This window comes from Scomber scombrus, chromosome 3, assembly GCF_963691925.1.
Source record: "Scomber scombrus chromosome 3, fScoSco1.1, whole genome shotgun sequence".
Lineage (NCBI taxonomy): Eukaryota > Metazoa > Chordata > Actinopteri > Scombriformes > Scombridae > Scomber > Scomber scombrus.
Genome location: NC_084972.1, coordinates 24,014,819 through 24,158,997, shown reverse-complemented (window position 1 = coordinate 24,158,997; position 144,179 = coordinate 24,014,819). Strand labels below are relative to the sequence as shown.

The window sequence follows — 144,179 nt, the reverse complement described above, 5'->3', positions numbered from 1 at the left end:
TAGCCTGTACTGAAGGAGCTCTTGTAGTAAGTGATGTAGAAATTGCATAATGGAGAGAGTTTAATGAAGGCTCCCAGTCGAGTTTTGAGACTAACGTTACTTAATTAAACAGACAGGGTTGGAGCGTCCTCAGAGACAAAGGAAATGCAGACAGATAAAAATGACAAACTGTAAGAGGTTTATGGGGAGATGATCTGATGTGATTTCGATGAGTTCTGGAAGGCTGAGAAGCCCATTATTTATTTGAGGATAAGAATATACTCACATTGCACAGCATGCATGAATGAATGCAAGAAGTAAGAAACAAAGCAAAACTTAGGTTACCTGGGCATATTAAACATATTTGGACATCTGAGCTGATAGACACTTCTAAATCTTTGGAAATCCTCATTTCCTCCCCATTCAAACACACGCACACACTTGTCATTTTTTTATTTATAATATCTTTAAGACAGGAAATGTGTAGTATTTATACTAGTAATTGGTCTTTCATATTGACTTTTTTCTAAGTTGTGGGAAGCAGAGATTACAGGCTTAGCAAGGTCTCAAACCTTTCCATGAGAACAGGGGATTATGAGGCAAAGATTCTGTCTTGTCTGAAATAAAAAAATAAAAAAATCACCTCCCTTTTTCCTATTTTTACATCTGCAGGGTAAAATTGGCTGACTTTTAGTACAGCTTTGCTGGATTTAATGAATGACATGCACCGCAGAGTAGATGAAATGTGAAAATGCCTCTTGCAAACTTCAACCAAGTGTTAAAATTATTTACTAGAGGTCAAAAATATTTTCTCCGCAGGAGCATGCTGTATCAGCACAAACCAAACTGCCGATAAATTGTGAAAAACCTTACTTATTTTTCTACTCTGTTTCAAGCAATATTACACATGTCCAGTCTCAATCAGTCACTACACATTTGGCAAACTAATGATTTGGTGATGGACCTTTTATAGACAGAGCCATCACCATAAGAAATAAAAAAAATAAATAAATACACTCCTGTTTTAGAAAGAACGCCTCTTCCAACAGTGTGGGGGCTAGAGAAAAATAAACCAAGGATCCAAACAAAAAAAAAGAGTTTGGTTTGACCTTAATAAAAACCCTTGGGTGCTTTGAGTTTAAGGCATTAAATTCAGCATATTATCCTAGCATTAAGTCTTCCTTGAGGGCAACTTGCATTAAGATACCCAGAGACCCTTATCTACAATATAATGTATGATAATGTACGCAATTATACTGAATGAATGTGATAATAGTATCGCAGTCAAAACAAATACATTTTTGGTTACACTTAAATTACTCCAAAGTCAGATTGTTCACTTTTTTCTTTTTTTTATTATTTTCTGTTGAAAAATACCTTACTCAGAAAGTTATTTTCTATCAAAAGCTCATTAAATATGGTCACTGATGGATTTTCAGTGTCATGTGAGGGGCACGAATGTCATGGAGAGAGTCATATTAATAGGAAGCTTTTTTGTATTGTGATGTCTCTGACATGGTAACCCTCCACAGCTCACCACCCACACAGCCTGAAGCCCAAAGCCAGTGATTCAGACTTGGCTGTTTCATCAGTCCTCATGTCCAAAAGCAACTTTGTAAGGGGGCCCACACTGTCACAGGAAATATTGTGTGAAAGGAGAGGAGGAGGAGAGGGCAGCAATACCATTGTGCCCTTAATGCATTTCTTTGATAAGACAAGAAAAAATGAGAAACTCTACAAACACATCCCTGTCCCCGTAGGAACTGCTTTAAATACAAAACAAGACGAGGAAAATAAGTTGAAAAAATGGGTGATGAGGAAGAAAATGCATAACCCAGGGTCAGAGACAGAAGACAGAGGTTTGTCCTCAAAGTCATTAATTGCCTGTGTGGATGGCTGCAGCCTTCATACACACACCTCCTCTTCTTTCTCCACTTGCCCCACTTGTTCCCACCCCTCCTTCTCCGAATGCAGTTAGCCAAAGGTTTAGCTGGAATCTAAAACCATTACAGCTGCGCAACCTCGGTGAGTAGCCAGACTAAAGAGAAGTGACAACACTGTCTCAGGGGAAGGTTGACATCAGAGGACAAAGGGAGTTAGAGAGAGATAGAGGGAGGAAGTGAGAGAGAGAGGAGAGAGCGAGAAAGCAGATGGAAAACAGCAAAAGGAAGAGGGGATTAAAGCAACATGAGATACAGAAGATTGTAGAAGTTGAGCACATAAAAACACAGATGCATAGCAGGGAGATTCGGCTACACAGAGACCTTGAGCAGATGAGAATAAAAGGATGATACTGTATTTCTGTCTTGCTGTGATACAAGATATTTGGGATACTTACGATCCCCACGACTTATACAATTAATAACCTACACCCAAAAACCACTATGATGATGAGCTCTTTAAACATTATATATTATGTGCTGTATACTATATATTATATACATTACATATACATTACTTTAAACATTATGTACTCAAAGATATTTTCGGAATAAAAGTTAGTATTTAACCATCTATTAAGTATTGAGAATTCACTGATATGTTTTAGAATTACATTTTATACATGAACAGTATAAGGACTCTTCAACACAAATTGCTACAAAACGTCTCATGTCAAAGGATGATGCCCAGTAAGTTTGTCAGAACCTCTATCTAGCATATAATACGATTAAATGATTTTCTTTGAGCTGTCAATGGGTTGTATGTCAAGCAGAAGAGCTATTGACTAATGTTAGACACTGAGCTTTTTGCCCATGTTGGCGGACTCCTGCCAACTACAGTACCTGCTGACCCAAGAGGTATACTTCTTGTTATATCTCACAGGTGCTGTGTTCTATTATACAAAATGTTCATGACTTTGTCAATCAATTTGTACATAATGACTTTATGTCATTCATTTCTGTTACTGTTTTATTTGGGTCCTGGGGGACCCCAGTCCAAAGCACCCAAGTCTGCCTGTGCAGTTTCAATAGATTAGAATAGACTATTTATTGTGTTTGCCATGGGCACTAATTTAAAGTATCACCCACTATCAGGGAGGTAGGATCATTCTGTCAGTCATTTTGAAGGTTGTTTTGCACAATATGCAAAAATAATTATAACATTCCTTAAAAAATAATTGTTTTCATATTTCATAAATTATATGACTAATATGACTAATTATGTTGTGAGAAGAAAGACATTTTACAGTGATGGTGTTTCTTACAGTAGTTTAATCTTGGGGTTCCTGGGGACCCCAGTTGGTAGTCCTTGTATGTTAAATATATTAGTACGGAGAGAGTTAAAAGCTGAGGTTTTACTAAATGGACCACACCTCTAGATCCACACTGTATCTGCTCTGGATCTGTTGATCACATAATGTAATTCCCATCAGCAGTTAAACTTCTGCTCACTGTTGGCTTAAAGGCTGCAGTTCAGAATTCAATTTTGACCTTGGAAAAAGAACATAATGCACTAAGAGTGTCTGACTGAGCATAAACTCTCATAATGCTTACTGAATAGAAACACTCTGAAGTTGTGTGTAGGCAGGATCAATTAATCACATCAGTCAATATTAGGGCTGAACAATTTTGAAAAAAAAATTCTCATATAAAAATCTTATTGTGATTATTTTGACTGATACTGCAATTGCAATATGATTTGAAATATTAGAGGTAATGATACATTTTAAATCATTATCACTAATTTTTAATTGAAAAACATATTAAAATGATTATGGTGTGATTTTTTGTGGGGATCTGTATCAAACAAAAACATTTTCTTAAGCCTGTAGAATATGATGTGTAGGCCAGGACATCTCTGCAACAGAGTTTAATTCAAAATGGTGACACACATTTTACCATAAACAAATATTGTGACCCCTGTGACTTTAAAACTGCAGTAGGCCATTTTGCGATTTCAATAACATTTTGATTAATGTTTAACCCTAGTCAATATTATGTGTGTGTAAAATGAGTACATCAACAACAATTACACTTTAAAGATGTCATATCATGCTTATGCCTTTCCCAGTTTAATATTTTCATTTTGGTGGTCTTTACAAACATGTGCATGTTTTCATGGTCAAAAGGCATATAGTTACAGCTGCGCAAGCCATGGATGCAGCACCTATGTCTCACTCAACCTCAAATGCTAAAAAACATCGCTGTTGCTACAGTAACAATGACATTGGCTCAGTCCTACATATTTGACCCAAAGTCTATTCCTGAAACACAAAGTCAGGCAGAACAACCCAACACACTCAGACCACGTGTGCAAACAAGACTAGCGCAATAATACGTTTTTAATTTGTAATGTTAGATGTCTTTTATTTCAGATGTATAACTGTGTAATTTCCCTACATTACAATAACAACTGTATGCAGTTTACAAACTGAAGGTGCACTTGTGGGAACCGCCCCAGAATGCCCAGGGAAGTTGAAAAAGTCTGCTGCAAAGAAATACAAAAGGTAGCTAACAGTTAGCGTACTACTATAATTAAAACTAGAAGCTAACTACCTGTAAAACCAACAGTTGGAAGAAGGATGCACACGTGAAATATGTGGCTGCTGATATCTGGAGGTTGCCAACAGGGGTGCCTCTGACAATGGGCTGGCTCTGTTACTGGCTGGAATAATAACAGTGTTGGCACAGCTGAGTGAATACCACATAGGCACCCACCCGTTGTTGCTGGACATCACACTCTCTGTTGCACACTGGACAGGTGTCAAACAGCTCTCGGATGCAGTTCTGAAAAAACAATTAAATTTGTATCAATTCTAACAAAACAAAACAAAAAGAACAATTCATTTTTGCTTCAGCCTTTCTTTTTTCATCACTGCTGATAACTCATATAAGCATGTAGCACAAAAATTAAACTTACAACATTTCAGATCCCTGTGCAACAAACAGAGTCGCCAGGGTTATACGTTGAGTCATTTGAATTAGCTTGGAAGTATATGTCTCTTCCTCGTCATCCTCTAACTCAAGACAAGGTCTCTTGCTTAGTCTGAACCCTGGGTCCTTTACAGGTGTTGAAGACAGTGACAGGGAAATCTGGAAGGTTTTAGTGCCAATATTGAGACAAGGCACTGTTGCTGTGATGCCTATGAATAAAAAGGATACAAATATCAACCTAAAAGATAACTGCTGCTCTGAATAACATAACTGGTATTATAGTTCACTTGTGCACTTAGTTCCAACAAGAGTCAATGTAGAAAGCAATAGTTTCTCAGGTCCTTAAATATAAATATAATCTGCAACCCCTCTTATCTGTCCTTCCCTCTAAGTCCAGTCTTAAAAAGCCTGAGCATCTGGTGGACTGGTGGAGGAACATGAAGCCAGAAGTCTTGCGAGTGCATCAATTGGTGTGACAAGCCTAGGATCAAGCCAAATGAGACACTAGATGGCACTGAGATTGGACATGGAAATCTATTCATTTATTCTTGTACTATACTGCACCAATAACTCATTTTATACTATTAGACAAAGGCACCTGTGTGCATATCAGCAACAACCCCCCTAAACACGCAAGCATACACACACAGCCCACACACACAGCCCACACACACAATTTACTAGCCTTGCACAGTAGCAGAGGGCTGATTACCATTGTCAGAGGACTGCAGACTCAACACATTGTCACTTCCACAGTTAGTGCAGCTCTGTTGGGCATTATGGATAGTGTTCATACTGAACTCTTCCAACCTGCCATAAGGATATAAACTAAGAATGGATCTCATCCTGAAAGAAACCAAAGACTATCTATGTTCAGCAACAGCAAAACATAATTGTTTTTTTCCCAACTGCCTAACACTGCAGGCATGTGCATTTAGACAAACGTGTGGGCTGTAGCAGATACAAAGGAGAGAAGAGAACTCATGTTTTGACACACATGTACACACACAAACACACATGCATTCACCGACACCACTTGTAATAAGTATCCTTGTTATATTCTTTGATGGACACAGGTGCAACTATGACATAAAGGTGTAGTTTTTGAGTTTACATGCATGTCTGATTAAATTAACATGACCTTGCCCTGTATGCGGTAATTGCAACAAAGATTAATGTAACCCACAAAAAAACATATAAAGTCCCAGGATGGATGACTTGAATCCTATCAATCACTCTTGAAAGCAGCATGAAGGAGGAAGTGGTGTGAGATTGGCAGACAGTTAACCATGAAATTCACTTTCACTGACGTTTAGAGGGTTGCAATTTTCCAGAGGGATTGACTTAAATCTTTTACACTCATATGTCACATACTGTATGTATGAGTGTGTATGTGTATCGAGGGATGAGAACGCATGGTTGGAGTTTAAACCACGTTTACAAGTATTAATCAAGTACAGATTTCAATGTTTTATGATGACAATTTTTGCCAAAACAAATGTAACAACAATTTAATCACATAGTGTAGGAGGATGGGCATAATTAGATAACAACTTGTAAAATATGTGAAATGCTCAAGTCTTTGCAAGAAAAAAAAATGCAAATCTTGCAATCTTATACCTCTGTGCTATTTGACTTGGCAAATAAAACATACTGTACTACTTACACTACTAATGAGTAAAATGTCTCATTGGCTCATGGCAAAGCTCAAGGCAGTAGATACATACTACTCTGTGGTGATTACAAGCCTTACAAAAGTCCATATCAGTATTTCTTTTTCCCCCTTTAATTCCCAATTAGGATATGTCTCCCATTGCATCTTAATGACTGTTGACAACCACTGCCTGAATCTCTGGGCCTCACTCCTCTCCTCTCTCCTCGGCCAAGATGCTGGGCCATTTGCTGGTGCAGTATATGGGTATTTTAAGTAAATTATATGGATTTTCCTGGATATTGACTGTGAGGGCTCGAGGGGCTCGGGTTCATCAGCCTGGCCAGCGGTCAGAGAGAGGGGGAGTGGATCGGGTCGGTGGTAGTCGGCAAGTAAACAGGAAATGTATCAGACAGGGAGGATGAACACAAACTATCATGATAAGAGTGCATGCAGTCAGTTATGGAGCTGGTGAGGTACAGTGAGATGAAGAAAAAGAGAGAGAGAGGGAAAGAGACAATGTGACTACTACTGCTCTCTCAATCAGTTCTGGATTCCCTGAAGCATGAATTAACATTTTGTATTCAGAGCAGAATGTGAGTCGCTCTGGCTCTGCTGAGGGCTCACTGAACTCTCATGAACTTGGCAAGCTCTGTAGGCTTCTACACTGGCATTTATAATTAGCCATCCACATACAGCCTCTGGGAGACAGACGAAGTATTTTATTATTATTATCAAGACAATAGAATCTATCACCTTCACTGCTAACTGAACACTGCAAATTTCTGCCATATAGGAAACGATTGCTGTGACGTAGGTATCTGAATATAAAAAAGGAATGTCAATCAGGAATGGTGCAGCTGCCTCACCTCTGTCAAACTTCACAATGTAATTGTTCGTAATTATTTTTGTAACTTTCATTCTAACATTCAAATTAACATGAACTCCTTTACCACTTACATCCAAATAGCAATTCTGAGGCAAATTATTCAACTATATCACTGGAAATTTTAGTAGGCAGTGCATATTTTTATAGAACTGATTAGAAATTGCACCTGCAGTTGATTTAGAATTGCGATTTTTTTTCATTATGCTATGATGAATAAAAAACATTTTTGCATATTGAAAAACCACATGCAATTATTGTTTTTAGTGGATGTATTTGATACAGTAACAGCATGCATGTTAAAATGGTTGAGGTCGAGTTTGTAGTGGCTTTGTTCTGTTGAGTGCTCTGTATAGGGCAGGGGGTATAGAGGTGATGAAAGGGTGTTCACCCTGACAGCATCATTGCAGGGAAGGACTTAATGACACGCTCAATATCGCAAACAATGTCGTTAGGAACAAACAAGTCCTGCCTCCTCCATCATTGATGGGGAAGATAATTGTTGCCCAATTTGCATAAGAAATGTTGTATAACCGATTGGGGTCATGAGCAAATAAGCATGTACATAATACCACTGAAGCGTAATTAAAGGTGAAGAGTTACTGATAATTAACCAATGACCTTCCAAAATGTCAATCAAAATGCTATCTTCTGATCAGAGGGCAAAGGGAACGGAAGTGACTGGAAAACAAAAGTGAACGAAACAGGAGAATCTGCTTCATCCTTGTATTTTTTTTACTAGTTTGCACTCACTCCCATATTTAATGATTCATATTATCATTACCGAGCAAGTACATATATCAGGGTCTCTTCATGGCCCAGTGACTTTCAATAATGGCTTGGATGTCACAGCCAGAACCGTGTCCTAGTACTTTCCATGTGATTCTGTGTGTTTCCCATTTCCCCTGTGTCTCCTTTATTCCCACGTTTGTCTATCCATGTTTGCGGGCATAGTGTTTGTGTGTCTCTCACTTTTCTGGCTCCTGGATACCTGCTCCACCTGCACACTTGTCTTCAATCAGCTTATCTTCTCTCCAGTATATCAACCCCGGCTCTTCACACACTCTTCGCCAGATCTCTACTGCTGTGATAGTTTATGTCTCTGGCCTTAGTCTGTATATTCTTGGACCTGTGCTTTGTTTAAGCCTGTGATTAATGCATTTGTCTCATGTGCCTCAGGTTCATCTCAAGCCTGCCAGTCTGCTTGTTCCTCCTGCCTTTCTGATAGCCAGCTCACCTACCAACCCAATAACCATGTTGCTGCTTGCCATTGCTCACCAACCCTTTGCCTTTTCCTGCCACATTCCTATCGCCCATCCATCCTCACTCAGTTCACCTAAATAAACCTTATAAAATTCATCAGCTTCCTTGTCTGTGTCCAGTGCTTGGGTCTGTTAATACAATAACAATCTGGCCACTGTGGAGCCAGCAGACCCGGATAATATTCTGATTCTGGGTGGAATGATGGGTTGCTCCAGGGGTTTTCCTTAGGTGGCTCAGTAACTCAGTTAAAGTTGAGCTAGCAGCTGGGGACAAACCAGGCAACCTAGATGACCTAGTCTCCCTCATTATGAGGTTAGATAATCGCCTTCATGAGCATTGCAAAGTGAAAGCTAACTGTTCTTTTCTCCTGTCTTCTTCTCACTCTTCCCCTCCATCACTCTTGAGGGCCAGCTCCACTCCTTCCCGCTCCACTCCTTCCCCTGTCCCTTGTGTTCGCCTCAAAGAAGAGCCCATTAAACTGCCTCAGACCAGCCTTACCCCGACTAAACGTCCCAAGTGGATTAAGACTGGAGGTTGCATCTACTGTGGTCTTCAACCAAAAAAGGAGGCTGCTCACCTGTGAAGGTGGGGATCCTGGTGAGCCAAATCTCCTCTTCCTCCCCAGGCCCCTGATCATGAATGCATTTAGACACCACACTTCTTGTTGACCATCAGTCCCTTCCTTTTCGGTCCAGATGAAAATGTATTGACGCCAACTTTGTTTCCAAGGCTGGCATAGCCATAAAACTACTCACCACTGCCCATGACCCTAATGGTCTCGATTGGAAGCAAATTGCCTGTTTCACTCACCGAATTAAGCCCTGGTCATGTCTTTGTGAAGCCACACAATTCCACGTCATGTCCCCGCAATCTCCCTTGGTTCTTAGTGATCCCTAGTTAAGACAGCACAAATCCTCTTGTGACAGAATCAGTCAGGAGCCGAGAGGAAAATGGGCCTTAACATCTACCTTGGCCATTTCAAGTTGTTATGCCTTTCTGTCTGACCAATGTCCACAACATGTTCCAAGCCCTGGTCTGTGATTTCCTGTGTCTGTTTTTGTGTCCCTTGATGACATCCTGATCTCCAGAAACCCCAAAGAACACATCCAACATGTCTGGCAAGTACTCCGGCAGCTAATGGAAAACAAATTGTTTATTAAGGTAGAGAAATGTGAATTCCATTAATTACAGTTGGCTTCCTTGGCAACTTCACTGAGAGTGGATAAGTGAAAACAGTCACAGAAAAGTTTCAGGCAGTGTCAGACTGGCCAAAGCCATCATCCCTCAAACAACTCCAGCAATTCCTTGGCTTTGCTAACTTCTAAATTCATACATAACTAGAGGAGTCAAGACTATGTGTGGGTAGCGGCTCCTTTCACACGGCTAATTTCCTCAGCTGTCCCCTTCATCTGTACTCCTCAGGCAGAGGCCAGCTTCTACAGCCTTAAGAGTTGCTTCACTTCCACACCTGTGTTCATCCAACTGGACCTGTCAAGATAGTTAATTGTGGAAGTTGATACTTCAGATACATGGGTTGAAGCTGTCCTTTCCTAGTGTTCCATGTCTGACCAAAAACTCCATCCCTGTTGTATAATGCTTCCCTCCTAGGATCTCCATTGCAGACTGACTCCAAGAAACTCACTCCCCGTTACACTGGACCCTTTGAAATATAGTCAAACATTAACCCATCTGTCAAGCTCATACTGCACACATCTATCTGTATTCACCCTACTATTTGTCCCAGTTAAAACCTGTCTCCACCTGCCGCTCTTCCACTCTCTTTTGTCATAAACGACAGCTTGGCCCACATCATGGACGTGTACCACCAAGGCTGGGGTTACTAATAAATGGTGGATTGGGAAGGAAAGAATACAGTGTGGTAGAGCTATCCTCTCCCTTGTCCAAGATTTCTTGAAGTCTGGTGGGTTACCTGGAGGCACTATTGAGGGAGGTGGCGGGGGTTCTGTTATAGTCCAGTAACTTCCCATGTGTTTCTGCGTGTTCCCCCTTTATCCTGCGTTCCCTGTTTATCTTGCTGTGTTTGTGTATGTTATGTGTATGGTGTTGTATGGCACTCCCTCTCTCGCTCTCCTAGCACCTGCATCCCTGCCCTACCTGCACACCTGCCTTCAATCAGCTCATCGACTCCCTCTCCCTTCAACTACCATCCATCAGCTTGTCCCCACTCCACTTTTCACCATAAAGTTGTCTCTACTACTGGGGTAGTTAAAGTCTCCGGCCTCTTAATCTGTGTATTCTAAGAACAATTTGTCATGCTTTGTTTAAGCCTTTGATAAATGTGTTTTTTTTTTAAAGATTTATTTTGGGCTTTTTATTTGTACAGTAGATGGCATTGAGGCAAACAGGAAATGGGGAGAGAGGGAGGGGAATGACCTGCAGCATAGGTCTCTGGCCGGACTTGAACTAAGGACGCTGCAATTACGTGGCATGTGCGCTAACCACTCGACCACCAGGGCGCTCCTTGATTAATGTGTTTGTTTCCTGTGCATCTGATCACCTCCAGCCCACCTTCCTGTTCCTCCAGCCTTTCTGCTTGCCAGCTTCCCAGCCATGCCTGAGCTACCTCCACTGGCAACACTGCTGCTTCCCATTTTCGCCAACCCTCTGCCTGCTCCAGCCACATTACCATCACCACTACATCCCACATAGTTCACCTAAAATAAACCTTTCTTAACTTCATCAACTTCCTTGTCTGTGTCCAGTGCTTGGGTCTCCTAACACAAGACCTTGACACGAGGAATTCATAATGAGTTGGAATATGAACTTTTGGAATGCATATTTTTTTTGTGTCACCACAAAATGATGCAATTGCAATCCATTATCGTCCATTAGTTCTTGGGTTTGCAGGTGAACACAGGTTGATCAAATTACCCGTGAAAAAAAGACAGCCCCCAGGTTTTAACTCTGTTCAATTTCATGAACTCACCTTAATTGATTCAGGACTGCCTCTCTCCAGCTGGCTTCAATCCATCACCAGTGCTGCCTGTGCGGAATGTAATACAGCCACCAGTTAGGCAGGCTGCATACCTGCTTCTGCTTGCTTTCCTCCCCTCCCCATGTCATTCCCTGTTTGAAAGATAGATTATATTGGCTTCCTCTCAACACACAAACCCCACACCCCTCAGCCGTATCATAACAAGCTCTAAATGAACTCCAATACTATCGTCAACTGAAGAGCAAACTGTCAATGGACACGATCATGTTCCCTTTCTGTTTTTTCTTCTTCTGTCCATTATTCTAGCATCAGCGAATAGTTGGATTTACAGTTTTAATAAAACTAACATTATTCTTCCTCCTCTATATCCACCAGCCACATATTTATGGAACCATGAATTATTCCACCAAACATTGTGCCAGTAAAGCCAGAGTTATGGGGACATCATCTCGCATCAGCACGGATGAATCAGCGTGATGAAAAACGACCACACCGCACGTTGCTGTATGGCTCTGCCAGTTAGATAAACTGTCAAAGGGACTTACAGTAGAGATCAGGATGCCCTTTTTGCCTGCTGCTGTACATGTGACAGTAGATTCAAACATCAGTCATTACTGCTGCAATTCTCTTTATCCTCTCAGAGACAGCAACAGGTCCTCAATCACAATAAATGCCTACAGCATGTGTTTTCACAGTGGCTCATTTCAAAAGTCAACTGTGTTCTGCCCAAACGGGCTTTCTAAATCAAAGCAAGTCAAGGAGAATGGCATTGTTTCTGATTAAGTCACTGTCAAAAATCTAGACATTAGAAGTCCAAAGAGAAAGATATTCTTTTGTGGAGGAATTTCAAAGCAATATTTCTGTTATAGTGAAATTACAGAGGTGGGGAACTGTCCATAGATCCTCTCTGATGTCAGAGTTTTTGACATCCAGAATAGCATAAAAAGAGCTATCTATGGACATTGTATCCTGTAGAAAAGCTTGCCCTGGTGAAAAATGCTTTACTAATATGTATTTTTCCTTCAGTACATCAGCAATAGTAGCCTTTTTGAAGAGCATTATAAATGATGTATAATAGAAAGGCAATTTCAGTTGTGGAAACTATCAGTTAAAGCATTACCTCCTTCATACAGGATACCTGTATATGATACACTTCATTAAATAAACTTGTTAAGATGACATTTGTCTCTTTTGATCCATGAGGTGTTTTTTATCAGCTGCTAGGATGATGGGGGGTGACATCAAACATGGACCTTCAATTGGGCTTAAACTTGGGACTGTGAGGTTCCCCGTGATCACACCTGGATTTTCATGCATATGTTTTGGTTCTCTCTCTCTCTCTCTCTCTCTCTCTCTCTCTCTCTCTCTCTCTCTCTCTCTCTCTCTCTCTCTCTCTCTCTCTCTCTCTCTCTCTCTCTCTCTCTCTCTCTCTCTCTCTCTCTCATTATTATCAAGTCTTTTATTTGCTCCTTTTTAAAACAAACCATGCAGTTGGTTTCATAATGTTGTACAAATAGCAATAACTAAAAAAACAAATTACCACTAACACCACTAACTTTCTTACCAACCATGTTTTCTGGCTTGGTTGTACTGTGCTGATGATGCCTAGTGTTGTTACTTGACCTGTACACTGAGAATTTGTCTCATCTTGGCATTTAGTACGAATGCTAGAGTGCTGTTGCTCTGCAATTTATTCAGGTACCGGAAAGCACTCAGCACTTGTCTCATAACAGCCTGCAGTTACTGTGCGTGCAGCCATTTAAAAAAACACTTTTGTTGTGTTGCGTTTTATTTTGGAGTGTAATTCATTTAAACATATTCACGCTGTATTTGTTATTTGACCCAAGAAATTGTGAATTGTAAAAATTTACTGCAATCAGAGACTTTTCATTGGTGTGTGTTGTATGTTATATTTCGGTTTGGAATCACTTCTAAGTCTAAAACAGGTGTTTTTACAAATAACCAAAAACAAATTATAATACTTTTCATTCTTCTTTTCCTTCTTATTCATTTGTTTTGAAAAGTTGAAAAATTCCATATAATGCAAATGTCATGAATGTAATCAAGCAGTAAGTGCAGAAGATGACACACCATATGAACTATACGTGATGTCCTGAATCTCACCCGAAGCTGTTTGACATACAGATGATCTGCAGCTACACGGCCAAAAGGATGACCAGACAGCTGAATGATCACTGTACACCCTGTGAACCCTTTCAGCCTCATCTTTCCTGGCTGTGGCATTTCTCCCAGCTTTTGCTCCTAACTCACTCCATCATAATGCTAGACATGTCAATCAGAGCTCTGAGACAGAACACTCATCTCCCAAGGAGATTATATGTCATCACAGGATGGAGAAACTTGCAAATCCCCCTTTCCTTTTACTGCTCCTGTTGAGGGCTCGAGGAGTAGCCTGTCTCCTCCTCGGTGATTAAAGTCGGAGATTGAGTGTGTTTGCCCAGCACACAGAGAGGCTCATTACAATGCACTAGCATGTTGTTGGAAATAGCCCTGGCCAGGAGCTGTAATCCAGAATGTGCTTAATGAGGGGCCACCCAGCCTCTTCATGGGCCCAAGGAGTCAGTCAGATGTAAAGGGGAGAAAGAAAAGGAGAGTAAGAGAGAGAAACAGCTTCTTCACCAACATATCAATCTTCACAGTGATTGAAAAATTGTAATATAATAGAGCTCACTGCTGATGCTTCGGCCTCGCTATACTGCACTGCCTGTGCTTTAATGAGATTCATGTCAGATGGCTGTTCAAGGGAGAAAATGAGAAAGTATGGAGTGTCACGATTTCAATTCTAAATCAAAAATCGATCAAAATGAGGGTTTGATTTCAAAGGTTGAAAAAGCAGGTTTGTTGATTTTCCCTTTTATATTTCTCTCCACCCCCGCCTACTTGTGGATGTCCAGCACATGTCTGAAGAAGAAAATGAACACTTTTCAAGACACCATGGCTACTGCCATAGGCAGAGACGATGGTGTGGCCTTCCTGTGGCCTTCCATGTGAGTTGTGTAAACAGCGAATGTGTCATTGACAAAAAAAAACAACAAAACACAGTTTGTGGGCTGTGCTACATATAAAGTACACTGACAGATTTCAACTTCCCAGATTATCAACGCAAAAGTATTGGAGTATGCTAGTGTGTTCTTGCTATGGAAACGGTCATCTGTGTGTGTTACTTTGATGTGAACAGCTCAGTTTTAGAACATTTACAATCAGACATCAAGGATTATTTTGCTAGTTGCATACAGTCTTGTTGGAAATCGATCTGAATGGGCTTTTATAAACAAAGACAATGCTGGAGAAGGACTGAAGAGATGTTACAGTGATTTAAAGAATAAGAGACAAGTGGAATCATTATAGATATGGTGGTTCATTTATTTACTACACAACGAAAATAAAAAGTGCCACACTCTTTCAGAACACTGAATTTCATTGAAATAGATGCCACTCATCAATCCATCAATATTGTGTGAGTAACACTAATGTAAATGTTCTTTGTCTTTTCAGTTCAGTTATTTTAGTAGCTTTGCAGTGCCCGGGTTTTAGGTGCTTTAACTCTGGGTATGTGTGTTTGGATGAAGCGGCAGGTTGATGCAGGTTCGGAGGTTTGCAGGCCGTGGTTGCGCTGGGCCTGGGTGCGAGTGCTTTAACTACGGGTGTGTCTGTTTGGATGAAGTGGTAGAGTAAGTTGTTGGAGAGTGAAACGTTTTTTTTTTAAAAAGAAGACAGCAGTATATGGTGTCCCAGGGCAGCGAAGTCCTGTAAAGTGTTTCCACTGGACATAGTGAAGCCAAACCCTTTGACTTTAAGTATTTTGGCAACCGGTTTATGAGGTAATCCCAAGCCACCATCTGCACAATTTCAGAAACCCAGTTTTCAAGAACATAGGCCTCCTGAGAGTGGTCCACTTTCATGGGGTGCTCTCTGGGCTGCCTAAGCAGGAGTTTAGCGGCCCAAACTATGGTTCTCTACAACTTTGTTCCACTGATCGATTGGCAATCGTGACCGATCTGACCATCGGAGAGCCCCTGCTTCGTGCTGGTGTTTGGGTGGGCGGTTTCTCCAGCCTGCGGTGTGTTGACATGGTTTTGGCTGGCCACCTGTGCACCCCACAGCCCCAGTGGCTTTTGCAGGGTTCCGTTCCGCAACTCTGTCTCCCAAGGCACAGGTCAAACTAGCATTCCCGTGCTGACCGGTCACTGAGGGCGACCTGACTGATACTGACAGTAGCATATGCTTGTCTCCAAGATTGGTCCATGAAAGCTTAAGTACACGCAAAATTGAGCGAGTTAAGGTGCATTTATCAGAACCATGACCCATGCGGGGGTGCCCCTCGCCATGCCCCAGGCTTTTGTGGCAAGTGGGTCTGACTGTGGCGGTACACCTGTCAAATGCTTATGCAAGTCTCTGAAGGTGAACTCAGGGAGAACAGAAACCTCCTGTGGATCAGAAGACAAAAATGTACTTGATCTTGATTTTCAGTATTAGTATTGAACGTGAACTTGGACCATTACGATTCGCCTTTTGGGTTTGAAGCATGAGGTCAAATCTTATCATAACAAAAATGGAAGGGTGGCAGATTGACTGCTACGCATTATTATTGGATGCATTAGCCTATTATTATTATTATTGACATATTTGGTATAGGTGTCATATTTCATAACTGCTACATTTCCCACGATTGAATATGATCTGCCTGGCAATGATTTTTTTCTGGGGGGCGGGGGTTTACACTGCTGGAAAGCCAAAAGCTTGCTTCAAACCAGAAGAGAGAGAACAATAAGTTTGAGTGAGCAGTTGCAACAGGCTAAAACAGGAAAGATGCTGTAGCTGAGCATTGTAAAGTTCAAAAGTTAATATTTATTGAAAACGAAATTCAGAACATGTTTCACCTTACAAAATGATCAGCTTCAATCACAATTGAAAAAAAAAAAAAAAAAAAAAAAAAAAAAATATATATATATATATATATATATATATATATATATATATATATTTCGGTTCTTACTCTAGTATAGGTCTACTGTAGCTATATTGCAGTGAATCTGGTGCGTCATTATATTCACAGGATTGGTTGTGTGGTTGGAGAGGTGAGGCTGTAGTTTAAGTGTTCATTGATTAGTTGTTTGGTCTATATAATGTCAGAAAGCGTTGAAAAATGTTGATCACTGTCAAACTCAAATGTCTTGTTTTGTTGTGACCAACAGTTGATAACCCAAGGATATTCAATCTATTATCAACAAACCAGAAAATATTCACTTATAAGAAGCTGGAACAGAATAATCTTAGTATTTTGTCTTGAAAAATGACTCAAAATGAATTTTCGATGTTGTAAACAATTGACTAAATGTTGCAGCACTAATATAAAGTAAACCTGTGATTATTTTAAATGTTCTGCTTTCATTTACTGTTGTTGCTCCCACCGCTGCATGCAGCTGCGGCAGCCTTCCTCACTTTAATAGTTAAAACCCATCTCACTGGTCTTACTCATTGGACATTTGCCCACAGCAAAGACACAGTAAGCCACAAATCATCCTCTTAATTATTGATAAGCCCATTTAAAGTAAATGGCTACTCAGGGGGATACAGACTAACACAATAATACATCTAAAGCAATTATTGTTGTTTTAATGTCAAATAAGTAGTGACTGGCTTAGTTTAACTTTGTTGGAAATAATGGAAACAGTTCAAAGATAATGGACCAGTGTGTTATATTGGGAATTTAACAGGGTATAACAGCAATCCATGGTGGTGAGGCCACATAAAAAAATATGATTAATTATAGATTGTTGATCAATGTAAGCTGTAGTGCAGTACTCATAATTAAGTACTCAAACTTGGTTGTAAAATTTGATTTGTTGATAAAGCAACTACTTATAAAAGTACTGTGCCTGACAAAAAACAGTAGAAGGTAAGTGTAAGACATATTTCAGATCACATAACAAAATGAATAATTTATAGACATCATTATTTTGTTATTGATTCAAGACATTTGTGGTTGGATATTTGTGTTGCACCTAATTTGTAACAAAATTAAGTGTTTTTGCAATGTAACTCTTAATGGATAACCAGAATAATATTGTCAGAAAACAAAACTGACTTAATTTGAAGAGATCCCACGTACAAGTGAGTCCCAAGCTTCCAATGTTATATGAAACCGTCCATGGAACAATAGTCTAATACATAATTGAGGGAAAATTAGTTTTTCTCGGATACATCTTCCCACAGGAGGACCTGCACACATATCTCTCAATCCCCTGTTTTTGGATGGTCTTTTCAATTAATTTACTTAATATATTTCCATCCCCTGGCTTCTATCTAGTCAAAAGGAACTGCCTCCTTGTTGCCGGGAGACCAGTTGTATTATCACAGTCATTCATCCTTGCTGCACTCTCTTGGGTCAGTATGTGACTGGAGTGCTGTGAACATAGCTTGTTGTGTAGTGACATACTGCTTGTCTTTTTTCAAGTCCCAAATTAGCCACACAATTACTCACGCAACAAACAGTGTTTAGAACAAAACAGAAAAAGTCAGAGAGTTAGAGACTATTGCAGTGTAGTTTAGGAATATTAATAGTATTGCTAGCATTTTAATATTAGCAAATCATAATCACATGCATTTTTAAACACAGTATTCTGTAATTATCATAAACAAGTAAACTATAAATTAGGTGACTGGAAGGGTTTATGGCCTTCCCTCTACATTTTCAAGGGTTGGGTTTTGTGATATTTTTCAGGCATACAAACAAGAAGGGGGTCTGTTTTCAAAGCTTTTTAGATTTTCTTACTCTAGCAGATGGTGTAATAAGTAAAAAGCCTTTGAGAAAATCACTTCCAACATGTGTATCCCTCCCTGTTAAACAGGGGAGAAAACTATCACACCTGCAGCGATACCTAGGAAGGAGTTACAATAAGAGTTGAAACATGCTGAGTGTGCCTGTATATCTATCACTATCCACAGTCATATGTGCATACTATTATGTTTTCATGTGAAGTTGCTCTTTTTTGCCCTTGAACAGTGCTGATGAAATCCTGGACGCTAAAGAAGAATAATCAAACTCAATTGGTAAGTGTATTTATTGAACAGCATTTAATTTGACATTGACATATTTACATTTTGTAAAGAGTGTGATGTCAAAATCTGTCGAATATGGGGGGGGGGATATCACCAACCAAAATATTAACATAAGGAACATTGTGCTAACACTGGAATTAGCAGTGGTTTCTGGTTTTGTTTCCTCTAACTGCTGTGGTATAGAAGCAGGGGGTATAGCTCATGCTGATAATCGGTAGCCAAACATCAGCTGTGTGTGAAGTTGGCACATCCATAAACAGCAATGTTTCAAATTTTGAGAGACACTCACCAGGCTTGCACACATGGTATAATTATGCCACCGCTAAAGTGCAGGCTGCCACGCAGCATCATATGCCAACAGCTGTGAGAGGCTGGTAGTGGCCTTCAGCCACATGGCTGTTAGGACTTATGGTCTTATTTTTGACTGGAGCGCAACAACAGAGCCAGACCTACAACCAAATCTACTATTAATATTCAATTCAATGGAAGTCGATCTTTTTAACACCTTGGTGCTGATTTTTAGCAAGCTGCATGGCACAGCTCTAGGGAAATCACTAATTGAGAGTACACTGAGGAGTCTAAAAGGATGGTAAACATATTTGTGTAATCAGAGTTTAAATATGGAGGTGTTCAATGGGTTAACATTTTTAACCATTTTGATCCTTATTTGACAAGAGCCCACATATATGCAATTATATATTTTCAGTGATATGTTAAATGTTTTGCACATTTCCAAACTCATTCATGATCATATTCCCAAAGAAAATTACATTATGGTTCAATTGGTGTTGAGTGCGAGTAGTAAGGCCTTGGTGAAGTTAGAAAAGCAACACCTTGTTTTCCAGTTTGAAAAAGCACACTGGCAGGTCAATATGCTGGGTAGCTTCTTTTCTGAAGCTGTTGTGTTGTTTGTGTTTGCATTGATCCAATCTGTACACAATATTGTCTCCAACTCTTTTACTTTAGGTGATAAATAGCTACAGTAAATTATTTGGACATCTTTTTACCTTAATCAGTTAATCAAATACACCTTTTCAAAGTAATACAATCCTACATAAACAGCTATAGAGCTTAATGTTACTGTTAATTTTACAGGCCATAGATGTGTTTAGGTAGTAGTAGTAGTAATAGTAGTAGTAGTAGTAGTAATTTGTTTATGGACTATGTACAGTGTTAAACATTAATGTTACCATTTAATGTACTGTACCAGACAGTCTAATATCACAATGACAAACAGTACAAAGCAAAAAGCACACAGGACACATACAAATTACAAAGTCACACACAATAACACATCACATACATAAGCATGTCTGAAGGAAAAAGGAAAGAAAAGAGAGATTTTATCTGACTTGATTTCTTCTACTATACTTGACTCCTGTTATAGAGATAATATATTTAAAATAGGATTAATCAAGCACGCTTTTGATAATTCCCAGTTCATGCTTTATTATTTAATTAATTTAGCAACACTTGTGGGAAGCATGTGTTTGTTGACATTATAAAAACTGGAAGGTTAGAATATTTGCTGCCAAACACAGTCAATCTCAAAAATGCTGTAACATAGAATAACATCCCATCAACCAGAAACTTCCTCCCTTATGACCTCTTTGGAGAATAACAGAGTGCTTTTCAGAAATTGATTGAAATTAGCTCTGCACCACAGAACCATAAAAGCACAGAGCAGGAGGGAGGGAGAGATGGGGTGGTAGGTGGCTGGATGCCAGGTGAAGTTCTCCTGAGAGGACCATGGGCACTGTGGCAGAGAGATCCAGCCAAAGAGCTTTGTTGTGATAAATCAGATTCACAACCCTATTTTTACTCATCTATAAATCTCATTGGGGAAAAAAAATCCAGAGAGCCGTGGAGGCTTTGCGTAGGCAGGAAATGAGCAAGTTACTCTCCGGTGCTGCATTGGTTGAACATGCTGTAATGACCATTATTTATTTCTGCTGTCATCCTGGTTCCAGATTCTAATCTGCAGCAGATATGTCTACCAAAATGAGAGGATCATTAGGGAAGGGAGAGAGAGACAAAGAAAAACAGAGAGAGAGGGAAGAGAGGCATGAGGCAATTGCTGTGCTTTGCTAATTGCACTTATTTGCACTTATCATGGCAATTACATGTATCCCCTGTGGATACAATGGTGAAACTATATGCTGGAAGTAAATTTCTGGCATGCTGTTGTGGTAAATCCAAGGAGGGTTGACTCGAGGACAACTGGACTTGGTTGAAGATACAAGAAGACGTTTCGCCTTTCATTCAAGGGGCTTCTCCAGTTCTAACTGACTTGTGGGGTCATTATCAAAGTCATTGATACCACTTGGTCCATTAGTGCTCCGGCCTTTTGTAATGACAGTTGTTAGAGTCGTTGGAGTCACCTGTGGCTGAGTGTAAACGACAGGTCGTTGAAGTTGTCACATGAGGCCAAATGTGAAAGGTTGTCAAGTCTCCCGGGAAGGGATGAAAGGACAGCATCTACTTAGATGTTTCAAACCATCTATCCTCCCTATCCAAATATGTAAGTTACTGTCTTTGAAAGAGTGTCCCTTTTCTTTCAGGTGAAGGTAAACTTTCTTGACCTGAGGATTTTGCCCACCTGTGTTCAACCGTGCGTTTGTTTAATGGTAGTTTAGTTTCCTCGATATACTAATCTTTCAATTCCTCACTGCAATGGACTCCATACACAAGACTGCTTTTTCTTGTGTTTGGGTGTGCAGTGTTTCGGGTGGACCAGTTTCTATCTTAGTGTGTCGCTGTTTTTGAAAAACAAAGGGATATGGTGTGTAAAAAATGATTTTGTGGTAAAATACGAATTTGGCAGTATTTCACACCAGCCGTTGTAATGCAATTATTCAAAGGATTTAATTTTTGGCTATACCTTGGATGTCATACTGCAATGATTTCCAGCTCTGCAGAAGATGATCCATCAGCACACTATAAAGAAATCCATTTACATTATAAAGCAACAGCTTTCACAGTTTATGAGAACAGTAGTAAACTAGTGATGTATTGTCAGTGCGTAAGCGGTCAGTCGCTTACACAGACCATAATTAAAAGTAATATTTACAAAGCTCAAAGTGTTTTGGACTGAAAATCATAGGCCGTAGTTAGCCCACTTCATAATATACAGACAGAGAGACATTTGATTGTAGTCATACATCTCGGCAGCAGGATTCACCACACTCAATACATGATGTACTAATAGGGGCATTTTAAATTAATGACATGATATGGAGGATACTGGCTAATGAACCACACAGTTTATGGTAATGATTGGTACTTGTCTATAATTTAACCAACCCTTCCACTTTGACAAGCATATTATTGATTGCCTATGCTAAATCTAAGAGGTCCACTCTGTCTGAGTCAGGGTCTGGTTTCCAGAAATAATTATGTCTCAATTGAGAATTAGTCACATGATCTCTTTACATTACTGAACATTGATTTATTATTTGAGTTTTAGCGTTTTGCAAGCATCTACTTTTTCCCTCACTGGACATGAAAAAGCCTAATGATCTGTTTATCTGTTTTATCAGTGCATGGAGAGAATGATTTCACTCACACTTGCAGCTGGCTTTAATAAAAATTAATGATGTACAAACACTGATAATTAATTGTGTGCCATATCTGCTTTCCTGCACTACCAGCTTACTCAGCAAAGGGCAAATACTGTATATGCTGGTTCTGTATAATGAAAATGTCTTGTTGAATTCATACTGGATTGAAGAGCAAGTTCCAGGGGCAAGTGATTTTCATTCAGCACAAGCAATACAAGGACAGACAAGGTTACCAAGGTCTTAATTGTTAAGACTTTACAGTATATATTATGAATTGAAATCCGTTATCCAGGTCGGGGGTATGTGTGGTTTATCAGCACTGCTCCCAGTGCTTGAGAAACAGCACTTTTTAATGTACACTACTGTGCAATATCAGTATTTCAGGTATACTATTCCATCAGTACTGCCATACAGTTCCATATCAACCTCAAAGTTTAACATTCAAAAGAAGAGTATTTATTGTCCAATTTCACATTCTTAATAGTACTGAGAGTCAAAATCAAGGGTTAGGGTTAGGGTTAACCCAAGTTTTTTGTATTAAGATCCACAGGAGGTTTGTGTCCTTGAATTCTCCATAAGTCTTACTTACATAAGCATTTGACAAGTGTACCGCCCCAGTAACTCACCTGCCCATCGCGCCCCTGGTAACCTTCGGGCCCGCACCCTCGGCCGACAAAAGCTTGGATCAAGGGCTGATTTTCAATATATCACAGTGAGGGAGCTGCTCTGCTACGTACAAAACCTTCAAGTGATTTAGCACCAGGTTAGTCCGAGTTGGTTAAGCTGTTTGTGTCTTACCATATAAAATATGTTTTGTTTTGTTCTTTTATAATCTCAAACTGCCCTCCCCCAGATGATAACACAAGTACTGTGTCAATCTATCCAGAGGCATTAAAAAAAAAAAAGACACTCTGTGTGTTGTTTTTTGACACATCCATTTTTGCAGTGTACACACAAGTGAACAAGTTTACCAATAAAGGCTTGTCCTCTTATGTATAGCTTAACAAAATTTATATGCATACAATATATGGACCAATCAGTTTTACTTATGTCAAATCAACCAAATGGAATAAGTGAAGAATAAGAACAACTTTGATGGTTGGCTAACCTTAGAAGAGGATGTCCTCGTGTGAAACTCCACTAGCAAAGTGAGTAAACCTTTCTGGAAATACTAGAATTGAAGTGAAGTTGGCAGTGTAGGCTACATTGCACATAGCTGTAATACATAGAGAAGAAGTAGAGGGTTTCCAACTGGAACTAACCCTAACTCTAACCCAAATCTCCCATTTCATTCTTTTTAGAAAAAAGACAAAAAACACCTAAAGCAAATGTAAAATCGTGGAAGTTTGCTGTTTTGTTTTGTTGGGGGGGTTTTTTGTCAAATTTTGCTGTTTCCATCTGCCTTTTCCATTTTCAGCCAGTTTTTTTTAATGAGACACCATGTGGAACCAGATTGCCTTGGAAATAAACTAACAGAGTGTCTATTTGCACCCCTGGTACAAATAGCCTCGGCCACACAGCTGAGCTATTTGCACCCTAGACGTATAACAACATGAACATGGCGGACATTTATCTTCCACGCCAGCAGAAAAGGGCGAATTTAGAAAGGTTTCATCTCTAATGTTTGTTCTAAAGACATTTCTGGCAGGAAAGTTGTATTATATTTTCATAATCTTTCCTCAGTGAATGCGTACAAGCGTCAGTTTGTCAGTCAGCAATTATTTGTCGCCAATATCTATCTTCTGTATTAGCAAACATATTGGGCTGTCACATTACTTTGTAGGAACGAGGTGGTGGCGTAATGGACAGCGTGTCAGTCATTAGTGCAGGAGACTCTGGTTCGAGTCTTTGCAGCAGCAGTTATATATTGATAATGTTTTCAGCGGAAAAACTCTGCTACATTTTCACTTGTTAAGTAAATACATACAACCCGAAAATGTCTGAATTTACAACCTTCAGTTTGTTATATGATGGAAATCAAATTTTGACAGATCTATGGTTGGTCTTTGCCATAAACTAATTTGCCATGTGCCATTTTAGTAGCAATGGGAAAAAAAACAATCAATTGACTTTGTCGATTACATGCTCAATTCTGAACATACCAAAAAAATGCTACAGTCCTGAGAGGTAAGAAAAAGTGCTTCTTTGATCAAGGCATTACTCCAACTCAGTATGTGATTCCTTATTGATACTATAGATAGCAGTCAGACCTTGATGCATAGTGAGACAAAACTACCCTTCAAGGTGAAAACCCCTGCCATAGTCTTGTGCTATCTATTTGCAATGCAGAAAATAATGAGTGGTTATTATAGATGTGCCTTTATATACTCTGCATCCCATCAGCCGTCACTACTGTACAGGCCAGGACCAGGGCCCAGAATCATCTTGTTTGAGGGCTGTAGGGGAAAACGTGCAGCCAACATCCGATAGGGTATTTACCTTTTCAATGAAATACAATTTTCATTGGGCTGCCAGGACTTCTTCACCTTTGTGTATAAGTCTGATATGAACAGCAGGCTCCAACTCTCAGCATTCTTCAGACCCATCTATGCTTGAGTGTTGGGTGCCGGCTGCTATCCTGGAAAAGCTGGCACAGTAAAGAGTGGAGTTGTTGTTTTGAACACTTGCTTGTGGCAACATTTGTTTTTTTAGTCAGCCTACTTAAACGTTAGTATTACAGTACCAGTCAAAAGTTTGGGCATACTTTCTCATTAAAGTGAATGGGAAGCTGTGTTCAAACCTGTGCAGTGTTTATGTTGAGACAGAAAAAAATGTAATCACAAGGAATGTCATATAAATCACCTGTTCTTCTTAATTAACTCTAAAGGGTTTGCAACAAATTCACCACACAGACAGACTGAAACTGGAACTTTGGAACGTTTGATTATAGCTGTACTATATGTACATATATGTATGTACTATAACTGTACATTTAAATCAGTAATTTTGTTTTGTTTATTTAAACAAAAAAAATCTGATTTACAGCTGTCCAGTTCAATACACTGTTCAGGCAATAATTTCATGTTAGGTGGCAAAGTGTCATATATCATAGCCTACTATATAAAAGTGTATTATGCATGTTAATAGAACTCCATTAAGGACACACTGCTCACACGAAGCCTGCAACTGTTTTGGGTGAAGCAGTCCCAAACAGATGTCTCCACCAAAGATATAATGAACATCACACTCTTGGGTTTTTCTGTTGGTCAGCCACAGCCAGCTCTATGAGGAAAAGTAAGGCTGTTGTTCTCATTTTCACCACATATTGCCTTGTTTTGTTGACATCAGCATCACATTGAGGCATTATGCAGATGCTGAGGACTGGTGGGATAAATTAGTGGCAAAAACATCATTCTTCACCAAGCCAGACTGAGTGGGCAGCTTTGTTTAGTTTGATATCATGAGCCATTTTTCCATGATTAGTGTAAAATAAAAGGCCCACTGTAATTATGGATTCACAATTTCTGGATATATCAAATGTTGTAAAATGAAAAAAAAAAGTGTATTATTGACTGTTACAAATCCTAAAAGTAAAATGTGTGTAGTCTGATTCAGATAAAATATCTGCTTAAAATGTTAATTAGCTTGATGTTTGATAGTTACATCTTTGGTATACTTGTCCTAACTTTGTCCACAAAGAGTCCTCCTACATTAAGGGGGACTAAAAGTTTGTAGGAAAGAGTTTCCTCTGCTGAGAAACTTTTATGAAGCAATGGAGATGATTTTGTGTTTCATTAAGTTGCCGATTCTTGTTGATGCCAGATTGTGTTAGTCAATGTCAAATAGAACATTGTCATCCATCAATAGACTGATACTTTGATATTTCTTCTGGTTGACAAACAAATCTTCATTCTTAGATTATCAAGACACATTTTCAATCAACAACACCAATCACAATGATTAGTCAGCAATCGCCAGTAAATTAACTTTAATTATTTTCTCTGTAGTTGGTGATAATCTAATGGAACTTTAATGAATGACACAAACAATGTGGGCTGAAGACAGTATTTATAGCTTGATGCATTATTTTGCTGACAAACAGATGGAATATTCCAAATTCATCACCACTATATATTTACATTTTTCCAGTGGTCAACAGTTATAAAAAGCAACATATTGTTGCTATAAAATGCTGTTGCATTTTCATATCAGGTGTTTTTAATCATTATATTCTCCTGGTAGAGACAAATGAAAAATGAAATAAATGCACAGCTAATATAACAATAAAAAAAATGTTTTTACAGATGATATTCAGTTCACACAGATTTAGCTCAGCTCTGTGTATGAACCAATATGTTCTTTTTTCATATTTCAGACTTCAGCTGACCCTGAAGCATACTGTAAGTCAAACATGGTCCAACTAGCATCAAAACAAGATTTATAATACATATTTGATCGATAGAGCACCTAACCTCTATCAAGAGGCACAACATTCTACTTCTGAAAATGTGACTTAAAAGCCCTGAGCGAAAACGCTTGTCAAGTGAAAGCCAAGAAACAGGAGTTGGCAACATTTGTTCTTGGCTGAAACTGAGGCCACAAACAACATAAAAAGGCTTCATGTACAATATATCCAGGCAATGAACCATTTGGTATTGTGTGGGTCCAAATATCACTTTTAATCAGCATTAGGTGACTGGGAAAAAAAAATCTGGTTTTGGCTGGGAGAGACAATGTAACTTTATGCATATTGGAGCTTCATATTAGGTAAGATGGGTCGATTCACTTTGATAGTAATTTTCGAGGCTGGAGTGTCTAGTATTGTTTCTGATAGATGGTAGATGCAGATAAATAAATGGATGAAAAGGAAATGTCAGACATAAGTGTGCACTTACCCTGTTTATTTTATTCAGCTATGCACTAAACCACAAACCCTCTCACATTCACGAAGATGACGTTGGACCTCTTTGATGTATCTGCAATGACATCCTCATTATTTTTCATACAAAAAACTGAATAGATCAAAAAGTAAAGAGGGGGGATCATAAGGACACATGAGACTGAGTAATACCCTTGCCAGTGGCATTCATTGTTTTGTGTGTGTGTGTGTGTGTGTGTGTGTGTGTGTGTGTGTGTGTGTGTGTGTGTGTGTGTGTGTGTGTGTGTGTGTGTGTGTGTGTGTGTTTGGACAGTCTTTTAGTTAGCTCGGGTAAGGACTGGCCAGCTGAGACAGCTTGTACACACCCCAGTGTCTGTCTGGCCACATACAGAAAACACACACACACTCTCAAAAGCATGTACACGCTTATCGAATGGCATGTGGAGAGCAACTGCAAACTTCTCACCATGGTGTCTGGCTTGTTGCCTTCACATCACTTAGCGAACGGCTAGATTTAAAGTCTTTGGTCATAGTAATTCAATTTGTTAAGGGTGTAGGAGTAAAAGAGCAGCAATTTACAGGAAATTCCAGTGGTAAACATGCCAGACTGTGAGAATATGTTGTCTGCATTAAATGAACATCAAAGTAATCTTTGGCTCTTAAAAAAATAAATACAAATCTTTTCAGAAAACCTTACTATGCTAAATGAGAAAAACAAACAAAGACAAAAACAAAAAGACTGTTTAAACAATAAATTCAAATTTCTTTTTTGGGCAGCCACACAAACACATCTTGCCGCACTGGAGCAGCAGCCGCTATAGTGACATATAGATAAGAAGCACTATTGAAAATGTATGATAATAATTTTATTATTTCCACATCACAATTACATAGACTTGAAGTAAGTAGAACCCACTATATCGCTGTAAATATTACATGAGCCCGTTCATTGAGAAAGTAATTGGCTTTTAGAGTTGGCTGATACTGCTCCACTGTCTCTGCAGAGATTTATAATGTTGACTTACTGTACAAGACAGAGAGGGTAATCACTGAGACAGTTTATCCTAAAGCTCCATCTGTCTCTCACCCTCCGACATTGGGCAAGGAGTGCAATTGTTTTAGGGCAAAACAGGTGTCAACCTAAATCAACTTAGAAGGCTTCATGGATAAAAAGGCTGAACGGGGGGAAAAAATAGAAGGTTTAATCCATTGAAATTAGATCCAGGGAGAATCTAATGCTTCATTGTAAATGCATTTTGTTGTATTTCCTTTTCATCTTTTTCTAATTCATCTTTCTCTCTTACCAACTCTCCCTCACTTGCCCTCTCCAGGTTTAAGCTGAAATTAAATTGATTTGCATAATGAAAGGAGATCAAATTTACTGTACAGAAGTAAAATAGAAATAAAAAGGAGTTTCCTCTGAGGGCGGATGGGGTATGAGCCACAAGAGGAAGGGAGAGGTGAAAGAAAGAAACAATAAAATGCAATTATACAGCTTCAATAAACCTATAATTCCAGCACGTACAAAAATATCCAGATAGGCGCTTCACATTATTTCATTCGACAAAGCTATAAAGGCTCATTCAAAGCCGCAGCGAGCCTTACAAAACCACACATTGTCTAATCGCTGGTGTAAGGAGAAAAAAAAAGGAAATTAGAATGTCGCTAACCCTTGTGACAGCCTCCACTTTCTAGGTGTTATTGCTAATTACATTTCTATTATCATGTTAATGCTTGGCAACGTTCAACAATGAATCTCATCTAATTATTCTGTTATTTGTTATGTCTCTGTTCTGGGTACCATTCTGAGGTATGGGATCGTTTTTGACTTGGATACATTTGGGTCTGAGATCTCCCAAATGTTGACACAAATATGACAGATTGGGGAAATGGGACATGAACAAATGCCCATTAGTATTTTCAGTCGAGAAAGTTAAATTAGTTTTGCTTTAGGTTATATACAGCATTTAAAACTTTGGATGATTGCTAATTCTTTCTGCATGGAAAGATCGGTGCAAGCTAAAAAACTAGTATTAGACTGTAGTTGTCGAATAAATGGACTTCAAATGGACATCCTTCATGGATACGCTCCATAAATATGTCCCATTTTGTTTCTCCATAGTGTCTCAAAAATCAGCTTCAAGTCAATGAGAGAGGACATGAAAGCATCTCAGAGGATTGACATCTAGAGACCTGCTGCAGTTTCTCTCAATCAGGGCCTCTCCTCTCCGCAGCCATGCAGTTAATAATGTATGAGGGCTAAGTCTTCATGTCTGCTTCCTCTCTTCATTTCTGAAATGTCAGGTGAGTAGACGAGAGGTGGGAACTAAAAAAAGGGGAAGAAAAGCCTTCATAGCTGGGTGCATCTTTTGAAGAAACATTGCAGGTTAGGCTGTTTGTAAATACACATACACATTTTCCTGAGTCATTCTTTAAGATTTTGTTTTCTTAAATCAACACCCCTAATGAAATCCCATAGTTAAAGGTGCTGCCAGGACATTCCTAAAGCTGCTTAGTTGTCCAAAAACATGCAGGATATTCCTTATTGGGTCACGCACAATACCCTATGGTGTATGGTCACTTGATGATGGGTAAACAGCATGTGGGCTATGCCAAGATCAAATCAAGATCTTCTGAATTTGAGAAGATCAGGGACAATCTTTTTTTTTTTTGTGCCTGCATGTTTGATGTATTTTCTCACTTTTTTCCTGCAATTTTAAATGAATTGCAATAACATTTCCTGCCCAGGGCTAAAGCTATCACTATACTGAGGTCATGTCCTCACAGTACTTATGGTGGTTATTTTATAAGCTGATTCCAGTATTTTAGACTCTGTATTAAAATTTGATTATTTGGCTAATTCATTTAAAAAACATAGTGTGCATTTAGTATTTACCTATAGTGTGGTGAAAATGTTGAGGCAACATATAGGCTGATAGAGGTTACAGGAAACACAGTTGAACAGTTAACTAAATAAATTAATACTATAAATTAAAGGGCATGTCCGTTGTTCAGCCACTGGAATGACCATACCTAGATTAGGTTGTCTCTTATTAATGCAGGCACATGTGATTTCTCATCTAAAAGTGAGGCCATGGCAGACCATTGGTCTATCAGCAATGTTCGAGTAGACTCTTCAGACACTCCAGCCTTTTTTCTTTTATTGAGATGACCTTATAACACTCTCTGCTCATGAATAGCAATGAATTGAAGCAGCACAGATAATATCCATATTTACAAAGTCATAGCATTTTTTTAACACAATGCTCATTCATGTGAGACATAAAACTTATTCACATACACTCCACAGTACTTTTTCCTTTATCTTCACAGTATCTGTTGTGACAAATACCGCTTTATGGCAAATTTTAGCACAAGTGTGAAAACAAAGCGCTGGCAACCATTTCGAACTGGCAATACAAGCCTGTTTATCACTGTTCAGTTACCATTTCCTGGGGTTTATCTAGCATTGTTATTGTATATTGAATGCCAATTCAAGTGATTAGTCATTGTTATTTGGTACAGTAGCTCATGTCTGTGAGGTCACTATAAATGTTTGAATAGTCAATCATACCTCAGATTTCAGTCCAAAAAATAAATTTAATTAAATTAAAAACTTTGCAGAGTGATTAAACAAAAAGCATAGGCATTGAAGACATATTTTGAAAACACATTAGGACAACCCTTCCCTTGCCCTTGACAAGTTTAACAGTTATGATCTCAATTTAGAGGACAATTGATCCAACCAGGGCAAGAAATTGTTGAGGATAGGAATACACCTCTGCATGTCGTGATATATGCTCTATCTGTGTCTTCCTATTACATAGAGACTAATGCTGTATGGCTTGCGGCATGAGAGATTCTGTCTACTTTCCTGTGGGAAACAAAGCTGATGCTTGAAACACCTCCCAGAGGAGAGATCAACTGCATGGACAACCATTAATTCACCTATAAATCTTATATGTGATCAGCACTAACGAAGTGCTGCATGTTCAGTAAGACAACTTTTGACAGGTAAAGATGGGCTTTTATGTCTCCTTGGATACGCCTTTGCAAGGTACTGGTGAAATGGCTGGTTTTAAATAATACTATTATGAGCCTTGTGCTGCAGCCACTAAATCTGCAGGATGGGCCTTGAAGGGCAAACAAAAGTAGCTTTTTTTGTGAGGTTATATGATCACATCCTACATGATTTTTTTTGAATGTGGCATTTATTTATTTTTAAAAGGCTGGTCCCTCAAGGAAGCTCCTATTAAGTGACAAGATAATTATATTTTTCGAAACATTAACAGTATATGTGATGATGGTTAATGGCAGCTCAGGTGGAATGATGTTCTGAGGGAGGGACACATCATCTAAAGCCTTGGTGAAGCCTTGAAGAGTGCAAGGCCACAGAAATAGGGTCTCAAGGACATCTATAAAGAGATCAAGCCACCTTTCAACTGTATAAACTAGGTAGTTGGATTGTCAGCTTTTCTCCTCACAAAGCAAAGGATTTTGCTGGTTTGCCAAAAAATGAGGGAGAAAAGATGGAGAGAAGAGGAGAGGATTCCAAAGCTGCAGCTCCAGTTAGACTGGGAACAAAATTGGGATCTGGCAATTTTCGTGTGGACCAGCCCCATTTTCCCCCAATACATGCTCTTAAATAATAGCATAAAGAAATATCAGGTTATTGATAATATATAGGCTAAGCAATAGATGTCAAGTTGACCCTAACAACAGGTGTACTTCCAGGGTTTTTTATAAAAAAAATAAATAGCCAAGAGGTCACCTAGGGGAAAAGTTGGTATCTAAGAAGCGCAAATTACAATTCGATTCCTTTGACACTTGATATGGGCAACCCAACTCTCATATCATAATCATATGTCATGAATGTGGTCCATGACAAAACGCATTAATGTCATCATGAAATAATGATAAAGTTACCCATACCCTATACCCTATACCTATGAAATAAAATAGCCAAAAGCTTTCCTATAATGATCTGGAAATGTGAGCACTATTAGTCAGTCATCTGACATTGTGTTCATGGCTGATCTGATTCAATTCACAAATCAGGCTTAGTATTTGGGATTTAGTACTACAGACACTTTTTAAACTTCCATTCTGTTATTGTCAGGCTGTGACAAGTAGCTTGTCTGCACTCTACTGGAGCAGGCCCAGTGTGACATTTGAAAGAAACAGATAGCGTAGCAGCCTTAGGAAGCGCATAGAATAGCATGTCCTACCTTAGGCAGTGAGAATGCGATCTGCTATCCTATCGATTATTCCATCAGAGTCCAAAGCCATAACAATACCTTTTCCTGTAGCCATAAGCATCAATAATTTAAGATGTAGTGCTCCGTAATCTATTCTTGATTAATTTTAAAGTTGAAAAGCTGTGCTCACATGCCAATTGTGTAATGGAGAGGGTCAGGTCTGGAGCTCCGCTGTTAACACTGTCACTATCTGAGCTAATGTTAGCAGTATAACCTGCTGGAGGTTGTCTTGCACTTTTTGCTCATCCTCAGCAGCAGCCGCCTCTTCTTGCCCGTGCTCTCCACTGGAATCAACCTCCTAATCTGTCCAGACTGCGTGCTGTGTACGCTTCAGTTGGTGGTGGACTGTTAATTTTGTGTCTGAAACAGGCTTTGCCCTCCACTGAACTCTATAGGTAATGCTCCCCTCCAATGATAAGTCTGTATTCTCTCACTGAACTTACCACAAGTGATCATACATACGATAGGCTGTGTTGGACTAATAGTGCTAACCATCAAGCAGTTACTGGAGCTGGTTCAGCCTGTCAATTGATTCACCACTATTGACCTGAAGGACAGATACTTCATCTCGAGGTGGCTCCAAAATAGAGGAGGCTCCTGCATTTTCCACTCCATGGATAGCTTACGAGTACAACAGTTTATTCCATAGCACGCTGCACTTTCAGTAGATGTGTGGACAAAGTGACCAGCCATTGTACGACTTAGGCATGAGGGGCTTCTTTTACCTCAATGACCTTGTTGTCACGGCCAGGTCCAAAGAATGGGCTATGTTCCATACAGTTAGGTTGATTGTGCAGTGTGCATAATTCAACACTTCCTTTTTTGACATAATAAACTAAAAACAATTGTAAGCTCATGGTAACTGGAGAATAATGTTCTCCATTTTGTAGTTTGTTACTGTCAGGTCCCATACTGTTTAGTTTGTTTCGTTTTATTTTGTTGAGATTCCCTAACTTCCTGTTTGTGTTCTTTCTAGGTTTCTTGACTCCCTGTGTGTGATTGTCTGATGATTTTGACCCTCGCTGTTTTTTGGACGACCCTTTTTGCCTTGTGTTTTTGTACTTCTGCCTGTGCTGACTGCCGTTGTGTACAGAACCTGGACTGTTAATAAACTGCCTCACCACACCTGTCTGTCTCTGGTCTGCTCTGTGGGTACCCGTTTTGTCTTTCTGAGCCTGACAGTTACCTCATAATTCTGCTAAGGGGAGCACTGTAAGCAACACTGTGATGCTGTCCTGCTCCATAATTTTTTCATCTTCATAATATGTAACATTATATACTTTTTATCCTCCTTTATTTAAAGCTGTGATATCCTGCTCTTTATAACAGTCACACAAGCTGCATGTCAAGAGACTACAGCAATAATGTTCCCCACAGTGTATACTAAGGCATCACTGAGATGTCCTCCTTTATTTAAAGTGACAGAAATGCTGTTGAGGCAGACTCAAATGTAGTAACACAGAGACAGCGTCAAATCAATTGTCTGCTACACTGCCACTGTGCAATGATGTAGGGAGAAGTCACAACTGACCTCTGAAACAGGTCTACACATTTTAAATTGACTACAAACAAAGTTGGTACAACATTTTCATCTTTTTGAGATCAGTGTGATTACTTAAATATCTTATGTGGTCCTCAAACATTTGAGGGTGACAGATATGAGCCCTGTAACACCCAAAGTTAAATCCATGTTTCATTTATTTTTTTAAATCCATGCTTAGTATGGATCTAAAAAACCCCTTTGACAGCATTATGAGCCAGCAGTTGGAGGCTTGGAGCCACTTCAAAAGCAACAGAAAGACAGTCCAGATACAGTTTATGCTAAAGAGCTTGGTTTTCACTGTTTTAATCATCCTACACTTTGAAAAGCAATGACCTCTTTAAGTTAACATAAAGGCACATGTGCCTGCTCACTCTGAATGAAGGAGATAGCAGCTTTAAATGCACCATGGTCAAAAAAAGCTAAAGCAGTTGACTACATTAACTTATTCATTTAACTTTTAACCGCACAATTACTCTACAACATCTAACATCTAAAGTAAAGTATAGTGCTTGAGCTGGAAGGAAAAAAGAAATAAGAAATAGAGAGAAAAAGAACCCAATGTTTCATGCCTCCCTCAAATCGCACAGAGTATGGTCTAAATGACCAACACCAGGGAGAGCACACAACATTTATGTGCACCTGTTAATGAGTGCACCTCCCCAACCAAGACAAGTAAGAAAGAAATACTTGAGTGATGAAAAATCTAGTCATGCAATGAGGACAGCTAGATGAGGTGTACAGTAGCTCACTTCTTCTTCCTATTATCTACTACATTATTTACACACATTTATTTAATAAAATAATTTTTAGTAACCTAGTAGAGTTGTTGAAGGGAAAACATTTTTTTTGAGGCTTTGCAATATTATGAAATGGGTGTAATGGCCTTTCACTTCAATGATGCCAACAAAACACAAAGCAATATATATACATATAGATGTGATTACTAGGATAATGTTTTCTCCATAGATTTAATTACAGAATAGAAATTAAGGTTTATTAATTTTATTATGTATTTTATTTGGTTAATAAATATTACAAGTGTTTTGTCACTCTTTCATGATGTGCTGATGACATTAATGACAGAAAATGAAAATTATTTTTAATCTCCTATTTTTATTGTTTAGTTAAACTTTCTTAAAGATTTTTCCAAGGACTTGTCTGATTAGTTTAAAGCTCCATGTATCAAACTCTGCAGCCTGCCACTGGGACACCTCCCTGCTGCGTATGTCCACTACACGGCCTCAGCTAGTCTGAGGCTGGATTCATCCTCCTGAGAAGCAGTGAACCAAAGCTGTTTCACTGAACAAACTGCAACAGTTCTCATCTGGCTGTCACTCTGGCGACCCGAGGATAACAGTAGGAAAACCATCTACCATGTTTCTGAGTTGATGCAAGAGCTATTCAAAAAAAAAAAAAAAGTAATGGCTGTAGTTAGAGTCTTGGCCCCTCATTGTGTTTTTGATTTGTTTTTGATAACAGTCATTAATCAATTATTTCATTCTGTCTGCAATAGCTCTAGCCATTCATCTATGCATTCATTCAATCATCCAATTAAGTTGTAAATTTGTATTAGTTTTTCATATTCATCCCTATTCCTTGGTAATTCAGTAAATATCTTGCCAAGTCATTGTATTTGTTGGTTCCTTTACAACAGAGATGGTGGTCTCTGTATTTAGAGTCCATCACTATCAGATAGAGGACTGATTACTTTGGTGTAATTAATTGTCCTCATAAGTCATTAATTAATTCATTAATTAATCAATAGAAGTGGTGCCCCATATAATTTATGAGTGCATAATATAAATCCAAATGTAGTAATACTGTCTACACTGGTGTTTTAGTCCCATGCCTGAGGAAAATACCAGTGTATCTTTATCTCCATTTGGACTGAATTCATTTATTTTATTCTCCAGCATTAGTCAGTGATTTTATTCCAGTGCAGAGTGCATATGTTTGTAATCTTTCACCTCCATCCCAGTCATAATTACACCTGCAATTACCCATTGTTTTTCCAAGTTGTTGGTCCCCCTGTAATTTAAATCCTATCCAGAGAAAGGTGGCTTGTATTGTTGTTCTCCGCAGGATGGACAGTTTTTCTTTGTTCTGCATTTTATCAGCATATTGTGAAATTTGACTTGGAAATTAAGGAAGATGAAAATGTTTTTGTGAATCTGATAGAAAAATTTTAACAACAATATAAAGGCCTATTTAAGAACCAATATAGCATTTAGGAGAGCAAGAAGATCATCAAATAAGTTATAATAACGACTGTGTACCACTTTTATTTATTAGCTAGTGCTTAATTTCAAAATTAAGTTTAAACACTATCCAGATCAATGAGTTAAATTATAGAGGAACAGAGTCAATATTTTATTCCCTACTTCCTCCTGTAATGTTACTACTGTCCGAATGGATTTTGACTTCAACGTATTTCTCCTGGACGTCACTTTTTTAACAGTCACATTCTTGAAATGGGTCACTTTTGATGCTTGTAAACTGAGAACACAGTTTTATGTTGCAATAACCAGCAATACTCAACCATACATACTGACAAACCAAAATATGAAATAAGTAAATAAACCCTGCATAGAGCTGTTGATTCTCAGTGGGGATGACAGTACTTGTAATCCATTGTGATATTAAAAGCAAAGCGTTTGAAGCCATGTTTTATTCTTTTATCAAGGGGCTGTTTGTTTAGACTTCTATACTGTATGAATCAGAAGTATTCTCCATGTCACCAGCTTGCACCAGAGCAAATCAAAATCCTCTCTATACTTAAATTTGATTGATCACCTTTAAAGCCTGGTAAGGTCTGGCCCCCAGCTATACTGCATGCATTTTATCCCTCTGTGAGTCAGAGCACAACCTCTGATACGTCAGCAAGGCCTCTCTGGCTGATACATTTTAAGTTAAAGGACCAGTATGTAAGATTTAGTGGCAGTGCGGTTATAGATTACAATCACCCTCTCTCACCCACACACCCCGTCAGAGCATGTAGAAGAATGTACGTGTAGAGTAAGAATGTACAGTGACCATGAAATTCACCAAAAACATCAAAGGCCCTCTGTAGAGCCAGCGTATGGTTTGTCTATTCTGGGCCACTGTGGGAACATGGGGGTGCAACATGGCGGGCTCCACAGAAGAGGATCCACTCCCTCTGTAGATATAAAGGGCTCATACTAAGGTAACGAAAACACAATCAATTTCAGGTCTTTATACACTAATGACCATTTCTGCAAATAGGTCCCCCTAAATCTTACACAATGGTCTTTTAAAAGATGGGGCAAACTGGCTTTCTCCATCAGGGCCTCTGTGATTTGGAACAACTAATAGTAAAATCAATATTTACATACCATTTTAAAATGTTTTGATGGTGGCTCTGTTCCCTCAAAGCAAAAAGATCCCAGTTTCTAGTCCCTCTGCATCTCTCTGTGTGGAGTTGGAATGTTATCCACATGCCCACGTTGATTCCATTCAGGTGAACTTGTTTTCTCCCACAGTCCAAAGGAATGCTGATAGATAGATGAACTGTAGCCTCTACAGTAAATTGCCTGTAGGTCTGTATATCTGTGTTAGCAGTGTAACACATTGATGACCTGTCCAGAGTGTACCCAATGCATACTGGAGAAAGGCTCATGTCCTTTGTGACCTCAAACCTGATACGTGGTTTAGACAATGGATGCATGCTCTTATTTTATGCTTTTTATCCCTTTGTTTCCACCGTATCCTGTCTCATTTTGTTTTTAAGTTGTATGTTTTTACCTTACAATATTGTTTCATTCAGTTTCAAGCACTTAAGTACTTACTTTTTAAAAGCAATATACAAATAAATGGTACAATTGTTTTGTATTAGAAAATAAATCAATAAAAAATTGCAAGCCCAAGTAATGTACTGTCAATGGAACAAGAGCAACAGACAAGTCATTCTCATTATCCAAGCTTCGAATGAAGTTCTTGTCTGTCCATGGGAGAGGTTTCACTTTGGGATGAAGCACAGGCTCACGCCTCCTTAACTAAGTTTTTGTAGAGTCAATGGCCGTCTAACTACAATAGTCTCACTTTATTAATTCAGTCTGCCAGAGTGCTGCATTTGCATTTATTGTGGTAAACTTGAAATTGTTTGTGCAGTGTATTTTAGCTAAATGGATTTGTTGTTATGGTGGTGAAGGTGAAAGCTTTGTTTTGGCTGTATCTAAAAACTACATAACAAATGCTGTTCAGCTATTAGGCTATGTATGATTGGTATTTTCTACAGTGCACATTCATATTTGCCCCCATTGTTTAATCAATTGTCATTACCCAGCCAAGAACAGAGAGAAGATGAGAGGATATTTCTGATTATTTCTGATTGATCCTACTGATTGAACTAAGTTACCTGTAAATATCTGTTCTGTCATCATTTCACTCATTGAAAAAAAGGTTTCTCATCTTAAAACAAATTGCCTGTGTTTTGGTAATGCTATCACTGTTCCCTAATTTAACGAAGATTGATCTTTTTTTCTTTTTGATTGTGACTCATCTAAGGTTGTCTTTTTTCCCTTTTCTTAATTTTCATTTTTTTTTATTATTTAGTTTGTAGAAGTTGTTTTTTGGTTGCATATTGTGTTTTGTCATTGTTGTGTTACATATTATTGTGTCTTGTACTGTTCTGTTTTCTGTCTCTTTTGTGAGTGCATGTTTGGGACCCCCTTGAAACTGATCCATCTGAAGGGAGTTATCCTTATGTAATAACATTCTGTTATAGTTAATGTGCACATTGCCATAACCCCAGAGAACTGTCAGTCACCACACATCTCTATGCATAACTAATGACGTTGCCCTTGGAGTTAGTGGGAAATGTTCTGAATTATGGTAACAAAATATATGTTTTCATGTAGAAGCCATCACTGACAAATGACTTTTTCTTTGACAATGATTCAAGATGAATGAAAGGCTCATTTGGAGAGAAAATAGGACCAAAGTGACCAGTGGACCTCTCTTTCCCTGAATATGCTCTTACTCTTTAACCTCAGCACTCACAGCATTAGTCACATGACCTGTGGCCATTCGGATGACATTGTCTTGTACAGAGTTTCATTAAAAGGTACACACATACTGTATTCATCCTTCCCTGCATGAGTGTTACCGTGGAGCTCATACTGACCTACATTATTCACCCAGGCCATGACATTTACTTATCAGTTTGCAAATGTTGTTAGGCTAAAGGCTAAGATTAATAATGGATGGCCAAATCACTCCATGGCAAAGATACACAAATAAATGCATACTGAAGCAGTGTAGAGCAATACAGTATAATAGATTGATGCAGACAGCAATGTAAAGTTTGAATTCTAAGCCTACTTAATTTATTTAAGCATTTCTGAAAATTGTATATCTGTGTCCTTGTTGAGTTAGATAAAATGAAGATACCCATTCAAAACTGAAATTTGGTAATTGTAGCATCAGTCCTACACTTGTATAGATGTAAAAAGACATTTGACAGCTGGACTGTAACTGTATTTTTTCAATAACATATCGATAAAAGTCTGTAAGACAGTAAATATCAGTGGAATGTTTTTTTTTTCTCTCAGCAAACAATGAGTGGATACAGGAAGCTTACTACTGACTGAAAAAGCTGATATTTTCTTTGAAACCCAGTAATGAAAAAAATTGATGGTGAATCCCAGCCACTGTCTCACTGGCCACTTTAGCAGCAGATCATAAAGATGAAAGCAACTTTATATGCCTCAGCATCCTTTGGTGACTACGACAATTACAGTAGTTTGGCAGAAGCCAGCCAGGAAGGAGTCACGCCGAGAGCAGAGAACAGAGTTGTTTGGCTCTGGCCTGTCATATGGTCTGTTTGTTTCCATCTAAGACTATTCTATGAATCTACCCCTGGTGTAAACACAAGCAACTCCACAACTATTCATAATTCAGGGGACATCTTCAGCAAACAAGTGGCAAACAATAATTAATAATACGGATGCTCTATTTTCTTTATCACTGTGTATCAATCTCATTTACAGAGTAATTCACTTAGTAATGTAGTTTATTACAGACAGCAAGATGAGGGTTTTTAGCAAAAAAATTAAATATTTATTTGTTTTAATATTTTTTTAAATTTTCCATACATTTGCAAGTTAAGGTCAACATTGAATAGGTTGTGGGTATCAGGTGGATGGGACCAGTCCATTCATCATGTGTTACCCTTAAACCGCTCCCACTTTATCAGACACAACCATGTTTTTGTCACTAGTCCCCCCCTCCCCTCCCCCCTGACCCAAAGGAAACAATATATCAAAATCAAAACAAAATTCTCAGGATATAAAATGAATTGAACATATTGGACACATTCACACATAAATCTGGAATAAAAATTGGCTCCTGGTAGGACAAAGTTGGCTACCAGCCAATTTCATGAAACAGTCATTTTGTTTAGTCTTAAATCACTGTTGCGGTTTGTGCCTTATTGCCTTACAATTGGCTGTGGAGAGGATAAGAAAAAAAATTGTTGACACACAATTGTCCTCGGTTTGTGACCTTCAAAAACCTCCTTTATAAATCACTAAAATACAGGAAAAGTATGTCAGTCTCAACTGTTCAGACTGAACTGGCAGCTCTTTTCTTCTCCAGTTCTTTCACTCCATCTGTTTCCTCTTTCTATGTATTTCTGCTTTTCATCTATTCATCTTAAGTTGGTTATTTTACAAAAGTGGTCATAGAAAATAAATACAAATATTTTCCAGAATGTAATTTTTATATGACCCAGACGTCGCCTCTGTGCCAGTATTATGTAGAGTCCATTGCCACTGCAGTCCTTCTTTCTTTCTTCCATGACATTTCATTTATGATGTACTCCTCCTCTCACTTGTTTAGCACTTCAGCAGAGTCCACTGTTGTAGTTACCATAGTGATAACGGTGCAAATATATAAATAAATAAATACATAAAAACAAATAAATACATAAATATTTCCTCCTTAAATAAATACTGGTTTTCCACACAGGTTGCCTTGGCATGATTAAACTCTACCTATGTAATGCTGATATTCTGAACTCTGTAAACAGTAACATAGCTTAAAATAAAGATTCTCAGTTATGAATTGCAAAAGAAAATCCTCCCTTTACACATATCTTAATAGTATTTTTTGGGGGGGATGTGACATCTCTATTTCTTTCCTCTTTCATCATTGCCAGAGCTTTCATACTAAAGTCTGAAAATTCAACAAAAACAAACACAAGTGAGTAACAAAAAAAAAAAAAAAACGAGTTCAAAGTTTGACTCTGGGATTTTTCTTCCAAAGAGATAGAGAGGTGTTGCTCTGTCTTTAAGGAATACACAGTGCTGGCTCTGATGATCTCAATAGAGTGCCAGAGGGTGAGAAGAGGAGGAAGAGAAGATGGAGGAAGAAGAGGACAGAGGGGAGTTTGAACGTCTCTCTGCAGAGGAGATGCTGTGCTAGGACCCTTCCTCCTCAGGATTTCCTGGAGCATAGTAGCCCGCCAGTTGCCTGAAACGTGGTCCCCAGTCGCTGAGGTAGGAGAAATCCTGTTCGGAGGTGGTGGACAGCGTGTGGATGGAGCTGAGTGATAACGCTGGTGAACTTGTGCCCTCAAAGGCATACGTCTGGAACGAATCATACGGTGGCACCGAGAGATCAGCATCAGCCTGTTCCACCTTCTTTCGGATGTAGCCTTTGAATAGGGAGAAGTCTGCTGCCCCTGCTGCTCCAGCTCCAGCTCCCTCTCCTCCACCACCAACCCGATTAGCTTGTATCCATTGCGGGATTGAGCGGATGTCCGGCCCAGAGTCACAGCTCTTGGCCTCGGGGAAGTCATAGAGGTTCCTCAAGGCACTCATGTCATAAGCCTGAGTGTCCTGCTCCCCTCCACCCTCGTCATTGTACTTGATGACGTTATCCCTCATGTCCTCCTCGTCCTCTGTCATCCTCTGGCCCTTCCTGTGGCGTTTGAGGGTCAGGATCAGCAAAACAAGGACTGATGGAGAGGGAGACAGAACAAGACAGAGAAAGACACAAACAGAAATATTATAATTTCACACAGTTGTCAGATATGTACAGGTTAATGGAACACTTTACAAAGAAGAATGTGTTATTCTTAAGTGTTGGGACATGTTGCACCCGCATATTTTAGCACAACACAACATGCAGGTTATAATATGAATTTGTCAGATCAGCATGAGCAGTAGAATGAGATAAAAGCCTGGAGAAAGACAGGTTCCTATTTAAAGGATTTTATAAGCTGTCATTACAGCAAGTGTTTTGAAATCCATGGCTTTCGCTCTCATGTTACACAGTAGACGTGGATTAAGAGTTGTCAAGCTGAGTTAAAGAGCTTGCATACAAAAATGGAATGCCTCTTCATCTTGCTGAAAAGAATGACATACCAAACCAAGATTTAGGGCAATAAATACTAAAAAAACAATCACACAAAGAAAATAATTGCGCTAAATGTGTACACTATTACTGCAAGTACTAAGGTGCTGTGCATCAAATACGCACTATGCATGTTGGATTTTCAATTACTTTCCTCGGGAAAGTTTATAAGTACTCCTATTCTAACTTTCATTTCTCAGGGCAAAGACACAGCAGGGGAAGATAATATATTATCAAGTTTTACATTCCAAATGCATGAGCATTGATTTTTCCACAATCCTGATTGCCCTGCCCAGAAATATGATTCAAAAGGCTTAATGGAGACCAATCTGTATATCAATACTCATCCAAGTCCAAAGAAACTGAGATCTTGCAGATCCATCACAACTTAAAACCAAAGGCAACCACCTACAAAAAGAAAGAAATGCCTTGGAAAATTAATATCTGGATTAAAAAAGGGAAAACAATAGAGACGGATCACAAGTATAGACTAATTAGACGAGAGGAAAATAAAGGCCGTATGCAGGCTTTAATTTCAGCTTAGTTTTTTTAATCACTGCCTACATTTGTGATTAGAGAAGTTTCACTTAGCTCAGACACCCACCCCCTGACTTCATCATCCCTCCTCAGGGCTGCACCCATCCCTCTGAAGCCTCCACCAGATTTTCCGACTTGTAGCAGCATCAAATGACATTTTCAGTTGAGTGATGATAAAAACCTATTACAGCCAGTTATGAATGAATTATGCACACTGGAGAGTATGCAGAAGTTAATGACCAACTCCATTTACAATAGTCCTATGGATAAACAGCAATCAAGACTCATTTTGATCAACAAATTAATAAGCAAAGAATGTGGACAGTGATTGATATACAGTACTTGATAAATGCTCTCAAATGCAAGTATGTAACTAAGCTACAGATGACTAATATTATCATGGTAATATCTTTAAAATCATGCAGGAATTAATTTATTTAATAAAAAAGAAGGAAATAAATTACATCAATACAACAGGGTTGGTGTTACCTTTAGTTAAAGGAATGATTATACACATTTATACTAGACCGTTTAGTGGCACGTAGGGCTTCTTCACTTAAATACTGAACCAGTGTTGATATTCTTTTGTATTGCTTGAATTTATAGTAGCTAGCAGTGGATATTTCCCCCCTATTTTACAATGGCCAACTGTTAACATTAAATTGTATTCTTGCCAGATTTATTCCTTCTCTCCCACTTTACAATATCATATAAATTAAAGTAGACCTCAGTTGAAAAGATGGATTAATGAAATTATCTGTCCCAAATTTTTCAGCTTTGACTGCCAGTGTATTTGAGTGTATTTTCTGTGGCCAATCGGCTATGAACAATGTCACTGTGTAACCGTGAAAATAATCCCTTTTTCCTCCTTTTAGTTGGGACAGTGAGGAACTGCTGTGAAGGGATGCCAGTGAAGGGACATTTAAATAGATCATTAACCAGTAGGCACCATGCATCTTCTGAAATGGATAGCCTGTTGCTTAAAACAAATGCCTACAAGCCCACCGAGATAAAAAGACTATCAATTACAATGGAGCCTGTGCTGCCTGGCACGGTTCAGGTTGTTTGATGCTGGGAACCCACCAGTACACGCATCCATACATTGTGAAAATGAGATATGTCCAGATCCTTTCCCTGTCAAATTAGATCGATGTCAGGAACTTTTTGTGCTGTGTACAGGAAATTCACACGTTAAGGCACTTTATTAGTATTCATGAAAAAAGCCCATGGACAAATGTACTCTTTGAAAGTGACCTTGGAAGTCAGGTTGTGACTGTAAAACCCTGTGTTTAACCTTTTATTTCATCTCCCTCCCCAATTCTTTTCTTTCTCTTGAGCTAAGCACCCCTCAAAAAAGACTGTATGAGTTTCAAGCATATAAACTGTATTTATGACTTGTTGCTGCTCCTGGTAATTGTATTCATTTGGTGTAAATGGCCTAAAAATAACTGGAGTGGAGTGAAAACGCCCCATGTGTTCCTTGCTTAAAGAGCTATGCCATCCTAAAGAGCCTTACTGATCTTGAAATGGGGATTTTATGCAGTACCTCTGACTGATAATGTACAGTCGTTCCCCTCTTATATTGTTCGCTGGGCTCCATTGGGAAAGCGGTGTCTGTAACCATTGTGTTTATTCTTCTCCTCCTTGAATGGGGCGAATTAATTGCCACGGGGGTTGAGGAAACAGTCATGGTTTGTGGTAAATTGCTGCGCACACTGTCATGCATACTAAACAAGCGCTAAGGCAATTACTCTAAATTCACACTAATGAGGACAGTAATAGGAGGTGGAAAACTTGATTTTATGAACTTCATACATGCAGATCAGCTACTTATTCTGTACATAGTACTGAAGAGGCAGTATGTGACAGAATGTGGCAGTTCAGTTTGGAGCAAAGACGATCAGATAACCTCACTTCTGACTAACCCTTCCTCACTGATAATATGTGAGTGCCACTGCCTATTAGCTACACAGATCCTTGAACTGTAAGCTATTGAAAACCTATTTAACTTGAAGATTAGCATGCCTCAGGCAATGTTAATACAACACCAAGTACAGAGTTTACCTTTGTAAGAACCATATGTACCTGTGTATAGCTGCCTTATGTACATACAAAGCTGGCCCCGTGTGTACAGATGTTGCAATAAGCGTTCCTGACAAGACAGTTAATTTACCCTTGGGCTGCGCTGGTTGCCCCCACCCAAGAGTTCATCACAAGCAGATGGGAGGTAATTGGAATGGATGCATGCAGATGCTGCGACACAGTGGAATGGATTCATCACATCAGGCCTATAAATGAACTGATGGAGGGACTGTTTGTTTGTAAAGTAATTAGGCAGAAATTTGTTTTCATTTTTCTCATCATCCAACAATTGATGTAATAGAGGTGGTCCAGCCTCTGGAGACAGTGAGTGTTGGCTGGCTGGTTATGTAGATGATGTATGTGTGTGTGTGTGTGTGTGTGTGTGTGTGTGTGTGTGTGTGTGTGGGTGTGTGTGTGTGTGTGTGTGTGTGTGTGTGTGTGTGTGTGTGGACAAGGTGCACGCCATAATGTTGCATAGAAAAAACTGACTGCTTTGCAGTTTAGAGTAGAAGAGTGATTTATCTAAGCACACGGAAGAGTGCTTAGCATGTAGAAACGTGTTTTGAAATGTGTGTGTGTGTGTTTGTGTGTGTGTGTGTGTGTGAAGGGGGAACATTAAAGACAATGATAACAAGACTGTTATTCACACCACATGATAGTTGTGAAAACACTGCTCATCGTCTGATCTCAGCCCCTGAAGCCCTTAGATTTTACTGTCCACATGAGGACTGGCAGAAGCCAGACGATGCTACTTAGCCTGTCCTTCAGTGATTTGATGAGACACCTTCAGTCCATTTTCTACCAATCAGTAACTCAAAGTGGCATGAACTTAACAGTGATTAGTCACTGACACCACTGGAATCAGCTCGACATCATCCAATTAGTGGAATCAAAATGGCATGAAAAATAAAATAATACCAAAATAATTAAAGCATGTTGGCATGATACAAATGTTATGTATATTTTTCTCTAAATCTAAATCACCAGGCTGCAATGAGCACAATTCTGACTATGTGAGTTTGTGTCATGCAACTCTTTTTCATCAGAGGGTCTTGCTTTCCACAAGTTTTAAAGGCCAGAGAATCATTTTCAGCTCAGGCTTTTGAGGTGATGTCATCTAGCCCAGAAAACCAAAACCACGGTACACTGCAAACACAGTTTTTTTTAATAGCCAGTGGAGGTTGTCTCAGATTTGTACATAACATATTTGTTGAGGCTTTTAAAACCACAATGAATAAATGATGCTCTGCTTTTGAAGCTGATTCCAGTAGATGGTTTGGTTAAAGGCAGAATGAGTAGGATTTGTTGTTTGCAGTTTGTAAACACAACATTCAAATTTGGCCCCTCCTCCTCCTCAGTGCAGTGCCATATTGCTACGTTTTAATAAAGTACCATCCTTACACCCTGCATGCTGTTATTGGCCATTGCCCAACAGTTTATGCAAAGAAACATCCTGAATACAGCCAAATAAGAAAATATTGGAAAAATGCAGGGGCACTGCAGATACAGATGCTGTATACACTTCTACTGGGTCATTAGTGATGATTGAGAGGGACAATTTTTGTATGAGTCTGTACATTGTTTTTTACTCATTCCGCCTTTAATGGAGACAGAGTTTTAACAACTCTCATTAGAAAAGCTCTTAAAAGAAATAGATAGCAATGGTAGTCACAGTTAAAGATGCTCAGTGTCACATCATCCATCATTCACTGCCTGCATGATGATAAACGTGTAGAGGCGAGAGTGGGGAAGACAAAACACAGAGACAACATTGTCGTTTCTTTCTGTCACAGAGGAGTGGGAAGCTAAGACATCCGAGTTGGGGGGGTTGGGATGGGGAGCTAACTCATAAAATTTTTAGATATGACAATACCAAACCTCTTCGGTCTCTGAGAGGGTGAGCGTGTGCATGCATGTGTACGTGTCTGCATAAAAGTCAGAGAATGTCTGGAAAGCCTTGTCTATTTAAAGCCTGCTGCTCTGGAGGGATACAAGTGCTGAGGCAGCTCTTTTGCCTGTTTGTTCTCTCTAACCCCCCCTTCACTTCACTCCCATTCATTCCATCTCCGTCTGTGTTCTGAGGATCAAAGTGGCTTGATATCATTCATAAACCCAGGCATCATCTGTGCTCCTGTTTAAACAAAAGCTTTCTCCTCCATAAAAGTAGCAACAAAATGTCAAACAAGAAAGTCACTCATGAAAGAAAAATGAAAAATTGATCTTGTTTCTATGTCACTCGACTTTTTCTGCCACTGCATGTGCAATTTTAATCTTGAAATATAGATAACTTCTAAAAGTGGTCAATCCATTAAAAGACACATGCTTGGTTGCATGATTTTATGTGCAGAAGACGTGAAGTCATGTCTTAAGGTGCGGCCCTCAGTCTTGCCTTTTAACTGGTACATCCCGCTATTAAATGCACTGCTTCTGTTGGTCCTGCTGGAGTAGTTGAACTTGGCAATGACCCCAGAAAAGCAATACTAATGAATTGTGCTTATCCATCCATCATCTGTCCATCCATTTGGCCCATCCATACATACTTACATGAGTGCATCCATCTGCTTACCTATGAGGATGAGCATGCAGACCAGTAGTGCTATAAGTGCTCCGGGGCTGAGAGCAGCGCTCATTACATAGGCTGTGGCATTGCAGGACTGGATGGCTCCCTCTGTGTTTCAAAAGAAAAATTTGCATTTATTATACAGATTCAGCACCACTTATGAATCAGCTCAGTGGACTATGATCAAGCATTGTTTTATCAAGAGAAAGTGTTTTTTTATCTGGCATATTTCATATTTTCATCCAGCTGAAATCTCTGTTGCGTACTGTTTGTGTACAGATTTGTGGCCTTGGGTTATTTTATACATATATAAATATACATATATTTTATTATATTTTTACACACATAAGCTGATAAGAACTCTTTGCTGACCAAAACAATAACATGTACATTACGGCTGATGCAGAAGGTGACAGTGATGATAATATTAGTTAATGGTGCAGCTCCTACAGTAGCTCTCACCTGTGTCGCAGCCGCAAACATGAATGGTCAAAGTCCCTGTGGAGCTGAGGGAGGGAGGCCCGCTGTCAACTACCAGGATTGGTAAGAAGTACACATTCTGTTCATGACGGTTAAAGCCTGACCGCTGGGTCCGGATGCCAGCAGTGGTGTCTAGGTGGGCAGTGTGAGTGTGTCGTGGGTTGGGGATCAGAGAGAGAAGGTTGCAATGTAAGATGTTTGCCATTTAATTCAAAATTTAAAAATACAACAAAAGTAACTTTTTCAAGCAATAGTCAAGTGCTCCAGTGATAATGAAAAAGACAAACAAAAACATTGCCATTTCTGTTAAATATAGTTAGAATAAATCATTAGCCATAATGCACAATTCAAGGACTTTCAGGGAAGAGTGCCAGTATTCTCAAGTGTAACTTGGGGTTGAATTATTTTGCAAGGAAAGTTAACTGCTTTTGCATTTTCAACATTCATCATGTCTTTTTTTTATAAAGCAAACAAAAACAGGAGAAAAAATGAGTGAGAGAGCCACTGTTTGAAATTAAACTTCACATATGAGCCTTCTCCTGGAGACATAGACAAATGTTAGACAGAATACAGGAGGAAGCTTTGACAAATAGAGTCAGAGCAGCTTCATGTGGTAGACTTAGCATAGTGGATACCAAGCAATCCATCTCCCAGAACATATATCAATGCTATTCATGCCGCCCTAGTGCTTCTCTGGCACATGTAGAACAATCTTCATATTACTGTTTGTGTACGGGAATGTTAACCCCCTGTGTTTGTCCTTTTGACTTTTCCACAACATTCTCTTCAGCTGTCTACTATAACGGCATTCTCTCCAAGACATATGGTTACTTATGGATATAGAGTGAATCATCTTGTGTAGCTTTGAATCAAAACCAATAAACTTAAAACCAAGGCCATATGTAGATTTGATCAAACAAACCTCCTACATCCACCTTTATCTGAGAGTAGTAAATAAAGAGACTTATAATGGAGACAAATGTTAATTTTCTGTTTCTGTTGTAAGATAGCAAAACAAGTATGAACATTTATTGTGACTTGGCTGTCATTATCAAGATACTGAGCTGCTGATAAAAATCATTATTTTATGAAAAAAACGCCGTCAGACAAGATAAACACAAATGCAAGTTAATATCTGACATTGAAATCTCTAGAGTCACGTCGCTAGCTTGGCTAAAAATAAATACTGTGAAAAGGATAGTGAAAGTTTGTTGACATGGTTAAGGGAAAGTAATGTTGACTGCTGATAGAAAACTGCAGCATTCCAACAGTGGCCTGAAGGCCAGGAAAGACAGGAGTTTCTTACCAGGTAAATGAAAACATGTATTTGAGTAAATGGCCAATAATATTATTTTTCTTGTGAGAGCTGACTTGGACTTGTGGCATATCATATAATCATTTATAAGCACAGAGCTATGAAAGAAGAAAGCAAATATAATTAAAAAAAAATAAAATATATATATATATATATATATATATATATATATATATATATATATATATATATATATATATATATATATATATGTGTATATAAAATATATAACAGCATAAAGAACTTGAGGGAAAAACAACTTAATAGGAATTTTCTGTGGATGTCTTACAACAACCTGGTTGTTGAAACACTCCTGCTATATTCATGCTTTATACAGTAGATGAGTTCTGTGGTGGCACATGTGAAGGTTTTTGACATTTTTTGGGACTGACTGACAAAAACTAAAAAATAAATAAATAAAAAAATTACATTCTAAGCATGATGTGGGACATTTTCCAGGCAATGTCATGGCAGTTTTGCATGTAACGGCAAAGTTTATTCAGCAAAGATGAGATTTTATTGTACAGAACATCAACATGGGGGAAATAATACAACTTTTCATCATTGTGTGTCAAGGCTTGGAGACAGAATGCAATGTGAGGCCATGATGGGGAAAAGAAGAAGTGACAGATTGAAAATGACAGGTTGACAAATGTGTCCATGAAAAGAGACACTAGAATGGGAAAAAAACAGGGGTGGGAGGATAAAAAGTCGGTGTGTGGTTTTGTTTGTCTTTCACCTAAATATATACAGGGTCTATAATGTGTATGTGTGTGTATGTGTATGTTTGTGTGTATATGTGTGTTTTGCAGAAATAGGGCAGGAAGTATGGCATTTACATCTGAACATGATGTGTGATTGTGATTATTTATCATTCATTTAATCACTTACATCCACACCATATCATTCATCCACTCACATACACACACATAGGTAGATGTCAGAAAATGAAACATAGAAAAGCAGATTCAGACAGTCTTCTGTATGTGTGTGTGTGTGTGTGTGTGTGTGTGTGTGTGTGTGTGTGTGTGTGTGTGTGTGTGTGTGTGTGTGTGTGTGTGTGTGTGTGTGTGTGTGTGTGTGTGAAGCCAGAGGGATACACTTATTCATACTTATTCCTGCACGTGTGTGTATATACAGTATGTGTATGCACATTATACAATAACCATGTTATATGCATGTGCAGGGACTGTAGCAGACCTCACTGCCTTCACATGGTGACATTTCCCGAGCTAGGGCTGCTCCCCTGACATTTTCCTGGTGTCAGATCAATCTTGATTTAGCCAGATGTCACATTTACTTAGGTACACATCTCTAAACGAGGGATCTGCCAGTGCGTTTGCAAAAGCACAGACAAGCATGAAAAAGCTCATCTTTCTGACAAAGCAAAGTCATCACTAGGGAACACAGTGATTTTAATCCAAACATTTTGCAGATACATAGAAATGTTGTGTTTTAACAATAGGCAATTTTCATGATGACACTTCAGGAAATTATGTAAGCTGTTGACATTCCACTGAATAGGAGTCAAGAAAAGATGTGGTTTTAAACAGTGTTCAAACAGGCAAGCCTACAGATGTTTCAAGGATGATGGGATTCATAAAAATGTGTCATTACTGTGGGGACAATGTTCAGTATAGACTTGTGGTTCGTAAACTAAAAACAATTTGCGAAAAATGTCTTTTGTAAATACAGAATGTTGGAGTATTAATCTGCTTGGAGAACCAGAACAGGTGGTGTTTATCCAAAAATAATAAAGAAATAAAATCTGCCTTATAATGCAAAGTCACAGAAAAAGACAGTGTCTAGAATTTCACTTTGAAAAAGACTGTGATTGTTAAAATTGTTTGGCAGTATAGTCTACGTATTGTCTACCATCTGGCACCTGCTAGCCACATCATTTTAAACCAACTGAATATTACCTTAAGGTCTACATTTGCAGAACACCCTCAAGCATTTCACACAACTGTCACATTGTCAATCGCTCTGGGGAGTGTGGCATCACCCTAAATGCATCTATCATCATGAGCTGTATCATAATGTAGAACTCAAAACACATATATAATATGGTTTTACAGACTCCTGCTTGTACCGTTATACCATAAAAATCAAATTATGCTGATAATGCCATCCATACAGCTACTGAAACATGCTTCTTCACCCATTAACCCAATGTACGACATTTGCCCCTAACCTTTGACATCCCACAGGGTAAAGTGTCGATTGCTGGAGGCGTCGGGGGCCAGGGTGAAGTAGAAGTGATGTCCGGATTGTGGCTCGTCTCTATCCACCACACTGATGGTGTGAATTAGCTGAGGAAAGAGAAGCAACCAAAGCAGATAGGGAATTAAAAGGACAAGAAAGAGGAGAAACAGAGGTTAGATTTTCTACTCAGATCCACTCAATAGGAACAAGAAAATGAATATGGAAAGCACTTTACACTTCACATTTCATATGCCTCTTTCATGAGGAAGGGAGCGAGGTGGAGCGAGTGTACTTGGATGCAACAGACTCAGAATCTTCCTATGAAAGTGCAGTTCAAAGGAGCTACAGTCACAAAGAGATAAAAAAAAAAAAAAAGATTTATCCAGAAAGTTGACTTAATGTTGGAAAAGCAAAACTATAATGAAACAATTCACTAAAAGGTCTTGGGAACAGAAACAGACAGATTAGTTCAATTTGCCTAAAGAAGAAGCAACGTCACAATGCAAATGTGCAAAGAAACAGAAAGAGAGATACAAAAACTAGGCAGGTGTGTAGTCCTATCTATTGCAATAATAGCGATTCACATTCAGAGATAAAACTCAACTGTGATCCAATTTTGAGAACTCTGTGTGGACACAATAAGGTGAGATAGGATTCACTGTGAGTTGAACAGACATCAAACAGCCCCTGGAGATCCTTTCACCTTAACACGGGCCTCTCAGTGACAATTCATCCTCCTCTCATCCTATTACTCTGCAGTCTGCATCAAACCACAAGCTGATAAATGAGAGTTTCACATCACATCCGTCTGCCCTGTTTCCTCTGCCCGTGCACAACATACAAGTCTGCATATTACTTTGATTTCCTACTGCATACTCCCACTTAAAAACAAAAGAAAAATCAGCTTTTCCCAGATGACACCTTAAATCCAACCTCACTCAAATAAAGCACACACATTGTATAAAGCAAACAGAAATGGGCAAAAGTAAAGGTTTTTGTTACATTCTGTTGTAAAACTTAAATGATACAAGACATTTTCCCAAAATATGTGGTAATACAATAATGTGTGTTTGCCAGAGATTTTAGTTTTATAATGTGTCTATTCTTTTGAAAATACATTTTTGGATTTTTTTGTGGTTTACTTGACTTTTCTACAACCCCAACTGCAAGATCTGATGCTGCTTAACTATAGTGCTGTGGCACTGAACAGCATCTGAACTTTTGTGAGTATTTGTTGGCTTTGTTGATATGAAGCTTTCATGTTACAAAGGAAGAAACTTTACTTTGCTCTTTGGTTGAGGCTCCTCATTTATGAAAAAAAGTAAGTCGAGACACTTATTTGGAAACTGTGACACACAAAAGACACGCGAAATAAACACTAAAACAATTCACATTTTCACATAGATGGTGTGATTTTTTTCAGCCATATAAGACCATCAAAAATTATAATAATAATAATAAATATTTACAATGTAATGACTTTTGGTATATGATATAAGATATAACTCGATACAGCTTAACATATAACTTTCACTTGTCACAATTATACATATTTAACAGTTAACAGCAGAATCTGTTATGCAATGCCTCAGGAAGTATGATAATCAGTCTCTTTTATCACAAACAACGACTCCGTTTCTTTAGTTTCTGTTCAGCCATTTTGATGCCTGCTCATCCGCGTTGGTGTTCAGAGCGCTACTCCCACTGTACATATCACACACTGTTCTCACTCATCCAAGTCAAAAGAGAAAGGGTGAGCGTGGTTGGAACTTATGCTCAGTTTTCATTTTTAAATCATTTCAATCTTAACTCGGGAGATTACTCTGCAATGAGTTGCATGAGAAGAAATCAAAATACATCAGTGCTGAAAGAGTCACACATTTAAAAAGGGTGCCATATTGAAGTTAATACTACACAATGGGCCTCATGCAGCAACATTCTCTCAAATTTCTACTTATAAAAGTTAATACCACATGCACCAAATTTTCTGAGCCACGCAATTTTCTGAGCACACCTGCTCTTACCCAGGTGTGCTGAATGATGAATCCCACTACATAAAAAATTGGAAGTGCATGGTCCAATGTTTCTTATTAGCATATGTAATGCCCGCCAAAACACTATATAAGGGCAGGTGCTGTGCGCAAATTCTCTGGCACATCTCCAGCAATCAGAGATGCAACAAATAAAGGCAGCAACAAGATGAAGTTTAGCAGTAATGAAATTGACGTACTGTTAAATAAACTTAAACTTATTATAGTCCTATTTCTTTAGCTCACCAATTGAATAATCCAAATATTATAATTACTCTGAAACATAATCTAACTTTGATGATATGGTAGTCATGTGTTTTTTATGTGCCTAAAATTTAAAACTTATATTTCCTTGTGTTGGACAAACAATTTGTGAACTGTGAAAACAAGATTTTTTTCCTATCTTGGTACGAGTGCCCTTGACCAATCTTCTCTTTTAAGAGAAAAGCAAAAATAAGAAAATACTGGTCAATCCCTATGGGTACGAACAAAATGAGAACAAATCATAGATACGAACAGAAATAAGACGGAATTTGTTCGTATATGGCTTCTTGCATGAGCCTCAATGTCCCAATACGTATTATTTTCCCTCTTGTTACAGAAGACAAATTTGATCTTGCAGTAAGTTCCCCCACCTTTGCCTCATACACACACACACATAGGCAAAGGTGAACTGTTCAGAGGCATTGTTAGAAATCAGCAGAGACACACATGACAAACAGCCCCCAGAACAACTATTAAGTGAAGCATTTCTCCGAATGATTAAAGCAGGATGTTCGATGGCTGTAATGCCTTTGTCGGGTCTCACACAAGCTCGCGGTCTCAGATAAGATCGAGGGAAATATATCAAACCATTACTCGGCTGTTACTGTAGCAGTCACATCTTTAAGAGGCAGGACACTTTTAAAATGTTAAACATGGCTTTGTTTACTGGACTGAACCCTTCCTCTGTCTATCTTTTCTCCTCCAGCTCTCTGCCTCTTCTGCCCGCTCTGTCTATCCATCACTGATTCCCTTTTCCTGTGATTCCTTGTATCTCACTTTCATTCTTGTCCTCTCCAGAAAAGTGTGTCCCTCATTCATCATTTGCCTGCAAATTGATTATTTTAAACAATAATACTGTCGATATACTCTACATCTCTCTCGAACTTTAAGACATCTGTGTTATTGTGTGATATTTAAGCTTGTGTTGCCTGCCTTTGCAAGACAGACTCATTCATTCACAGAGCTGCACACAAGTCTGAATTACAAGCCTGAGCGCTGGCTATGCATTACTGTGACTAAGCCACTGCCGAGCAGACTTCCGGGCCACAAAACCTTCACAATAAACAGCTTCTCAGCATTGACGTTGCATCGTAACCACAGAACAGGCTTAGTCATACCCACAACTCAGGGAGGCTGTTTGGGATAATATGGCTTACTTTGTAATTACAAAATGCTAAGGCATAATTTCAGGGTAAATCATACACTTCTTCCTTGGCGCACTGCAAAATCTGCGCTCGAGAAACACACAGAAATGCACCAGGAATTATGGCCTATATCTTCTACAATGATGTTTGAAAGAGAAAATCAAAATTGAGAAAATGATAACAAGAGCAAATCTTACCCTTGGTTCACATTGCTTTAGTTGTATAAACTGTAATGGCTTTTATTGCTTTTGAAAGTACTTGCAAATTCTTGCAAATTTTAATTGATTTAGTAAAAGATGATATGATAAACTGCAACTCTCTTACATCATTTTACAGTAGAAACATCAATTATGTGAACTGTAATGCTTCCTAGATCACATTTCTCTAGCAAACATGTTTTTGTCAAATGTACCTGCAAAATGTTAATCACTAATGTTTTCAAAATATATATTCTACAATGTCCATGCCTGGAAATTAAAATATGATTAAGGTACATTATATTGGAAATTAGACATAATGAAACCTCTTGACTAAGGGTTAAGAGCAACACACACAGGCATGTATGATGAGCATCCAAACACCTTTTATTTGCATGCAAGACCACACTGCGGCAGTGTCTTGACACACACACACACACACACACACACACACACACACACACACACACACACACACACACACACACACACACTGACGCATCAGAATATGCAGTTGTTGTTTTTTTATTGCTCTATTCATTTCCAGGATTGGCACATCCTAGCCTTCAGTTCCTTGACTACTGCCAAAAAAAGCAAAAAAAAAAACTTTTGAAGAAGGGCTACCGACTAATGTTAAATAAACATGACACTTGTCTTTCTTTGGTATAAGCACTGTCCAATGCACAATAGTTGAAAATGGACAAAATATAGGTGACAGAGTTGTACAATCTACAAATCTACATATGACTCACGTGTTTATCATGCAATCTTTAGTTGTAAGTCATAAGTTATATTTTTGTATGCCTCTATACACGTATGAAACCCTATATTTGACTAAATTAGATAATTATATGAATTATTGGATTATGAGAGATACTTTCACTGCTGTTAGAAAGGAGAAGAGAAAGGAAGATAAAGGCTATATACATTGCTATGGGAGTAACAACAAATCCCTTTAAGAAAATGCATTAATTCTTCATAGGACTCAACTATGACTATTCTGAATTGCATCCAAGCTTCTGAACGTGTGTGTGCATTCTGACACACAAACCAAAGCTATGAGACAGAGACCCCCACATATCCAGTCAATCCACAATCATCTATGAAAAATACATTTTTTTTCCAAAACAGGCCTGATCTTATCTTTTCATTTCTCATTGAAACCTGTCCAGGTTTATTTCAGTCTGAAGGTAAAAGAATAACAAGCAAAGACATGACACTGTAAGCAACAGCTTTATTAGCAGCTGAGGGATGAATCTACTCATTTCTTTGAAGAGATATGAACAGCAGTGCAATGTAGTAAGTGAGCCCTGATCTGTGTTCTGTGACTGTGCCCTCAGCAGGGGGACTCTCAGGCGGCATTTCAGGGTGAGCGCAAACTGCTGAGCGAGATAGAGAGTGAAGCAAGAGAGGGAAATGAGAGAGGAAGAGAGAAAGCGTGTGGGAGTTTATCGAGCAGCTAGCGAAGCTCCCTCAAGCACAATCACCTAATTAGATTTCTATCTAGCAGTCCCCTTTCCTGACCCCCCTAAATCTCCTGCATCTCTGGAAAGCTAGAAGGGGAGACTTTCCCAAAAGTGCAGCCCATCTGCACCAGAGGTGTCAGAAAGTTCAAGGTTGTGAGAGGGAGGCGGTTTTCTCATTCACAGCAGAAATCAACCATTTCACGATGACAGCTGGGAGGTATAATGAATAAATAAATAAATAAACACACAACTACTTTAAATGAGCTGAGAGAGGTTCATCTCTGAAATCTGGAATGCACTAGAAGCGTCAGAGGTGTGTTTTCAAACCAGATCCATTATTTCTAGTGGTAAAAAGCATCCTCATGGTGTCCACCGGCGCATTAAAATTTCACAACACACTGCTCTGGACTTGATTCAGTTTTGGGAAGCCAGCATGCTGTTTTCATGAGCAGGTCACAATGTCAGAAGAAAAATGGTAAAATAAGATTAAAAGCTAAATGTTCTCCTAGTACACATTTTTATAGTACCATGATTATCTTATTGGTATGTCATCAACACTAATATCTAATCTTGTAACACTCCCATTAACACATTGTTTTTTTATTCCAATCACTAGCATATATTGTAGGTGGTCCACATGGAATAGACAAGTTATATATACCAGATTTATTTACCAGGTCATAAAATATACATATGTAATATGAGTTTTTTGGTGGTAAAGAGTGCTTAAGTGACCCTTGATTAAGAGGGCACAGTGGACCTTTCTTATAAACAATGTTTTATTTTACATCAGTGTTACTTGCATTGTGTGTATCCCTGAGGTCTAAGAAATGCACTGAACGCATATTTTAACTGTGCATCTTCACTTACAAAACAGGGACTCAAGCTTCACTTCACATTTAGATAAACTAATGTTGGGGCTAGAATTGTTAGATTTCATCTGTGAGACCAATATTTTTCTTCCAAAAGGAATTATATTATATATCAAAATGCTACAGAGACATTAGAGCCAGCAGTAAATGACCAAAAAGCTGCACAGATCAGTTGTTTGGATCATGTTCTGTCTGATGACGAAGGAATGACGGGATAATGGAGTCAGAATGCTATTGGCCCCTATTCACAAGAGTTCCTTGCCTGGGGCATATGCAAAATAACTTACTATCTTACGGATTTACTTCCAGGGCTGACAAAGCATAGTAAAATGTTTATTTTGTTTTAAGTGCCTACAACTGCAGTTTCTCAAATGGCCACTTGAGGCCAAAATGGTTTTGGTCCCGAAAGCTAACTTCCCATTGCTTGACTACTGTATGGAGTCCAAATTTTTACATAACTCACCCTTTTGACTTTATTTAAGCTTAAATGTATGAATAATTAAGGATGTGGCTGTTTTGAGTGACAGGTGGGTACCATCCCAGTCAAGTCGTTAACACAGTGACAAAGTTGGGTAGGTAACGTAACCATGGTGTAACAGATTCATAGAATTTAAGCATAGCTGTAGCCATCGCTGTTTCAGCGTATTTTCACTTCATAAAAGTTCATTGTAACATTTTGGTCACCTAAAAAACCCTTATTCAGCATTGGTGGCCTTTATCCAACCAATGGTGTACCCTCATCACTCAGTGACTCACTCAGTCAGTCAGTCAGTCATTTGCATTTTCGAGGGCTGGTTCTGCTGTTGCAGTCCAGCCAAAAAGATATTGCTGGAATCAGTGAATATTTAAGTCTATGAAGTCTGCTGGTTTGTCTGATAGGAAGCTTGGAAGACAAAAGGAGGAGGCATTTGATGAGTATGAATCACTCAGTCTCCTACACACCTCATGAAATACTGTCTGGCAAACTGTGAGCCTGTCTCGATTTTTTCCTTATCTGTTTTGGTTTGCTCTTTCTTTCACTTTCTTCTGTTGTATTTGTTTAATGTGTGCCTGTGTGTGTATCCATGCTATACGCTCATGAGGTGAGTAAGTGGTGTGCTCACGTGTACGTGATGTGACGTGAGTTTGTGTTTCAGACAGTCTAACATTTAGCTATTTCAAACTGACTCTCTCAGGGGATGGAGGTTGGCAGCGCTGTGGCCAAACTGAGGTGATCTGTCGCAGTGACCCATTCAGCCAGCTGTGACACGGCATAGCAGAGATGACAGGCCTCTGTTACCCCAGGCCATACTTAGTATAGTATTTGGCTTTCCACCTAGCCTTTTTTCTGCACACATGGCACTATATGATATCTGTCCCTCTGCATTCAGTCAGATAAATACCACGAGGTGGGCAAGGAATGGGCTTAAGAGGCAAAGATTGTGTTCACGTGTCATTCAGTGAGGTGCAGCAGATGGGATAATGGGAAAATCAAGACATGGATCCATAATGGTGGAAATCTAGAGGGGATTTAAAGCTTGTGAGCTGCAATTACAATAAGATCAGATTTGCATTATTTCTGTCTAATCCGATACAGCAACCTTGTTCAATGGTCACAGATAAACTGTCTTACATCTTAAAGCCTCCAAGGACCATTGAAGTATTTGATTATGTGTTACTTTGGAGTATAGTGATCAGCATGGTACCAAACTGCTTGCTTGTTTTTGAACATCTACTCACAATAGTAGAATTTTATATTTGCACGTTATGGATTTACATTACACTTTTATCAAGAGTAACATACAATCACTGAAACAGCAGTATATGGTTAAATTGTTATTTTTTCTTCTTACATTGACTGAAATGACTGCAAATATGGCTGTTACCGAAATGCTTTAAGTGATAAATTATTTTGTTGAATGTATGATTTATTAACAATTAATTATGAAAGCTCTACACACTGTGCTTTACTCATGGTGAATAGGTGTGCTGTTACATGTCATTATAGTCCCCCATTTCCTACCTCACAAAAATGTATATTGTGAATAATCACACATTTAGGTTTTAGACTTTGAAAGTGAGGACACCATAGCAGAAAATGTCTAAAAGTAAGTATATTTTGCTCAGTACACATTTCAAATAATTATTTTTTTTAAGTATGTGAAGTTTAGGGTTGTGGTAAGACATGCAATTGTGAGGGATGATGTTAGGATCTAAGGAATACACTATGTCACTGAGAGTTTGTGTGTGTGCGTAGTGCACACAGGGGCAGGTTGAGATATTTTGAAGCCCAAGGCAAAAACATTTGGATATCCCTCCCTGTCTTGCTTAATGCATTCATTGCTAATGAGAAGAAGAACTTGCTTCCAGTTGAACAAGGTACATTCTGGAGACATGACCAAATCTGACCTGTCCTGAAGAAACTCTGCTGAACAAAACATTGTTGCTAAATAGAGTCTTGGTGCACAGGCTCTACTTTAGCATTCTATGGTAATAACTGATTGAATCAGAGGTTGTGTTATACTTTTGAATCATGTTGTAGTCATGGACTTAGCAGAAATGTATTGAGATTAAGAAGAAGTGTAGTCTATCATGACTTTCCAAAAATGTCCAAAAAGATCAAGGGATAAAAATTACGCATTTGTGTGTTTACTGTGAATCTAACACTTGAATTAATAAAACAATAAGTCACTTCTTGAACCCTTGACCAACAAGAGAATACGTTCTACTGAAAATGATCTTCTAATATGTTGAAATTAAATCTGGTCAACATTTATAAATTGTCTTAGGTTGTTCTGATCACTACACTGGCTTTTTGCTCAGCCTGAAATTTATGACAAGAACATCACATTTCCTTAACGTTATTATTGATATTTCAAGCTGCTAACCAATATAACAGTATTTTAATGAATGAATGTGTCTCCTCTGTTTACACATGTCATGCCACTTGTGGTGGTTGATATTTTATTCCTTTTTTTTTTCCCGTTTGAAATGTGAAATGTAGCATGGAGGGGTAAATGGCACCAAAATGACAATGCTGCAATTACAGAAGACATTTAAAAAAAACAATTGTGTGTGTGAGAAGTCGGTTGCTAAGTGCCAACCTTTTCACCTCAGGCATGCATAAAAACCTTTTGCAATAATTTGGCTTTGTTTCAAATTTCTGGCATCTATTAAAAAAAAGAAAATATTTGCCATGCAATACTACCTGTAACTGGTGTATTGAGAAATGTACAATAAGAATGCATTTCCTTTTGCCATGGTTGTGTACCAGTCTTCTATATGATAGCATGCTAGAAATATATATACTATAAGTCACTTATGATTTCTGTTTCCATCTTTGAAGATCAACCTGCAAAAGACCCCCAGAAGGTGATGTGAATAAAAGGTGAGAAGCTATTTAACACTTTGTGTCATGGCCCTGGCTTGAACTGTGTCCCTGAGCAAAAGCTGCTTAGCCCGTGTTACCCATTTTTTTATTCACTTCTCAGCCAACCCTTCCCCGTCCCATCACATGCGTTCTGCCTCTAAACACAAACAAAATAGGTTGCGTTGCCAACTCTCAAATGGGATCAAACCCAACCGCAGTTAAAAGGCTTAGGTTAATCTGATTTTCTCTGTGGTTCCACCGAAAGCTAGACCTGAGCCAGGGAGCTGACACTCCATGAACGAGACTGGGTGATAACACAGCACACAACAGGAGACAATGGAACGCTCCTCATTAGCTTAGTGTACCGAGGGTTGATCTGACATATTAAGAGTGTGACAGTGAAGGCTGTGTGCATACAAGTATACAGCATGTGTGTGTGTGGGTGTGTGTGTATGTGCATCTGCTTTTCATTCTAACATATGTATGTGCTGGGACACAGGCGAGTATGATTGTGTTTGTGATACATTTTATGGTAAAGAGAAAGTGCTAGCAAATTTAGTTGAAAAGGATAGATATAACGGATAGGATACACACAAAGACATATGTACACCAAAAGCATGAAAAAAACAACAACACAACACACGACTTCCTCACGGCTGTTTCACAGTAATTGTCACTTACAGTAGGTAAATATTAACAAAGCTCTCAAAAACCAAACAGAAAAACAGTATGCTATATGCCTTGTTGGCCCACTGACAGCATGATTGAATAATTTAGGTATAAAATAAATTACTGTTTGCTTATAATTAGCAACAATCAAGTCCTGCTATCAATCATATGATACTCATAATGCCTCATGAGTTAGTTTTAGCTGATTTGCAGTTGCAACATGGAACCAAGGATCACTGTTCTATGAAAAGTTTTCAATCTTGAGCCAAGCAAATTTGACAGTTGATTCATTTGCAAAATAACAGGTGTTGTGTGGGCTTTAATTAATTCTGCTGGTGTAGCAAGCCTTTGAAGAAGGTGAAACGGGCTAGACACTGAACAAAGCAGCAATAACTCTTTCTAACTTCAGATTTTCTTTTCACCGTAGCCAAATGAAGTGAGCAAAGTGCACATCGTCTGGGACCAGAGGCGTATGCAATAAGGCAAAGGAGGGCAGCTTGCCAGTGTTTGACTTCTATTCCAGGTGAAAGAAAAATTGACTTAATTATGCCTATTTCCGAGAGCCGTTGCCCTGTCCAAATTTCCAAATTGATTAATAGCATTCTGGGGGACTGAAACAAAATTGAAGCTCATTTTACATGCAAACATCTGTTAGCTGATGCTTATACCTCTGGGCTCCTCCTTTGGCAGCTTATTTTGTTGAATAAATAAGTGCATTCTGGGAAGCAGACATCAAAGTGCTTCAACATACCAGAAAAAAGCCCTCTGCTCCAAGAGAATCCCACATTTTTGACCTCTGATTTTATATTGTAAGGTAAGAAAACACCATAACCTTACAAATGTGGGAACCTTGTTCTTAAAAAAACAACAACTTCACATGCAGTAGCAAGCTTCTATAGTATTTGTTTGACTGTCAAAGTGTCAAAATACTGTCTCAGATAGTAGTGTCAGATGTACTGTCTTCATCATGAGCTTTGTCACTATGCCATAAATAATCAGATCTGCTTTCAGAAAAGAAAATTATTACTTCTATTCCAAGCAGACACCTTGTGAACAGGCTTCTGTACAGGGATGCAGATTTAGTGTTAAACAATAACAGAAATTGGCGATACCTATATTTTGGAAGTGTCCATTAAATATGTTGTGTCAGTGTGCTATGATGTTTGCTTATCTTCCACTATTTTGCACCAAGCCTGTTTTTCTCTCTGGGGACTGTGCACTGGAAATTTTATGAAGCCTTTATTACATTTAATGTTAGTTTTAATTAAATAAGTTATGCAAAGCGTAACTCTGTTGTCTGCGTGTATGTGAGCTAATTATTACTAATGTTGTGGCGACATATATCTTTGACTCGCCTCCCTTTTGGGGACAGAAAACTCATAAATCACTGGAATGTAAGTGTGTGCTGTAGCGGCAGAATGAGGAGGAGAAAATATGCATCAATTTATATATGACGGAGATTCGTAAAAGGCTGTGTGACATCATCTTGTTTGCTCCAATTTCCCGAACCTACAGTGCATGTATACGGCCTCCACCTCATGTAATTCCAAAAAGAATGGCTTGTCGTGTTTCTTGACAAGACACAAATAAAAACCAGGACAAGTGCTAGCATATTGGATGTGGCCAAATTGCACTGATTGGGCAGTTGCCAAACAATTTGATTACTTCTAAAGAGAGCAAAGGGTTGGAAGGCGGAGTGCCAACACTTCTGTATTTCCTACAGAATATTGTGAATCAAAATAATAGATATTGGTGTTGTTTTTGTTTTTTGGTTGTGCTAAACATATCATAATCATGATTATTTTAGTCAATATTGAGATGATGATTATTTAACAGGGTTACTCAATGACTTTGGAAACATATTACATGTATTGAAATGTCTTTTTATCAGTGGATTTCCTTGAACTTTAAATATAATTCAACTGAAAAAAATAAATAAATAAATGTTTAAAAAAGAGACAAATAAAAATAATAAATATATAAAAATATATTTAAACAAATAATATATATAAAACATATTAGATAAAAAATAAATCAGCTCAACTATGTTGTAGTGCACTTCCACAAGCTACTAGTAACACATATTCAATATATAAAATAATAAATTAGACCAAAATATCATGTTATTGTAGTGATTGTTTAGATGCATGTTGTGTTGATTGTTGTGAGTTCTGACAGAAATCATTGACTTGTATCCTGCAGTGTGTTTACATGCATTTGGGGCTACCTTCAGTTTTCTCCAGAAAGCTGATTTCTTAACTGTGTGAACAATAAACCTGCTTTCTGTAATCGGAGTATAGGATTAGAGAAACCTGGTTTCTACAGGCAGATGTTACTCCCTGTAGAACACTGATTTCTCTGCCATGTATACATAACCAGGTGTCTCATCATCTTTTTACAAGTAAGCATGTGCACAATAACAAACTGCAGAAAAAGAGAGCATGGCGCCAAGCGGCTGGATGAAAGAAGAAATCATTCAATCGTAATAATAGCATCCAAAGTTTGACTGAAACTAAAACAAATTAGCCTGTAGATGTTTACATTATCTGCCCTTACTGCATATAGATAGATAGATAGATAGATAGATAGATAGATAGATAGATAGATAGATAGATAGATAGATAGATAGATAGATAGATAGATAGATAGATAGATAGATAGATAGATAGATAGATAGATAGATAGATAGATAGATAGATAGATAGATAGATAGATAGATAGATACAGTTTTTAGTTTTGCTACTTAAATGCCCCACAATATTGCGGTGATATTACAGCCTCTCCAATATTTAAAGTAAATCGTTAAAGAAAACAGTTATGCATCACTACAACACACAATAAAGAAATCACCTGGAAAGCTTGCACTGCTCCACATAATTCAAAAAGCAATAAAGCCTACCAGTAGAGTTGGAGTGAAATGTCCACAGTAAGTGGTTCTGTATTTTTGCTGGACTGGCTCGCACACAACACAAAAAATAATAATTATTGCAACTGTACAAATGAGTCTATTGGTTGCCATCCACCTAGAGGCGGGGGTGCTGCAAGACGAATAAAAACCTTAGTTATACCATAGTTATAAACAGGCGAGAGGAAAATCTTCAGGGGAAACAGAGTTAAACTTTTAGCTTCAGGAATAACATGTTTTAGACAGTTCTTTATTAGGACAACGGCTGCTTTAATACAAACTATTTCACTGAAGCTGGGCTGTGTGTGTGTGTAACAGGTGACCTTTTGGATGTGTAGAAAAACATAGAACATTAATTACCATTAGATGCAGACTGATCCTGTCGGCGAGACAGGAGATTTAAATAAATGCCTTGTGCGTATACTATATGCACAAAATACGCACAAACGTCCCTCTGTGGGGGGATCGCTGCAGGTATTTAATAAACTCAAAAACATTTTGTGTGCGTGTGTGTGTGTGTGTGTGTGTGTGTGTGTGTGTGTGTGTGTGTGTGTGTGTGTGTGTGTGTGTGTGTGTGTGTGTGTACAGTAGAGGCAGATAATACAGATATAACAATACAAGTGAAAAACAAGTTGTTTTCTGGTTTTGGTTTAATCTCTATTCCAATTGCAGATTTGAAGACAAGAATGGGAAAAGCGTGTGGATTTCTGTTTTTTTTAATTACAGAAAAAAATGGAAAAAACTAAATAATACATTGTATATGTGTTTATCCTGTCATCAAACATGTTGGACACAACTTTCGACTGAGGTTACATGGACCAACAACAACCACTGGAAACCAAGTTTTTATATTATTTTGAAAATAACATGGAGGAGAAAATTGTTTCCCTTATGCCCCTCAGTGGTTACCCCTGAGGCTGAAAATGAGCGTTAGAAAGCCTTTGACCCAAGGCTAACATATTTTCATTCAATCCCAGCAACCAACCAACAGAGCTCCCCACAACAACATACAAAAACCGAGATACAAAAAAAAAAAACAACAGAGTATACAAAAAAGAAATGAATGAGAATGAGCAGATATTATCAGATGTTCCTGTCATTTGCAGACCCCCTGTTGATAGTCTGGCAGAGGTACAGAGAAAAACAACAGATAAATAGATACAATGTCAAATTCACCTGTATTTACTTTCAAATCCTGTTCTTTGGTCCGTAATTACAGTGTGAAATATTTCACAGCATTTTTCTCTAATGAGAGCATTAAAAAACCTTTTCTTTTACAATGCTGGGAGCCAGCAATGATCTTTTTGCTGGAAGACTAATCATCACTGTGTGATTAGGAGCTGAAGGTTAATGTGGGCTCTCACAGATAGGAGAGGGAGCGAGGGTGGAGTGAGGGAGATCAGACCAGACAATGTTCTGGAAAAGCGCAGGCGGGCGGTGTTGCAGATGCACAGGGGGGCTATAAGTGGTTAAGAGTCTGTGGATCAAGGGGAGGAGAGGCCTGAGCCTCATTACACATGTAAATGCAGCGTCCAGCATGGAGGCCCCACTTTAAAGCCTTGCTTTTTATTTATTTATTTATTTTTATTATTCCTTTGCTCTGCACATGATAATTGGGTCCAACTCAGCCAAGGGCCTGTTGACTGTGTAAGGAGAATAAAACACCCTAATGACTTTGTCCATTTTTAATGGTGATCAGTGGAAAGACCTGGCCTCCTATTGGACTGGGAAAATCCATGTTTTTGTCTTTTGTCCTGAACACACACCCACTGTTTGATGGGTGCTGGTTAATGATGCACATAAAAGTCATTCTTGAATTTAATTTTGCGTACAATTTTGCTCTTTAATCACATCTGCTAGTCACCTGTTTGCTATTTAGGAATTTATGTTAATCTACACCAATTACAGTATATATTTTTGTGGGACATAAATAGAGATACAGTGCCATTGTTAAGTACACTTCTCTGACTGAAACATGCCATCTTTCATGGAGAGATTTGCTGAATGGTATCCAGAATAGTCACAAAAAAACCCTCAATTCAGATATAAATTCCCCAAATCTTTAGTTTAAACACATTGCTTAGACAGACAGAAATTCAATATAGAAATCCGTGAAATATCAATCCCACTGACATTTAATTAGCACCAAGAATTAAAAAAATGTATTTATTCTTTGGAAAACAGTTTGTTTCTGGTATCATTCCTCTTTTGGTAAATTGTGCCTTTGCCTGAAAGACGACTTGAAAATTGCCTTTGGTATGAAGTGTCAGCTAGATCATAGTGTGCCATATAAAACGATCCAAACCAGAAATATGGCAATGGCTGGTAAGTATGAGTGGGACCAAAAATAAACAAAAAAACAAACAAACATCAACACAACAATATCTGTTATAAAATCTAATAAACTCAAGGTTCACTTAGCCTTCTAAGTGAAACTTCAATTTGTTGAAGAAAGTCCTGGCATATAGTTTAAAGCTCTGTAAAAAACTAATAAATGAAACTTAAGTGTATAATTATATTAAAAGTAATTGTTCTCAAGGTCATGATGTAAATATAGAAATAAATCATATCTACACATACAAAATGTAATCTTAAAAGTACTGTACTTTATTGCACTACTTTTTGCCAATTTATGACTTTTTCATTTGAATGAAGATACATGTTTATATTACTGTGTCTATTTTAAAAAGTATGTTACACATACATTATAGCAGTCAAGTCTTTTGTACTTTCATATATCTTTCACTTGTATTCATTTTTGTATAAAATCTTGTTTGTATTCATTTCTAATCTATTTTGTCTCAATATAGAATTTATTACAGGCATCTTTGTTATTGTGCCACATGCATAGCAGTAGTTTTGTTTTGCTAGTTGCTCTGATTAGTCCTAAAGCAACAATAATCAGAGGAGTGCTGGCTGTTCCATATGTAGTGCATGCAGCACCTAAAAAATGTAATGTTGATTTCTAAACCAAGGATAATGGAAATGGAAGAACATTTTATATAAGTCACTTTCTATAATAACTATACAGCCCATTTGAAAATCAGAAAAAGCTAATTTAAAGAAAAGCCTGAAGCCATGCTGTTATCTGTGAGTCACCAATTTACTCTAAATCAAATGAGCTTCTCACATAACAATAGAAACTATTTTTTAACTCTATAGAAACTGATGTTCTTAACACATTCAATGCAACACTGTCTGCCACCTTTCTTTCATCCTTGAAAACTGCAGTTGGTAAGTGCTCATTAAAAAAAGGAAACCTAGATACCTCTACCGTCAGCAACCTCTGACCCATCTAAAAACTTATCCTTTTTAGGCAATATAGAGATATAATATAAAGAAGGCAGTTTTCAATCAGCAAACACACTTCTTTTTAAATGATTATTTTGAGCAATTCCAATAAGGCTTTTGTACTAATCACAAGACAGAGATGGCTCTTGTAAAGGTTTCAAACGATAATCTTTTTAATACTGATATAGGTGAGTCATTTAGATCTTAGTGCAGCCTTGGATATGGTCCATCACAGTCTACTTCTACATAGACTGGAAAACTGGGTTCGTAGCTTTGGACTGATTTTAAAATGGCTGAAATCATACTTTCAGAGTAGAGATTAGTTAGTTGCTATTAGGAACCATAATTCCAAAACACACTCCCTTGCCCTGTGGTTTAACTCAAGGGCGAAGGTGTTCATGCTGCCACTTGGCCAAATGCCTCAGAACAATAACCTTGCTTATCATAGTTATGCTGATGACACTTATATCTACTTGGCTCTCTAATCAAATGACTTAAGTCCTATAGAGTCATTATACAAGTGCATTGTACAAATAAATAAGTGGATGTCTCCAATAATTTTCAATTAAACAATGAAAAAAACAATGGAATTTTATTTAGCTGCGAAGATGAGAGGCTTAGGGTTACTGTTCACTAAAAGCAAAAGAGCTAGTTTAGAACCTTGCTGTTTTAATTCATTTTGACTTAAGTTTTAACAGTTATGTAAAAGCAAGAACAAACTGAGCATTGTATCATCCTAAAAACACAAATTTAGGAACCTCGTGACAAAACAAGATTTGGAAAAACTGATTCATGCTTTCATCTCCAACAAAATTGATTACTGCAATGGACTTCTGACAGGACTTCCTCAAAAGATCATCAGGCACCTACAACTTATTCAAAATTCAGCTGCAAGATTTCTGACCAAAACCAAGAGGACAGACGACATCACCCCAGTTCTTAGATCTCTACAGTGGTTTTCAGTAAGCCAAAGAATTGATTTTAAAGTCTTATTACTTATTTATAAATCTCTACATGGAGTCGGCTCTAAATATATGACTGATACACTTGAGCAATATAACCCTGCAAGAGCTCTTAGATCACTAGGGAGTGGATTGCCAGTGGTGCCCAGGGCAAAATCTAAAGAAGGAAAAGCAGCTTTTAGTCATTATGCAAGACATCCCTGCCTGATGGTCTTTGAAATGTCCCAACAATTGTAGCTTTTAAATCCAGACTGAAAAACGCATTGTTTTCAAAAGCTTTTAACTAAACCTCTTTAAAACTCCACGGTCTTATTATTATTGTATTATTAGTATTTTTGATTTATTCATTAGTTTTTATTCTTTTACTCATTTGTATTGCTATATAGATTTTATATAATTAATTTTGCTCTTTTACAATTGTGTTGTTTTAAACTTTGAATAACTACCACCTGCACGCCCATGTTTTTTTTAAATTTAAAGACTAATGAAAATTAAAAATATCAATAAGTGTTTACTTTTTTACTTTAATGACACTAGACACATTGTTTTGAATCAAGCTAGCCAACTTTCTTTTTCTTTGTAAATGTCAGTTGTTCAAAGTAAACACTGCATGTGTTGAGTGTATCTACTCATTCTTACATGCTCAACCAATAGCAATCATGTATTCATTTATGCCATCTCATTTTGACTCATGAAATGAACAGACTCGTGTGAAATTGTCTAAATACGATTTGGCATTAAATGACTTACCTGGCCTGGCTTGGCATCTTCACATATAGAGGCTTCATATGGTGTGGCCAGTTCAGGAGGATTGTCATTTACATCCAGAATCCGAATACTCACTGCTGAGTGGGATGCCATAGTGTGGTTATCTATATGAAAAACAAAGGAAAATACATCAATAAAATCTGTCTACTGTAGATACATTTTAATAGTACTGTGGTGGTTATATATGTTTCTGCATGACTTTCTTACAGACAAATCACAGGTGTTTGAATAAAGTAAGACTGTTACACATAACACCAAGGCTTGATAAATGGCTGATTAAGGTTCTGATCCTATTTGGAGCGTGTCTTAAGTAAAAGGCTTTCTTCATCAGCTTGCATTTTACCTGCACTTTACGCATGTAACTGCAGCCCGGTGTGTATTTTTAGGTATCAAGTCTATTTTCTTCAGACATAAGTCAGTGACTGTGTATTGGGCTGTCAGTGCTGCCAAAGCGTGGTAACAACACAGCAGTACTTTGGCTGAATGCATTCAATGTAGACATTGACAGAAGACTGTAGCTGCTACTAAAACAGCTGCCATGCTGATTTTTTTCTACAAGCCTCTGGTACAAACAAGGTATAATAGGGTGTAGGGTACGCACATCCAAAAACTTTCACAGGTTCTGGATCAAGAATCAAACTGAAGGCAAAAGAGGGTCCCCACTCTGTATTAAAAGCTCCCAGCAGCTTTAATTACAAAAGAAACATTTCAATCTCACAGATCTTCGTCAGGCATTGCCAAACCACCATCACAAAGCAAGACAAGCAATATATAGACACAGGTACATTCATTACACAGATGATTGTGATCTGCATGATTGAGAGTCAAGCTGCTCAAAAATCTGACCAATCAGAAGCAGAGCTGGACAACACTGTCTGATACTCCCATACACACTTGAAGCATAGAAGTACACTGAAACGTGAGTAAAACGTGAGCTAATACATGGCCTATGTTGAAAGTTATAATAACTACAATAGGAGTATATATCTTCCATCAGATGCATGACAGATGGATGACACATGTGGATGATAATGCTTTCTATGTGGACGTCATGGGAAAGAGTCAATGCTATATCCTCTGCCTTTAGTATGAGTGAGACAAGACTCAGATGGAATACAATTTTCCACAGGGAAGCAGACAGTTGGTTCGGCATTGTGGCTAAGTGCTGAAGGATTTTAATCTAATGCCTCCTCAAATTGCACCCATTACCTGAATAACACTCTCTGGTACCAGTGAGTGACATGAAAATGGTACCAAAGATTCAATTTTTTCTCCCACTATCTGATAATGACACTAGAGCATATAGCTGTTTAATAGTCTGAGTGTAAGAGGCACACCTCAGCACGATGATAATGACAAATAAATGCTTTTGACAAAATTGCACATGTAGTGCTGTAATTTTATTTCTCATGTCATTTTCAAATAGACAAAGCAAGAAGAATAACACCACAATGCACTCTCTAGACATTTTTCTTAATAGACTAATATGTAAACGTGGGAGGGGAAAAGATTATATAATTAGTACAATCAAAACCTACTTGAAATTAGCTTGACTTCTGGAGGAAGTTCTTGAATCTCAATTCCCATTCTTAAACATACGATAATGTGGAGTACCCATTTTACTCATAAAACACTATGTACAGTACAGAAGGGAGCCTGAGGGCCCCAGTGCATTTGTCTGAGCATGTGTGTGTGTGTTAGAGAGACAATGTAAGTTGGCGAGAGAAATAGTAAGAGAGAGGGGACATTATCTCTGGGTTAAAGGAGTGAGCTGGTTGCTTCAAGTGTTGGTCTGGATATCCTGGTTAATTAGAGTCCACATCTTATGAATAAATCATACACAGCTGTCACCACCCAGTTCATGCATTTGAGTGCCACCATATAGAAAATGTAACAACATGCAGGCACTGACTATTATCTACAAGTGGAAAAATACACATAAATCCTTGTAGTAAAAGGAGCTCCGCTGAATAAATTTAAATAGTTGTAATTATGCAAATATAGCAGATAGTTAAGTATAATTAAGTAAACTCACTCTTTAAGGCATAGTGTGTACAATTTACTGGCATCTAGTGGAACAGACTTGGCAGAAATTGGAAATAATATTCATAAGTATGTTTTAATTAGTGTATAATTACTTAAAACTAAGAATCATTGTGTTTTTATCAACTAAGAATGAACCCTTCATATCTACATAGGAAGCAGGTCTTCTACCATTGAGCCCGCTATATTGCTCAGTAGCCCAGAATTGATAAACTGAGTTTTGTGGCTACTGTTGGTGCTCCAACACCCTTGAGGGGCAGAGTGCAGGGGGTGAGGGAGGTGTTCAGTTGGTTGCAATCTGCAACCTCACCATTAGATGCCACAAAATATTACATACTGCATCTTTAAGAATGAGTACCTTCAATATTGTGGAATTAATGGTGCATTTCAATTTAAAAAAAGAGTATTGACACTGTTAGGCGATCTTGATAAGTGTTTGCAATTTTTTACATTTGTAACTATTAATAGCAACTATTGCCATGGGGTAGATAGTGTACAAATCCTCTTTTATATCATTCTTGTGAAAAGGCACTGCCTTAAATCTACCAAATCTAAGTACAGTATGTATATTTGTAAATTTACTTGTTTTAAACTTTTAATCAAAAGGTTTCATTGCAGTGTTTTAGATTCTAATCTTGGAAGAATGGGAAGTCAATGACTCATTAGCATTTTTTGATCTGGCAAACTTGGGCAGCTGCATGGTCTGTAACCTTATGGTCATGAGGTTTGGGAGAGATGGACTTCAGGAAACATGAAAAGGAACATATGTAATTCCAATAAAGAACCAACACTCTCCAAAAAAGGCCATGCATTGTTTGCACAATTGCGAGTGGCTGCTTGTTGAATTGCAGCTTGGTCTTCTAATGTCTCTGGAAACTGAGGCTCTTACAAAATTCAGCTCAACTTCTTTCATCAAAGCCATTTTTTTGCTGTCTTTACATCAGTTTTGAAATGATTCTATAAAAAAGATATTAAAGGTTACAGAGTGACATGTTTTGGGGAACGTGTTTGCTTTAATTGATAAACCTCTGTCACACTCAGCTGTGGTAATTGCCGCCTGCTTGCCTCACCTCAGCTCCAACCAGTTTCCTCTTTGTTGCCTTTATTTGGATTTCAAAGCTCTTGCAACAACATAATGACAAGCTTAAACCCAAATTTCAGGTTTTAAAGGACAACAGAAACCTATGGGTGAACTCAGAGGCACTATTGTATGTCTACGATTTTCTTTCCAGTCTATGAAAAAGACAGATGGCTGAAATGTTGACAGCTGACATATAGGTGGGCCACTGGGTAGACAGTAAAAAGACGAAACAGGTTTACCAAAGATAGTAAGGCAAGACAGATAATCAACAGACTATTGCAGAGAAATTCTCAAGCTCTCTCCCTCTATCTCACCGCACAGCTCTGCCCAGCAGTGGCACAGCAGCTAATGAGAATGCTGGTCTCAACTAATAGCATAATCCTCACATCAATGCAGGGTTTTAATTGACTGCTTTTTGCCGGAGCAGCAAGAACATAAATGCACAGAGAGCTCCACCAGTGCAAGATATCTCTTCCCTTCTTCTAATTTCGTCTTCACATTATGCTGCTGTCCCCGCTGTGCCAGAATGAAAACCAGCAATCATCAGATGTTACACATTTTACATTTCAATTCCCAGAATTGAAAACAGATGAAACAATGTGAGGATGCCCCGCCTCTACCCACCCCAAGCTCCCTCCATTGGGGAAAAAAAAAAGAGTTATTCAGTGAGACAGGTTCATTCATCTGGACCAAGTGGCGCTGTTCTAAATCTGTCTTCAGATAGAGAAGAAGAATAAAAGGATTTCAACAGATTATTGGCATGCTCTGCATCTGTGCAGCACTCACCAGCTGTTGCGAATCTTTCTGAACGACTGTGTAGTAGATCTCTAAGGCACTGAATTATACTGACATAACTTCAGGGAAGACAGATAGAGGATGTGTGAGTGTGTGTACATGTCTTTGCATACATGTGCGTGCCTGCATGTGTGTGTGTGTGTCAGGAGTGTCATGCTGCTCGTGACCAAATGGTTCATCTTCTTTGCTGGAGGAAACGGTTTGGTTTAAAATGTCACTTTTGTCAGGAGGGTGGAATGAGGATACAAATGTACTCAGCAGTGTCTGCTTCTGGTCGCTTTACTGAGCCAGAGGCCTGGCGATGCAAGGCACAGAGGCTACAGTATTATGGGATTTTTTTCCCCAGTTGCATAGATCCAATATTACACAGAACCAAAATCTCTTTATTACAGTTATATGTTTGTGTGGTGTGTGTGGTTGTGTGTGTGTGTGTGTGTATGTGTGTGTGTGTGTGTGTGTGTGTGTGTGTGTGTGTGTGTGTGTGTGTGTGTGTGTGTGTGTGTGTGTGTGTGTGTGTGTGTTTGAAGGCTGACAGCTGTGAGAAATACCCCCCATGTAAATAGTACAAAACATTTCAAGGCCCTCTGAACACAGTGAATTATTGAACATATTCTGGAAATGTGTCAAATTATATGGAACAAGCTTAAAGCAAAAAGAAACGTTCCACCATACTTCAAAGATAACAATTTTCAGATTCAGGTGCTGATTTATATTCTTATACATGCCCTCAAAACAGTTAACAGTGAGGAGAGAAAACTTATAATCATGCTCTGATTCCCAGTTGTTTATTTCCATTACAATATTCAGACAACAAATAAGAAAAATCATTTTCACCACTATCACAACTAACAAAGTCTAGCAACTTGGAATACACATGTCTGACAAACAGAGGAATTCAAAACATGCTTCTACTTTTTCTCTGTGCCTGTGCCACCTGCTTTTCATTAATTCCCTTGATAAAAAACCTTCTAAGGCCTAAATGAATGCAACAACAATCTTTGTAAACCTTTAACACCACACCAATACATAAAAATCACAATTATACTAATTTAATCTAAATACCAATCAAGTACAGACAACTTGGTTTCCATTATACTTGTAGCCGACACAGCATCAGTACGGCTCAGAACATCATCTGGTCAGTCACCTTTAACCCTGAGATGAGTAAATTGGACCAGGTTTGATATAGAGAGTAATTCAAATTTTCTTTAGAGGTAAAACTCAGTAAAATTTTCTTAGTTTCCACATAATTACCTATCCTCCATTTAAATTCATCATTCACCATCATCTTTCATTCATGTCGCTATATCGAGTAATCTGTTGAATTCATATTTTATTGCAAACTCATCATTTATTACTTACATTTATTTATACATAATTTATTAGGAGTGTGTAGTTAATAAAATCCATACAACTCAATCGATTGTGTATGTCTATTCTTTGAAGTGATACAGGGGATCTATTGAACCGTAGAGCCATGAACAGAAATTTGACTGATTCAGAAATGTATTGATTTATTAATTGGTTAATCAAACAACCAATTAAATAAGTCTTTATTTCCTTTTTACGAAGGTGATGCCCCTGATAACAAGAAATTATAACTGTTAATAACCATAATTGCTACATATTGATATTAACAGGATTTATAATACATGATACAACACCAGAGAAACGGTTAAGCAAGTGATTCACCAAATTACCAACAGCAAGCAAAGACATGCTCAGTATAAACCCAATTAGAAAAACACTACACACTAAGTGATGCTTCATGAAATCACAAAAGCTGATCATTGTAAAAAATAAACATTAAGATCAGTTCTTCAAGAGATGTGTATCTTTATGAATTCTTCTACTGTATAATCCACATTTATATTCCTTATGAAACAGTGTGGCAGATAAACAAGGCAATAATTATTAAGTCTTTGTTGCACCTTCGCAGTGTGTCAATGCCATTAGTCTTGAGTCACCATAATCCTAAAACAATGACCTCATGATTGAACTTCCTTTTTCTCTTGAGAATGTTTTTGCCTTTTCGCCTACGCATCTGATATCCTGATGGGATGTGCACTTTATTTAGGCACCATGCTGTTTATTAACAATCCTCTTGACCAATCAATGAAAAGTCCTTTGCTGCAACAAACTGGAGAGATGCACAATTTCCCAGAGTTTCATCAAAATCCAATTAGTGATAATGGCCCCTCCTTGGGATAATCAGTGCAATAATATGAAGTATGAACATGTTGCAAATCATTGGTGGATTCATGAGCTCTCTTTCATCAAAATTAACTGAGATGGGTTTGAATCACCAATGGGCGGATGATGAAACAACATAACAAAAAGTGAACTCCATATTTTTCCTAGTAAATACTACTACTCCATTAAGGATAAAAATATGAGGTTAAAAAAATCAGAACACAACAAACAACATTTAAATAACTGATGGAAGTAGCAGGGTATGTAAGCAATTCTGTGGCCTTTAGTGCCAGAGATTTCCCACAATTCGCCACTCTATACACTGTGCATGACCGCTATTTGACAAATGATGTCAACCTACTACCAACTGTAGGAAAACAAAACAGATCATACTACTGTTTGCATATTCAGGATCGTCTCCTACTCTGCAACTACACTGACACATGAGTGATTATATAACAGAAAAGAAAAAACACAACACATAAGCAAGGTCATAACCTTATTATATATATAGTATATCTCCCCACCCCTTGTTGACAGATGTGCTCTTCACTACAATAACATCTACTGTATTCCAAACAGAACACTTTAAACCCCCAATGCTGCATGATTTGTAAATAAATAAATAACATAATAATAGTAATAATAATAACACCCTCTTTTGTTTACTTTGTTAACAAATTTAATTCAATTTTCACTGTGAATCACATATTGTACTCTGCAATTTACATAGTCCAGCTTTGATTGAAAAGAGACATTCATCTCCCCTCACAATGTTGCAACAAATGCGTGATTCATTTGGAGTCAGGCACAATAGTGTTCTAGCGCCATACAAATCAAACAGTGTGAATGTGTTTGCCAGACAGCAAGTGAGAAAAGTTATGATGTAGAAAATGTCTCTTCCCTGCATCACGGCAAGAGATAAAGACTTTCCAGCTACTTCCGTATCTGTCTGCCCTCTGGGTCTATGCTCCTTTTTCCCACCTACCTGTCTGGGTAAAAAAAAGCAGTTTTGCAAGGTGATATCATACTTGCTATCAGTTCTCGAAAATTATATGTCACTCTAACTTACTCTGATATGTTTCTATGGAGAAGACTGTCAGGAAGCACGAGTACCCTGGCTAGTGACAGTGCAGTTAAATGCTCCTCCTGTTCTCAGGAGGTTCTGTGTTCTCTGGAAGGAAGACAAGTACTGTACAGATGAGAGGTTGGTTGTGTTTTTTTTGTTTTTTTTACAGTGACATTGTCTGCAAGTAGAGATGCTAGCAGTTGCTTTTTTTTAATTGGGTGAATCTGAAGACAGCTGTGTGTGTATGTGTGTATATTTGACTGGAGGGATATCAGTCCCATACCCTCTGCTCACACTTTAACTTAAACCTCTTTACTTAGTCCACAGACACATAACTGACATTTAGTGTGCTTCTTGCAGTTTTTTAGCCTGGGTTAATCCTAGGGCACAGATACTGAGCATTGTCAGAAAACTGTTGTCACTTGTCCAATACTGATGCAATGGCAATACAATAGTTCAAAGGTCAGTAATAGACTGGGGGAATAATTAAGGGCTGTGCCGCAAAACTCTAGTTTTAACAATGTCCTCAGACAAGTTGACCTTGTGACTCTCCAGCCTTAATGAGCAGAGACACCCTACAAAAAAAAGAACAAAATCATTATGGAGAAAATGAAGTCTTTTCTTAAAATACTCTCGCTAGCTGCTTTATAAGACACATACTATATTTCCCTTCATCCCCCCTCTATTCCCATCTCACTCATGGGCCCTTTTTTTTCTTTTTGTTTCCTGTCTGTGTGTGTACAGCACTCAGGACTTGGTGAGCTAATAGACGATATAGAAACAATCTGGATGGAAAGTCTGATGGCATTGACCACTGACTCTGTCTGTCCAGATGTTTTCTTGGAAGGCAATGTGAGAGGCTTTATCTATCAAGTGCAGGCATGTGTTTATGTCTGATATTGGAAGGGGTAGGGCTGCTTTAAATGTTCAATTAACATTAAAATGTGCCTATGACATAATGCCAAGCACAAAGAGGCAGAGCACAAAAGCGCCCAAATTGCTCTGGGAATTTCAGCTCAGAAAAAAAAAAAAGACTCAGAAAGACTAATTTTGTCTTAATGCTTATAGTGGGTAAGTACCAGAGGTGCGGGGACTCAAGACAAGACTTGACTCGAACCAGACTCGAGTTGCAAATTTGAGAAAACATTGATAAAGACTCCACTTGACTTTGACTTTGTATTCATCACTTGAGACTTGACTTAGACTTGAGAAAGATGACTTGAAAAGACTTGGCTTAAGACTTAAGACTTAAATTTGAAATATTTGCATTTTTCTTGATATTGAGAAGTTTTTGAAATATGAATGAGTGATTTCTAGTGCAGTATGCATTCACCTGGCAATCTACTAGGAAGCATCAGACCAGAAGAGGCCAACACACGAGGCAGCTAGTGGTCTAGTCCAAAAATGTTGAAACATGGATTCACAGATTATGTTATCTATGACAGTAGTAAGAAGAGAACCGCTGTGTGAGAGGTCCGCAGCTCAAAAATCAGTGACATGACCACTACAACATCCAACTTCACCCATCACTATAAAACCTACATAGAAAGGTACATGAATTAATCTTTGTAGCTAGCTTATTGGCTGGTTCGTGTCATACATCTGTTCATTTAGAAGGCTTGTTATTTATTGCCACAAAATCTCAAGTATCAGTATATTTATAAGCTGTAAGCATGCTGCAACAGTTTTCATTAATGTTGAAAATAAAACAACTGTTCATGACCACTGTCTTTTGATTTAAATGTGGATACTAGGGGAGATCAACAGAATTTCGTGACTTGCTTGATTCTCACCACAGTAACTTTAGATTTGCTTGTGACTTGCACATGTGTGACTTACTCCCACCTCTGGTAAGTACTACACAGTTCAGGGTGTATTGATTATTGTAGTAATCACAATGTGAGACTATATGGGAGAAGAACAAATATGAAGACATTTTGAAATCAACTTTGTTAATGTGTATTGTTTTATTCTTCTTTCTTGTGTTTGCGACGGCTGATACCAGTTACACGCAGAATGCAATCTCCTCTACTTTCACTGCAATCACAAAATCACTTCATCTGTATGAGATTGAAAACGTGGGGAATACCCGACCTCCTCTATACTTTTAATGGTATAGTAATAACTTCCCAGCTTTTCCAAGTTATTACATTGCTCATTTTCTTTGCTAGGACAAAAGGACCCATTGAAATGAAAAAAAAAAAAAAATCTAAACACTTCCTTCATTTTCAGTGATGTGTTTGTCAGCTCTAAGACAAGTGATGAAATGATGATTGTATTTTCTCCATGGTATCAGAAAAATGACACTGACAGTGCATTGATGGCTACCACTGAGGATGATGTCCTTGATGGCTTGGAATAAATGAAAACTATCTCAGCACAGATTTCAAACTGAACAGTAACATTACTTACTGATATACAGTACAGTGAAGTTGCAGTTTTGTGATCCAAATGTCAAGAAAATAGTAGCCCTACCACTGAAATTAAAAACCCAGGACTGGAACCTGCTATGGCAATCAAATTCAAAAACAGGGCTATGTTTTCAGTTCTGAACATTTAAGGCATCTTTTTCATTCACATGTAAAACTCTTACAGTACAGTATGTAGAAATATCATAACTCACAAAAATGCATGCCATTCAAATAAAAATTAGAGTACTCTTAGACTTATTGTATTTCATTCTTAGAAAATCAAATTGTTCATAACAAAATCTTACATCTATTTCAGTGTTGTCTTACCATCTTACATTACATTCCTCTTCCTTGTGTTTCTCCAAGCTAAAGCCATGGCTTTCTACAGCTGAAATTGCTCCGAACGCTTTGGTAACTAATGATCACAGTTTGAGGTTGTCATCCCTTATCACTCCTTATCACCTCTCTAAATTCAACTTGTACAGTCCCCATCACTGGCAAGCACTGGGTGTAAACAAGGTTTGCCAATAATCAGCAGATCTATTTTAGTTGCCCCTCATCTAACTTATAGTTTTTCTAGTTCTCTTCAGTGATATGAGAAGCGTGCATGGCTGCTAGATTAATTGTAATTGTGAATGATTATAAAAAAATAAGTTTAATTATTTGCTCATTCCAGTGCTGATACATTTGTCTTTGCAGTATCTTGCATCAACCCAATAAGGGTTTATTCTAGCTTTATTTACATATGTCGAGATCTAAAATGATCATAGCAAACACAGAGATATCAAAATCATTTTGGCTCCTACGGTATCTGATAGATATAATTATACATACTTTGTGATATGAAATTTGCAGACTCTTTCAGAAATGTTGACAGGGTGAAGAACTCACCAGACAATAAATAATATCACACTCTTCACCGCAGTATAATGATGAATCCTATGTGTAATTTAGGTTGGGAAATGATGTACCTGCTTCGACTGCCTTCACGGTGATATTGTGCCAGCCTGCGGTCTCTCTGTCCAAAATCTTGCCGAGTGTGATGGCACCTGAATCAGGATCAATATGGAAGATCATCTCCTGATCTGTGGTCCGATCAATGGAGAACCTGTAACAATATACACAAAAAAACATAAGATATAGATGTCGAGAGAGAAAGAGAGGCAGTAAGTTAGAGGAAAGAGAGAGACATGGGTAATTCAGAAGAGTCAATAAGTAAAGAGGTATTTACATTTTCAATCCTTTAATGTAGGTCTTTGTATATTTTTCCTAAGTGTTTATCCAAGACTTTGGGCTTCACTAAATAAAAATAACTTGTAGAGAAGGGACCAGGGTTGGAGTAATTATATTCTGACAGCATTTACCGGAGTCTTGTCACAGGTCCTGTGACCCTAATAGCACTGTGTCTCTTCACTGCAAGCTTCCATGTAGTGACTCTTTCTTTCCCCCCCCCCCATTCAGAGTAAGAAAATAAACATTAAATTTTCATTGTGCACTCTAGAAAATAAAACACAAATGCATCGTTCCTTCTTTGGGGTACTCGGTGCTCTCAAAAGATTGGTGAGTCAACAGAAATCTGCTGAAAGGTTTCTTTGTTCTTAGTTCCTTCCCCCTACTGCACACACACGCTCACAGCTGGCTTATACCCACATAAACCATAGTTAAGTACCATGGGCATTATCAGCTCTTAAGACCTCTCTGACAAACATGCCAGCCAGCATTTTCCCAGGTCTCATGAGAATGTTAGTCACATGTTGTACAATATGAAACATAATGTCAAAGTAATAATATGCTAAACTGGTGTAATGTACAGGACTTCACATGGATTAGATAGCTTTCTGATTTATATTTTATATATGATTTATAGTATATTTAAATAATACTTCAGCATGTGTATTTATTTAATGTCCCTGAATGTCAATACATTTTACAGGAAGACCAATATTTATTTTGTTTATTAGTCATTGGCTAACTAGATATCTATAATAATATATATATTACCTTCAAAATAACCTTGGTTTGAATTGAGATCAAAATGCATTTACAAGAACACCATTGTTGTATGCACAGTATATGCATTCATGTGAATAGCCCTTTTACATTTAATATAGACATGGATCCTATTTACAACACTAATTTGATTTGTCTGGCTTTCATTTGTATTTGGCACTGACATCTGTCTCCAATACAAACCAAATAAAATTGGATTCCTCTCCCCTTTGCTAAATTTCAAATTGTGCTGCACAATTTTTCATTGTATGTCTTTTTTTTCTTAAAAACTGGATTCAGATGACAGACTCAAAACAAATTGTTTTTGTCTATCTTTGTCTCCCCACACTCCTACCGCTACTAAACAAAAGAATCGTTGGTTCCAAGTACATGTCAGTTTTTTACAGGATGATTTTTGTGGAGCAGGAGTGGGGGGATATTATCACCATATTTTTAGTCCCTTTTGCACATAAACATTGAGTCTCTTACCCTTCAGAACACATCCACAGTTCACAAAGTAGTATTTATGTGCTTAAAAATTGACGATAATCTTTTTTTCATGCTTGTTGTGAATCCAACAGCATCTTTTGACAAGTGTATCTAAGTTGTCTGCCAGCTGATTTACCTGGCTCAATCCTTGTATGTTAGGTTTTTTTTGTTGTAATATGAAGAGTAGTTTCATTTGCAGCTCATTTTTACTGCTGCAAACATGACTTAAACCTCATCACCCACAGTGCATGATTATGCAGAGTTTAAATAGAGTGTGTTGCCTCATGCCAGAGGCCATGAGATCACTAACTTTGCCCAGTAGGTGGCTTCTGGCCAACTGCATCTCCCTCCTTTCCTCTTACTCACCCTTCACTTACTCAAACACATGCACACACTAAAATACACACACACTCATATATGCTAGCACACGTATCACACACACACTTTCAGCTCTGGGCTGCCAAGACACTGGTGAACGACAGTGCTGCCATTGTGTTGTACTTTATTACACCTGGAACTCTGAGCCTCATGCATTTTTAATCGAGGTAATTTGCACAGGCTCTGCGTGTGTCGGTGTATACTCTGTCAGTGAGACTGTCTTAACCCTTATCTATATTCCCCTCTCACACTGCAATTGCTCTTCTGAGGACATATAAACTACAGACCTTGGTACAGAAGATTACCAGATTATATTGTTTTATCACACAACATGATCTGAGAGAAAAAATAGACATACATACAGCGTCATCCATTGTACAAGTCATACTATTCATGCCTTTCTTTGGCTTTCATTCCATCGTCAAGAGATATTGTAAAATAAAGAAATAAATAAAATAAAGATTTTGCTGTTATGCCCATTTGGTACCAGTGTATCCACTCATGGCTCCTGAAATATGGGACTCTAAAGTAGCTTTTTTCATAGTACAAGTTCAGGATGAAGTATGTGCATGCTATACATATTGCAGTGCTGTAGTGCCCTTTCCAAGCTTCAGATATGATGTATTTTTTGTCATAGAGAATGTTACTTTTCATGATATTGTTGTTTGTATTTAGCAATAGGGCTATATTTAATCAATTCGGTGCACATGCTTATTACAGACAATATTTTATTAAGCTACTGACTTGTTTAGAAGGCAATTGTTGCTTATTCTGTAGGAACTGATTTTCAGCACACTTTTTGCACGTTTGTATTATTAACAGAGCCAAAGACTTTTAATTTAAAGACATTTTAATATAATTACCACACATGCAAACAGTACAACATCAGTACATTTGGTCATCTTTCTCTCTCTCTCATTTAAAGAGCCAATCTGCTCTAACCATCACATTGCAGTCCAATGTGGACCAAGTATTGTAATCTATAAAGTCCATTGTTGTCCATTTGGAGTCATTTTTTATGCATTTCCAAACTAATCACAGTTTGGGAGCTTTGACAACTTCATCACTGTTTACTCATTAAGGTAAAATCCAGCCGTAACCTTTTTTCTAACCTTAATTAGAGAGAATGTAGTAAATCTGATGAATATTCTGCCATTCTTTAATGATGCACTACATTTTCTACTTTTAGTGAAGTTGGTTCTTGTCATACCTGACAGGTTTGTTCTTCACATCTGGATCCCTGGCAGTGACAATGCCAACCAGTGCTCCTACTTTGGCATCCTCCTGTACTTCCATTATAGTGCCTTCTACTGGTTGAAAGAGTGGTGGCTCATCAATGTCCGACACGCTGACTCGGACAATGGTCTGGTCACGGAAAGAGCCCAGGTCCACGAAGCGAGGGTCTACATGCTTGTTTACAGCCTCTACCACCACATTGTGTGTGCGCTTGCTCTCAAAGTCCAGCGGCTGAAAGACAAATAAGAATTTAACAGAAAATGTATTGGAACATAACTGATGTATGAGCATTGACCTGCATCAACATCACCAGCTAGCCACTTGGTCATCATTACTGGTAGCTAGAATAATTATGGCATTGACCGTTCATTGAACCAAAACACTGCTGCTGGTTGAGTGTACCATGGTTCATTCAGCCATGAGGGCCGCTTTAAAACAACAATGTGCCACTTAGGATAAACAGTTTGTATTTAATTGAAAAGATGCAACTGCTAGAATTCTGCATTTTTTATTCCTTTCTCCCTTTTTTGTGAGTACAGTACCAAAAAACCCCCAACTAAAAACAGATCAACATTTGAAGAGATACAGCACTGACAGCACCTGTCAAACCCTTGTGAACAACTAATGATCATCCGTCATCAAAGACCAATCATCTCTTTTTTTCTTTCTTTTCAGTGGGCCTGAGGGTCTGCACAGGGCATAAGAGCTGGTTAGCCCATTGAGGAGAAAGACTAAGCTGCAGGAGAAAATTATATTACCTAGCCAACAAAACCCAAAATAGTTCTTGTCAAATGCTAACCAACAGAGGTCACTTGTTGATGTCTAGCATCGAGAATTCCAATAGTTGCATGCAATACTGTGTTTGTGATTTTTGTTTTTGTGCTGTGGAGGACAGAGATTCTGAGTCACCAAACACTGTGTTTATAATGAAAAGTGACTATTTAATTTGAGGTTTTTAAAGTTAAAGTTGAGTGTATTTGTATAACTTGTCACCTATCTAGTAAAAATCATTATTGACCTAACAGACAACATGAATAGTAGCGTAGCATTCCTTTAAATTAACCTTACCTTTTTGATGGAGACAACAGCTTCTTGTGTATTTACATCTGTAGTGACCTTGAAGAGGTCCCCTCCTTCTTTGATCAGGTAGCTCATATCTGTGTTCTCCCCCATGTCTTCATCTGTGGCAATGACACTTCCAACCGGTGTCCCGACAGCCGCCCCCTCTGACACTGAAAACTGGTACATCTCTGGTGTATGGAGTAGGTGGCCATAGATGGACAAGTTATAGACAGATAAAAAAAAGTGTGTTAAGTTCAGCAAAGCAACAGAGGGATGAAGTGACCAAAAACAGTGTAGGTGTAAAGAAGAGGGATGAGAGGCAAAGGTAAAGTGGAGAAGAAGAGGAAGAACACCCGTACAGGAAGGACGAGGAAAGATAGATGGATGGCTGTAGGTGGGAAAAGGAGGGTGGGAAGTGAGGATATTGGTAGGAGAGATGGATAGAGACCACAAACACAAAAGTGGGACATGGAAGGGAATGAGAGTAACAAAGATAAAGAAGGTAAATGGGAAGAGATGGGTAATGGGAAAATGAAGTAAGGACGGAAGGATACTGAAAGAACATGATGAGTAAAAGACTTCAAGCAGTGACTCACATAAAGCAGAGTGTACAAAATGACATATCTTTTCCCCCATACACAACAATTGCTGTTGGGATAGCAATCCACATTGAATTCATATTATACTGTATACCTGTTAGAAAACAATATGTAATTGTATTTTAACTGTGATGATATAATAAAGTTAAACCTAAAGTGGGGTACATTAACAAGTATATGATATATTTCACTTTCATTTTCACATTTTGCCAATTCTTAATCTAAAGACTCTAAATGACAGAAGAGACTGAGGATAATTTGCCAGAGTTCATTATGAACAAGATAAAAGATAAAAGTAAGGGGATACAACTTTATTGATCCCCTAGGGGGAAATTATGTGAAAACATCAAAGTGCTTAACATATACAGTATGTCATCTTCCTTTGCATCTTATTTATAAAGATGCATTCTGAACTCTATCTGTTCCCCATACCATACAGTGGAGATACTATAATCCTGCAGGGTTTATCCCTCTGACTGGGTAAATATGATTTTCTGAGATGAAAAAAGGATTTATACAGAAATAAGAAAAGGTGCGTGGAGACATATCAAATACAATCAACCATACTGTCAGATGCTGTTCCTTCAGCTGTAACAAAAGTAATAATGTCAAGATTTAACTCCAAAAAGAGGGCAAAAGGTGGAATTGATGCAAGAATGGAAACACTATTTTATTTACAAACCACATTAGTATTCGGAGTAGCACTATCATGCTAATGTGTCATTGATTGGGAAGTAGGTGCAAATTGACTTGAAAAAGGTGACAAACCTTAAGTACACTCACATTTAATGTAAAACTGAATATCATAAAATCAACCAGACTCTGCAGCTGTTTGCTTTACAGAAGAGTATCTCTCAGGTGAATTAAATGTGTTTGTGTGGTGGGTGTAAGTAGATTGCATTTTTAGCTGGATGACTTAGCTGTTGCACATGTGTGCTTTGAAAGCTATATGAAAGCCATTTGCCCCCCCGTCCCCCAAAAAAACCTCTCACATTCATAAATCCAAATCCATAACATTACAATGAGGGTACTATCAACTGTATTGATTCAGTCATCTGTTGAGCTTGGCTTAAGAAGAATGATCAATCCTGCAGTGGAACACATCAATTTTCCACAATTGATAGAGTACCTTGTTATGGGCTGCAGGTTTGACTGGCCTCATATATTTAAGTTAGGTCATTTTCTCAGACTACACACAGGCCATTCAATATGGTTGCTGATGCCTCCATTCCTTATTGGTGTCAGCAGCCTGCTGGTTGTGTGTCGTATGATCTTTTCCACTGTTTCTACGTCTTGACTTTCACATTCCGCTTTATTTTTCCTCCTTCACTTAATTTTCACTTATTTCTTTCACAGTCTCTGTCATTTCCAACTCTGTTCTCTGTGCCTGTTTCCCCACTCTCTACCTATACCTCACCACCTCTTTCTTTGTCAAAAGTAAGAGAATGTGCGGGAGACACTCACTCTGTGGGAAGCGCGGTGGGTTGTCATTAACGTCTGTGATCACTATGGTCACTGTCGTGGAGCCGGAGAGACCACCCATTTGTCCTGCCATGTCTGTTGCCTTGACGACCAACTCATAACGATCCTGTGTCTCACGGTCCAAATCTGCCACTGCTGTCATGATGATTCCTAATGATTGAAGGATGGAGGAGAGATTGAAAGGAGAGAGATAGAGACAAACAGAGTGAGATAGAGAGTAGCAGTAGTAAGTGAGGCCAATGGAAAGGTTGCATTAGTGGTTAGCACTTATAACCAGCTATATTTTCCCTCTCAGTTTGAATATCAACTTCTGCTAAGCACTGTATTATGGAGGCACAAGTGCAGCGCATTCCATTTCACCTACTCAGACAGGCTGGATGGAGGAGATTGTGTCATATTTGCGCCTCTGCACATACACCATTTTATGGCTCAGCTGTATTAAAATGAATAATATATAGGGGCAGAATGAAGGCATGCCTCAGCCACCCTGAACAGCATTACAACTCTTCCATGGTGAGTGAGACTGCACTCCAATCTGAGAAGTGGATTTCCAAAGAGCAAGTGAGGGACGTAGAGAAGAGATGCATGGTAGATTGAGAGAGTTAGGAAGCACGCAGAGAGAGGTAACAAATGCGATGCCTTCATATATTCCAGAGCACACAGTCTGTTACATTTGAACAAAGTCAGTGATCAGTTAAAAATATTCCCTTGACTGAGTTCAGCCATGCCAGTCTTCCAATTTACATACAAATATCTAGTTCCCCTCTCAACTGATGTTTAATAATCTATCTATTAATGGATATCACAAAGGTCTGATAAACCAATTTGGTCCCTTTGGTAAACTTTTGTGTCAGTCAGGTTTACTATGGTTAATTGCAGACAGGCTGCACAGACGTATGTCAAATGTGATTTCTGTACTCAAGGGTGTAATTTCCACTGGGAATGGGATGAATGGGACCTGGTTTTTATTGTTTCAAGTTTATTTTCTTACTAAAATCTCTCTGAAGTGTGTCCTTTTATTGTCTAAATACCACAGCCCAGATGAGAAAGGATATAAGCTGGTAAAAATTGCGCTACAATCAAAACACTAAAAGCAATAAGATTATGCAGCAGTTTTGAATGTAATGCTGTGTGTTCTACACACTGATTTGCCCCAAGTTTCGCATCTCAGGCTACATACGGGCTGCTTTATCATATTGGTAAAGGTTGTTGGGACTGTACACAGTCTGAATACCTGAAAGCAAATTGTGTTTTTGGGCTGTAAGAAAGTCACTTAATCAGAAAAGTACAGTGCTATTTTCAGTAAAGTTGGAAAGCAGCATTATCTATCAGAAAGTGTCCGGCATCTAAAGAATATTTGAACAGGATTAATACATTAGCATGTCAAACCTTTTGTTATATAATTATTATGGATAGCTTTATAAGTTTGTCATTGTTCACACACAATTTATTCATGTTTGTAACGTAACCATGACTAAACTTAAATTCATTCAATTAATGTTTTTATTTTGAAATTATATGACATATTGTTCTGTTTGTTTACATGCATTTTACATAAAAGTTATTTGTGGTTTGTGTTTTCTCTTTCTATATTCTCTTTCTATTCTCTCAAACTAGTACTTGGTCTTTCTTCATATAAAAGAGACATTATCCTTGTTGGCCCAGCAGCAGCAGCAGCAGCAGCAGCATCAGCAGCATCAGTAGCTGGCTGGTTTATTCTGCAGTGGTAATATAATTCCACTTTACCCCTTGGGATTTTCCACATCAGAATCTATTGATGCATTTCCTGGGTTTGGTGTGCTGTCTCACTCCCAAAGGTTTGCGTTGTGTTGGGTACACAACTCACTGATTCCAGTCACATTTAGCCCAGGGCCACCTTCTATGTGTAGCCAAAATACAGTACATGCAGTACTGGAGTTAAAGAGGGAGGCAGATGACATGCTCCTCTTTCATCCACCTAAGGCTAGAGGGGATGCATCTAAATTAAAGCCCCATTCCGCAACTAGTATACAACACTACAGCCCCAAACGTCATACAGGAGACTACATGTAGATGAGTCTACATGAGTCTGTATCCATTAATGAAGTCAGTTGAGTCTGTGTGGTCCACATTCAAATGCGTACCACGTACCCTTAACATTAACCAATTTACCTGGGTAGTATGGCCGTGTACACCAACTGTGAAATAATACCTCAGTATGGTTATGCATACTATTCATTTAAAAATGAAAGATGATGTTAAATCTTTTTTTTTTTTTTCTACTCACAGAAATTGCATTTCTGTTTTCATCTCACTAGGCAATGAAAATGTAAATCTGATTTATACCTTGAAAAACACCTGCCGACATTTTGGTCCTTTGGGCTACTATACAAATTAAAATAACGTAATGCTGTCAGCCTAAAAGTCTCAGTATGCCTTTTGTACCTGTTCAAGTGTCTGTCTGGAGTTGTGCAACTGATGATCATTTCCATTATCAATTATTGTGTTGATAATTTTCTTGATCATCATTATTATTATTATTTTCATTGACCAGTCATTCACGGAGCCCCCCTGGGGTCACATGGTTGATTAGAAACTCAATGTTTAAATCTGTGCAGACAGATTTGTAAATGGTGCTCTTACATTCACAAGCAGTACACACGGATTACAAGCCCACATCCATTCTTGAGTGAATGGACCTGCCTTGCATGGACTGTGGTGACCACATCCACCCAGTTAATTCAATTTCATCTAGTTTTAACAGCATATTGCTGCTTGACTGCTCATCTCAATGTTGGTTTTCAGGTGAAAGAACAATAAATGCTAAATTGCACATAAAAGCTGTAAAACTCCAAAAACACAAAGCTAAATCAATTTAACTGATTTCACTATTGTTAAATCTGCCATTAAATCAAGATACAATTGAATTTACTGGGTGGATGTGGTCACCGCAGTTCATGCAAGACAGGTCCATTCACTGAAGAACAGAATTGGGCATGTAATCTGTGTGCAAAATCATGGGCATGGATTTACACATCAAGTTTTTTGTTTTTTTTTTTGGGGGGGGGGGTTCTACCATTAATCAAATGTCTTGTGGTAGGTGTCTCTTGCTAAATACAAATATAACAGCAGTAGAATAATAGAATAATCAGTAAGACTTATATACTACATAGTAAACAGTGCATGGCTGTTGCATTTCAAATGGATTATTTTAGGAGTTTTATATGTAAAAATTATAATTAATTCTTCTTTCAAATGAAAAGAAACCACCCTTATTTACATATAGTACTATGCTTCAGTCTTAGAGTAGATTCACCCCTTTGACTCAGATACTCACAAACACCTACAAACAATTACAGCACGGCCAAGTTACAGAAAAAAAACACAGTGACTTGCTGTTAAGTTTGTTATCAGGGTGAGGTAGAGTGATATTAATGAGGCAGATTTCACAGCTGTTCTGTCTCCTCTTCATTTTGACCTTCCTGACTCGCACCTATTAGGCTGCCCTGTCCGCCTACAAAATGGGGAAAGGAGGTGTATGGAATGAGGGTCGTGAGACAGAAGCTGGAATAAACCCTCCAGTCTCCTGGTTATTCCCACATAGGCAAAGCCATTTATCATCCAGGCACCCAGGCTGGCCAAGTCAAAGTGGTGGAGACCAAAAAAGATATAATTAAAACTTTTGTACTTCTCCCTGGGGGGGCAAACACCAGTGTTAAGCTACTCCAGAAAGACTGGGTCAGGCCATATTGTTCCAGTAAACCCTAAACCAGTAAGGAAATAGGGAATATTGAAATATATAGCTGAGGGTGATTCTTCAAAGGCTAAATCCAGATCTGGTGGAGCCCATGATTTTGACATAATGGTAATTGGTAAATGATTACTTGGACACACTTTCTGTTCTTAGAGTTTTAGAAGAAGTGGAACAAAAAAGGAAAGAAAAAAAGAAAAAAAAAGGTCTGAAGGAGCTGGCAACGGAAAGGGCACGTTGTCACCTGCAGAATGAAAAGGCTTTATTCTCTGCACAGTGGCTATTTTAGCACTTAGCTTGTCAGACTCAGCTCTGTGGTGTAAGACCTTAGATCTGCTGCACCACATGTCTGCACCAATATTCACTGCAATCCAGAGGTATGGAGATATTTCACTGGCCCACGATGGACTGGCGGACAAACGGACTAACACCATCTCCACCCCTTGAGCACCATCACAACATTTACCAATTAAATATTTTAGGCTTTACAGTAATGACCACTGCTTTAACTATGCACTGTTCTTGGAGGTCTTCAGCGGTGGCACTAAATATTATGTTGAGCCAAGCAATCTTTGCCATGTGGTATTCAGAATATTTGCATTTGGAAGCAATGAGTTATTGGTTGAAACTTTATAAAGTTGCTTATTTTTGGCCAATTGATTTTATGTTTTTTATGTGCTAATTTTGAATGATCTGGGAATTATGGTCTCTGGGCTCCAGATTGCTCAATGTAGAAAAATAAGGAGGACAGGAACATTTTCCAAGAAAAAGAAATAGCATGTGCAGGTGGTGTTGAAAATGCGGTCTTTATAATTCTTACCTGTGTTTTTGTCTACGGTGAAAAACTTTTCTCCTTCCAGGACGCTGTACACCACTCTGGCACTGCTACCGTATGTAGGGTCGTCAGCATCAGATGCAGTAACCTTCATAACGGACGTTCCTGTTGAGAAGAGACATAACATCATGTCAAAAAAGAGGATGTAAACTTCTGAGAAACTTTAGCTTGATGCAGTCTCAGTGTATACTGCATATGGACAGGCAGCTGTGGGGATGTGGGGATTGTTTGTGTCTAAACTCTGGTACTTTTGTTGAGTTCTCAGACCTGATTGTAAGGATACAGTGCTCACTTCTGCAAAGGACTATTTGAAGGCTTCATTTTGGTGTCAAGTGAAAGTTTAGTTTAGGTAAGGCAGTAAGAATTTCCATGTTGTGATATTTAAGGTAAAAGTTGAAAGCTTAAGAATACATTATGTCTACAAAGAGGACTCGCAAGTATAGTAACAGCAATGTGTGTGTGTTTGTGTATGAGTTTGTACGCAGACCTGTTTGTGCATTCATGCATACTTGTCTGTGATTATACTTGGGAGAGGGAGGTTAATGCATTTGGGTAAAACTGCACCAGGTAGCTATTTCATCTCTATGCACATCATTTTCCAAACAAATTTTTTGATGTTTCAAATTATGTTTTCACTCCTCCGATGCTCGGAGTTGTTTTTCCTCTCATCGGCACAGAAGTTGTGCTCACAGATGAAAGGGAACACAAAGTCATAACGTCAACATTATATCTTCAAAGACTGTTAGAAGCTCAAGAAATCTACAACAAAGAATTACTCATGATTACTGGCACTTAGGCGGAGAATAAAGTCATTTCCACATGAAGCCTTAAAATCAGCATTTGTTGAGTAACAGTGGTTAAGTCATTATTTCCCATTCAGTTTAGTGTATTATTTGTCAACAGTGAGCATATTCACAAGCCTCTGGCAGCAGATACGCAGGCTCATCGCCCCATTTAGTCACACCTTTTAGTTAAAGCTCAGCCTAAAGCCTACAAAACTTAAATGATCTTCATTTTTAGGTTAAGAAACAACAGCGTACTTGCCTTTTAGCGTGTGAGCACATTTTTTTCTTCCATAAATAATTACACTAATGTAAAAAAAGAAAGAGAAAAAGGGTGACGTTCCTCAAGGACAAGGAGTCAGTCTTTGTCTCCATCCCTCTGGCCAATGCTATGGGTAATTAATGACAGCTGGTGTTGTCCACCAAAGGTCACCGCTGTATCCTTTCTCAGAGCCCTGTCATGCTACTGTCCAGCCACATAATGGCCGTATGCTAATGATGCTAATTAGCGCGAAGTGTCAGAGCACTGTTTGTTTCCTGTCATCCTGCCGAGCTCCTAAGGGGGAAAAGAGGGAGGGAGAGGCCAGTGGATTATCATTAAGTCACCCGGCCATTAAGTCAGATAGCTCAGATCACTATCCTGTTGCTGTCACCTATAGCACTTCTTTTCATTGTGCCTGTAGGTACAGTAGATATGAGCAGGCTGGTCTGCCTGCTAACATATACTGTAGCTAGTATATGATGCAGCACGCTACCTGGTCTATGTAACTAGGGAAAACAACGACACCGTGCTATTTCCTTGCTATTCTGACCTACAATGACAATGTGACAAATTAGCTCAAAGCTAAATTATCCTAAGAAATAACTGGTGTGAAAAGGGATGCATGAGGACACACAGAAATGGTTAGATGGCTGGATGGATCAGTGTTTTCATGTGCAACACCAAAGCATCAAGAATTCTGGTGCTGTCAACAACCTTGTGTGGTTATCAGTTAAATCCTGATATATTGCAGCTCCCAGTGGATACAAAGCACTGCATATTAACGAGGTTGGAATAAGCTTTTAATTCATATTGTGAGTCATATCATAGCTTCATTACCTCATCCAAATATGCAAAATACACACCGGTGTGATCCTTAGAAGATCAAGATATGCTGCATCCCAGTTGGAGGATGAGTGTGATATCATTTGTTATCGTATTGAAAACATAAGGCTATACAGAGGCTAGGCATTTTCATTACTGGCAACAGGCAGGGGTATGCTAATTCTTTCTACCTGGTTGGCCCTGCTGTGGGTCCAACAAAGCCATTTTTCCCCATGGGATTATTCCCTTATCTTAATTTTCCCCAGGTAACAATCAGTTTGACGCTCAGCTGTTTCTGGGTACTGGCAGGCAGCAATGTTAGATGGCTTGGAAGAACTATATAAATGCTAATGCTACTTTATTGTGTTTATATTAAAAAAAAAGAAGTATGGCAGTGAGTTAAAGCTCTGGCTTGCATCAGTGTTTTTAATAGGAGAAGTCATTACTTACAGAATCTGTTGGCATGGCCAGTGTCTCACTTAAGGAGATTCTACTGCTGATGGACTTGTGGGAATTCAATAAAAAATATTGACTTTCTCAGATTTGAATGTAATGCATATAGCAGAAATAGACACATGTCTAATGGGGAGAAGCTCCTGATATTCATTATCTGAAGAGTTGTTTTTTCTCTCACCAACTAAAAGCTCAATCCCAAATTACTCTCAGATGAGACAGCAAGCACTGTAGCAATAATAATTTTAATTACCAGGATACAAAGGTTTGTCTCTCTTTCTTTTCCCTCTCGGGCACATTTGTTTGGGCTGAGTTCGTTTAGTTTGGTTATACAACAAAACTTTCCACATCATAATCTTCACGTATCCATGCACAGTCAATTATACCTTGTGTGTAGTTATTGCTTTTTTTTTCTTTCAAAACAAAAAACAGCAGTAATTTAATACCAACTGAAATTATTTTGCTGCCATCCACAGCACTTGGTTATCTTACCTGGCTGCATTGGTGTAGAGTATCTGTTTACTAAAGTACACCTTGACATCACTTTGGATGTTCTTACAGGTCCAACAGAGGTAACACATTTCTGACTCTGCACAACTCATCCGGGTCAAAAGTGTAACTTTCAACCAGAGGAGACGAGACAGACAATACTTTTCAGCTTTGTGTCACATCTAATCAAGTTTTGAACATGTTTTAACCTCAATCATTTTGTCAGAAGTCTGAGCCAAGTTGTGACTCTTACTTGGCAAAGACACATTTAGTCATCTCACTCCCTCACGCCTTCAGTGCAGCCTGCAGATATTTACAATAAGGGTCTCGCCGTCAAAACAATATTAAAAGAGATAAGACAACATCAGGCTCATTTTCAAATGCAAATATTCAAAAGTAAGACAACTGATTTTCTGTTTATTATTTGTGTGATGCGGTTTGTCAGTGTAAAAGTTAAGTTGGAGTTGATGAAATAAACACATTGTGACTTAAGGTCTTGCTAAAACCATGACAGTATTCATGAGAGCGTCCGTATTTGGCTGTGACTTGCCTCATCATGGAGTACTCGACAGGGCAACAACATCTCATTGCCATGCAACTATTATGAGGATATGCCTTTGTTATTCATTTAATCCTCTAGTGGAGCAAAATGCCTGGGACATAATTGGGGTTGAATGGCAGCTGTTTATTACACTATATTTTCCACTCCTGTTTACCAGTTACTATTTATATTATTCTATTGTTATTTGCTTTATGGCACTTAAAATCTCAATGAGTTGGCAAGATTAAGACTAATTTCATAAAGTAAATAAGACACTAGTGGCAATGAGGGGGGATAAAATCATTTCTATGTATTAGTCTGTGTCTTTCTGGTATACCCATCGTACCTCTGAATTTGCTATAAAATTTTCATGTTCTGAAGAACAGCAGTCAATCAAAAATAACAACATAGTGATATAGTCTGTGTTGTAAATTATGCTTAAGCAGTGCACAATATCCCTTGAAGGATAATGTAAATAATATTCAGATGAAAACTAACCTAGGGGCCATCTCTGGTGAAATGGAGTAAGAAGGAGGGTTGATTTTTGGGCGTGGAGGATACGGTGGAGGGTGGGTGACGATGGCTATATAGTTGGATTTATGCATGAGTTTGGTTTAAAGGCATCAACACAGGCTGTCGAAATGGCTTCCCACACCATTTCAGCACTCTGGGAGAGATGGTTCAATTACTGTGAGGGGAGCTGGAGGAGTGCGCCACGTGTGAGACACTAGACTGACAGCTATTTAAGAGGCAGCCTCGTAAAAGAGATTTGTGCCTATCTCATCTGGTGCTGTACTGGTGCAAGCTTCAGTGGAGGGGTCTAACGGTTGCAGCACTGAGCCTCTTTCCCACTCCGACCCGCCTTAATCTGCAGGACTGAGTGCTCCCCGCCCGCATTATGGATCATTTAGTAAAGCCATAAAAGCTGAGGTGTTTTCACATGAAAAGTTATTTCTTCACTTCTTCCACTGTGATTCATTCCTCTCTCATCAACATAAATGCCCCAGGAGAGAGAGGCATGGGGATAGAATGAGGGGGAGAAAGGAAGGAGAGAGGGAATGAAGTAAAAAGGGAAGAAAAATCTGCCATGTCATAAAAGCCAATGGCCTGCTTACATTGATCCTCTTCGCGATCTCTACAAGGATTTAGGGATATTTTTCATCGCTCCTGAAAGAGGTTGTAAATCTAATCCTGGTTAGACTTTGAACTTGTGTATTTTAATAGTCTGGATGACTATTTGTTTTGTAGACAACATTGTGGACCATTGTCTTCCTCTCATTACTTTTAAGCAGTTGTCTTTAGAGAAACAATGACAAAAAGCTATCAACTCGTGGTCTGGAAGAACAAACACCGAGGTATAAAAACCTCCCTGTGCATCCCGTAGCAGTAGAGCTACATAAAATGGGTCAAACTTTGTTAAAAATCCTACAAGCATATCAAACTGTATTTACAGATAAATCATTTGATTTGAATCCCCCCCCCCCTCCCACCCCTGTATCTTTGGGGTTAGGAACTGTCTATTTAATCCTTGCAGAGTAATGTTTAATTTAGGCTAAACTGTACAGTGTCCATGCTTCTTTACATGATTGCAAATGTGCAACAATGAAAAAGTGAGAAGCTTAATCAATTTCGCAAGTGTAAATCTAAATCGTGCTGCTGTTGTCGTACACATCTTCCATGGCTCTTCACACACTGAATCACACATTATCTTGCTCTTTTTTACTGGGGTCTTGGTTCCGCCCTCACCAACATACACACTGATTCATACACATGACCACACACAGATCAGCCAAAATCAATTATGTCAAGCACTGTGGTTGAATGCATAATGGTGGATGTTACTGGTCGTATACATAAAGGTGGTTGGCAGAGAATATTGATTTTGAGTTGCTCCTGTCTTGTCGCATTGCTCTCTCCTGTGATCCTACTGCTCCAAATGTCTCATCTACTGTTAGCATGACAGGGCTGAGCTGTCCTAATGGTGACTGCAGCAATTTGCAGCCTCCTGGGCAACCTCTCTGGACCACAGCAACAGTAGGGGTGATTATTACTTTAATCCCCTTGTGGAGTTCTCACATTACATACAAAGGAAGTGGGGAATTTATCTCTCATGCTGAGTATGCTGAAGTGAGTGAGATATAAGAGTCCAGAGACAAGCAGAGAAAAAAAAGGAAAAGAGACAAACTTTTTGTTTTGAACAGCTCATCCACAACGACATACTTCAAATGGTTTGTTGTGTTATAACTTCACTCATACAAATACCTTTTTAGCTATATTTAGCCATACTATGGCAACTATCTACGAGCTGTTCATGCCTTTTTGGTTGTTTTTATGTTGTATGTCACTTATTTTGCACTAAAAGTGTCCGGAACAATAGCGTATGACCACCAGACTTTACTGGACATAAGATTGGAAGTTCCCAACAGCTGGAAGCTGGACTTACCTAAAGAGATTGCCTACAACAAACAGGTACAAACAAACAATGCTGCTGGGGGCAAGGTAAATGAGGTAGCATCCTTGTGACGCTACAGCTGCATCCTATTTGGCACCCAATTCCCAGCATATTTCTGGCCAAAGTCCAGCCCCTTGACAGCAAGCTGGATAAACATCAATGCCAAATCAACTCTCAAAGGGACATGAAGGACTATTGTAATTTCTGCTGTATAGAAACTTGCTGGGCCCTAAGACACCTGATAGGGTTATACAACCAGACGGGGTTTTTTTTTGTACTGTATCACATGGATCGGCTACCACTGGCAAGGTGAATGGAGGTGGTGTATGCTTCCTTATTAACTATTCATGGTGCACTAACATGGAAATAATCTCCCAGCACTGTTTGCCAGTGTTGGAAGAACTAACACTAAGGTGCAGACCAATCTATCTCCCAAGGGAGTTCCCCTGCGTGTTGTTAACTGCTGCCTATGCACCATTGCAAGCTACTGCCACAGCAGCCCTGGACAAACTGTATGGAGCCATTAGCAATCATGAAAACTCACACTTTTCAATTGTGGTGGGATACTTTAACCACTGTTACCTGAAATCTGTGAGACCACAATTTTACCAACATGTCAACTGCCCAACCAGAGGCAATAAGACTCTCAACCACTGCTACCCCACAATCAAGGAAGCTTACAGGTCTATCCTGCGACCATACATTGACATTTTATGGCTTTGACTCGTGGTGCATCTGCAGGGCACTGCAGGCAATTACAGACTACAAATCTAAGCCCAATGTGGTTTCCAAAACCTCTGGCTGAACAAGCTGAACAATTTATATGCCCTCTGTTAAGCTCACAACTTGGACCAAGTGATAACTGCGCTGTGCCCACCCAATAAAGTTGATCTACAGGTGACAGAGGCTGACGTGAGTAAAACTTTTAAATGGGTTAAGGATCGTAAAGCTGCTGGCCAGATGGCAACCCTTCCCGTGTCTTCAAGACATGCAACACTCAACTATGTCAGGGTTTTGCTGACATTTTTAACCTGTGTGTAGTTCAGCTGTTCTAAGAAAGCCACAATTGTGCCTGTACCTAAGAAAACATCAGTCTCTTGCAGTAATGATAATCGGCTTGTTGCTTTGACCTCTGCTTTTGTGAAACACCTGGAAAGATTGGTTATATCATATATAAAATGTAACATTCCTCCTACCCTTGACCCATTACTTTTTGCCCACTAGTCCAATAGATATGTAAATGATGCCATCTCACTCTGTCTGTATAATACTTGAACAGATCACAAAAAGAAAAATATCTGTCGTGTCTATGCTGTTTATCGATAATAGCTCTTATGTCAGTACAATTGTACCATCAAAACTGGCGTTTACACTCAGATGTCTTGTTCTAGGCGACTCTATCTGTAATTGGCTATTTGATATCTTGACAGGCAGGCCCCTGACTGTGAGAATAAGTAAAACATACTCATCTACATTACTTTTCAGCACCCGCGTGCCTGAGGGCTGCTTTCTCAGTCCCCTATTGTACAGTCTGTTTACACATGACTGTACTGCCAAATATGACAACAACAGCTTCATACAATTAGCAGACCACACCACAGTGATTGAATTAATAAGCAAGAGTGATGAGAGGGCTGATAGGAGGAAAGTGGAAAATCTAACCATATGGTGCAATGATAACCTCTAAATGTCAATAAGAAAGGAAATCATTGTTGGCTTCAGAAAAAATATCTGAGAAAATCCCTTTCCTAGATCCATCATTGGATCATCTGTTGAAATTGTTGAGTTTTAGATTTCTTGGCATACACATCTCAGGTACCCTCACATGGTCTCTCAACACCAATTGCGTCCTCAAGAAAGCACAGTGGAGACTAGACTTTCTGAGGCGTCTTAAAAGGTTTGGTATGCGCATCAAAACTCTTGTTAACTTTTATCACTGTACCATTGAGAGTGTCCTGACAGGCTGTATCACAGTGTGTTTTGGCAACCTGACTGCTCCAGATTGCAGAGTACTACAAAAGACTGTAAAGACAGCAGCAAAAATCATTGGCACAGAACTACCGCAACATGTACACCACTCGCTGCAAAAGGAAAGCCCGAAACATCATTAAGGACACCAGCCACCCTGCTCATGTTCTGTTCTCACTCCTTCCATCTAAAAAATGTTACTGGAGCATCAAATCACACACCACCCATCTCAGTAACAACTTCTTTCCTCAGGCAGTCAGGTTACTGAACAGCTTTGTTGTTATTGTGTACTGTATATTGTGTTCATAATGTATATATATGAATGCACTGTGTAGATAGTTTATGTAAGTCCGTATGTTGTGGGGTTTGGGATGATGTGTCCTTTGTGTTGAAGGCAGAGAGAGGCAGAACACAAGTATTTCAATGTATTTGTATTACATACACAATATAGATGAACTTAAAGTTGAAGCAGTCTTCAAATGCCAGTTATTTCATGTATGTTGTTGGTCACATCCACGTTATATAATTTCAGTGTTATACTTTTTTACACAGTGATGAGACAGGGATAAGTCAGTGACCTTCACAAAGAAACTTTAAAAAGTACATCCCACAATGACTCTCACACAACATAGTCCCTGGGCTTTGAGTCTTGTTAGTCTCCATATCTCACTTCAGGTACAATAGCAAGTCTGCCCATAAAGACACTGCATAGGTTATTTTTTGTATGTCAAAAACTCTGCTGATATCCTTATACTCTGTGTGCTTGATACTTGGAATCAATAGTTTCCATCAAAAAGAAAATTAGTCCAAAAACAAACAGCAGCAACATAGTTTAATTATTATCATTATTTATTTTAAAGAAAGCACAACCAGAAATTGCTAGTTGTGGTTTACAGAGTTAGCATGCCTTGTAGTATGGAGGAATGCAAGAAAGCAGCAGATGTTGACATTTGTTTAGTAGATAAAGGTGTGGGGTATTGTGTTAAAATGTATCTCTGTTATCAGTTTATTCAGCCTAATGTCAAACATTAGATTATGTCTTTGAAAGAAAATAGGATAACTGTCACTTTAAGGCTACTATTGTGCTACTTTGAACTCTGTCCTTTGTGTGTTTTGTTACTCTACACAATATCAGTTTGTGTCATTAGTAGATAATAGCTGAGGATAGCGGTCAGCTTAATGTCTGTTATTAGACTGCTATTTGGCTTCCTGTTTTGCTCTGGACACTGACTTGTCAGTCAGTGTTACCTGAGGTTAGAGGCTACGGCACAGGCGGCGTGTTGTGCCACATCTCTACCACTCAGGGGTCCTGAGGTCCTCTCTAATGGAACCACATCAATCACAGGATTAGCTCTGTGGAAACTTTTCATACAGTTATGATTCCACCACCAAGAGCTACGCCTCCTAGCCACATTTCCACCTCGCTCCCTTGCTGTCACCCAACCTTTGAGTGGTAGGAAACGATGCCTCAGTGACTAAATAGTTTCAAACCCAACAAATTGCACTATTTTGTCAGTCAGCTGGCATAAAAACTGAAAAAAAACCCAGAGATACAGATGTCTTAGTATGCATGTTGTAACACAGTGTAATACAGATTTCAAATTGGAAATGGTCTGTCTTTATTACTTCAATATGAGCTGGGCGTGTAGAGCATAAGCATTAGCTTGGGCTGCCACTATGCCACTGCCAATAATATCTCTGCAGTGTGTGTTCTAGATATTGTGTCTAAAAGCTCAATCTTTCCAATGCTTAACTGTATAGAAGCTTCTGAACTATACAACTAAGTAGTATTGTGGAAAACCAACAGCTTGCCAGTTTGACATTACTTAAGCCTGCGGGTTTGAAAACTTTTGAGGTCTAGCTTAAAGCTACATAAATATTTTAACGTTTACTATGGCTGGGGAAAACCAAAGGGGAAAAGAGATGGATCCAATTCAAATATTAATGAAGAGGCTTTCCAAAACATAAACATTAGGCAAAACTGTCCTTCCATGTAAACCAAATAGTATTAACATATTATCACCATGAAAAAGCTGTTGTTGATACAGAATGGTAAATTCAATGCCCAAACTCTCCCACTGGGAACCAACCAGGTGGGTCTGTGTCATGTTCCAGCTCTAACACTGTTTTGTTCTGTTCTCCACCGTGCATCCTTCTCCACCAAGAGCAACTGAGAAGCGGAGCGTTTTGACTGTGGTCAAGCCATCCATCTTTAAATTCAGTTGCACTGCTACTACAGTAATTACGACATTTGGTTATTCTCCTTGATTTGTGTGCTTCTATTATGGGTAAGTAGAAGGGTTAGGGTTAGGGTTAGGGTTAATGTGTCTGACTTCCTGCCCAGGTCGATCTTCTCGGTGCAGCTTGACATGGCTTTGACATGACTTCCCCCAAAGATAGACTGGATGCGTATGTTTAGCAGAGTGGAGCAGAAAGCCGCTTCTGGTGTGCATGTGGTGGGATCACAAGCATTGACTAGAGTGGCCACGATGAGCTCCAGCAGCAGTGTAGGATCCAGAATGCGATGTAGATGTGCCTAGTGGGATCACGCCGATATGATTATATATATAGTTGATTATATGAGATTCACACTGCCAGAGGCAATAAAAGATAGGAAATAAATATTTTTCCAGCTCTGTTAAATTCCACAGCCACTCTTACTAAAGAAAATAGTATTTTTCTCAGTAGGGGTGTCCATTACATTTCTTTTAAAAATACACACACTGAAACCTAAAATGTTCCTATCCATCTGTCTCTACGGTAGCAATTAATTCATAATACATATTATTATCATCATAGAGATTTTATTTTCAGTAGAGTGGGTTTTGCAGTCTTAAGAGCACCATTTTAAAGATAAATGTCACCTGTCTCAATCACTTCTCATCTGTAAGCCTTGCTGCAAGCAAATATTCATGCCCAACATTACTCTGGTAAAAGTGGTACTAAGAGGTGAGATAAGAAATTAGGACCAGAAAGCTAATTTGGAATGTAAAATTAAAAACAACAACTAATTTCAACTAAATTATATTAAAAATGAAAACACTGAATTATTAAAAGGCCTAACTGACTCAGATCTAAAAGTTTCAAACAGTAACAAAAGTAGGCTAAATATTAAGGTAGAGCACACAGATGCTTAACTCAGCTTAGCATAAAGACTGGGAGCAGAGGGAAACAGCTAGCCTGACACTGTCCAAATCTACAAGCACCTCTAAAAATAGCTAATTAACACATCATACCCTGTTTATTTAATCTGTATAAAAAATATGATGTGAAAAAATATTGTGGATTGACAGGGAGTTATGCGCAATGCATTTTTTAACACTTATACTTAAAATGGATTTGTTATTTTATTTGTATTTTACCTGTATTTGTGTATTTGTATGTCTTTTGGAAGTTGTTTTCATAAAAGCCAATACAGGTTTCCACCAGACTGTAACTGCATTTTATTCATATGTTTTATGCATATATGTGTGAAATAAAATAAAAATAAATACATATATCTATATATAATTTGTTGAATCTACTTATTAGGAAATCAGCAGTGACATCCTGGCTTTAGGGGTGTCAGTGCACTAGCTGAATCCCGTTACTTATAGTCTTTATGCTAAGCTGAGCTGACCAGAGTGGTATCAATCTTCTCATCTATCTTTTCAGCAAGAAACCATATACAACTATTTTCCAATATGCTGAAGTCTCCTTCATACAATAAAATATATACTGTATATCTCATGCATTAGTGTAATTGTTTATACATTTTTATAGTAAAAGTATAAAGTAATATTTTATGTTGCATCATGATGATGCAAATAAACCATTCAAGCTTCCACCATTTGTGGTTATTTACCTCTTTTTATATTTACACATTATGTAACCTTAAGTAGTCTCAGTGGCTGGTTATTGGGACTGTTAGGATGACACAGGGCTGAAGATGAATTGGAGTTATTTTAAATAGACAGACCTGCACCTCTAACAACAGCTCACAAATGGACTTGAAGCAACATTAGCTTTTAACATTGTGGTTGATTTACATTAATGATGGGTCCTTTTTTATTTTTTTGATTTATTTTGGACTTTTTTGCCTCTTTTTGACAGAGGATGAAAACAGGGAGAGAGAGAGCAGAATGACCTGTAGGAAAGGTCCCTTGCCAGAATCGAACAAGGGATGCTGCCATTATGTGGCATGCACCTTAACCACTCAGCTACCAAGGCTGGGTCCATTTTTTATTCCAAAATTATAGGGGGTGATGAGCCATAAAGAGAAAGATGACCTGTTAGATTGTGAGTGAGCAACCATTAATCAAATGGGCCTATAATTAACAGTTGTTTTTGTTTTTGTTTTGTTTGTTAATTTCAGTATACAACGCAACTTTATTTAATTTTAGCCTGAAAATGTACTGAAACTAATACAAGGTAAAAGCTGATGTCAGATACTCTATTTTCTTTCCACAAATAAGATATGCACACATATAAAAACAGGACAGATGCATACTATTACACACACTACTAAGTCAGCTCAGGAACATATAGCTGTACTAGAGTTTAAACAGGTCAGATATATCGAAAGTATTCATTTTGAAACCAATCATCAAACCCTCTTAGACATCTACAGAATTTCAAAAGCTTTTGGTTTCATCAGTACAAAATCAGCCACAGTTGTTTTTGCAGGTGAAAAAGTGTTTTTATGTTCATAATGCAGAATAGATCCATCATTAAAAAATGTGAACTATTTTAATGTGTGAACCTTGACTGTGCCATTTTGCTTTCTCTTTGCACCGACCATTTTAATAAACAAAAAAAGAGAGAATTTTTGTACAGCATGCTTAGAGCATTCTGTGGTTTTAGTATTTTAAGAGCAGCAGGTGTAATATCAGCCACTCTACACTCCAGTCACAGGCTAATGGTTGTGGGCAGTTACTGTTATTTAAGGTCAGTTTTCAAGGATTACTGTTGAAGACTCCTGATCCTCCTGCATTTGTCATACAAGGTACAGGATTAAAGATGGGGAAACAGTAAATTCACTGTTCCACAGCATAAGTGCTTAGCACCACCAACAGGGGAAGGTAAACAAAAGGCAGATGGAGGACTTATTGCGCCAACGCACCACTATGTGGGTAAAATTTATGCATCTTCTCACAGAGACAAATGTGCTCTGACCAGACAACAGCCAAATCCATCCATTTTCTGCGAGTGAGGCAGGGGGAAAACCATGAACAGGTTGCCAGTCAATCACAGAGGCCACTGGGATAATATGCAAACTTCAGGAAATACTTGCAGAAGTCCTTAGTTGTCCCTAGTCAAGTTTGAACACAGGGCCTTCTTGCTTGATGGGGCTGCCCCATCTTAAGCTTTATGTATCTATAGAAAAATTTGCCATCTTTATTTTAGGATATTTGTTTTGGTGTATACTTGGGCTGCACTGTCAGTAGACTGAAAGAGAGATTGAGAGAGATTGAAAGACAAATCTTGTCACTTATTTCAATGTCTTAGCCTACTTGCTTTTCGTGGTTGTAACTGGAACTTTCAGCCCTATTTCTTTTTTTTATTTCTTTTTTTTATTAATATTTTTGGCAGACAGAAGAACATACAGAGCATAGACATCAGGTAAAAATTACAAACATACAGTCAGCTCGCTGTCTCTTTTTTTTTTTTTTGAATAAGGCATAGAAACAACAACAACAACACACACACAAAATAAAGACAAACAAACAAACAAACAAACAAAAAAGAACAAAGTGCCTTCAAACTTAAATTACCATAGAACTCTGAGTATACCAGTCAGACAATATACAGACAATATACTACCAGTGTCAGTTATTTATCTAAGCAGACATATCCTCTAAATAATTCAAAAAGGGACCCCAGACCTGATTGAAGAGATAGTCTCTCCCCTTGACACTGAAAGTTACCCGCTCATATAAAGCCATTTTAGTCATTAGTTCAATCCATTCCTTAAAACAACAAAAATCAGATGACTTCCAATGCCTCAGAATTATCCTACATCCTGTTATGGTTGCCAGTCTTATCCATAGCCTATGTCTCTTAGTTAGATTAATGTTATCTGGTACCAGACCTAAAATACATAAAGCTGGAGATTTAGAGAGATTAATCTGAAACAGACCATTTAAAAGAGTAATAATCCCATCCCACAGGTGATCATTTTTCCCACAGTCATATAGCATATGGACTAAAGTTCCAGCTTCTTTCTGACATTTCCAACAGGTGTCCCTGTCCACTAGTTTCAGTTTGGCAAGTTTACTAGGGGTCCAATAACTTCTGTGGAGTAGTTTATATTGGATCAGCTGCGACTGTGTTTCTCGTGAACAGGCATACCAGGAAGCAACCAGCTTCTTCCAGCCATCATCTGGAATCTGAATACCCAAATCTTTCACCCAGCACAGTCTCAGCCCCTCCAAATGGGGGGATCGCACCTCTCTGATAGTCCCATAAAAATTAGACGCTCTACTTCTAATATTGCCAGGTACTAGGAATATTTCGTGGATAATAGAAGGGGGGGCCGGGGAAGTGTGCAAACTAGCTTTGATACAGTGTCTAATTTGCAAAAATTTCCAAAACTCCCTTTGATTAAGATTAAATTCTTGCTTGATTTCAATGAATGACTTCATACCATTTTGACCAAATAGATCCCCAAGCTGATTAATTCCAGAGCTGACCCATGTATCCCACATAAACGGTTTCTTACCTATTAATAGCTTTTTATTCCACCAAATGGAGGCTTTAGAGGTAAGATAAGGGTTGGTATTAATGAATTGGTGAGATTTCAACCAAGTCTCCTGTACAAAAGCCAAAACAGGATCTTTAAAGGGTACCGGTCTTCCCATCTGAGTGAGAAAGGCCTCTAAAGATGTAGGAGCCACAAGCTCCTCTTCGATTTTAACCCATGACGGCCTCTGCCCAGGAGAATTATTTATCTTATGTAACTGGGAGAGAGAAAATGTATAATGATGCCAGTCCACCTCAGACAATGCTAGACCACCACTGTCTTTGGCGGCATATACTTTGGACCGATTAAAAGCTGGCTTCTTGCCGGCCCACACATATCCCTCTACAACTGAATTATAAAGCTTAAACAAGTTATGTGGAAATGTTAGAGGTAGCATATACAGAATATACTGGATCTTCGGAGAAATAATCATTTTAACCAGATTCATTTTGCCTAACAAGGACAGATTCATTTTTACCCAGTTCTGCAGAAGAGACCGAATATTTTGAATCACTGGAGAAATATTTACTTGCATTATTTTATCCAATCCAGGTGTCAGTTTAATCCCTAAATACGTCAAACCGTCAGGCATCCACTTAAATTGCCATGACTCTCTAATGGCTGGGGGACATATTTCAGAAAGAGGCATGGCCTCCGATTTAGACCAATTAATTGTGTAACCAGAAATAGCAGAAAATGAATCAATAATTGAAGAGATGACCGGTACTGCCACATCTGGATTACTTGAGATCAAAAGAATGTCATCCGCATACAAAAAAAGTTTGTGTTCTTCCTGGCCCATATGTACTCCTTTGATGCATTTACATTCACGCAATGCAATTGCAAGAGGTTCCAGAAATAGGGCAAAAATGAGAGGTGATAAAGGTGAACCTTGTCTAGTGCCACGACTAAGATTAAAAGATGGTGACATTATCCCATTGGTAAGAACTGTAGCCATTGGATCTGTGTACACTAACTGCAACCACTGCATAAAGGACGGACCAAAGCCAAACCTCTTCAATGTATAAAACAGGAAGGCATACTCAACTTTGTCAAAAGCCTTCTCCGCATCTAGGGAGAAGGCAACAACAGGGTCTAAGTTATTTCTGCTCTTCCAAAAAATATGCAATATCCTGCGTAAGTTGTCAGCTGAGCATCTATTTTTAACAAATCCAACCTGGTCCCTATGCACCAAACTGGGAAGCACCTTCTCAAGTCTAGCAGCAAGTATCTTAGAAATAATTTTTTCATCTACATTAATTAATGAAATTGGACGATAATCTCCACCTTTCCCTTTTTTATGTAGTAACGTAATCACTGCTGACCTCATACTAGGTGGCAACCTACCCTTCTGTAAAGCATCTTGGTAGACTGCTAATAGTCGTGGGGCCAACTCGTCCACAAAAGACTTATAGAAATCTGATGGAAACCCATCATTGCCAGGAGCCTTACCTAACCTAAGATTCTTAATTGCTTGCCTAACTTCATCTAACGTGATCTCTCCCTCCAGTACATTTCTTTGAACGTCAGTCAGACTAGGAGTTTTAATAGATGAAAAGAAATCTGACATCCGCTGTTCCTCGGCAGGCCCATTAGAGGTATATAGCTCTTGATAGAATTTAGTAAAAACATCATTAATTTCCTTTTTATTGGTGGTCAGCTTATTATTATTATCAAATATAGTGGGAATCGAATTACTAGATTGTATCTGCCTAACCCTATGTGCAAGCATTTTTCCAGTTCTCTCACCCTGTTCAAAATATTTCTGATTCAGACAGAACATTGCATATTCAACTTTCTTCTGCAAAATGCTGTTCAGCTCAAATTTAAGCTTAATTAATTTGTTTCATATTTTCCTTTCAGGATGCAGTGTGTGTTGTCTTTCAAGTACCTTAATGTCCTGTTCTAATTTCAACAATCTATCTCTCTGACCTTTTTTAATTGATGAGCTGTACTGAATAAGACGACCCCTTAAGTAAGCCTTAAAAGCATCCCAGGTCATTCCAACATCATCTATAGAACCTTCATTGCAAACCCAAAAGTCATTCATCATTATTCTGATATATTCACAATAACCCTTATTCTGTAATAATGAGTTGTTTAGACGCCACCTAAGGGAAGGTTTCACTCCTTCTCTGCAAGATAAGACAAACTCTATGGGGGCATGATCAGTTACAACTATGTTACCAATGGAGGACCCAATAGTTTCACTCACCAAAGAGCGAGAGACAAGGAAATAATCTATCCTAGAATAAGTAGTATGTGGATGGGAGAAGAATGTATAGTCTCTTTCTTGAGGATGGAGCAGTCTCCATATATCCACTAGGCCCAATTCCTCTGACATAACATCCACGGCAACATATACAGGGTCATTAGTTCGCCTGGGTTGGGAAGATTTATCCAAAAACACATCCCTGACCTGGTTGAAATCCCCCCCAATCACAATATTTGAATTCCCAATATTTCGCACTTGGTTACAAATTTCATGAAAGAATTCAGGTTGAGGAGAGTTGGGGGCATAGATATTGACCAAAGTAATTTTCTGCCCCTCTAGGCATGCATCCAAAATCACCCATCTACCCTCTTGATCAGCATAATGTTTAAATACCCGGAGATCCAAATTCCTCCTAATCAATATGATCACCCCTCTTTTCCTACTGGAAAATGTACTATAAAACACTTGCCCCACCCAGCCTCTCTTCAGCTTTAAAGATTCTTCTTCATCAAGATGTGTCTCTTGAATAAAAGCAATGTCTGTCTTCTTCTGTTTTAAATATGTCAGGATTTTTTTCCTTTTAACTACATTATGGCAACCCGCTATATTCCATGACACTATTTTACATAAAGCCATGAAGCCATGAAAACCACATTAATGTACCTGGACAACTAGCCCAGAGGACTACAGTTTGTCTATTCCACATTATCATATACCCAGAGGTCATTATAGATTCACAAAACACTAGGCACAACATCTTAAAAAACAACAAAAAAAAAAACAACATGAACAGTAACAATTGGGCAAAACCGAGCCCAGAGTAACATGAATAAAGCTGGTCCGTAGCACTCAATGTTCCCATTAATGGCCTCCCTCCTCACACGTTCCTCCCCCTCCCCCTGTATTAGTATCTCAACAACAAAAAAACGCCGTAAAATTAGGTTAAGTGTCCCGGATCGCACAAATGCACTCTCAACAAAATCACACTGCAGGAAAATCCTAAATCTTCCTGCCATAGACATTCGTCTCCAGCCTTATTTAAGACCAACTCTGTATTTTCTAACACAAATGAAAATAAGAAGCAAGCATAGTTTAGCTCTACACAGTTTGTGAAAAGGCTGGGAATAGCATATAACGTCCGGGAGATAAAGCGGATGTCTAAGCAATAACATACCGTTAGATTTAACTATATATAGTAGATGAATTAACCGCTGTCATCTATGTTGGAAAGCACCCGACCTCCATCCTCATCTGCCGGGTAGTTTGTCGATGCCAGGCCGCCGAGAAACCGCTTAGCCGCTGCTGGAGTTGAAAACTGATGACGTTGATTATCCAAAGAGAAGGTCATGATGGCTGGATAACGAAGAGAGTAGACAATATCGCGTTGTTGTAGCAAGCGTTGTACCTCGTCAAATTTCCTCCGTTTCTCTTGTACCTCCTGCGCGTAATCCTGGAAAAAACGGACCCTCATGTCTTGCCAGATGATCTGCTTCTTTTTCCTAGCAGCAGCTAAAACAGTCGTCTTGGCTTTGTCCCGCAGAAAGCGGACAATGATGTGTCTCGGTCTCGCGGCCACAGCAGATGTTGGTGAAGGGCCCACTCGATGAATTCTGTCCACTTCGTACCAAGCATCCACTTCGATATCCAACGCCTCGCACAGCAGAGTTTTCAAACATCCCTCCAAATCAGCGCCCTCGGTTCCTTCTTTGACACCAGATATTCTGATATTCTGGCGTCGGGAGAATCCCTCCAGAGCCGTCAGTTTCTCTTGCAGCCGTTGGTTCTGCTTCACTGTCATTTCTCACTGAGCTAGCTTTAGCCTCTTCATCTTCCAAATGGGAGATTCTTGTCTCCGCTTCTTCAACCCTAGCGCCAAGATTGTTAACAGTTTCATAAAGAGACTCGATACCACCTTTCACAGCAGTCATGTCATGAGCTAGCTGCTCAAGAATAGATCTTATGGTAGTCAACTCAGCGGCAACGTTGTCTTTAGTTGGACTCGATGCAACAGGTGATTCCGCCATTGTAGATAACGAGTTAGCCTTGGAGTTGTGAGCAACTTTCCCTCGCGAGGTAGCAGGCTGGTTACGCGTGAAATATTGGCTTTTCTGACTCATCCCAATGTACTAGCTCGACCTACACCAAAATAAAACAAATCTATCGACATTAACTTATTTTTTATGAGGGTTTGGGGGAACAACGAGCTCCGCTCCGACTTAAGCAGCCATCCTGGGCGGGTGTACCACGTGACTCCCTTTCAGCCCTATTTCATTCTTCCCTCAATTGTAGAAATCCAGAGACAGATAGGAAGCTTCTGTCTGATGTAAGCCACAAACAGATGTTTCAACCCCCCTCACTCATGCTAATTTTGACACAGAATCGTTCACAAATTCAAAATAAATAAATAAATAAATGTTTTTTTGTGAATGCTCTGATTACTTATTCTTTGATTTTCGAAACAATAGCTTTATGTTGTTGTTGTTGTTATTTCACCAATTAATTTTAGTATTTTAAAAAAGGCCCTTCATAATTTGTAACAGCCCCCTCAGTCACTTTATCTCGGTGCCAAGCCTGTGTGGGTGCAACCATGCTTAACAGTGAACCACAGTCTTGCTATTTGGTGTATTCCAATCACTGTCCACTACACTACTGTGAAAGACACTAAAAACTATAAAAATACAGTACTGATACATGGAATATATTAATTAGTCAAACACATCTGGTCAATTCCTTTTTCAAAATACTAAGCTGTTAATGTTTGTCTCGGTGCTTGTAAAACTACCTCTGATAATGTAAAGGATTGTATGACTGAACTGTAGTGTATCCAGCCAAATAATAGTTGTAATGACCTATGTTGGTTAAAATAAGCGTTTCAGAATTCTGTGTTTTCTCCCTTCACTACTAGCTGGTACCCTTTCTGCCCTCTCCATATTGGCTTCTCTGGGCAATTCATAATGGCCCTAAATAAACTGCATTACCCAGGGGGCACTTTGTAATGCTCACCTGTTCCCGCCTGCCAGCTTTTCTCTGTCAGCACATACTAAAGCTAGTGTATATAGTAAATTATTTTGTACTCTAATAATTGAAATGGCTGTCCCCTTTATTAAATAATATGTTGTGTGAACGTCAGCAATATCTCCTATCTTTAATTCCACGTAGAAATTCATGATGTAATACTTGATTATTTGCTGATGCTGGCCGATGTGAGTATGAGTAAGGGGAGTATGGGCACTTATTTTGTTCTTAGAACACTGACCTAGACTCTGCATTAAATCCATCTTTCACAGACTTGATCATCACGTGTCAGAGGACACAGCCAGCATTTTACAGAGTGACTCCATCCATGTTCTCTCTGTTCTTCCCACATCATGACATACATGGCCCTCAGCAACGTTCATTCACCAAAGCACAAAGAATTTGATTTAAGACTTAAATTTCATTAGCTGCACATTTTCCACAGCACAACACAGAACGCAAACCCTCAAACTTCATCATCTATGCCTCTTTTTATTTGCCCTCACTTCTCCTTTTTTTTGTTTTTTTTTGTTGAGTTAACCAACCCTGAAAAACAAACAGACTATACACAAGTGTTATTTTTGGTAGCAGATGCTGAGCAGACAGATAGACAGACAGACAGCCTCTGCAACGTGAGGGTGTGTATGGGTGTGTATGTGTGTGTGTGTGTGTGTGAGTGTGTGTGTGTGTGTGTGTGTGTGTGTGTGTGTGTGTGTGTGTGTGGTGGTGGTGGTGGTGGTGATGGTGTGGGGGGAGGGTGTACAGGCTGTAAAGCTATGACAACGTGTACTGGGGGGCATGACAGGAGTGATAAGTAAAACTGAATATGCCTCAGGCAGCTGACTACTGATTACTTTCTTACTATTATGGCCTCACGTTTTTCCAAGGCAGTTTGCTGCATGGTGGGCTGTAAAACATCACAGCGAGCATATCACCGGTGTGGCTAATGCTTGCAATCTGCCTCTATCACAGCATAAAACGCAACCAGGCTTCAGATCACAGGGGCTGTGTCTAGATTCAAATGTTCTCATTCCAAAAAGATTTTGAGTAAAAGGTATTAGTAGTGTGTCCATGTGGTAGAACTAACAAAATAACATTAAACCACATGAACTATTTAAAGATGTTTGCATGGTTGTAAATTTCCTCGATTTCCATGGTGCTAATGGACACTATTGTCTGAAAATGCAATGAGAAAATGAACCAACATAATTACTACTCACAGTGACTCACAATTGAAAAAAATAAAATAAAATAAATAAAAAATGTGGATGGTTTTGAGACAATTCAAGGAGATATTGGAATAGTAAAAGCAAACAAACGATTGGAATTAGTGGATTTAGATTCAGTTTTAAAGGATAAGACAGGTGTTTCTTTTTTTTCTGTCAAGAAATTCAAGGGAAATAAAACATCAGTCATGGTTACATAATATAATAATATCATATATTATTTCAAATATTGATAAGTAAGTTGCTATATCAGCTGGGCATTGTAGTTTTTAGCAAACAATAATCAAACAGAAGTGCATAGTGCATTTGTTGGGACTATTTTTAGCTGCAGATTAATAAACCTTGGCAAATGAGTGAGTATTTATGCCAGCAAGATGGGGTATATGGAACTGACTCAAAATAGTGCAACAGTTCCCATGTTCCAGTGAAACAGAGTGGCTCATTGATGTGTTTTTAGTAGGTTTTGGACAACATTAGAGGTAAGTAAGTACTTAATATAGGCTACTTTTTAAAACCCACAGTTACAAAGTGCTTCAAACAAGAAAAATATGAATGAATAAATACATAAAGCAAAATGAATTACAGTAAAAACAAAACAAAAAACCCACAAACAGCACAATGAGAAACAGAACAAAATAGAACAATAAACAAAACATATGACACAGCACAACACAACACAATCAGAAACAGGCCAAACTAAAGCAAACAAAAACATACGACAGGGATGCAGATCTATAAAAAGGCTTGCCTATAAAGATGGGTTTTTGCTGTTTTGGGGACTTGTTAGATATAAACATTTTAAATATTAAATATGGATAGCGTCTGTTTTATATAAATTCTCCATCCATTTTAATGTTCCCTTACCCATCAGTACTTCATGACACACGTGGCAGGAGCAGCAACGTGCAGCAGAGCTAGTGACTGACATGTGACAGTCATGCTGGTCTGTCTGACTCCTTCTTTCTTTTCACTCCCTTTAGTTATTGTCATTGTGCTTGTGACCTTATCACTGAAATGCCAAAAAAAAGGAAAAATAAACAAGAAAACTGCTTGCCTTAGCTGATGTTCAACAGGAGAACAGCAGAAAGAAAGGATTCAGGGATAGAGCATGAGAATGCTTGACTAAGCAGTAGCTGTTACCTCATTAGGGCTACTGCTTCACAACGATGTTTAAAACATGAACTGCACACTCATTTAGTTCGTAATTTGACTGAGGTGCGACAAGGTCGAACAAAGGGGGGCAGCCAAAGTGGAAGGGTTGTGATCATTAAGATTACATTAACTAACATTAACTAAGCATGGTCTCTACGACTACATCTCTCTCTTTCTTTAGGGAAATAATAGGTGTCTTGCGTCCACAGGCTTTGCGTCTTTTTCTAAAATTCTGCATTATTTATTTTCTCTTTATCTCCCCCTGCAACTTTTCTATTGCTCTGTCCCTCACTCTCTCTCTGTCCCTCCCTCACACACTCACTCGCACAGACCCTGTTCAGTTTTAGACAGCACTGTAGGCAGAAATGCCCATAGTTTGGATCATGCTGAGGAAGCAGGAATTAATTCCAATCAGGCTTGAACCGGGAAGAGCCATTCCATTTTGCACCACTCCTGGAGTCACTCAAACAAGAAGCAAACCCCCACCTCTGCTGCATATGCACATGCACACACACACACACACACACACATACCCGTATCGCACACATTGTGAGCACACTTGGTGCTGTGATATCGCTTGACAGCCAAACAGAATTTTGTTTATTAAACATCAGCTGTGTCTTTGACACTAATACCATGCTAATGAAGCCCCCGACACCCTCATTCACCTGTCTTCTCCATTTCCCTGAGAATTTTAAGCAGCCATGGGGCACCGCTAATACTGGTGCTCACAATACATATGTGTTTGTCAAGATTAAAAGCATTGTGGTTTCAGTGTCAAAAGCCTTTCATCAACATGTGCTATACCCTCGCCATTATCTACTCTTGTGAAGCACCTCTCCTCGGCTCCACTCTCCCCTGATTCTCTGCTTCATCATTTGCCTCATAACAGTGTGTCAGAACACAGCCACAAAGCTCATCTGGGAGTAATGCAATTCGTCTACCTCACCTTTCTTTATGCACTGTCTCTTACATTTCCGGTTTCAATCCTACCTACAGGTCATAGCTCAGACACAACCCATATGGGGATTCACCTGAAATGTCCATATCACTATTCTGCATCCCTCCCTCCTTCTCATCCACTGTGAATTCACTGACTCCACATCTATTTTCATCTAACATCTCCTGTCTGCTCTTTCCTATTTCCATCTTCACAATGGGAGACAATTTTTGCATATTGCTCTGCTTGGCACTTTCTAGCTTCCCCTGAGCCGAGAACAAAACATTATGTTACAGACCCTACTTTTGCCTCCTGAAAATAGCTGTGATATAGCTGGTAATGCAACATGTGCACCTTTGGGCCATTCTGAGCCCAAAGCCTGAAACAGCTGTCTAGATGGTCCCTATCTGACTGCACTACATGTTTCTTGTCTTACCTATGGGTGACAATTCCGCCACACTGCCGATATAGGGACCCTCCAAGAATTTGGGCTCACTGTCGTTGATGTCCTGGACCTTGATGACAAACTCTGACTCTGGTTCCAGAGGGATATTGGAGAGTCGGTCCCGGGCCTGGGCTCCCAATGTGTAAAAAGCCTTCTCTTCACGGTCCAGTCTCTCTGTAGCATGGATGTCTCCTGTAAGCTCATCGATGATGAAGATGGTGCCTGCTCCTTCTCCAGAGATAGTGTACTTGATGTTGCCCTCACCTTCGTCTGAATCTGTATGAATCTGTAAATCGATGCAAAATAGATACAATTAGTTTCCTTTTTCAGACAATGGTTTGTAAGTGTTAAGTGTTAAAGTATTCTAATTGAAACTGTTTTGTGATACTACATTTGAAGGTAGGTTAAGAAACACTGACTAAAAGATGCATGCTTTCAACCTTTTTTTTATTTAAGTATTTTGTATGAGGTTGAATGTTCACCTCAATCATGATGATCATGGGGGTCCATCACATGACGCTGTAAACCATCCTTGAACCAAAACAGGGTTTACACATCATCCGCTTTCTATCATATGGCAGGACTGTCACTCTCAGGTGACATGATTACACCTGAGCCAGCTCCATTTACTGAAGAAGACTGATATATCGGATTGAAAGTTCAGAAAAACTACAACACTGACCTTTGAGTTGAGATTATTTGTCACACATTTACCATAAAATCTTCTATTTAGTTTCAACAGCTATGAATTCTGTAATTGATAGTTTGGTCATCAGCCATGACCAAAAGACATTAGTATTTCTTTGACCCATTCCCTTATCCTCATTCTCTCCAATGGTATTTGAAGCTTCTCCCCCGAGCTCCCTAAAGGCCAGTCATCATCGTTGTCGTGATAAAAAAAAAAGACACCACAGTTCTAGTGATGATTTACACCTTTTCTGCACATTGTGCCCTTCACAGGGTGTGACGCCCAAATTAGGAGATCAAAGTCATTTCAAAGATTGTTAAAGGTAGAGACATAGAGGTGCCGTGGCTGAAAAGTGAACTTAAAAGGGCTCTTATAAATCAGCACTATAGTTCCCCCCTAATGTGATTAGAAGATATTCCAGAGGCAGCAATAGGAGCAGCATCAGTCCCCCATCCCAACCTCCCCTTTGGCTATTTAGTGTGCACTAGACCTGCTCTCTCTCTCTCTTTCTCTTTCTCTTTCTCTTTCTCTCTCTCTCACCTTCTATCTGAAATTATAATTCAGAGGTGCCTATACAGTGTAACTGTGGTTCAATCTACTGGGCAGACCAGGGGAGAGGGGAAATCGCCCTGGCCTCCCTGGTTAATATTTTATAAAGGCTTAATTAAATACAGGCTTCTATCACCCTCGCGGGGTTTTTCATTAAGTATTTGTCGTAAAACCGTGGAATAATGCAAGCCTGTGCCTTGGTATTGCTTCCCTCATCCATTTCACCCTCGCTTTTTATCTGTCTGTTTTTGCCTTTTCTCTCCATTCTGAATCATCCTGAAGACAAATACATGAACAGTCAGAGAAAATATACTGCCAGATACTTTGGTGGTATCAATATTTCAGTTATAATAAAAGTAGTTTCATTGGTCCACACTGTGAGAGTTATCCAATAAAAGTGTGCATACTCATGTGCCACTGGATGTTTCCCTCAGACACTCTCTCTCTTACCCTCTCTCTGTATTTCCAAATTAGATTCTGCAGACAAGAATGTGTGTGAAATGTTGTCATCATGTGTTAATTCAATTGCATAAAGGCTGGCACCATGCATGCTAGTTCGTACCTACTGTACATGTGCGCACTGAACCGCACACACTCCTACCTACTGTGCATGCTCACGCACACAAACACACACACACACACACACACACAAATACCTGGTGAGTTCATCATTCTGCTGGGGTGATGCAATTTCTCCCCCCTCAGGCTGGATATACCCATCCGTCTGTCAGTCTATCCTCACTGGAGTGATTCAAGTTGGCAGCTTAAAAAAAACACTCACTACGCTTAGCTAAGTTGTTCTCCACAAACTAAAGGTCAGAGCCAGGCCTCTACTTGCTTTGCAAAAAAATAAGCAAGAGTACAAATGTGCCTTTGCCAAATCCATGTATTTGAAAAAATAAAAAAAGATGGAGAGAAAACAAACTCATAATTATGAATCATAGCTGCTTCATTGGTCAAAACTGTCATGCCTCTCGCTGTGTTCTTTGTGTTAAGATTATGCAGCTGAGCCATCCGATGAATATAGTGATATGATGAATAGTACACGGTTTCGTCTGTCTCAGAATAGACTGTTTTCAGGGGTGACTACGCATTAGAATGTTCGGTACTCCTAAAGTAAAATAAAATGAGTCTCTGTTACCTTAATAGACAGATATCGATGTGTTTTCCTATTATTTTTGACTATTAGATAAAAAAAATGCCTATTATGATTCAAACCCAATTAACAAAACTTGTTAAAAAATAATTGTATTACAACACTGAAATGTGGGGAGGGAAGTGAGCTTGAGAGAGAGGGGGGCTGGGGTGTATGCAAGGGTCGCAAGAGCAGGGCCAGACGGAAAAAGGATGCTGCAGTTGTAATTCAAAGTGTTTATGATATTCACCAGAAATAAAAAGGCTTTCATTTTATGATAAATCATAGGAAGTCCGCTCTCCTATTTACGCTACCTTCAGAGCGGAGCATTCAGGCACATTCAAAACAATGAAGTGTAGCTCATTTGCAAGTCAGAATTGTAAAATATAGCTAGCTGCCGTGGATGAGGGCTTAAGTTTATGTAATTATGTAATGTAATTTAAGTTTATGTTCTACTTGTCCAACTGTTGTCATTTGCCAGTTGCCATTTAGCACATTCAGAGAGGATCTGAATTGCTATTTATTTTTATTTTCAATTCTTATCATTTTGGCACTAGAGAATGTCCCTTGGCACTGGCTAAAACCTCTTAGGGGCATCAAAAATTCCTCCATGCAGGAAAAACCCTGGAGCACCCCACCTCTTTTGGGCCTGACAAGGGGTGGTGTTTGGGCTTGGTGTAAAACAGTCCCAGCGTCAAGAGGGGGGCACCGCCCCCTCAGTCAAAACGTAGTATTTTCATTTAAAAAAATATATATTATTATTTTTTTTTATTGTTTTCAGTCTATGATGTGTTCAAAACAACCCAGAACTCGGAAAAAACTCCACTGACTTGTTAAAACCAAAATGAACAGTTGTACAAATCCAAATTCAGAGTTTGTCCTTAAATTGAACCCATCACATAGTTTACGTTACGTCGTCAGTGCATCATCCCGCCCGATCCCGCCGCAAGGAGAAAAACAAACAAACGAGGAAACACAGGTTTTCTAGAGCAAGCTAGGAGCTAAATTTTCATTCAGGATGGACATTCGCAAATGGCTGAAAAAGCCAGAAACTACACCGTCGGCATCCCTGCAGCCTGGCAGCAGGAGCACCGGAGAAGCCGAGGAGCACCTGCCGAGGCCAGGTACGTGGAAGGAGCCCGTCATTGCACTCGCAGCAGCAGTGTGGTTTACCAGAGGACCTCAGAGTTGACAAGCCAGTTCAAGTTCTGAAAAACAGGTTCACAGGCCGGGACGAAAAGAAAGTGACTGTGAATCAACTTCTTGCAAAGGAGTCCAGAGTATTCAGTGCCAGTGGTAATGACACACACTAACATTCGGGGCATCAACTGCTGTGTGCGAAAACTCATTCTCCACGTAAAGAACGTATTTACTGAGCACAGATGCAGCATGTTTCATAGACGGAAAGTCCATATCATCCAGCTAGCATTTGTGAATGACCTCAGTCGGAAATTCAAAGATGAATGGGAGGAGATGCTGTTAAGGAGGTTCCACTCGTCAGGAAAGAGGAGACTGCAACTCTACTGAAGGTAAGAGCTGGTTATTTTATCATTTGTATTGTTGCTACTGTTTGTGTTTGTTAGCAATGTGGTTATTGATCATATGTTGTTGGACATATTAGATCAGCGCCGTCTGATCTTGTGTAGTCTGATTTTATGTTGCACTGGGTTACCTGGCTTGTTTCTTGCTTCTGATTGGCTAGTGCGGTTATTCGGGATTTCATCTGTTTCTTAATGGTCGGGTTACAATGAACGTTGTGTTAGTAAGGCAGGTATATTTACTTAGAGGCAGTGTGTTATTGTAACTTGTTTCTTATCACGGTAAAACTTATGAATTGGTGTATCTATGTGGCTTAGATAAGACTGGGCTGCATACGTTTTCTAATACTATGCATTACGTCATCGCCCCCCCTCGGTTTTCTGTACTGAGCTGGCGCCAGGACTGGTGTAAAACGGTTTTAGCGGCCAGATCAGTAGTTTTAAGGGAAGAGTATAAAGCTATATATATATATATATATATAGACCCACAGAAGCACCATACATTTTAAATCAATACACCACACATAATTTAAATTCTGATGATCAAACACTCCTCCTGCAGGCTAAAATCAATCATAAAAGGTTTGTTGATTCTTCATCGACAGAACAGCAGCTTTAGTCAGCTTGAATTCAGTTACTAAAAATAGTTTCTACTGTTGACCCATTTTCACAGCTGGAGAAACAAAAAGGAAAAAGTGCCCACATGTGTAGCAGCAGGTACCCAACAGGTGACCTACAAAAAAACACAGAATATCGCGGATTTCAGGTGTTTATAAAAAAAAAAAAAAAAAAAAAAAAAAAAGTTTTAATCATCTGACCTCTGCACCGCATCAATCATTTCCGGTTCTTTCCAAGTCAGCGTAGTGTGCTGGCTCTGTTTTGTGCGCTCATTTCAATTTATCTTGTGATTGATGTCATTTCTGACCTGTCACAGGCTGTCTTGCTCATAGAGTCGAATCACTAAACCTGGGGGATTGAATTAGCTAACAGCTAAAATAATAATAATTAATATTAATAATCCTGCGGCTTACCGGATCTGACCAGAGCAAAGGACTTTTCACCCATGCTATTTTCCCTGCTAATCCAAACAGCCTACTTGCACAAACTTTCATGTTACCATTGAGTTACAGGAGTGACTTGTTGGAGCAACTTCCAGGACATGGTTGGAGGAGTCTCACAGGATACAACTAACATTAGGGCACCAGGGTGACATGCAGACTGAAGTCTCAATCATTGGATTCATGGAAGACATCAACGCTAAACTAAGCTACATTGTTGTAAGTCTTGCTGCTGTTTGATAACTATGCCACACAGGGGCGGTTGCTCTGAGACAACAAGGGAAGCTCACCTTCCCCTAAAATTTAATCAAATAAATTGTCACAACTGTTATATTGAATTCACACTAAAATTATAATTTACATCAAATCTGCACTTGAATGCGATTTTACAACTATGTCATCCTGTAACCAGCTGTTTTTTGCCGACGCTGTTATTTTCCGACGTGAATTCCCTATCACACACTGGCAGTCCGCCGCAGAATCAGAGTTTCAATGGTGTTCAATGAGGCTTCTCCCAACAGCTGTTTTGGGCCACGGCGGGACGAGCCAGGATAAGACGCTGACTGGATAATGCGACAAACTCGTCCCGCCCCTGGACTCTGCTGCTGTATGATGATTGGAGGAAATGTTTGGAGGGCTCAAAGCCCTTGATAGACAGCTTTGGGAAGGCTGACTCTTGTGAGTCTAGTTTTGCCACTGTGGCTTGACTTTCTCGCTATATCCGGCGACTTTCCAACTCTTCTTAGCGACTTTTTTTCTCAAAAGCGACTATTGACTATTTTGAAAATCTTTTTCAGTTGTGTGTTGCTGTGGTTCTATGGCATAGATGAAGCATACAACAGCCTCAATTAAACACTTCTTTTATTTGTAACTGCCTCGCTTCGATATGACAAGTTTTATGATGAAGACGTAAAGTGAGCTTCCCCTGTTCCCCTGCCACTGCTTGTTTTTTGCTGTTTACTCATCTCTATGTATGGTTTAATGCTGCTGGTTGGTTTGCCTGCTCTGTGTGGTTATCAGATGCTGGACTAACATCATTTGTTGCTTAGAGTGTAGACACATTTGCAATTTACTTGCTTCCTACTGGATTAGACCACCAATTTAAATAATAAAAACACTATCCTACTTGAGGTTTCATCTTAGGGCTGCTACTGTTGTTTTCTTTACCAATTAATCTACTGATCTTGATTAACTGATCAATCATTAACTCTAACTTGGACGCACATTTACTAATCCTACCATAGTGAAGTGACATAAGCATGAACTTCCATACTCCGACTCTGATTGGCTTGACCTGCCACTGACCTTTCTGACGTGGCCCTCACCTAAAGAACATTATGTTTTTGCCACTTTTGTAGATAAAGGAGATGTGAAGGCGGCTAGCAATCCAATCAGAGTGTAACACTTGCTGTAATTTAATGCCAAGCCTTGAACAGAATAAACACTTTTTGAAAGAGTAGTATGCCATGACTAAACATAATGATAACACCAAATTTCCCCTTTCAATGATCGATGGGTAGACTGTCATTAATTCATTAGACTTCTTCAGTTATATGATGGATGCTGATGCTTATAAACAAACATATTTATTCATGAATGAATGAGTGAGTGCACAGCGTGGCTAGAAGTGTGTGACACATTTCTGGAATAAAGTGGGGCTATATCAAACCAAGACGTTGAAATTAGGTTTTGCTCGCTGGGTTTAATTAGGTATGTTAATTGTGCAGATGATCTGCTCAATTTTATGTGGATAAGTAGAGGTATTCAGTTAAATTGTATTTTCCTCATTTACCTTTGCTTAAATTATATCTTAATTTCACATATGAAATGGTCCAAAATCATATTTTTTAAACATACTGCTGCCTAACTGAATCTAAACAGCACTTAAAATTAGTCCATCCCACACTTTTTGAGCCAAATACACAGTTGATCACTATAACGTGATCGCTATGAGATGTTTCCACTGCACATGGTTATTATAGGATATGCTGGGTCAGGCCACAGGTCTTATGTTGACCGGTAGGGTCGGGTTGTGGAAATAATTGGCAGACTCTGCCCACAGGAACATAGGAAACTATTTCAGAAACACAATTCACCTCTGCACTGTCCACTAGTTTGGACACAACTAATACCGCTATGGGTGTAATTATTACATGAACGAACAGCAGAGATGTGGATTATACTGTGGCAAATTTAGAATTTGTTTGCTTCAAATTTGAGATGTTTTAAGGCACATTGTGGTTCTTTTTTTTTGCATCACCATTGGAAACAAGCATTTTATGGCCACTGCAGGGGGGGGCAGCAGACCAGCAGAGTGTTGCTTTAACACATATCCATGCATGCGTGTAAGCTTTTTTACATATTACACACCCAATGTCATATGAAGGAGTATGCATTCAGAATGAGGCAAAGCAATGTTGATGTGTTCTGCATTTTGTGAAGTACAGTTGATCACTTATGAGAACACTTTAACGTTGTGTTACTATTTCAGATTTAATACTGATTCAGTTATAAAATACGTTCTCATGTGTAAATTGATATACTGGATGCTATAACTCCAGTTTAATTACGCACTCAAACTGTTTAAAGCCATGATAGTCAATATTTGTGTGTGTGTCAAATGGGTCAAATGACAATGTCTAATGTGAAGGTTGTTACTCATAGTGACAAACCAGCAGAGTTATTACCCAACTCTACAATTCCTGTTCAGTCTTACTGCTCTTATAAGTGTTGATTCCACTTGTATAGCAAACAGCTCTTTTAAGCAGAGAGGCTCTGTTAAACCCACAGTACACTACCTGCCCAGCACCAAACAACAGGAGTTAACAACCATCAATGCAGATAATTCAGCAGCTAAAGAGCTAACTCTCTAAGGAGTTGATGGAGATCACTAATAGAGTGCATATCAGACTTTTATTTGCCCAGTGGCCAAAAACATAATACAAAACAAATGCTGAGGTTATAGATTTTCACTCAGGTGTGTAAATATGCAACTGTTTGCTAACAAGTTTACATCACTGTTGTGTTTGTCCCTCATCTAAGGGGTCGTTTCATGACAAGTATGAATAGAGGTTACAGCCACCAATAAACTCTCTAAACATACTGTACATACAGGGTGTGAATACAGTATTAAGATAAAACCTCAAAAAAGTCCTTCAAACATACTACAATATTTTTAGTTATTGTATGTATTTGCCACCGTAGTATAGCAATTGTTATGTTTCAGTTTCTAGCTTTAAGTTAAACTTAAAGCTGTAGCAAGCAGTAGTTAGCAGTGCCTGAGGGTTTACAGTGGCAAGCTGTAGGGTGACTCACGGGAGAGTGAGGTTGTTGATGCCCTGTCAAGTTCACCTTTGGGTAATAACAAAGAGTCCAGCTGTCACTGTAGACTAACTTGCTGAAGGGGATGACATGTGACTCACAGGGAGTGATGGAAAGTTTCCTTCTTATTTGGTAGTCAGCTCTTTTGAGTTTGTACGTTAAAAGTGAGTTTAAAAGGAACAAGGGGGTACATTTAAAGGTATAAACTAAGTAAATTGTTTAGGCTTAGTAATAACCGGCTTCACATGGAAGAAGAATAGAATAGAATAACAAGATATTAGTGAAGCAGTATTTTACATTTTCAGTGGAGATAGCAGAATGCGGAATACACTGAATCCTTGGTTTATTGAGGGTTTCAAAGCGAGAGCAAATTGGCTGTCTTATATTTAAGTCTGTGTAATCAGGAGAAGGCCTGCCACATTTCACTGCAGCTTGTCAAGCTCTCTGATCTTAACAGCTTCAAAGTGTTAACAAGGTGACTGTATCAGAGACGGCAGAGGTGAAGACAGCTAGGGTGTAAGAGGGGTACAGACCACGGGAGACAGAACCAGAGACAAGAGGGGAGAGTAAATTGTGGCAAAGCAAGTGAAAAGAGAATAAGAAGAAAGTCAGAAGGAGAAGAGAAATTAAAATGCGGGGGTTGATGGTTCTGGGATGGGACAGGGAGGGATTTGAGGCAGAAGATGGGACTGAAAGATAGAGGATGAGAGAAAAAAAGAGAAAATTCAAAGAACACAGGAGTAGAGAGAAGAGGAGAATAACATAAAAAGTAATTAAAAGATAATTCCCAAAAGGTGCAGAAAAAACAAAATGGCCTTCTCCTCCTCCCTAAAGGGAATTGCACAGACTCTGTTTTGTTTCCATTTCCTTCGATCTTAAGCTGTTTTGTTCCTCTTTGATGACAGCCTTCTGATGTTGTAACTCTTGGACCTGGATTTGACTAATTATATTGGATCATTACGATGATGAAGTACTTTAATAAGCATGGTGCATTTTTCTGCTGTCTGATTGACTGGCCAAACACCTTTTTCATCTTATTCATAAACACACACAAATGGAATTGACATCATGTCACAATTTTCTTCTATTTCACTCTTGACAACCTGTTGTTTTAACTAGCATTTCAGAAAACAAAACAGACAATACAAAACAGCATTCATTTACAACTTAGTGAGCTTTATATCATATGCCCAACCCTATATATAACCTGCTATGCCCAAAATCAGAATTGTAGAATATGGTATGCATTAAAGCAAACTGATTCGTCATAAGGATGTATTTTGGTGAAAAAAAAAAAAAAAAAAAAGTTGAGGCCATCTGTTTCACTTAGCTTCAAACTGAAGGCTGGGAGTTTAAAAAAGGACAAAAAAGCACCTTGGACATGCACTGTCTAAGAATTTTTTCAGTGTAGGAGTGTAGAGTAGAGAGTTGGAGAGATAAAAAAAAACCCACAATGAAACTGTCCACAAACACTCAATCTATACCCTTTGTGTTGCAGAAATATGAATGCATGTGCACATGCTACATCCAACTCACACACACTCACACAATGGATTTATTCCTGTCAGCTTTTGTCAAAATACAGAAGAAAGAAACATGACCAAGGGGGAACAGTGTGTCATTTTTGCCTCCTTTACAACCTCACAACAGCCATTTAGGATTATCTGGGCTTAACAGCAACTCTGTCTCTTAAAAAAGTCCACTTCCTGTGTGTTTCTGATCCCCCTCCTTTCATTTCAAAACATTTCTGAAAAACAGTTGGCAGGAAAAAATATGGTTGTCGGATCATTTAAGTCCACGAAGATTCATTATCTAAATGTACTGACCAAAGCTGCCAGTTTAATGTCATGTGAGTGACCATTTTATTGGTAAATCTGATTTCATTAGCAGAGTAGTAGCAGCCACAGTGTGAGACAGAGCAAGCTTGGCAAGTTTGCTGAGTTGAGCTGAAGTAATATAAAAAAAGAAGAAGCTTGTTGCAATTATCCAGTACTGAAGCACACTGCTTGGCTTTAATCCTCTACTGCTCAAATTAAAGTGTTGATACCAAAAATCCAGCAGAGTCCATCTGTGTGTGAGTGTGTACGTGTGGTGAGAGAGTTACACACAGACATATAGTCACAGCCACACTCTCACACGCACTGTTAATAGCGCTGATAGCACTGCCCAGTGCCCTAGACACATGAAGTGCAATAACTTTAGATAATTTTATTAATAAAATCATCTCTCTTCTGCCTCCTGCTGCGTCACTCCCTCGAGCTCCCCTCAGCCCTTTTATATCAGTTCACTGCCTTCCCTGGCGCCCTGTCCTGTAATGAATCACAAGTCAATGTATGAAGCCTCTTCATTCCCAATCTGCCTTTCCATCCCTCTTTCTCTCTTCCTTCCTTCCCTCGTGCATCTCTCATTCTCTCTTTGTCTATCTGTCTGTCTCTCAGCAGACAGACGGCACTGCCTGTTGGCCTTGTTGTTGTGTCTCCACAGCAGGAATGCAGCACAATCACAATGGCAGACGGATAATGGCCAAGGGATAATTAACACCCTCCTGCAGGGAACATCTTCATTCATTTGTAACAATAAGGAGATCAATATATGCAGATGCAATATTAGCTGGTCAATTGCCATGTCTAAATGATTAGAAACAAGGGGGATCACATGATTGATGTGTGTGACTCATGGCTGAATCTCATGCTGTCTGCATTAATATTCCCTCTTTTCATGTCACGTCCCATGTAAGGCAATTGAATCGTACATGCTGTCCACTCTCATCAACTCACTGAAGTTCATTTGAGAAACAGCTGATGAATAGGATGTGAATGAGAAGAGTGGAGAAAGAAGGTGAAAAATATTCCCGAATGTACACATGGCACGGGGATGATAGCAAACAGATATGATTTGACATACACTCATTATCTTTTATTAGATTCAAAAAAATAACATTCAGTGATCACAATTTTTAGTGTCAAGACATTGCCCTCAACATGAAAGAGAAGGGCATTGCTCAGTCTGTCATCACTGAGTAATGCAGCTTTTCAACCAGATAGTTCAAGGAACTACAGAGCCACAGGAACTAAACGAGGAACTAGAAGTCACTTTTGCGCATTCCTGTTTATTTCCATTGCAGAACTGTAAACTAGGCCTGTCACGATAACTACTACTACTATATTATATAATTGTCTATTGTTGTTAAATAATTCTCAGATAATTGTTATTATATCAGATAATAATTGTTAAATAATTGTCTCAGAACTAACCGCAATAAACAATAATATTGTCATTTGAAGATCATTTTATACCACTGATATAATGATAATATAATGGGGTAATAATGCTAAGGGGGTGGAGGGTGGGGTTGGAGAGTGGGTGCTACGCCTCTGTAAAAACACAGACTGCCTTTATTGACCAGGACAGGCAACTACTTGCTTAACCAATGTGACATGAGTAGCCTCAGTTGCTATGTGTGGCAATAGTGAGGTACAAAAAAAAAAAGATCAAGGTCGTGTCCATGTGTCATACGATAAGTCGATATATAGACATGATGATGTTGAAAATGACGTTATTGTATAATTACGTTATTGTACGAATTATTGTGACAGGCCTACTGAACGACTGAACAACATTGACTCATCCTTTTTGTGTTGCAAACTACTGTTACTGCAATGGAGGAATGCAAAGAGGACACACACAGGTGCCTGTCTACAAAGTAGCAACAATCTGCAAAGTGTTTTAGTAACAAATAGCAAATTATGTTTTGTTGACACTGTCTTATTGCTTACTAACTGAAAAAAACTGTTCCTTGTTCAGTTCCCCTAGTTCCAGGAAGAAATCTGTTTTCCTAAAATGACACAATACAGTGATGAGCAATAACATCCTTTTGACTAATTTAGCAACAGTACTTAATTATAGAAGTTTGGATCATAATGATAAGGAACTTTCTTCAGAAATGATGGTTCATTTGGCAAATCAGCTAAATTTTGTGTCATTGTAATGATTAAAATGTATAGTACCATAAAATGTCCTAATCTAGATATAGACTCTTTTGAGACTGTCTGAGCAGAATACTGAGGTTCTTTTCAGCCTGTAGTCGATACTTTTGGTTCACCTTTTGAAAACTGTTCATGTGAAACACTTGCAGGAAATGCTCAGTTAGCATTAAGAGATGGCTAGTGGACTTCTGCAGTTTTCAGATTTTCTACAGCACAACAGAGCAAAGTGGATCACATTACAATGAGGCTACTGGTGTGTAAATGGAAACTAACACAGAAACAGAGGGAAACACAATTCAAAATCACATTGACTCTTAAGTTACACAGGAGATGCTAAACTACTGACAGCTAAATGTAGACACACTTTTAATCATGGCAGGTTCTGCTCAGTCTCACGCACAAGGTCAACCTTGTCATGCCATGCCTTGCCACAGCAAAACTATGCAACACTGTGTCAGTGAAAAAATGACAGCATTGTCAGAGAATAAAAAAAATCAGACCTTTACATTTTGAATGGTTGAATGGTTGCAGTGGCAAATACTTTTTACTGCTTGTTTATTGGTAATACGTAGAGCAACTTTCACAGTTCTTTGCAGAATTCCAGTGGGACTTGATATTGATCTCTTCTCAGTCTTAAACCCATAATGTTATGGCCTTGACCTCAAGAGCTCTGCTGTTTTAATGCAGGTGCGTTACAGGCAGAGGCATGAAAGGAAGTTCAATACAATTATTATTTAACAATAAACATAGACTCTACTGTGAGTGATGTTCTGAACAATCATGCACAGGTACCTTCATCAAATCTTCCAATACTGCACTGGACACTAGCAAAATAATAACAATTGTGTATTTTGCCTAGCACCAAATTGCTTGGTTAAGTCATGTCTATACAGTTCAAAGTATTAGGAGCTCAATCAAATAACACCAGTCAGTTTCCTTTTGATAATCAAAATAATTGTATGTGTAATCTAAATTGAAATGATTATAGGGATCTTTATGTAGAGCTGTGAGTTTGTGCAGACACATAAATAAACAGACTCTTGCTTTACAGTATATGCACTTCAGTAAGCCAACTTACATAAAATAGATTATTATGAAAATGTCGAGTATGTGCAGCAACAATGTTTGGTATGTTGGCTCTGACCTTGATGTGCCGCACAGGGAGACATAAACTCACTGTAACCTTTTCAGTCAATGTTGTAGATAGATATAAATATATGCAACAGACAATAGGAATGGAAGCACATCTCATTGTCGTACAAATTACTATAATTGCAGAGAGATTTTATTGTCTTCTGAAACAACTTGCGTGCGTCACTATGTATGAAAACCATGTTTACAATAATTGATGTCTTTCCTCCTTTTACAAAATGTCTGCCACTGAAGGCATATTTGTGTTGCTGTATATCTATATTTGAATGCTGCATATTTACATCATGGGACTCTACTCCTCAAAGACAATAACAGCTTTCTCTTGAGAGGAATTGATCGGGACTATAATTCTGCTCATTAGAAAAATGTCTGCTGCGACATGGATGAGAGGAGCTGATGTGATTAGACATGACTCCAACTACTAATGCGTTCATCCTGATGACAAAAGCAGAAATTTGGAAATTCATCATACAAAATGCCTTTATTTATTGTCTTGATTAAAGTCGCTGATGCTGCTCTGCTAAAGTGTTATGCTTTTTGCGTAGACATGGGGAAAGTATGCTGAGTCCAGGGCTGCCAACTTTTGACTTCAGCATGGTGTGACATTTGTTCCTGTGGAGGGGACACATCTTTTTGCTAATTTGTATTTATTGGGTAGCATTTTTGATATGCACTTCCAACAACCCTACTTTAGTCTCTCAGGTTTATCCAAATTGAAGTAAACAAGTATGCATGGCACCTGATTATGCTTTAAAATGGGGTAGGAAACTTGGAAAGATGCATAGTTGGTGGATGGATCTGGGCATGCATTACTACACCACCTGACCTCTTGGATTAAGTCAAAACACAGCCATCTGCACTAGTCTAGATAAATGAAATTGTGGGTGCTATTAAAACCAAGAATGTATCAATAACAGTATATGACTGGCTGGATCAGGACAGGAAATGATTATCAGAACAATGACTATTTCACATTGGAAATGTTTTTCATCCTATCTAACCCTGCTTCACCTGAAAAACAGCCCTAGCTAACCTGGTGTGCTGAGCTCAGAGTTACACTGATTTGAGCCAGTTGTGGTGAAGCAGGGTCTCTTATTTGACAATGAGATTTGAGAGATTAATTTGAGAGAGTTTAGGGTGTGTTGGCAAACCTGTAAGATGTAACATTATATTACTAGATTTCAGCAACGAGGTACTTAAATTAATGATTTTGCATAGGCATACTGATCTGAAAACCCATTATTTGAAATTGCAAGTAAGTTTCAGAGGGACAGAGACGCAAAGCGTCCCCGTAACCATAATAACTCACTATCCCTCCTGCCTATGTGCACACAGTGCGAGAGGAGAGGGAGGGACGCTGTGCTGCTGCCAGAAGAGCCAATGACTGAGATTACTCTGAGCAGTATGCATGGGAATAAATTACAATATAGTAATAGATGTGTGTGTATTTCTTGCTTTCCCCCATGGTCTCAATAACTCGCTTTTGCACGATGTTGCTATTGTGCTGTGCTGCTCTGTCCGTGCACTGTTAGTGTCCTCTTTTTGCCGTTGTAAATTTGTTATTCATTGTGTGAGAAAATGGACATGTGGTGTAATAGCATGTGCAAAGTGTCAATTGTGTGAGTCTCACGTTCAACGCGAGAGAGTTGGCAGGTAGCGAGTCTCTACTGCGTTTTGCTGTCATTTTTGGTTGCACTAGCTTCTCTGTCCTCTCCTCTGCTCTATTTGACAGTGTTTGTGTTTAGTTTAGTTTGTAATGTATATTAAAATTTGGCAACATCTTTTAAAGTTAGCTACTGGCTCACACTAGCTCCTCCTCTCAACCAGCAGCAGAGGGAGGAGGAATGAATAACTGATGTTTGTTTTCTTCATTCTTTCTAACCTTCACTCAGTATTTTGATGTCAGGAGTATTATTCATTTTACTGACATTCTCCACATTTCCAGTAAGATATTATTGAATTTATAGTGACTTTGCTGATGGATACATTGTTGCTGCTGTAGGAACAATATTGTCATATTTAAAATATAAATCTACTCTAATCCTGTTTTGAATTCATTCTTTTTTAAAGAGATAGCTTAAAAAACAATTCTACCGTAACAAAAAAGAACCAATGAGAGTACTGATAAAGAGCCAGACTGATAATAGTAGGCCTATGACTAAAATAAAGATACCCACCAAAACCTCTGTGGGTCTAGCTCTTGAACTGGGTTATTTTATTTGATGCTGTCTGCCAGACTGCTGCAGTTCTGATTATTTAATCAACTGGATAGCACCATAAAACAAAAGCAATCATCATATCAGCAAAATAAAAGAAAAAAATGCAGCCAGTGTTGTATTAAACACCTTAGCTATGGATAAATGTCCTTCTGATTTTTTTCAAATAGCCTCAGACTTTTTCATTTGTAGGCCACTCTTGTTTTCCATTGGAACAATTAATAAGAGTGCTTCTTGTTTGGCACAAGCACCAAATTAGTGCTTTCTTATTGGCTGCTGTTTGTGATCAATAACAAGACCTAATTAAAGTTTGAATTTCAAATTTCTAATCACTGCATTTGTTTAACACTCATAAATATAATTTCTATTCTCATGGCTGTTTTGCTCCCTCAGAAACTAATGATAATTATAGTTCAACTGTCCAGTTAAATCAATTCTGCTATGTGGAATCCAACTCCATGCTTTTTTAATGATATAGCACAGAATAATAATCAACATTAATATTTATGGAACACAATTAGCCGACATTTTAATTGACGGGGCCTGGATAATGGATGGGGGGGTCGCTGGCCCAAACAAGGTTAAGAAACAATGTATTACATTATAGAATTAAATTTCTTACCTTTCCGACATATAGTGGCTCTGTGCCTGTGTACTCCTCCACCACAAAGAACTGGTTCCAAACCCATCCTCTCTTAACTCGTTCAAGCGATGAAGGTCCTTGGTCTTGTGTATTGGCTTCTGAGGTCAAACCACTAGTCCTTGAGGCTTCACACCAGCCAAAACTACAGCAGTTAAGAAGGCCCAATCCTGCCAACAATGTCCAAGCTCCTGATGTCCAAAATGGAGCCATTTTGATTTGTTTGTTTGTTTGTTTTGTTTTAAATTAAGAAAAGAAAAAAAAGAAAAAAGAAAGGAACCCAATCTGGGTCTACATGTAATATAACAATTGCATGCAGACAGTAAGAGTCTTCAGGTTGTAGTTTTACACCAAATAAAACTCCACCAAAGTGTCTTTGTGTGAGAACTTGAAAGTTAATCCATGGGATCTTGGATCAATCTAAAGTTATGTGCTGAATAAAGGGTAGGTCATGAAGCATATCGGATTCCTACCACCTGCTGAGGACTTGTTTGTATTGTAACATGGCCAGTCATTATGATTCCATTACAGTATTTGCCCCACTTAATACAGTTTCTTTTTTTCATAACATGACCTCACATGCCGAAACAGACTTTGGAAAATGTCTTTTAAGTGGAATTTTTGAAGGCAACAAAAACAAAAGGCTTTAATAGAATGACTCACTGCTCAGTGGGGTAACTAGAAGGACATGGAGATACAATGGCGTGGAAAAGCATGCCTGTGAGAAGTGGCTGTTTCCATCCATTCTTTACTTTGTGTTTTTTACAACTTGCAGTTCCTCCGATTTCACGTCCTGCCATGTCAATTGCAATCGTTGGATGGTCGGTGTGTTTTCTTCAATGGTTCAGGTAGTTTAATACCAAACTGTCTAAAAATGACTCTTAAACTTTTGTGCAAAGAAAACTCTTCTGTTGTCCGGTTTCTTGGAAAGTGACGGCAGATTTTGTCTCCGGAAGCAGAATCCTTCAACTGAGAACAGGCCAACTGACCTTACTGTTGGTGATTTTGTTTGATCTTTGATGGCTTTTACCTCAAGAACAATCCATTGGCGTGTAAAGTTCACTCTTCAAAGGTCCTGTGGTATTTCCTTGGCCATCCTGACAACTCGGTCAGTGATTCAAAGGCAGGAAAAGGACAAACCTGTGAGACAAAAAAGGAAATTGCTGTTATCATTATTGTAATTCATGGTAAATATATATTTCTTTTTTAACTTTATGATTTTAAAGGATAACCCAGTGCCAAATTCAGAGTTTAGAATGAGTTGTTTTTTATGTTAGTGTACAGTGCATACACTGTATGGCATGTCACTTGTATTATCTATAACATGAACACTGATGACATTGATGATTTGTTCACTGTATTTCACTGTACCCATAAACAGCAAATAATAATAAGAAAGAAATCCTCTGACACCATCTTTCTGTTAAACTTGCATTTCTTTTACCTCTCTGTGTTCTGAGCCACATGTGTTAGTTTTGTTAGGATTATCTGGAGGAAACTGTTTCCACTAGTGATTCTTGTGTTCAGCAAGAATTCTAACAATGTGCTGTGAGCTGGAGAGTGATGGCAGAACAGTGAAAGGAGGACAAGAAACCAGGTGTGTGGAAAATAGGAAAGAGAGAGAGAGAGACAGGGAGCGGGAGAGAGCAAGAGAGGGAGGGCATTGGTCATCACACACAAGACCCATAGCATATGTCTGCCTTTCGTCCGACTGATGGAGCGGCCCTAACCTCAGCCAGCTGATTAATTGCATGAGGGAGCACTAATTGGATAAAAGTATTAATCAATTAATTCTATCCAATGAGGCAACAACCCCCTAATACTTCAGACAAACAGTGGAGAGCACTAGGGGGGAGCAGATACGGTCCTTGACTGTTGTGAAACATGCACAGTGGTTAGACAGAAAGACGGAGCTGACAGAGTAGAGACATAAAGAGCAGGGAAGGGGGTAGATGAGAAAAGAACGACAGAAAAAAGGAAAGAACTGTAAAATGAAAGGCTAAAAGAGGAAATGAGACAGACTGACGTGTTGTGTGTGTGGCTGTGGATGTGATTAATGGTCTCTTTGAAACATTCAGAACAAAAGGCGGGTGCCAAAAAAAGGAGAAACAATAACATTTAGTATGTCTCAGGCCTCACGACCCCAAGAGAGGAAGATTGCAACACCATTCGAAGAAAAGCTCCTCAGGCCAGTAGGTGATTTAACCTATTGTATTTCTGCCGGCTGGGAGAGAACTTCTAATCTTGCTCTCCTCCTGCCTGTTAGCAGGCTTGGAGCTTCCGGAAATAATTCCTTCTCAGACTGTTGGTCAAAGCAATGTCCGTGGTATTGGAAACCGACTGCTCTGGGGGTGTCCAATCTCCAGAGCAAACAGTTCAAGATCTTAAACAGCTTAGACCTCTTCGCTCACTTGGTACAGTTTGTATTTTTAATGGAGGGGCTATATGGGGATTTGCACCAATAATATGTTGGAGATCGTATTGTACAGTACATTTAGGCTATTGTGTGATGCCAGCACTGATGTGAGACTTCTAAGTTGAATATTAATGAATGTGAACAGTGCACAGTATATTTGACCTGAGGGAAAACTTTAGAGATGCTCTATTGCACAGATTTAGGGCCTTGCAAGGGACAGATTAAAGAAAAGTCAAATGCCTGGCTTTTAGACCATAATATATGGATCAAGCTTTGAAAGCCATGGATCATGCACTTCCCATAATACAATGGTAGTGTCCTTCCCTAACCTTTACACGCAAGTGAGTAAAACCTCACTCGCTGTGTCTGTCACTCAAGCTTTACAGATTTGAAGTGTACAAGCCCAAGCTGAGATACTCAGGTGGTGTCACTTGAGTAATCGCCTCAGACTTGATAAAGGTTTCTTCAGTGCCCCTGACACAATATTTACAGTGATTTCAAAGACTCTGTAGTAGTTCTCAAGTCCAGAATTGGACTTTCACATGTCAAATCAATTAAATGCACAATTAACTTTATGCATTGCATTTGTGGTTTGTTTGCACAATAAAGATTGGTTCTGCTCTGACCCATACCCTTTCCTTTAGTACCAGACATAACGACTCCACAGAGACAATTCAGCAGTCAGGGATGAATTTGTCTCCCCTTTTGTGCCCTCAACTGACTGATTGGAATGGCAGACCAACACCAGTGATGCATTGAGCATGCCGCTACCTGCATTCACTAACAGGAGGGGTGTACTTTTTGGCAGTGATAGGCCTATTTTCCAGCATACTCCTCAGATTGAGCTTTTCTCTGACAGCACTGAGACAGAATGTGACCAGGCTCTTCTGACTAAGATCCACCACTTGCCCTGCAAAGGATGATAGCCAATCCATGCTGCCTGGCGGTGGAGATGAAACACTCATATCATCCTCTGCTGAGGCAGAGCTGTGTTCGTCTGCAGCCAGGCCACCCCCGTTGTGATGTTAAAGAGTAAATTCCAATATTTCTGTCTTTCGTTCCACATTCATGTCAGCCAACATTTTGGCTGGCTGTCTCCAAAAGTCACTAACAGAGCATCTTCCTGTCATATCACTGCCTATGATCTGCTTATTGCAGTGCATCCCACCAGAGAGGCAAAGAAACTTGGGGTTAGTTATCTTGTGAAAATCTGAACAATGTCTGGCTTCTTTGCCATCTGGTCAGGTACTGTAGGTGTGCCTACACTAGTGTGTGTGTGTCTCTGTATGTGGCCCTTCTCAGCAAAAAAGTACCCCCTGTTCTGCAGTGAAGTGGCAACTGATGGTAGGACTAGGGCATTCCTACTTGCTCTTGGACTACAGTCCCTGTTCCGGGAAAGATGACATATTCTGGTTTATAGGGGACATATTATGCACATTTCCAGGTCTGTATTTTCATTCTAGTGCTCTCCTGGAAGATCTCTGCATGGTTTAAAGGTTTAAAAAAACACTCATTATCTTATACTGGTCCTGCATTACTTGAGTTCAGCCTCTGCATGAAAAAGGCCATTTAGTTCATGTCTCTTAAAGGTCCCACGTCCAAAGAGCCCACTCTGTTCTGCTTGGCCAGGTTTGCAGCTCAGGTCGCTATATAAATAAATGGAAGTTTATTTCATGTCTTTTTCTCATTCTTTACTTGAAATTAAAACTTTTCAAATACATGCGTACAAATTCAAGCCTGAATTTGGTCCGAAATATGCTAGTGAACAACAAGAACAACCTTAGCAACAAAGGCTATGGAAATGACAGCGACATTTAAACGTACTTTAACCACAAGTTTTGGACCATTGATCATGTTTAACATAGACATCCAACATTATAAAAGAGTGAAAATAACAGAAAATCACCAAAAGCCTAATATGTCCTTTTTTAGGTAACACTCCATTGGCCACTCAAATAAATGCAGACCCCTAGGTAGATTGCCTAGTGTGTGAATGGTGTAGCACTGTGCTAATTCTACCATTTACCATGCAATCATCAAGCAGGATTAGTAGAAGGATTAGCCGTGACAAGTTTCTAGAGACGTAAAATTCCTCATAGGGGAATAAACTATTGTGCAGTGTCTGGGCATCTAATAACCCTTCAAACTGGACTCCCCAGATCTTATTTCATTTTATCACTGCTACCTGTAGCAACACACCCCACCAATACAGTACCTTGCTTGTTTATTACACGGGAGTCCTTAAAAAACATATTATTTCATTCTGGGGCAATTCCTTAGAGTGTTGTGTGTCCGATGGTCATTCTTGTCAGCTTGTACTGAATGACTTTTTGAATAACTAGCAAAGTGAACTAAAACGTTATTTATTAACATAATTTTTGCCTTAACCTAAACATACAGGAGACCTCATTCTTAATTCTAACTTCCAACTTGGATGATTTTGTAGTTTTCGTGATCATCGATAAACAAACATAAATATTGATTTATTTTTTCTCCTTATACTGCTCTCATGGTTGTAACCGTGACTTGACTTCCCTGCAGTTTTTCAATAACTTCTCTTGACCATTATAATGTTATACTGGAAAACTTGTACAACTAAATAGTGCTAAAAATATATTAACATTTAGTTGGACTAAATTATGTCCAACAACAAAAATTTAAATATACAAATCATGGGAAAACATTTTCCACTCAGTCTAACTTCTCATTTTCATCAAACCACTATAATTCAAGATTTTTACTCTTCATTCTTAAAAAAAGTGTATGTAAGTCATCATATAAAGTAGCCTACAATGAAACTAAGGGCATTTTAATTTCAACATCGCTCAGGGTACAGACTAAATACACTCACACACCTACTACTATTATCAGATGTAGGCTGTCTCTTCTCAGGTAGACATAGCAAAAGGATCCACACCAAAGGGTCCTTAGAATGGAAACGTTTGGGAGCTCCTCAACAAACTACATTTCAGTACTGATGGGAATACTTTAATTAAATATTATGCATATGTTCATATATGGCATACATGTGCATAAATAACCTATCTCATTGATTGTATGTATTATTCAGTGTAGTTTGTTGTTGCTCGCACATGACTGTGGATAGAGAGACACATTGCATTGTTTTAATGCTTTTTTGTAAGGCAGTAGAATTTTGCATCCATGGTCTATTCAGTACAGAATAGACAGCTCTGGCTGGTTATAACATAAATATATATTATATATATTAACAAATATAATATTAAAAAAAAAAAATAAATATATATATATATATATATATTTTTTTTTTTTTCTCCCCCAATGTACACTTCATGACATACATAGTTTGAGTGAATTTCTTGTTGCACTTTGAATGACAGTTAATAAAAAAAAATAAAAAAAACCCTCATCTTATGTTCCTTGCTTGACTTGAATTGATCAAAAAATATTTCAAGTTTCCAATTAGATATGTCTGAGCTGTGGAGTGATAACTTCAAAGAAATAAAAACATACAGTACTGTTTATTCCTTTCTGCCTCAAAGGCAAACAGCATTGGGAGGATAACATTAATTCGTTTTTGCCTATCTACATTTTCCCTGTTCCCTTACAGTAGATGACTTAACAGTGCAGCAGGCAGCTTGAATATTTTTAATTAGTGAGCATTTGTATCAAGTATTTTCCTGCTGCACCATCGGCCCAGAAGTTGCCTTGCAAACTGAAACATTTGCTCAACACTGACTGCTTGGTATGTAAAAACAAAATTCTCACTCTTCCAGCAAATTTCCTTCGCCTTCCATTCTGTTTCCCTACTTGGGGAATTTCATTAAGTGTGTACACATTTACTCATAATTAAGCCTAAAAGTAGGGAACTCTAATGAGTTAGAGAGGGAGACCGAGACAGGGAAGATTTATGTTAAGTGCGCTCCAGTTTCAGTAAAAGTTGGCTATCAGTACAGTGGAGTCAAGGCCCCCACTAGCTGAGGCAAATTAGTGGCATGTCAATTACCACCCTTTCTTCTATAGCAGTGGCCAGCAAAACGTGTTGTTGGGGATAAAAATATGGCTGACATATCTGTCTCTCTCTGTGCATCTCTCTCTTCCCTCTATCTCTTTCCACTCCCTCCTCTACTCATTCGCCACTCCAAAAGCTATTGGCAAGCACTGTGCAGCCATTCGTGACCTATTAAGAGTGCTGGATTGATTCTAGAGCATGGCTGCAGCCTCTCATCAGTGGGCATGCCCAAAGCAGGCCGTTTGACAGCTGGCAGTGGACAGGCGACAGGCAGGCAAGACTGATCACTGCAAACTGATAGGCATGGGGCCAATGGCCAGTAGACAGCCCCCTCTGTCTCTTTGACACACATTCTCTCATATGCACACACATGTTCAAACATTCACAGGCATGCAGGCACATAATGTAACTGTGTGTGTATTTTACAATCCATTTGAGCAGGCACGTCCAAAGTATGGTGGCCATAGTGGCACAGACCGATGACTGTTTTCCATCTGTGGTTGAGTTTCCGCTTTGAACCAAAATAATAATAATAATAATAATAATAATAATAATAATAATAATAATAATAATAATAATAATAATAATAATAATAATAATAATAATAATAATTATTATTATTATAATTATAAGAAAACAAAATTGATTAAATGAAGCATTATTTTAGAATAACACTGAGATAAATACAATGATTAAAATTGGTCATTATTACTATTATGATTCTATTGCATAGGTTGTTCTTTTCATAATGTAGGTTATCTAATCATCAGTTATGTTTGACTTTGAGTTTTCTTGAAACTATTATGTTACACTTTTCTTGATTAGTTAAGTTTTTTCTCCCTTTTTTTTTGGTTTATGTGATTTTGTTTCACTGTTTGCCAATAAGTCTTTGTAATATTTATTAGGATTTAGGGGCATTGTGATTGCTTTTATTTGGTTGATTACTGGTTTCATTACAGCTAGTTGCTCAACACCGTGACAGGCGAAGTGTTGATTGTACTTAGAGATTGCAGGCTAATTGTTGACTATAGGTTAGGTAAGGTTAATGGAGCTTCACAAATGAAGCATGGCATTGTTTATAGCAGATTGTTTACAGGGATCGGCAAAGCAAACAGGTGGAGGATTATGACATATCTATTAGCCAGTTTTACAAACTAAATCTGGAGTACATACTCTTCTCTCTGTGCCTTTTGCTCATCTTTGAAATAAGAATGCGAAACTAATAATAAGTTTAATACACCTTATATTATAGCCTTTTTTAATAATTATGTGGTTTTGTTTATATGATACTATAAGTGGACAATGCTGTTTTATGTGGTGATGAATGAAAACTTCTGTGCAGTATTTGAAACTCTCAACAGTCGAGGAGTGGGCAGAGTGAAGGCAGAGGGGGAAAATATAAATGGAATATATACATAAAGTATAGATTAAAAAATGCCTTTCTTTAATCAGGAAAAATGACCCATATTCAGGAAATCCCATATTTAAAGAAATCTTGGAAGATAATATCTTTGCTTCTCTGCTCTGCCATTAGTCCAGCCCTAGCTGGTAATCTGGCATACTGGGCATTTTCCTAGTGGGCCAATGCACCTTGGGGGCGATTATAATTTTGACGTACAATTTTATTATTATTATTATTATTATTATTATTATTATTATTATTATTATTTAAAAAAAAAGAAGAAGCCAGCTCATAAAGCAGGGCAGCGACCCATTGGTTCATTTTCCCTTCTCTCCTCTCTGTTTCTTCTTGTCAGAAGCCGTTGCTCAGAGCCAAACGTGTGTGAATGAAGGAGGGTCTTTGTCACTTGTCAAGATGGACAAGCAAAAACGAAAGAAAGTGGAAAGTTGCAAGGCAAAAAAAAAAGAGTAATCTAGATGCAGATGCTTCAAAATGTGCAAAAATCACAGATATGTTTGCTTCAGGGGCTGCAGCAGTACAGCGACAGCAGTACCCACTATTATGCAGCAACAGGTGAAAGGAGGAGAGGTGGCCATGGCCATTGTTAGGAAGAGGAGCAGGCATACAACATGGAAGCCAAGGAGCAGAGTGAAGCAGGGAGGCTGCTGGGAGGCAGTGTGTGTACCATGCCATGATGACAATTATGAATGACCATTACTTTAATTAATGACGATAATAAAATGCCATAATCATAACGGTATCATAAAGTGGTACTGTTAGCTACTGGCGAAGCTCAATAGTCAGTCAATGCCATATGATGGATTACTATTATTACTATCTGTGGGGTAATCAAGGTCTACATGGAGCCTACTCCAGACCTTAATAATAATAATGATCTTTATTACACACAGATGTGCACAGTTTGACTTTACTAAATTCCTAAACACCATTCACACTTTCGACATCCGAGTTATTTCTACTCTTTCCAATTTATTTATTTTTTCTGGTCATCTTTGTAATTCTTGACAGCCTGTCTTTGTTCTTAGCCCTCAGATGGTCATACCATGTGCACATATTACAGGTTAAAACACTTTGAACAAGATTTATGTTAATAGTCTCTAAAATGTTCTTACTTATATTGTATGAATCCAATTTCCTGATTAGATACAAGCACTGCTTTGCTTTTTTTTGTTTTTTGTTTTGTTTTAAGTATTCTGCGTTGGGTGTAAAATTGAATGTGCATTCAAAAAAGGTCCCTTAATATTTAAACTCCTCTGCTGCTCCAATAGACCGATCATTAATCAAAATGAGTGAAAAATAATGACAGGCATTGTGATGACTCATAATAACCTGCTCCTTAGTCCTTCCTTTGTTTATTAAAAGGGCAGTGTGTGTCTTCACACTACTTAGTAAGCTCATCAGTATGGTGGACATATGTAGACTTATTAACTGTGTCCCCTGTCTGAATAAGATCAGCATATTCATACAATGTATTTACTGTTTAAACAGCAATGCATTGCAATAGTCGTCACTGTCAATATTTGGATACATGAAATCTGTATGAACTGGATGGTTAGTATAAATCAGATAAGATGGAACAGCTGCATGCATTAATTGAGTAAACAACTATTTGATCATTACCAGTATGGTATTGTTTAAACTGCACTGCTTTTTGCAAAGATGTTATAGAATTCGAACAGTTCTGGATTTGAGTTTATATTCATGTTAATACCCCACCCTATTAATAATTTCTCCTTTACTCATTTCTCCCTTTTATCTGTAGTGAAGCCAGGTGTTTGAGGTGGCAATGCCGCAGAGAGACAGGGAGGAACGACAATCTGTAGACTACTTTGCCCGTCCTGAGTCTGCTATGATGCAGGTGTTCTTAAATCAGTCAGTCAAGAATGAGTGAGTACACTGGTCCACAACACTTACTGTTCTGTCTTTGTAGTGTTTTAGTTTAGTGTAGTACAGTATGCATATTTAAGGAGACTGCAAGGATGGTGTACTGGTGGGTGTTATTTTACCTATTGTGGTCCAAAAAATGCCAGATCCCATTTTTAAAATATTATTATTTAGCCCAGCCCTGCATTAGCCCAAACTCTCTTCTCAGGCCTCCCATCAAATGAAATGCATTGTGGAGTGGTGCAGAAGGCACATGACTAAATTACTGACTGAAAAATACAAGGCTGCTTCTTTTTTCACAGAAGCACCTTTTAACTTGGGTTGAAAATGATGAATCAATCTCTGCAATGTTTTGTACCATTTGTCTGTGATTTCAGAGTGAACAGATCAAGTTGGCTCATTTTTAAGGTACTGACAATTACAGCAAACACACTCCCCAGCTGTGACAAAAGCTGGCAAAGCAGGTTGCTGACAACACCTCAACCATATCCCATAATGTTCTGGCAAGACAGACGAGTAGAGAGCCCTAGCTGCCTCAAGACATTCCCAAATTTAGTTTCCCCCCTATGTTATTGTTTATAGGTAGATTTAAAGAGAAGCTTCAATCAGTGCATTACAAGGCATATATATAAAAAGCAACATGAGACCGGACTAAAATATCTCAACAGATACGTCCTGGCATGCAATAAAAAGAGTGGCAGCTGGTGACACAAAAAATACGGGTGGACAGGAAAAAAAACAACCCACAGCTTCATGTTATTTTACAATAGTTGGTTATTTATCTTTGCCTTTTTATTTTACGTTATGCTATGTTCATATGTTCAAATGCTGGGCCGTGCAGAGATCCTTTGAGGGGCAGGTGCTCAAAATTAAAAAGGGGCACAGGAACAAGATTTTCTAAAACACCATACACCAACAAAATTTATAGCCAGGGATGTCAATGGTTAATCCGTTAACTCCTGATAATATTTTTAACTTGTTCTGCATGTGGGTCTATAGGTTAATATGTATACTAGTTTTGGGTACTGAACTTGTTACTTCAAGTTATTCACGTTAGATCAATTTGTGCCAAATTTGGAAACCTTGCGGGACTGAGTGTCATTGTAGCCCCGAAATAAGTTTTAAAAACACACATTTACCAACTGTACCATCTCACACAGGCTCTGACAACATATCACATGACACATGTTTCCTTTGTATTTTCTAAATGTAAAAACCACAAAGCTTATAATCTGATTGAGGTACAGATCAGTGCTGAATACTAGAAAGACTGAACTCTAATACATTCACATATCTAAAAGTGTAGTCTCACATCAAAGTATTAATGCATGTATCAAATGCATGATTTACACACTCTTGTCTATATGCAAGACATCATACAACATACAACAAAATAGCCTACAAAGCTGACAGTGTTAACACTGTTGTTATTCCAGTTACTTTTAGTATTTAAAGTCTTAATTCTAGTTACTTTAAGATTATTACTCAATATACAGCTCAGCTTAAAAATCTGAAAATAATCAAGAAAGTCTCACAAGCAAGCAGCCAGACCTTCTGCACACTCATCACACATTCACAAATCACACAATATCAACAGGTGACTGAACAACCAGCCAATTAAAAACTGGATGAATTCCAAATGAGTCACGCTTTCCACCTGAGTCCAGACAGCTCACTGTAACTCTTCAACAGCTTCAGTGTCCAGATGAACTACCTGTGGCTGTTGGTAATCTTGTTTGTTTACAGAAGATTGTCACTGCTAACCAGTCTGATAACATTAGCAACAATGACAAACAAGAGAACTCTCCTTGTTCCATTGTTCCATTTAAATAGTGCTAAATTTGGACTCTGTTGAAAAGGCCTAAATATAATATTATCATGATTTGTGAAAGTAGTTTGCAATTTGCATTTTGTAATTTCTTTTCTAATATGCATCTGTATGAAATATGAATCCATCACTTTACCACCAGTTTGTCAAACCACAATTCAGGAGTAGAGGAAATCATCATTGGACCAATGTGAGTGGTTATGTGGTCATGTTTTCCATTGGAGTGTCATTTTACGTGTTGGCCAATAATAGATCAGTATGAAAAAAAAGGGGAAAAAAAGATATGAGATCCCACCCTCTGCTCTACTTTCATTGCTTCATACACACGCTGCCCTTTTTTGATCAGAATTTCAGTAATTTATTTTTTCCAAAGATGAGACAAAAAATATTATATGAATGATACAGAGATTTGTTAATGGTTTATTTCAACCAGTTACTCTTTTTTATATATTTTCATCTGCCTCTTACCTCTCAAAAATAGAGGAGGACCAACCTCCTCTGCCTCTATGGTACAGTCTCTGAAGGAACATTTGTAGACAGTTTTGGTCTCAAGAGGATGAATCCAACTGACTTTTTCAGAGATGAAAATGTTCACTTGTGCAGTGAAATAATATAAATATACTTGATGGGTTGACACAAACTTTGGTACAAGCATTCATGATTCCCAGACTATGTATCTTAATGAGTCATGGTGGCCGCATGACTTTAACCTGGCGCCACCAGCAGGTTTATATTTGATGGATTGCCATGACATTTGGTTCAGATATCCATGTCTTCATCATGATGAATAGTCATAACTTTGGTGAACCCCCCCCCGACCTTTCCATTCCATCACCAGGTCAAAATTTCATTTTGTTCAGCACTTTGATTTATGACCAAATAACTGCAAAACAAACATGGTCCTATCAGCCTTGGCAAACCTTAACAGAGGAAAGAGAAGTTTATTTGCAATTTGTAGTAATTTTACAGATAAATGATGGTCAAGTTCAAATTCAAGTGTTTGATGAACACTACTTGCGACCCCCTCTCCACTGTTTATTGTGTTACAGTCAGATATTGTCTTCATTCTGTATACTATTTAATGCAGTTTTCTTTCCTCCACCACAACTCTCTACATGGTTCTTGTAAATCACATTTGGACAACATTTTCTTCGGAAATGGAGAATTGTTCCCTCTAAACAAACAGTTGCAAATTATTAGCAAATACAGTGTATAATACATGAGGCTTTACTAAAGTTTCTCATCCTTCCATTTATGCAGTCCTCATGTAAAAAAAAATATGCAGTGACTCCCACAACTGGCAACTCCAGCCTGGTGTGCGTTTCGGACCGAGTGCATCACATCGGCAACTGAAAAGCAGACACAAAAGCCTTAAGAAATCTGTTTTTAATAGAATGAAAACATTATTACTAAATGGACCCTTAAAAGCAAGGAAAAGTCTTTAATCTAGTTTTCATACATTTGGCCCTGATTAGTCTCATTGACATAATAGAAAACGGAATGCTACGACATTAATAGATACGTTTTAAAATGTATCCCAAAGGTCATTAAAACATGAGCTATAAGAGATTCACATGAATGAAAAATGAAGGTGAATGTGTCCAATTTATCCATTATATAATTCACTACATGGGAAATACAGCTGTAGTGTACTGGAGATAGTGTGTTTCAAGGTCTCAGAGCAACAGTATACATTTGAGTGTAGTGATGAGTTTCACTGGAAAGCCAACCCATCTGAACTTGTAACAGTAACAACAGCATTGAGTCTATACTCAGTTCTTCCCATCAGAAAAAGGTTCTTACACAACAGTCACTAACAGCTCATCTGACTCAGTCCAAGAGTGCAGTGCTTCTGTGAATTATAGCCTGTAAAACCAAATTTCAAACCATGAGATGTTTTGAGGTAGGGAAATATTAAACTCTCCACAGGACTGAAATTGCACATTAGTGGAAAATGTCATGCTTTAATTCATAATTCATGTTTTCATAGATATTAGTGTGTGTTGGATCCGGTCAAAAATACAGTGTTTTCCTGCTGGGCTGAAACTTTTACCTTCCCGGGAGGCTGGTACCTTTCAAAGAACTTAACTCATGCAAAAACGCATATGCAAACACACATATGCGTGTTTGCGCA

The 144,179-nt window shown here is 38.6% G+C and overlaps 1 protein-coding gene across 1 annotated transcript; it reads right to left on the bottom strand.

Annotated features, from left to right (window-relative positions):
• Positions 1-41,311: 41,311 nt before the first annotated feature.
• Positions 41,312-130,716, bottom strand: LOC133977392 (cadherin-22). The gene is made up of 12 exons (XM_062415547.1): positions 130,486-130,716; positions 114,212-114,506; positions 90,723-90,842; positions 86,155-86,322; positions 84,098-84,279; positions 83,004-83,260; positions 79,909-80,045; positions 69,328-69,449; positions 51,417-51,534; positions 47,890-48,039; positions 47,434-47,535; positions 41,312-41,850 (listed from the first exon to the last, which is right to left on the bottom strand). Exons 1-12 carry the CDS (start codon positions 130,714-130,716, stop codon positions 41,312-41,314), a joined length of 2,421 nt encoding a protein of 806 aa, XP_062271531.1.
• Positions 130,717-144,179: the final 13,463 nt, after the last annotated feature.

Bases quoted from the DNA above. Each gene is read 5' to 3' on its own strand.
- LOC133977392 (XM_062415547.1), bottom strand. From the start codon at position 130,716: ATGGCTCCATTTTGGACATCAGGAGCTTGGACATTGTTGGCAGGATTG. The intron at 84,280-86,154 runs GTGAGTGTCTCC...TCCATACACCAG, and splicing joins CCCACCGCGCTTCCCACAGA to AGATGTACCAGTTTTCAGTG. The intron at 69,450-79,908 runs GTACATCATTTC...TTTTTCATATAG, and splicing joins CGTGAAGGCAGTCGAAGCAG to ATAACCACACTATGGCATCC.